The sequence below is a fragment of the Rana temporaria genome, chromosome 10, assembly GCF_905171775.1.
Source record: "Rana temporaria chromosome 10, aRanTem1.1, whole genome shotgun sequence".
Lineage (NCBI taxonomy): Eukaryota > Metazoa > Chordata > Amphibia > Anura > Ranidae > Rana > Rana temporaria.
In genome coordinates this window covers 111318310-111462488 of record NC_053498.1, presented here as the reverse complement: position 1 = coordinate 111462488, position 144179 = coordinate 111318310, and the positions used below count along the sequence as shown (strand labels likewise).

Here is a 144179-nt window from a genome sequence, read left to right as displayed (position 1 = left end):
AGACAGTTGGGAGGTATACATTCATAACTCGAATACCGTAACAGAAAATCCACAATGTCGTCTCTTTTAGACACCTCATGCCACTGATTTGTTTTGCATGAAGTCTCCATTCTTAATAGAACACCAGCAGTCAGGACCTGGGAACTCTTCACTAGAGCCAACAAATATTATCTAGGCCAGTGAAGTCATAGACTGGCAGTGCAAAGCTTGTCCAGTTAAAGAATAATCCTATTGATTTTCACTAAATAAACATCAGAACTTCCTTATTAGAGTGCAGAGCTACCTCCCCAGGTGTGTGTCGCATGAAGCAGCAATTAAGGTGTGTGTACCTCCCACCCTACTTTATTATCACCTGATAAGGTACTGTATGAGCTCATTGACTGCCAGGACACAGGATCTTCCTGCTCAGAATTCTGCTCTCCACTTAAAGGGAACCTGTGATGATAGATTGATGTTAATTTTAATTAATTGTATCTTTATTTAACCAGTTCCAGTGTGGGCCAATTCTGAAATTTTTCTCATACATGTAAAAATCAGCATTTTTTTTGCTATAAAAAAATTACTTGGAACCTCCAAACATTATGGGCCAGATTCAGAAAGACTGGCGTATTTTTAGGCGGGCGTAGCGCATCTCATATACGATACGTCCAGGGGTCAAGTCCTGGGAAAAAAAGTGTGGGAGCTCCCACCAAAAAAAAATAAATGATACGCTCGTATGCATAATTACTAAACCGTATGTTTTTTTTTTTTTTTCGATCCACTGTACACTGAATACACTGTATTTTATACATTCACATCAGTCACTGCCCTTAAAGTGATAATAAAATCTATGTTTTTTTAGTTAAAAATAACAAACATGTTATACATGTGTAGTGGTTTTGCACAGAGCAGCTCAGATCCTCCTCTTCTAGGGTCCTTTTTTGACTCTCCTGGCCTCTCCCTCCTGTTGAGTGCCCCCACAGCAAGAAGCTTGGTTTCAGGGGAACCTGAGCCGCAGATCCCTGTGTCCATTCAGACACAGAGCTGCACCCCTGCCCCCTTTCTCCTCATTGGCTCACTGACTTTGATTGACAGCAGTGGGAGCCAATGGTGCCGCACTGCCATCAAAGCCAATGTGGAGGAAGAGTCCCGGGCAGCCAAGACACTCCTGCAACATCTCTTGATCAAGATGGGCTCAGGTAAGTATTAGGGGGGCTGAGGGGGCTGCTGTGCATAGAATGCATTAAGAAAAAACCTTCTACCTTTAGAACCACTTGAGGAGCTTACATCCCCAAACGGACACATGTTCCTTTACATCTGTCCCTCCATAGAGGATAAAGGAGGGTCCGATCGGGTCTGCCTGAAAAACTGACAAGCGGACCCGATCGGTCTTCCTGTGTGAAAGGGTCTTTACCCGTTCCTTAAACACAGCTAACTAATAGGAATTGGCTTAGGCGTGTTTAGCTCATCGCCCCCAACCCACTGGAGCAATCCTGCCAGGAAGCCATTACTGCACACTGCCAATCATAGGCATTGAGACATTTCCCAGGCTGCAGCTGCACATACACATGCTGCTTATGATTGGCGGTTTGCAGTGACAGCTTCCTGGCGGCATTGCATAGGTGGGCTGGGACTAGGTTTCGAACACGCCTGAGCCCATCCCTACTAACTGATGTTCCTCATGTTCCAGAGTTGTTGACTGAACAAAGATAATGGCAAGAAATGAGGGTGATTGAGAGAATAAAGGGCCAAAGGTGAGTGAAATGTGGGTCCTAAAGTACATGTGTAACAAACTGTGGGCGTGCCAAAATGTCAGCCATTTCTGAATACAAATTAGTTGCTGGCCAATGCTCCTTCGCAGATCAGCAGGTACACCACAGTAAAGCTAAATAGGAATGGTGCCACACTGAAATAAACAGTGGTTTAAAGGCACATGGGTAAATAGAACATCAAATTATTTGCTGCATTCATTAGCTCATCCCTATTATGCACAAAATATGCCTTAAAGTGGAGGTTCACCCGAAAAGTTAATTTTTAACATTAGATTGATGCTCATTTTGTGAAGGGGAATCGGGTAGTTTCTTTTAAATCGAAGCAGTACTTACCATTTTAGAAAGCGATCTTCTCCGCCGCTTCCGGGTATGGGCTGCGGGACTGGGCATTCCTATTTGATTGACAGGCTTCCGACAGTCGCATACATCGCGTCACGATTTTCCGAAAGTAGCCGAACGTCGGTGTGCAGGCGCCGTATAGAGCCGCACCGACGTTCGGCTTCTTTCGGCTACTCGTGACGCGATGTATGCAACCGTCGGAAGCCTGTCGGAAGACTGTCAATCACATAGGAATGCCCAGTCCCGAAGACCATACCTGGAAGCGGCGGAGAAGATCGCTCTCTAAAACGGTAAGTACTGCTTCATATTTAAAAAAACTACCAGATTCCCCTTGACAAGACGAGCATCAATCTAATGTTAAAAAAAAAAAAATTTGGGTGAACTCCCGCTTTAATTACTGTATTGTATGTGAGATTCTCACATACATGAATCCGATCCACCAACACACCACCTATAGGTAAACGGAAAAGGACATTTTAATGTCACCAACAGAAAGAAGGGACATTTAAAGGCCACATGGGGCCTCTTCCTCAGACAACAGTGAATTATCACATACATAAACCTCACAGCAAAGGACCACTTTTAAAAACGATAAGCTTTCCTTACCTATGTGTTTCTGCATACAAAATAGGGAGCTTACACTTTTTTTTCACAAATTTTAAAGAACTTTATTAACCACTTCGACCTTATGTAGCTAAAGGACCCGGCCACTTTTTGCAATTAGGCACTGCGACGCTTTAACTGACAATTGTCGTGTGACATGGCTCCCAAACAAAATTTCCATCCTTTTTTTCCCACAAATGGAGCTTTCTTTTGGTGGTATTTGATCACCTCTGCATTTATTTTTTGTGCTATAAACAAAAATAGAAAATTGAAAAAAATGCAATATTTTTAACTTTTTGCTATAATCAATATCCCCAAATAATATATAAAAAAACATTTTTTCCTCAGTTTAGGCCGATACGTATTCTTCTACATATTTTTGGTAAAAAAAAAAAATCGCAATAAGCATTTATTGATCGGTTTGCACAAAAGTTTTAGCGTCTACAAAATAGGGGATAGTTTTATTGCATTTTTATTAATATTTTTTTTTACTAGTAATGGCGGCGATCAGCAATTTTTATCGTGACTGCGACATTATGGCGGACACATCGGACACTTTTGACACATTTTTCGGACCGTTGTCATTTTTACAGCGAATAGTGCTATAAAAATGCACTGTTTACTGTGAAAATGACACTGGCAGTGAAGGGGTTAACCACTAGGTGGCGCTGTAGGGGTTAAGCGTGCCCCAGTGAGGGATTCTTACTGTAGGGGGCGTGGCCTGGAGTGACACATCACTGATCGTCGTTCCCGATGACAGGGAACAGACGATCACTGACAAGCCACTAGGAAGAATGAGGAAAGGTTTGTTTGCAATTACCTCTCCCCGTTCTTCAGCACTGTGACCCAATTGCGTGACACTGGCGGCTATCGGGTCCCACTGGAGGGGTAATGGAGCTCAGGACTGGGTCGCGAGAGCGACCCATGGCTGGGATCTTAAAGGGGACGTAACTGTACGCCCTTTTGTCCAGCCGTGCCATTCTGCCTATGTACATTAGCGTGCGGCGGTCCTTAAGTGGTTAAAATAGTTAGGATTTGCTTAGTAACTGTTAACTATGAACACTTGGATTAGGAGTATGTAATGAACAGCAAAGCTTACTGTTCGTGAAACAGTAAGCGATGCTGTTCATTACATACTTCTAATCAAAGTGTTAGTGAAACATATAAGATACAACCTAGTCAGGGCTGGATTTGCTCTCCCTGCCGCCCCAAGGCCAGGTTCCTCCCCCCAAATCAACGGAGAATGGGCGGCACGGTTAGTTCAAATATTTTTTATTTATTTTTTACTTTATCACCTTTTTTGTAGCTTGTCGCTTACTTTTATTAATTTTTGTATAATTTTCTTATTATTTTCCTTATTATTTTTCTTATTCTTTACATTTTTATTTTATTAATGTAATTATTATTTCTTATTATTTATTTATTATCAATTTGTTTCACTTAACTTTTTTGCTATTCCACAGGAGAAAACAATTCCCTGTGTGATAGCAATTGGAGGTGACATGTTCTCTTTATTGACCCTGTCACCTCCAAAACAGGAGTCCTAGCACTGTGCTAGAACTCCTGTCACAGCTGAGATGGGAAGAGCACAGCTCTCCCCTCTCTCTGTGTACATCGGCAGCAGTGACAGGAGACAGACTCGGTGGCCGGGGGGAGGACGGAGTCCCGAAGACAGAGCCAGCAAAGAGAGATATGTGGGGTGGGGGGGGGGGAGAGGGGAGGACAGATGAGAGCACACATTTTACAAGTGATTTTGGCGACATCGCCGCAATCACTTGTTAACGAGCGAGCGGATTCCCCCATAACTTACCGCCCTTAATTGTATGTTACTGTACGTCGGGGGACTCCATGCTGCTGCCGCCCCAAGGCCTGGCCTCAGTGGCCTTGTGGGAAATCCGGGCCTGAACATAGTGTATAGCACAGATCTCCAATACCCGGGCCCCCGGTTCGGTACCGGGTGACACAGCAGGAGGTAAGCAGTGGGCGAATGAGTGAAGCTTCATCTGTATTTACAGCTCCTCCCCATCGATCACATTACTGCCTAAGGCTGGCCATACATTATACAATTTTCCTGTGCAACTTTCCTTTAGATTCACTAAAACCATATAATAGGAGGCCAAACATAAACACATTCAATTTGTATGCAATCAGGCCGGCCCTTCTACTACATAGTTGAAGGTAAATCTAAATAAAATAGAATAAGGAAATTGGATGGTCTATGGCCAGCTTAAGCCTGTTCCTGTCAGATCAGTGGAGCGCAAACCCTTCTGTAAACTGCAAAAGCGAGGGATCTAGGTTGCACTCTCCTTATGAGAATCTAATACCTGATGATCTGAGGTGGAGCTGAGTGCTGGGAGCGGCTGCAAATACAGATTATCATTTGTGAATTAGCGAGGTGAATCGACTTTGTCCGTGCAAGAAGAGGATCAAGTGCTTGAGATTGGCCCTACATCAGTGGTCAATTGGAGGAAAAATACTGCATATTTCATGTGAGTGGGAAGAATGGCTCGGGATTGGAATCCATGGGAAGGCTGGGCCAGGCTGCCAGTATCGGTGACACTTGCAAGAAAGCATTTGTGTTCAGATAATGTTGGTACTGCCAGACAGGAAATGGGCCTTCTCATTGCAGGGCCTGGGGCAAATGCCCCAGTCATCTTACCCTTAAGCCAGCCTTATCTACATGCATTGAAATTCGATTACCTAATAGTTTCCCAGTGAAGAATTATAAAAGGACACTAACAATATGATGAAAGGGTAAGGTGTGCCCTCTAAATTTTTCTTGCCCAAGATCATACTCTTGCACACTATACTGTATATGCACTCAAAACTTTTACAATCTTTTTGCAGTTAGCAATCCATTTACATTTTTATTCTGTAGCACTACCCCCAAAGGAGCTGCTGGATATTTTCGGGCAGCATGTTACCTCTATCTTCTCGCCGTCCAGGGTACTAGATGAGAGCTGAGAAAGTTCAATGTCCACACTTTGCACTTCTTCTTTTTCTAAGGCCTAGTACACACGAGAGGATTTATCCGCGGATACGGTCCACCGGACCGTTTCCGCAGACAAATCCTCTCGAGGATTTCCGCGGATTTGGATCCGATGGAGTGTACTCACCATCGGATCGAAATCCGCGCCAAAATCCCATCGCGATGACGTGTCGCGCCGTCGCCGCGATGATGACGCGGCGACGTGCGCGACGCTGTCATATAAGGAATTCCACGCATGCGTCGAATCATTACGACGCATGCGGGGGATCCATTCGGACGGATTGATCCGGTGAGTCTGTACAGACCAGCGGATCAATCCGTTGGGATGGATTCAAGCGGATAGATTTTAAAGCATGTCTTCAAATTTGTATTCGCTTGAAATCCATCCCAGGGGATAAAAATCAGCGGAAACAGATCCGCTGGATTGTACATACCAGGGGATCTATCCGCTGGAGCCGGTCCGCGGATCAATTCCAGCGGATGGATCCTCTCGTATTTACGGGGCCTAAGATTTATTTGCTGAACTTGATAGGAAGATAAAAGAAGTGAATGAAGAGGTGGAAGGGTAACAGGTAGATAGGTTCAGGTGCGTAGTTTCAATCCGAAAACACTCCTGCTTCCAGTAACACAGCTTTCATTGCCACTCTAGCCAGAGTGGGTTTTGCGCACCCGGATAGGCCTCTCTCACTAGCCTAGCAGCCAGGGTGACACACGGAAAATGGTACAGTCTCTGCCACAGACCTTCCCACTGATGGAGACACTTTTAGGTCCGGAATCCTCACAGTACAGGATTCAGCACCCGGATCTCTCAAGAGTAACTTCTTGTAGAACTTGAAACTGACAGGCGATCACCATCCAGCCTTTTAGTAATGGTGTGTCCTTAGATTAAATTCAAGGCCTCTCTTGAGACACCAGCCTTGTGCTCGGTCCTCTCCAAGATAGGTCCTTCATCAAGCGGCTTCCTCCCTCAGGACGGACAGCACAGGATCACCTTCCCACGCGTAGACCCAGTCTGCTTACTGGGCCTACTCAGAAGATCACAACCCCGGACCAACGTGGTCCCGGAGCCAGGATAACAGGAACACGCACCCCCGGCTAGGAGGGCCACACACAGGGGGGTGGTGGGACGTCAGACTCAGGATCCACGATCCCAGTCCAGTGACATCTGTCCCTTAAGTACCCCTCCCCAGCATGCACAGCGGGACGATCAACCCCACTGATTGGCTGCCGAGGGAGAATACTCAAATCACCTTGACCTAACTGCTGCCACCCTTGGCCTGGAGTAACAACTACACCCCAGGCAAACAATAGTCACTCACAGCACAGCCATGGGTGGAACAGAAGACAAATTTGTACAAATCACACATGTCTGAGTAAACTAACTCTCAGACTTCCCTCTAAATTTACAACAGTGCTGGCTCAAAAAGAGCAAGCCGCTGCAATTATAATGACCCAAAATAAAAATTAATGGCTAATACAAAAATAGAAACAAAGGAGATATGTTAATTATTACCTAAGTACAATAAACCTGTAAGGTGAACATCTATTAAATGATTTACAACCTGTACTATGGATGAGCAAGTGATATGAAAAAAAGGTTGTCTTAATAATTCATTCAGTATATAGCCCATAACAAAGTAACAGCTGCCCACGCAGATTAAATATACTATTATAGAATCAGGAAAATAAGGCCATATTAGGGCCATAATAAAATAATGCCATAATAATAATAATAAAAATATTAATTAAAAATGATAAAAAAGCAAGGCCAATAGCAATTAATACATTTTAACTTTAAGTTTTAGGCTTCATTTCCACTGGCGTTTTTACAGCCACTTTTCTGAGCGTTTTTTTACAGCTTAAAAACGCCATGTTTATTTTGTAAAAAATTTTTTTTTTTTTTTTTTTTGTGAGCTGGAGCTCAAAAACGCAGCGGTAGCGTTTTTGAGCGTTTTTGCACGTTTTTGAGCGTTTTTAATGTCTGGCGTTTTTACAGCTCTATTGCTGGAGCCACAGAACAACCTGGTCCCGCGTTTTTTTTTACAGCTCAAAAACGCCTATGCCATTTGCAGCTTTTTAAGCTGTAAAAAACGCTCAGAAAAGTGGCTGTAAAAACGCCAGTGGAAATTAAATGAAGGAAACAACGTTTTTTTTCAACCCGATCATTAAAACAGCCTTGCCTAGGAATGCTCTAGGAAAGCGCGGTGACGTACAACACGTACGCCGGCACTATAAAGGGGAAGTTCCATTCGGATGACGCCACCCTTGGGGCTGTTTTTGCTGATTTCCTGTTAGTAAAAGACGATTCGCGCTTTTCTGTCTGTTACAGCGTGATGAATGTACTTACTCCATTACGAGCGGTAGTTTTACCAGAACGAGCGCTCCCGTCTCATAACTTGCATCTGAGCATGCGCAGATTTTTCACGTCGTTAAAGCCCACACACGACCATTTTTTTAAAAAAAACAACGTTAAAAACGTTGTGAAAAAATAGAGCATGTTCGGAAAAATTTTTTGGACGTTTTTCAGATTCCGAAAAATGCTCTGAAAGCCCACACACAATCGTTTTTAATGACATTAAAAAAAAAAAAAACGTTATAGAAAAGCGCAAATTGTCTTTTACTAACACTACATCGGCTAAAGCAGCCCCAAGGGTGGCGTCATCCGAATGGAACTTCCCCTTTATAGTGCCGTTGTACGTGTTGTACGTCACCGCGCTTTCCTAGAGCATTTTTTTTCACGATCGTGTGTAGGTAAGGCCGTTTTAATGATCGGGTTGAAAAAAACTTCGTTTTTTTCTAGACCCTTAAAAACGTAATTTTTTAGAACCCGAAAAACGGTCGTGTGTACGCGGCATGACATTAAATATTTAGGTATTTTCTATCATAAGTCTCACTGATCGGTTATCACAGCCAACGCCTTTATTAAGTATCATTATGAGCCTCATGGCTGCAAGTATTATTATGAGCATTTGTTGTCCATGGCAACAACTACCACCTTCATTTTGTACTACATAAGAAGTATGACAGTGAGGCCGCGTACACACGATCGGCCATAACCGATGAAAATGGACTGATGGTCTGATGTGCCTAACACCATCGGTTAAAAAAACTATCGCGTCAGAACACGGTGACGTAAAACACACGACGTGCTGAAAAAAACGAAGTTCAATGCTTCCAGGCATGAGTCGACTTGATTCTGCGAAAACCAACGATCGGTTTTGACCCATCGGTTAGGCGTCCATCGGTTCAATTTTAAAGCAAGTTCTCTTTTTTTTGACCGAAGGATAACTGACCGATGGGGCCCACACACGATCGGTTTGGACCAATGAAACGGTCCTTCAGTCCGTTTTCATCGGTTTTGACCGATCGTGTGTACGCGGCCTGAGAAACAACTTGGTTGTCAAAAGCAACAATAATTATTCCTTAAGACCATCTTGCCCAATATTAACATCTCCGCATGGGAAATCACCTTACAACACCAAATATTGGTTATTTTTCTTCATCTTAGTTCACCTGGTGTCCCTCTATGTCCCTGGAGACAATTGTGCTTTTAAAATCAGTATAGAATGATATTCCTTCTGCCACATGAGGCCTTCATATTCCGATACAAGTCTGCCTGATAGTTTGTCTGATCACCACCAGTCTGTAGTGTCAGCCTCCTGATTTTACCAGTCTACGCATATGTGAGGCTACAACGTGAAGTTTAGTAAATTTCACTTCCCATAAAGATTACCTTATCATGTAGTGATATTCCAGAGCATCTGTGTCGGAAATATTCCCAAAGGCGCTTTCTGTTCATCAGACTTCTCCCCACAAACTGGAATCAGGATTGTTTCAGTAGTAAGTTTTCTCGTAGAGGCTGCTTTCCCGTAATAGGCTGTTTTTCAATAGAGTTTGTCAGAGTCTGTTATCTCTTGCCTTGGCTGGGTTATGGATTGTTGGTGAAAATCTTTGCCTGGTACAGTACAGTTCTCTTTGCTTTTCAGGCCAGGAATTTTTCATTGAATAATTTTTAACTAAAGCACTGGGAGGGGAACTGGGGTCTTTCTATGTTATTTCTCTGCTCAGCCATGTGGAGAAACACCTCTAAAGCACAATTTTTTTTCCTTTTTATTTCACTTTACTGAGAAAGGGGAGTAGAAATAATTTATAGATCGCGCTAAAGTGTGAAAATATTGAGTTGTAAAAACACATTAATGTTCAGAATAATAAAAATCATATATTGATAGGTCCGCCAAAAAGGCAAATTCTGTGTAAACAGTCTCCCAAGTGTATATAGCAAATCCACACAAGAAAGTGCTTGATAGGAAAGAACCTCCACCACAGTCAAATGAAGCCTCTTACCGAATGCAGATGATCTCAAAATGATAAGAGATCAAAAACAGCCTGGTAAGAGATATGGATCGATGGTGTCCGATATGAAACCCAGATGATGGAAACCTGGTAACCCGTATCCTTAGTATGGATAAAAAGACTCCCGATATGCCATCTGAGGGTATGTAAGAATAAAAAGGGCTCACATAGTGTAAAACCTTAATTTATTCAATAAAATAAGTGAAATAGAACTTACAATTTGATCAAGTATGCAGAGCATATAAAAGCCGGCCAGCTTAGGAACACACAGCCCGTATCCGGGTAGAGAAAATGCGCGGTGACGTCACAACGCCGCCTCCCAGGGACGTCACCGCGCATTTTCTCTACCCGGATACAGGCTGTGTGTTTCTAAGCTGGCCGGCTTTTATATGCTCTGCATACTTGAACAAATTGTAAGTGCTATTTCACGTATTTTTTTTTTTATGTGAGCCCTTTTTATTCTTACATACCCTCGGATGGCATATCGGGAGTCTTTTTATCCATACTAAGGATACGGGTTACCAGGTTTCCATCATCTGGGTTTCATATCGGACACCATCGATCCATGTCTCTTACCAGGCTGTTTTTGATCTCTTATAATTTTGAGATCATCTGCATTCGGTAAGAGGCTTCATTTGACTGTGGTGGAGGTTCATTCCTATCAAGCACTTTCTCATGTGGATTTGCTATATACACTTGGGAGACTGTTTACACAGAATTTGCCTTTTTGGCGGACTTATCAATATATGATTTTTATTATTCTGAACATTCATGTGTTTTTACAACTCAATATTTTCACACTTTAGCGCAATCTTTTCTCTTTTTTTGCATATTGTTTGTGTGGTATAACACTTTTTTGATCGCTGATTCTCCTATATTGAAATAAGCGCAATATTTTTCCTTACAAATAGTGTATAGTTCTAGTGCATAGCTATAGTGAACACGCGTCAGCCTAATAGAGTTTAAAGGGGTTGTAAAGGTAAATGTTTTTTCACCTTAATGCATCCTACGGGGACACTCTGTGCAAAACGAGCTGCACATTGGAGGTAAGTATAACATGTTTGCTATTAAAATAAAAATAAAAAAATAATTTGCCTTTAGTGTTCCTTTAAGAAGAAGAACACATAGAAGAACTGTAATCTAAAATAGTTTATTGGAAAGTCTGTTCATTAATACCAACTGAAGTTTCACACTTTTTTTCCCCTTTATAGGCCTGTATTGCCATATGTTATGATTTGTACTGATTTTCACGTGAAAATGGCATATAATATATATTTCACTTTGTGGAAGTGCATTTATTGCCCTCCTATCTAGTGCTGAGAAACATCCATATAATTTATCGCAAGTGCCCTCAAAGCAACTTAGGAACATGAGGGCAGAAAAAAAAAAAGTGATTGATCAAATCTGCCCCAATTTGTTTATATATATGTAGCGCCATGCTCCCATTGAGTATGCGCTACATGTTGAATTCTAGTTGCCTGAGCTGTAGTTTAGCTTAGAATAATTATGCTAAATTGTTGGTTCTGTTTCAGTTCAGCTGGGTTGCACAATTTTCCCCTTGATGGTGGGTGTCGCTGTTGCCACAGGTCAAGATTGGAAAGGCAGCAGGTTGGATGCATTGGGTACCTCTTTTACAATAATCAGCTCAGGGGGTGTGGTAAACCTGCTGTGCATCCTGGGGAGGGGTACTAATGGGACAGACACCGTTTTGGCGGGGCTTGTCTTCCGATCCTGACCTGAGAGCCCTCCTGGCCTCAGGGATGTGTGAGCTGTTTCGTAGCCTCTGGGCCAGCTGGCCCGAGTCCTCGCAATTGAGAGTAGGCCCAGGAGTTTCTGGGGCCTACTAATCCAGGGATGGTCCTTCGCTATCTTACCTACAAAAGGAAGCTGAACCAGTGGGATTTAATGGATGGACGTACCCTGGCAAATTTATCTCACTGTGCTGCCGGTCAGGCTGAAAGATTCTGGCACTGTGAGTCGTGTACTTTATTGGAACTATACAAAGTGTGCGAGTAGTTAAGCGATCTAGGGGCAGAAGATCGCGGGACGGCCTGACAACACTTACCAAGTCTGTGGCAGAGACTTTAACGAGCTTCGCACCAGCTGCTAGGCCAGTGAGAGTAGGCCTATCTGGTGGTTGCAGTAATCCTGTGTGGAGCTGAGTTAATCCTCTGGATCTAAGTTGTACCCGTGATCTGCAAAGCATAGGTACCTGAGTCTTTCCTCATCCCTCTACCCCTCTGTTAGAGAACTTTGTTTAATAAAACCCTTGAAAGAGACTTCATGTTGGTGCAGGTGTTTCCTACGGACAACTCTTCAAGGAGAACCCTTGAAACGAGTGTATGGAACAGTAAGGTAATGGCAGGCCCAAATCTAAACCAGCAGCTCCTTTGGGTGTAGTGCTATACTCTGTTTCCCCGAAAATAAGCCCTACCCTGAAAATAAGACCTAGCGTTATTTTTGGGGATGGCTGTAATATAAGCCCTACCCCGAAAATAAACCCCAGTTAAAGTCGTTGTAAAAACATGTAATTCATTTTGTAAAAAGATTATATAATGTGCAGTGTGTCTTCTTTTGTAACTTTGTTTTGGAAAATACCTTACTTACAGTGCCACTGGACACTCACGTGATCGGCTGGAGATCTTCTCCTCTCCGACGTCAGCGGTCCCTTCCTCTACAGTGCTCAGAGTGGAGAAGAAGAGCTACGGCGGGTCACTGTGCTGGCTATCATGCTTTAAAGGTTCAGGATATATTTTTTTCTTTTTGGGGTTACAACCACTCTAAGATCGTCATGATGACATGACTGTATTTGAATAAATGTAGATTATTGTACATACCGTAAATAAATAAGACATCCCCTGAGAATAAACCCTAGTGTGATTTTTGTAGCCAAAATTAATATAAGACCCGGTCTTATTTTCAGGGAAACACGGTATATATGTAGATATATATATATCTATATATATTTGTAGTCAGAGCCTGGATACTGGATCGAACGTGATCCCAACCCTGGCGACCTGAGGTGTGCCATGGCCTCCCGAGTATGCTTAAAAGAGGCCAAAGAGACACCAACTAGGTACATAAAGAGAATTTAATGAAAAACCAACATGACAAATGATCAATCCAACAACATGGCAAATGCACGTTTGACCTCCACGTGGGGATCCGGAATATACCAAGTGTAGCAAGATGTTTGCCAGCGCACCATGTATTTAATGACATGGGAAGGGACCCCCCTGCCTGGAAGCCGCGGATGCTGCCCCAATCCTAAAAGAGTGCCCAGAGAACTGTTTTTGGGTTAAGAAGCCCCACACTCCTCATACAAATGCAGGCTAGCCAATGGCCAGCCTTCAAATATATATCTATATAAATATTTGGGGGGGTGTTGTTTTTTTTATTTTGTTTTTTTGTGTAGCTCTATGGTTGTCCCACCCAAATCATTCAAATACACTTACCGCTGACTGACTCACTACCTCTGCTAGAAATCTATTATAAGCATCAACATCTCTTTCAGTAAAATAATACTTTCTAATGCCGCGTACACGCAATTGGGCGGGATCCATCGGAAAAATATAGAACATGTTCTATATCTAAAGTCCGATGGAATTCATCTGAATTTCCAATGAAAAAACTCTGATGGGGCTACACACGATCAGAAATTCCGATCGTGTGTATGGGGCATTAGAATCGTTTTGAACTTTCCTCCTGCTACTTTGAGGTCCTGTCCCTGTGCCCCCCATCTTGGCTTCCTTTTGAAAAAACTGCCTTCCTGATTTCCCCACATTCAATTCGCATTACAGGAGAGTGTGCCCGTCTCTCTGCTGGTTCACACATCTCTATGGCAGCCACAAGCGGATTGCATATGGGTCCTGTGTGTCTTTGGCTCTGTTTCAGGTCTAAATTCAGGCAAAAACAGGTAAGCACCAGACCCCGGCATTATGTGAATGGACAAGGGGATAGAAAAGGGAGGATGAATCACATGATCCCTACTGTTGCAGCCATAGCTCTCATCCACACAGCACCATAAGTACCGTATAGCTCTGCCTGTACAGTATGGCATAAGAGAAACTAGGATTTGGAAACTAAACAGCATTTATAAAGACTTATGCCCTGTACACACGATCGGTTCGTCTGATGAAAACAGACCGATGGACGGTTTTCATCGGACGAACCGATCGTGTGTGGGCCCCATCAGTTTTTTTTCCATCGGTGAAAATAAATAGAACCTGTTTTAAAATTTTCGTATGGTTAAAAAACCGATCGGTCAAAAATCCATGCATGCTCAGAATCAAGCCGACGCATGCTCGGAAGCATTGAACTTCATTATTCTCAGCACGACGTTGTGTTTTACGTCACCACGTTGGACACGATCGGATTTTTAACCCATCGGTCCGTATTCATCAGACGAACCGATCGTGTGTACGGGGCATTAGATTACCATTATTAGAGATAATTGTTTGTATAAAGCACAAGTAAAAAAAAAATGATTCTCCAGGAGTTTAGCTTTAACCACTTAAGGACCGCCTCCTGCACATATACGTTGGCAGAATGGCACGGCTGGGCACATGTACAGGTACGTCCTGTACTAGTACCCAGCCGTGGGTCGCGGGCGCACGCCCGCGGCGCACTCCCGCGACCCAGTCCGAAGCTCCGTGACCGCGGGACCAGCGGACCCGATTGCTGTTGGAGACCCGCGATCGGTCCCTGGAGCTGAAGAACGGGGAGAAGCCGTGTGTTCACTGTGGCGGCTGCATCGATCGAGTGATCCCTTTAATAGGGGGACACAATTGATGACGTCACACCTACAGCCACACCCCCCTACAGTTGTAAACACACTTCAGGGAACACATAACACCATCAGCGCCCCCTTGTGGTTAACTCCCAAACTGCAACTGTCATTTTCACAATAAACAATGCATTTTAAATGCATTTTTTGCTGTGAAAATGACAATGGTCCCAAAAATGTTTCAAAATTGTCCAAAGTGTCCGCCATAATGTCGCAGTCACGAAAAAAATCGCTGTTTGCCGCCATTAGTAGTAAAAAAAATAAAAAATTATAAAAATGCAAAAAACTATCCCCTATTTTGTAAACGCTATAAATTTTGCGCAAACCAACCGATAAACGCTTTTTGCGATTTTTTTTTTACCAAAAATAGGTAGAAGTATCGGCCTAAACTGAGTAAAAAAAAATTTTTTTATATATTTTTGTGGGATATTTTAGCAAAAAGTTAAAAATATTGCATTTTTTTCAAAATTGTCGCTCTACTTTTGTTTATAGCGCAAAAAATAAAAACCGCAGAGGTGATCAAATACCACCAAAAGAAAGCTCTATTTGTGGGAAAAAAAGGACGCCAATTTTGTTTGGGAGCCACGTCGCACAACCACGCAATTGTCAGTTAAAGCGACGCAGTGCCGAATCGCAAAAAGGGGCAAGGTCCTTTAGCTGCATTTTGGTCCGGGTCTTAAGTGGTTAAAGTGACTGTAAAGTCTCTTTTTTTTTTTGGTTATTTTTTTATTTTATTTTACTTTGTTATGCCCCCACGATGGTGTCCAGCTCCTTATGCCCGTTTCGGCATTTGGCGAACCCACCACGAGTTGAATCTGGACAGATGCGCTTAGTCCTATCCACCAGGTGTCCTAACCCTTCCACATTTCTATCCAAAACCAAGTAAAATGTTGTGGCTTGACACTTAATCATTGATCATATATAGATCTGACCTGAAAAGGTGGATTTTCCAGGTGTCTACCTCTGTATCCCAGCTGTTCCTTTTTATGTCTCTAATCTCCCACCCACAAAGAATTAGGAAACAGCTGCCCAATACCTGAAGATAAAAGCCTAAATTCTAGAATTGTCATCATATTGTTATCATTGCTAAAAGCATATGCAGTGCAGGCACAAGTAAACATTTTGCAGTCAAGGTATTGTTAGGTGTCAAAGGGCATTCTCAGCTCTCTCGAAAATAAACAGAGACCAAAATGGTTGGTGTGTGTGCATTTGCTTTTGAACTCCGGTTTCATTCAAAAACCTAATAAGTGTACACAAAAAGCCCCCGACTAGAGGAGAATCAGAAGACACTGCGCGCTCTGTGCCTGTTGTGTTGTTGGAAACTGACACCAAGCAACTCGAATGCTCTAGGCTTTGTGGTGTACTTTTGCGATATCTTCTGAGCATTAATTACAAAGCCATAGTCACATACTCGACAGGTGGATTATAAAGTATTCATTCAGACAAGTCAGTACAAACAGCGTTATATTCATATAGTGGAAAGAAAAATACATTTATTAGGTCAAATGAAAGCCTAAAGAAAAAAAAAAACATGAACAAAGCACCTGCCACTGTAAAGATCTAATTTGCTAAACTACACGGAAAACCACAGCTTTACTTTGACTTTCTTTACCTATTATGGAAATGAATTGCTTTTTTCTTGAGCGGATACAGAGAATATCAATTATTTTATTTTTCTTTGATTCTAAAGCCCCATACACACGGTCGGACTTTTGGCCAACCAACTTCAAAATCCGCAACTTTTCGCATTTGTCCGACCGTGTGTACGTTCCATCGGACCAACTTGGGTCTGCAAACGGACCAACTTTACGTCAACTGGTTGGCGGACCAGTTTCAGCGGACATGTCCGGTCATGTGTACAAGGCCTTAGAGTCAGCAAAAGACATGAGACTGGGGTGGAGGTTCACCTTCCAGCAGGACAACGACCCTAAATATACAGTCAGAGCTACAATGGAATGGTTTAGAGCAAAGCATATTCATGTGTTAGAATGGTCCAGTCAAAGTCCAGACCTAAATCTAATTGAGATTCTGTGGCAAGACTTGAAAATTGCTGCTCACAGATGCTCTCCATCCAATCTGACAGAGCTTGAGCTATTTTGCAAAGTAGAATGGGGACAAGCTGGTAGAGACATTCCCAAAAAGACTTTTATCTGTAATTGCAGCAAAAGGTGGTTCTACAAAGTTTTGAATACAAATGCAAGAAGACCAATACAAAATGGTACAAATGCACGCCACACTTTTCACATACCGTATTTATCGGCGTATACCGCGCACTTTTTTGCCCTGAAAATCAGGGCAAAATCGTGGTTGCGCGATATACGCCAATACCCGCTTTCCCGCGCCGAGTTTGAATACTGCGCCGGCATATACCGAGCGCAGTACACTCGTGCATAGTTGGGCAGTCTCGGCTCCTCTCGCACTGACGTCCTGGACGTACAGGACGTGAGCGCGAGAGTAGCCGAGCCTGCCCAACTATACACGAGTGTACTGCGCTTGGTATATGCCGGCGCAGTATTCAAACTTGGCACGGGAAAGCAGGAAACGAGCGGGGAGGATGCCGCAGAAGGACGCCAGACCCGACGAAGAGGACACCCGAAGCCGCAGACGGACGCCGGACCCGAAATTTTTTTTTTTCCACAGGAATTTCGGGGCAACTTTAGGGGTGCGGGCTATACGCAGGAGCGCGCTATACCCCAATAAATACGGTATTTATTTGTAAAAAAAATGAAAACCATTTATCATTTTCCTTCCTCTTCACAATTATGTGCCACTTTGTGTTGGTCTGTCGCATAAAATTGCAATAAAATACATTTACATTATTGGTTGTGACATGACAAAATGTGGAAAATGTCAAGGGGTATGAGTACTTTTTCAAGGCACTGTATCTGCTGTACCATGTCTGCAGTCTCTGACCATCCCTAGAATGATGTCTGCAGTCTCTGACCATCTCCTGTACCATGTCCACAGCCTCTGACTATATCCTGTAGCATCCCCATAGTCTTTGACTATATCCTGTTGTGTGTCTGTCTCTGACACTGAAAAATCATTGAATTTATGCGCAAGGGCTTTGGTGATGTCGAGGGCTGAACTTAAAGCTCCCATATCAAGAACATTGACCACCACTGAATTAAAGGGGTTGTAAAGGTAAAAGTTTTTTCACCTTAATACATTCTATGCATTAGGGTGAAAAAACATCCGACAATACTGCCCCCCCAGCCCCCCCGATATACTTACCTGACCCCTCGAAAGTCCCACGCTCGCCCCCGACACCCTCTTTGCCGCTCAGCCTGGCCGTTGATTGGTTACAGTGGATGGATTGAAAGCAGCACAGCCATTGGCTCGCGCTGCTGTCAATCACATCCAATGACGCGGCGCGACATGGGGGCGGGGCCGAGTGATACAGTGAGCGGCTATGGCCGCCGGCTGTATCACGGGAGCGCGCCCTCAAGAACTCAACACCATGTGAGCATGGAGGTGTTGAGTCCTTGCGGGGGGAGCCGAGGGACCCAAGAAGACCAGGTTTGGGGCCACTCTGTGCAAAACGAGCTGCACAGTGGAGGTAAGTATAACATGTTTGTTATTTAAATATATATATATATATATATATATATATGGCCCAGATCCACATACCTCGGCGCATCTTAAAGTCCGGCATAGCGTAGCTCAGATACACTACTCCGCCGTAACTTACAGCGTATTTTCCATATCCACAAAGAATTTGCGCCGCAAGTTACGACGGCGTAGTGTAACTGTGTCGGCGTAAGGGCACGCAATTCAAATGGATAAGATGTGGGCGTGTTGTATGTTAATTCCTATTGACCCCACGTAAATTACGTTTTTTTTTTTAACGGCGCATGCGCCGTCCGTGGGGGTATCCCAGTGCGCATGCTCGAAATCACGGCGCAAATAGTCAATGCTTTCGACGTGAACGTAATTTACGCAAATGACGTACACAACGGAAAATTCTACGTTGGCCTGACGTCCATACTTAACATTGCGTACACTTCATAGACCCAGGGGTAACATTACGCCGAAAAAAGCCTTACGGAAACGACGTAAAAAAATGCGCCGGCCGGACGTATGTTTGTGGATCGCCGTATCTAGCTCATATCTAGCTCATTTGCATACTCTACGCGGAAATCTACGGAAGCGCCACCTAGCGGCCAGCGTAAATATGCACCCAAGATCCGACGGCGTACTAAGACGTACGCCAGTCGGATCGAGCCCACATTCAGTCGTATCTTTGTGGATACAAAACAATGATATGATGGGGCATCGTAGAAATTACGCGGCGTATCAATAGATACGCCGGCGTAATTTCTTTGTGGATCTGGGCCATATATCTTTAGTGAGCCTTTAAATTCTTTAAAAGCAATCCAGTACTAAATGCCATTATAATTTATTCAGTGAAAACATGTAATGCTTTAAGCTGTGCTAAATCAACTTCTTCCATACAGATGACTAATGTAAAGCAAAGTTAGGCTGATAATATTCAAAGGAGCTTCCCCTACAATTGTAAAGGATATTATAAGAGGAGTAATTAGCCATATAATACAAACATAGCAATTAAATCTCTAACTGTAATTAGAGGTACTTAATTGTATGGTATATAATAGTACCACACCTTATGGACCATATACATCATCACTTGTTCCAGAAGAGATAATAGACCCTCTGGACATTATTAGTCAGATTCTACAGACTCCCCATCTGTTCCACTGATTGCCGTTGTTAACCAATATATGAGGGTGGTTCAAGCTAATGTCTGCACCAAATAAAAATAATAAGTATATCTCTGAAATACATACATAGGCCCAGATTCTCGTACATGGTCGTAAAACTGTGCGGGCGTAACGTATCTGGTTTACGTTACGCCGCCGCAAGTTTTGCAGGCAAGTGCTTTATTCACAATAAACTTGCCTGTAAAGTTGCGGCGGCGTAGCGTAAATCACCCGGCACAAGCCCACCTAATTCAAATGAGTCGGGTAGGGGGCGTGGAGCATTTAAATTAGGAGCGTTCCCGCGCCGAACGTACTGCGCATGCGCCATCTGGAAAATATCCCAGAGTGCATTGCTCCAAATGACGTCGCAAGGACGTCATTGGTTTCGACATGAACGTAAATGGCGTCCAGCCCCATTCACGGACGACTTACGCAAACAACGTAAATTTTTAAATTTCGACGCGGGAACGACAGCCATACTTAACATTGCTTGCCCCTCATATAGCAGGGGCAACTTTACGCGTCGCAAATCTAATGTAAACGTCGTAACTTCACTGCGTCGACCGCGCGTACGTTCGGTGAATTCACGTATTTTGCTAATTTGCATACTCGATGGGGAAAACGACGGAGGCGACACCTAGCGGCAAAAAAAAAATTGCATTTAAGATCCGACAGCGTAAGAGCCTTACGCCTGTCGGATCTAATGGATATCTATGCGTAACTGATTCTAAGAATCAGTCGCATAGATACGACGGCCCAGATTAGGACTTACGACGGCGTACATTGCGTTGCGCCGTCGTAAGCCCTTTGAGAATCTGAGCCATATTGCCTTGTGTTGTCCCTTTAATAATGTGGCAGGTACAGGAAAAATACCTGCTGATCAACCTGAAATCCAGTGTGCTTCCAATGTCCTGTGTGATCAGCTATGTCTGACTTCATTCCTGCTGGCTTAGCATTTAAGTAAATACTCAATAAGTATCCTGCTAAAATCTCAAGAACTAACGCTACTTGTTACATAGTTGTTATTGTACAATCATATTACAATCACCTTTAAAGCAGTATGAAACCAAAAAAGCAAACCTTTATTATATTGCAGCTTACCAATTATTAGATGTGATGGCTGTATTTGTTTCCTTTTTTTTCAGTCGTTCTTTCCTGGCTTCACACTGTTGCAGGAAGTGTGGGGCAGATCCGATCTGATTTACGTTACGCCGGCGCAAGTTTTTGAGGCAAGTGCTTTATTCAGAAAGCACTTGCCTCTAAAGTTGCGAGGGCGTATCGTAAATCCTCCCGGCGGAATTCAAATTCCGCGGCTATGGGGCGTGTAAAATTTAAATCAGGCGCGTCCACGCGCCGAACGAAATGCGCATTTTTTTTACGTCGTTTGCGTTCGGCTTTTTCCAGCGTATAGTTACCCCTGCTATGTGAGGGGTATCCTATGTTAAGTATGGCCATCGTTCTCGCGCCGAGTTTTGAAATTGTACGTCGTTTGCGTAAGTCGATTCAGAAAAGAGCTGGACGTAAGTTACGCTCACGTCGAAACCAATGGCGCCTGATTTAAATTTTACACGCCCCATAGCCGCGGAATTTGAATTCCGCCGGGGGATTTACGATACACCCTCGCAACTATAGAGGCAAGTGCTTTCTGAATCGGCGCAAATCGTCATTTGCATATTCGTCACGTAAAAAACCGAAGCGCCACCTATCGGCCGGCCTGGAATTGCAGCCTAAGATCCGACGGTGTAAGTTACTTACACCTGTCGGATCTTAGGGGGATCTATGCGGAACCTGATTCTATCAGGCGCATAGATCCGACCGACGGAACTCAGAGATACAACGGCGTATCAGGAGATATGCCGTCGTATCTCTATCTGAATCTGCCCCACTATGTTACGGAAACACAAGGTACCCCATAGCATGCAAGTTTTGCATACACTATAATGCACTAAAAGGGGTCAGGTCTGGTTTCCAATGCTCTAATTCAAATTAATGTGTTAACCACTTGCCCACCAGGCTTTTTCTGGCACTTTTTGTTTACAATTTTAAATCAGTTTTGCTAGAAAATTACTTATAACCCCTCAAACATTATACATTTTTTTAGAGACTCTAGGGAATAAAATGGCGATCATTGCAATTTTTTATGTCACATGGTATTTGTGCAACGGTTTTGCAAATGCATTGTTTTTTATTTAAATACACTATAATAAATAAATAATAAAAAAACACAATAGTTACCCCAATTTTTTTGCATAATGTGAAAGATGATGTTACACCGAGTAAATAGATACAGTAAAACCTTGGTTTGAGAGCGTTTTGTAATACAAGCAAAATGTTTTAATAAATGTTGCCTTGATATACAAGCGATGTCTTGATATAAGAGTAGCGGCATGTCACAACGGAGTATAAAAAAGAACAGAGGAGCCTCTAAGTGCAGCAATATGATTACATTTAATGAAGGTGCAACATTTAGCAACTTATTGCTACACTTATGCCACGTACACACGATCGGTTCATCCGATGAAAACGGACCGATAGATTTTTTCATCAGATATCCGATGAAGCTGATTTTCATCAGCCTTGCCTACACACCATCGGTTAAAAATCCGATCGTGTCCAATGCGGTGACGTAAAACACAACGATGTGCAGAGAAAAATTAAGTTCAATGCTTCCGAGCATGCGTTGACTTGATTCTGAGCATGCATGGATTTTTGACCGATGGATTTCCCCACAGACGATTTTTTCTATTGTTTTTTTAACCATCAGAAAATTTTAAAACAGGTTCTATTTTTTTTCACCGATGGGAAAAAAAACGATGGGGCCCACACGCGATCGGTTCGTCCGATGAAAACGGTCCATTGGACCGTTTTCATCAGAGGAACCGATCGTGTGTACAGGGCATTAGAGGTGCCTCTCTTCTCTTTTATACCCTGTAAAAAAAAAATGCTTTGATATACAAGTGCTTTGGATTACAAGCATGTTTCTGGAACGAATTATGTTTTACTGTACCTAACATGTCATGCTTTAAAATTGCGCACGCTCGTTAAATGGTGACAAACTACAGTACTTAAAGGGGTTGTAAAGGTACAACTTTTTTTCCTAAATAGCTACCTTTACCTTAGTGCCGTCCTCCTTCACTTACCTCATCCTTTGATTTTGCTTTTAAATGTCCTTATTTCTTCTGAGATATCCTCACTTCCTGTTCTTCTGTCTGTAACTCCACACAGTAATGCGAGGATTGCTCCCTGGTGTGGAGTGTCGTGCTCGCCCCCTCCCTTGGACTTTGGGAGAGTCAGGACGCCCACTAACACACAGCTCCTTTCTCTATCTGCAACGTAGAGAGCGTCCTGACTCTCCTGTAGTCCAAGGGAGAGATCTGGGGTCAAAAAGACCCCAAATCTATTTTTTACCTTTAAATGCAACAGATCAAAAAAAAAATTGATATTTTGTTTTAAAAATATATATATTTTCAGCCTGGCCTAGAAGTGACGTCACTCTGGTCCTCCAAGGCCATAGAGTCGATCAAAGAATGTTAACTTTTGATCACCTGTGGGAGCAGCCGGTCGAACCCATGGAGAGACGGTAAGCCTGAGAAACACTGGCGAGCGGCTGGAGGTGACTGTCATGGACATGCAATAATGTCTGGTAGCTTACCTTCTTCTCATGTCTCCATCAGAGGGCTGACTCTCATCTGGCTTCCTTTTTATCACCTCTCCTTCCTGTATGGCCCCACCCCATTAAGTCTATATTAACTGTTGCAGTACAGGTCTGCTTTGCTGTTCAACCGTGTTGTTAGCTTAAGTTCCTGTCTGCAGTGTGCTACGTTTACCTTCCTGTGTACCGTTTTTGGCTCGTCCCTGACTTCTCCTGTTTGCCTGTGACCCTGACCTTTTGCCTGTCCCTCGGTTACCCTTTTCTGCCTGTTGCCCCGACCTCAGCTTACCCATCACTATCGCTTGTCCTGGTTGCTGCTTCCCCTCTCTCCCTGCGGAGCGTGACCTAGGGGATCCCTGGATCCAGCTGCGGCGAAGGCCATCCTCACCACTAGAGGCTCTGGTGAACACAAAGCTGGGTCTTAGACTCCGCGCCCTGGGGAATCTTGGGTTCACGCTTCCTCTTTGATTGCAGCAGTCGGCTATAGGGTTCACTACACTGTGGTGCATCCCTGACCCCTACGGGGTGCACTTGTCACCTGGCCACAGGTGACCTGACAGTGACGTCTCATGAGCCGCTCTGACCGTTTTCATGAGAAAGCCAACCGCCTGCAGAAAAAAATGGTACTGGCGTTATGGCTGATATTTTCAGCCATATTCTCAGTAAACAACTTGCAAACCACAACGTATATAGACGCATTGTGGTCGGCAAGTGCGTTCACCAGAGCACATCGCAAAGGTATTATTTTAAAGGGACATAGGAACCTTAGCACAAATATGGGAAATGCGCATGTCAAAGGTGGTAGGCAAATAATCATTGCAAATCTTGATCTGACATGCCCTCTCCACACGTCCAATATGCATAAGAGCCTGTTGGCCCTCTAGGCCTAAACAGGACCAACACATTTGCCAGACATATAGCTGCTGTATATACAGTATCTCAGAAAAGTCAGTAAGCCCCTTCTAAAGACGATGCACAAGAAAGCCCACAAACAGTTTGCTGAAGACAAGCAGACTAAGGACATGGATTACTGGAACCATGTCCTGTGTTCTGATGAGACCAAGATGAACGTATTTGGTTCAGATGGTGTCAAGCATGTGTGGCGGCAACCAGGTGAGGAGTACAAAGACAAGTGTGTCTTGCCTACAGTCAAGCATTGTGGTGGGAGTGTCATGGACTGGGGCTACATGAGTGCTGCCGACACTGGGGAGCTACAGTTCATTGAGGGAACCATGAAGGCCAACATGTACTGTGACATACTGAAGCAGAGCATGATCCCCTCCCTTCAGAGGGCAGTATTCCAGCATGATAAAGACCCCAAACACACCTCCAAGACGACCACTGCCTTGCTAAAGAAGCTGAGGGTAAAGGTGATGGACTGGCCAAGCATGTCTCCAGACCTAAACCCTATTGAGCATCTGTGGGGCATCCTCAAACGGAAGGTTGAGGAGCGCAAGGTCTCAAACATCCACCATCTCTGTGATGTCACCATTCAGGAGTGGAAGAGGACTCCAGTGGCAACCTGTGAAGCTCTGGTGAACTCCATGCCCAAGTGGGTTAAGGGAGTGCTGGAAAATAATGGCGGCCACACAAAATATTGACACTTTGGGCCAGATTCTGGTACAGCGGGCGTATCTGTGTGGCGGCGTAACGTATCCGATTTACGTTACCCCGCCGCAAGTTTTTCAGGCAAGTGCTTTATTCACAAAGCACTTGCCTGTAAAGTTGCGGCGGCGTAGCGTAAATCACCCGGCGGAATTCAAATTCGGCAGGTAGGGGGCGTTTATCCTTTAAATGAAACGTGTCCCCGCGCCGAACGAACTGCGCATGCGCCGTCCCTAAAATATCCCAGTGTGCATTGCTCCAAATGACGTCTCAAGGACGTCATTGGTTTTCGACGTGAACGTAAATGACATCCAGCCCCATTCACTGACGACTTACGCAAACGACGTAACTTTTTAAAATTTTGACGCGGGAACGACGGCCATACTTAACATTGGCTGCGCCTCATATAGCAGGGGCAACTTTACGCCGGGAAAAGCCTAACGTAAACGTCGTAACTTTACTGCGTCGGCCGCGCGTACGTTCGGGAATTCGCGTATCTAGCTAATGTGCATACTCGACGGGGAAATCGACGGAAGCGCCACCTAGCGGGCAAAAAAAAAATGCAGTTTAGATCCGACGGCGTAAGAGACTTATGCCTGTCGGATCTAATAGATATCTATGCGTAACTGATTCTAAGAATCAGTCGCATAGATACAACGGCCCAGATTAGGACTTACGACGGCGTACATGGCGCTGCGCCGTCGTAAATCCTTTGTGAATCTGGGCCTTTGGGCCCAATTTGGACATTTTCACTTAGAGGTGAGAGACATTAATAGTTGTGTGATGAGTTATTTTAAGGGCACAGCAAATTTACACTGAAATATTTACAAAAATGTGAGGGAGAAAATGGGGAATGCCATTTATAATAGTAATAAATATTATTATTATTTCAATCTAAAAAAGCAAAAAATAAAATAAAAAGATCTTGCATTAGAAGATTTTATTCCTGGGTAGTTGAGTTCTCCTTAGCCTCCCCTCCACCCCTGCATTTAACTGCTCATCTTTAAATAAACATTTTTCATTCCAAATGTTAACTTCTATAACAATTTATATTCATGCTTACAGCGACCTCTAGTGGCTGTCTAGAGAAGTGACCAAATGTAAGATTCACTGTATATGTTCTAATTAGAGCATTAGCATTTGAATAGCTTTCATTCTCCTTTCACTGCCATCAGAAAGAATTCATACACATTGCAATCTTCCTGATTGTGTGGGATTATCTTGAGGGTAAAATATTAACACTCAATGGGTGTACCTCATTTTGAGAGCAAATCCCTCTGTCCCTTGTGCAGTCTCACTTTCCCTCTGTTGGTCTGATGTGTACATCTCTATACAAAATGTATTATTTTACTACCAAAATCAGGATTTTATTTCAGCCAGAAACTCAGTTTGCAACTTCCAGGAGCATACCTCCCAACTTTTTGAGATGGGAACGAGGGACACCTATCAGCAAAAGTATGCAGACATAGGACACACCCCTTGCCACTCCCCCTTAACCACTTAAGGACCGGACCAATATGCTGCTAAATGACCCAAGGGGTTTTTACAGTTCGGCACTGCGTCGCTTTAACAGACAATTGCGCGGTCGTGCGACGTGACTCCCAAACAAAATTGGCGTCCTTTTTTCCCCACAAATAGAGCTTTCTTTTGGTGGTATTTGATCACCTCTGCGGTTTTTATTTTTTGCGATATAAACAAAAATAGAGCGACAATTTTGAAAAAAATGCAATATTTTTTACTTTTTGCTATAATTAATTTCCCCCAAAAACATATATACATTTTTTTTCCTCAGTTTAGGCCGATACGTATTCTTCTACCTATTTTTGGTAAAAAAAATCGCAATAAGCGTTTATCGATTGGTTTGCGCAAAATTTATAGCGTTTACAAAATAGGGGATAGTTTTATTATTATTATTTTTTTTTACTACTAATGGCGGCGATCAGTGATTTTTTTCGTGACTGCGACATTATGGCGGACACTTCGGACAAGTTTGACACATTTTTGGGACCATTGTCATTTTCACAGCAAAAAATGCATTTAAATTACATTGTTTATTGTGAAAATGACAGTTGCAGTTTAGGAGTTAACCACAGGGGGCGCTGTAGGAGTTAGGGTTCACCTAGTGTGTGTTGTAGGGGGGTGTGGCTGTAGGACTGACGTCATCGATCGAGTCTCCCTATAAAAGGGATCACTCCATCGATGCGCCGCCACAGTGAAGCACGGGGAAGCCGTGTTTACATACGGCTCTCCCCGTTCTTCAGCTCCGGGGAGCGATCGCGACGGAGCGGCTATAAACGAATAGCCGCGCCGTCGTCCCGGATCGCTCCCCGCGGGGAACCGACCGCCGCATGTAGCGGGGGGGGGGGTCCGATCGGACCCCCCACCCGCGTCTAGGCAGGGACGTACAGGTACGCCCATGTGCCTGTACGTGCCATTCTGCTGACGTATATCTACATGCGGCGGTCGGGAAGGGGTCAAAGAAGAATTGTACAAAAAAAAAAGATTGGTTAAACCCACAAGTGCTTTATTTTACCACTGTTATTCCTTTATATTGGCTTTTGGAATTTAAAAAATGCAGCAATTTAGAAATCAGGGACAGTTGAGAGCTATGGATGTGGTGGATATCTGGGGCCCCCTTATTATTAGGCAGGCTTTTATATTCCTATAAGTCCTCCACACAAACCCCCTATATCCATAGGTGTGTGCAGCCTATTGCATAAGGTTGTGCACCCCAAAACTCAAACACACATGGCTTTCCCTGCAGCCTCAGCTGCACTGGGCAGTGAATGAATGGGAAGTGCTCTGCACTAAAAGGCTTCCTGTTCATTCACAAACTGAAGCATAGTAAACACAGTTTATTACACTTTAGTTATGAATGGCCACAGTGAGCGAGTGTGTTCATTTAGAAAAGGAAAGGGCTGGTAAATTGCATATTTACTAACCCCTTCCTCTGGTCTCCATCCTGAAACAGAGAAGAGGAGGGAAGCCAGCAGGACTGCAGGACCAACAAGAGGGGAGGGGAAGCCTGGGCAGTAGGGGAAACCGCCACCGCACATAGTGATTAGGGTGTGCCCAGGCACACCTGGCACACCCCCTGTGCACGCCTATGCCTATATCCATTATGGGGCAGCAGATGTGGGGAAGATGCCCTTGTTCCTCAACAAAAGGACAAATTACCAGATGGGTGTGGGCTTTACCTAGAGTTGCCACCTTTTCTTCAAACCAAACCCGAACACTTTAGCGGCACAGGGCACATTTTTTTCGTAGTATACACAATAGGATTATAAAAGACATGGGGCACCGTTGGGTGCCTCAAGGAGAGTGGTAATGCAGCGTGCTGCGGCAAACAGTGGGTGTGGCCAAACTGCTCTTGCTGACATCATGGCTCCCCCTCAGTGATGCCAAACCTGCCCCCAGACAGCGGCCCGCATCTCCCGAATGGCAACAGATTTTTGTGTGACTACCTCAGTTACTTGAGGAGCCACAGCCCAGTCTAAATAATGTGTTCGGGTTTCAGGCAGACTGAAACCCGGACACAAGATCCCAAACCCGAACTGTCCGGGTGATTCCTGGACAGGTGGCAACCCTAGCTTTACCACTTAATGTTTAAAGACAAGTGACCTGGTCTGGTACACAAAGGGGGCAAATGTTTGCTGGCCTTGTTTCCTGGTCACCCAGGCTGCATGCCTGGATAAGGCTTTGGTAAAAAAAATAAGGGGAACCTTTAAAGGGGAAAACTGTGGAAGGCACCCCTTACAATTCTTTTTTTTTTTTACCACTGCTATTCCTTTATATTGGCTTTTGGAAGTTACAAATGCAGCCATTTAGAAACCAGGTTTAGCACTAGAAAACACTTTTTATAAGATAAAAAGTTCATTTTATATACATCTATATAGATCAGACCAAAATGAGGGACAAATGAGGAGGAATGAGGGACAGAGGGACATTGCTCCAAATCAGGGACAGTCCCTCGAAATCAGGGACATTTGGGAGCTATGCAGAAGCCCTGTCCTCTTCAACCTATCACAGTAAACAAAGAAGCCGGTGGAGGAAACATTCTAAACAACCTACTTCCTCTACCAGCTTCTGTGTTTACAGTGACAGCGCGCCGTTTTGAGCAGCTCAAGCAGTCTGCTGAGCCACCAGCCTTGCTGGTCCACCTGAGGACTTCTCCCTGGCACTCTTAGGTGGGTAATGGGGACACTCTACTGTGCAGGCAGAAAGCTACATACTATGGAGGGGGGGATGTCTTTGTACTGTGTGGAACCAAAGAGAATAGCGCACACATACAAAAATAAGTCACTTTCAAATCTTACAGGGCTACTTAAAAACACCTGATCTTAATAAATAAATATGGGGATTTAGTCACACCAAATGGCCATATCATGCTTACCAGGCCATATGGTGTGACTAAATTCTCATATTTATTTATTAAGATCAGGTGTTTTTAAGTAGCCCTGTAAGATTTGAAAGTGACTTATTTTTGTGGTTCTACAGTATTTGTATATTGGTCTTTATAGCAGCACCAGCTTTAGAAATGCAGGTTTAGGGTGTGCCCCCCAACACTTAGTTTTTTTGTACTGTGTGGAGGGGGGAACTCTACTATAGAGGGGGCTGTGTACTGCAGGGGGGCTCTGGGCTGCAGGGGGGGCTCTGTATTGTGTGAGGGAACTTTGTACTCTATTATGGATTCTGCATACCTCCCAACATTTTGAGATGGGAATGAGAGGCACCTACTAACAAACGTATGTAGGCATAGGACACTCCCACTGTCACACCCCCTTAAAGGAGAACTAACCAAAAAAAGATTAATTAAATCCAAATAAATTAAGGACTTGTTTTTACCACTACTATTTTGGATGAAAGGTTTAGCATTTTGAAAGATAAATAGTGCATTTTATATACAACTATATAGATCAGACCAAAATGAAGGACAAATGAGGAGGAATAAGGGACCAGGGGAGGGCTGGGCCAGGGGGCAGAGTGGCAATTGCCTCGCAGGCCGTTCTAACTTATGTTCAAAATGGCCCGCAGCCGCTGCCCTCTACCATTTTCTTACTTATTCTGCACTAGGAAGTCGGGCTGTTGCATTCCAGGAGTTTTAGTCCACGCTCAAGCTCCCGGCAGGTGAAAAAAAGAGCAGCGCAGAGGAAACTACAACTCCCTGGGATTGGATTCTTGGAAGTAGGCAGAGGCAGTGTGTGCCAGGGAGTCGGGACGCAGGGCTGGGCGCTGGCCGCAATTTGACCCCAGGACCAGGAGCATTACCCCCCCCCCCAGGAGGCCGTGGCGTGCAAGGATCTGCTGAGCTGAGATCACTGAGGTGAGAGACTCTGACACCCCTAGCTGACCTCCCATCTCCCCCCCATACACTCCATGTAACCTGCCCCACTGATCAGGCTGCATTGATGGTCACTGGATTTGGCTGCACTGATGGGCACTGGTGAGGCTGCATTAAAAAAACAGGTGGGCCATGGATGATGAGCTTATTTGGCGGTTCAATGGGCCACTTGACTGGACTTGCCCCCCAGGCCTAAGGCTGCCAGCCCTCCCCTGTAAGGGACAGAGGAACATTGCTTCAAATCAGGGACAGTCCCTCAAAATCAGGGACAGTTGGGAGCTATAGATTCTGTACTGTGGTGGTGAGGCTCTGTACTGTACAGCGCACCAACACCTTTGCAGCCATTGTGCTACATGCTGGGTGTTTGGTGTGCTCCTGCACCTTTAAGGAGGGGTGGCTCCCCTTCAGTCCACCTGCCCTCCTCTATCCATTAGAATGCATGTGCCTCCATTGTGGGGACACTCATTGTTTAGTGTTAGGACCACAGATTCCACGGTGCCTTGGCACGGCTCTGTGGCTCACGCATGCGTTTGCAAATGCGTGCGGACAAAACCCCTGTTTTTAACGCATACTGTTAGACAGGTTAATTGGCTGTTCTGTGAGCTGGTCGGTAAGTAGGCTTGGTTTTTCCCTGGGCATGACTAGGGCAGCCGGATACCTTACTGCACCAACCAACACAAGTACATACCCCACTTATCACCTCTACAAATAACCACACTGACACCTGCTGGATTAAAATGGCCTGTTAGGCCTTTATTTAACAAAATAACCAAATAACTATATATATATATAAAGTTATATATATATATATATATATATATATATATATATATATATATATATATATATATCTCCCAATCCTAAATATTTAACACATTAATATTTTAAATTACATTTTACCACTCCTTGGTTGTCAGCCCCCTGACAACCCCCTGATCACTCTTTTGGGCCTGTGGTACCATCGTAGCTAACAACATGTCCCCAGTCGCAACCACCGCCTCGAGGACCCTAGCTGACCACAGACCCACCCACTTCTCACCTGGTGGTCCAGACTGACACCAGACCACCGAGGAGGACTCCATCCCTGAAACGTGCCCCCACCGTTTTACCCAACCATCCGTCTCTTTAGAAAACGTCAGGGCACCCACCGCTACCCAAGAACAAACAACCACCAACTTACCTTCAAAAATTAGGGCGGGAGGGCGGGACTTTCCTCTAAGGCTTCCTCTCCCAGACTGCTGCTGCCCCCTCCTCCTCTCTCCCAACGTATCCAGCAACTCCTCCCTTCTTCTCTGCTCCTCCAATCAGGTAAGTCTCATTCTGCACTAAACACCCCCCATTCCTTTAACCTCTTCCCCCACTGCAAGCTACCTACACCCTGTCATGTCTGTCCTCCACCTACGTTTCACTACGGCTCCGTACGTGTCTTTCCCCAGGTTTTGTTGTTATCTGTACTGTGTGAGGGCCTGGTGCAAAGGTGGGGGGCTAAGATCCTGCATCTATTCTCTGAAAAAAAAGCCTTGCCTAGATATGTGGATAGGGAATACTAATTCGCAAACCACTCAATAATGTAAAATCTAAGACGAGTAGCTGCCAACATAAAAGGTGTTCTCACACTTGCATAGATATAATTAATGTGCATGGGTTAACAGAGCACATGACTGTGCATTGGCAGCTAATTTTCACACATGAAGATATGAATAGGCCCTAAAGAAATACTGTCATAAATAAAATATGGAAAATTCCATTGAAGAGCTCTCCTGTATGTCATGCTAATGAGCTGACTTCAAAGCTTTGAGTCTGTGACCTGGAACATGTATAGGTTTAATGATTTCTTACTTTTCTCCTATTTCCTGCATGCTTGTTTTAGTAATATACTGTAACTTAAAAGCAGTGAAGCTGAACACAGCCAGGCAGCTAGCATTTTTAGAGGAAGGATAGATTTTCTGCAGGAGGCTCTCTGCTATGAACTAAGCAGGTAAGGATAAGGAACTTTCAGTTTAAGGGGAAATGCAACCAGCTGGTTCTTCCATAGATATTACTGTTCATACAACCTCCATCCCTATTCAAGCAAAAAAGAGAGGGGGTTTTTGGGACTTTAAATGAGATGGATAGGGCCAGACATATTGTATAAGAGCATTGGGACTGACTCAGTTCACCAGGCTATTCAGATAATATAACATTCGGGTGGACTGCCCTTATAGTTGAACTTTAGTTAGAAAATCAAGTCCTGCTAGATCACTTGAGGCTAGCCCCTTTTGCAGGTATAGCTAGGTAAAACATTAGGACTTAGGCCCAGATTCTCAAAGGGCTTACGACGGCGCAACGCCATGTACGCCGTCGTAAGTCCTAATCTGAGCCGTCGTATCTATGCGACTGATTCTTAGAATCAGTTACTCATAGATATCCATTAGATCCGACAGGCGTAAGGCTCTTACGCCGTCGGATCTTAAATGCATTTTTTTTTTGTCCGCTAGGTGTCGCCTCCGTCGTTTTCCCCGTCGAGTATGCAAATTAGCTAGATACGCGAATTCCCGAACGTACGCGCGGCCGACGCAGTAAAGTTACGACGTTTACGTTAGGTTTTCCGGCGTAAAGTTGCCCCTGCTATATGAGGGGCAACCAATGTTAAGTATGGCCGTCGTTCCCACGTTGAAATTTATAGATTTACGTTGTTTGCGTAAGTCATCCGTGAATGGGGCTGGACGCCATTTACGTTCACGTCGAAACCAATGACGTCCTTGCGATGTCATTTGGAGCAATGCACCCTGGGATATTTTATCGACGGCGCATGAGCAGTACGTTCGGCGCGGGAACATGCTTAATTTAAATGCTACACGCCCCCTACCCGCCTAATTTGAATTAGGCGGGCTTTCGCCGGGTGATTTACGCTATGCCACCGCAACTTTACAGGCAAGTTCTTTGTGAATAAAGCACTTGCCTGAAAAACTTGCGGCAGCGTAACGTAAATGAGATATGTTATGCCCGCCCTAAGTTACGCCGTTCTACGAGAATCTGGGCCTTAGTGCCTACATCCGTTAATACACTGCGGTTAATTTACTAAAGGCAAATAGTCTGTGCACTGCAAGTGCAGTTGCCCTATATCTGAGACGAAGCTCTGAAATGAGGGAAAGCTCTGCTGATTTCTTTCATCCAATCATGCGCAAGCAGACATGCTTTTTTTTTTATTTTCCTTGCATGTTCCTCTTAGTTCTAGAGCAACTGCACTTGCCGTGCACAGACTATTTGCCTTTAGTAAATCAACCCCATAGTCTCACCCTGCTCTGCACATGTTCAGTTGTTATTAAAGCGGGGGTTCACCCGAAAAACAAATTTTTAACATTAGATTGAGGCTAATTGTGGGAAGCACAATCGGGTGTTTTTTTTTAAATCAATGCGGTACATACCATTTTAGAGATAGATGTTCTCCCGCCGCTTCTGGGTGTGGGCTGCGGGACTGGGCGTTCCTACTTGATTTACAGCCTTCCGACCGTCGTATACAGCGCGTCACGAGTTGCCGAAAGTAGCCGAACGTCGGTGCGCAGGCGCCGTATAGAGCCGCACCGACGTTCGGCTTCTTTCGGCAACTTGTGACGCGCTGTATGCGACGGTCGGAAGGCTGTCAATCAAATAGGAACGCCCAGTCCCGAAGACCATACCCGGAAGCGGCGGGAGAAAATCTATCTCTAAAACGGTAAGTACCGCATTGATTTAAAAAAAAACACCCGATTGTGCTTCCCACAATTAGCCTCAATCTAATGTTAATTTTTTTTTTTCGGGTGAACCCCCGCTTTAAGCAATTTTAGGCACTGCCGAGTTTGTAGAGGCCTATCTGCTGACAGCCTTAAAGCAGAATTAAACCCTCCTATCCATTACAGCCAAGGATGCTGCTTCTGTTTGATCTCCAACTGCCATGGTGCTGCACATATGATAATTTATAACACCAGCCATTTAATGGTTTGACAGTTTGGTTGAGGACACAAGCAAATTTGACAGTTAGCAATGCTGGCATTCCAGAAATGTAACCTTTTTAAAAAAACAAAACGTTGATTCGATGGGTTTATAATTTACTGCTGTTCAGGTGCTCTGGGCTTCAGCAAAATGGCAGCCTCCAGCAAGAAGTAACAGGAGCAATGCTAGAGGCAATTTACAGCACACATTCATTTTGGTAGCATAATTATTAATGTGGAATGAATGTTGCTTGCTACAGAACATTATCTTTATCAAGTTGTTATGGGTTCAGATTTAATATTAGCTCAATTTCACACCCGACAAGAACAGAACACCAGGCTAATCTATAACCATCACATTTGGGTGGACTGAATTTCACAGCAGAAAAGAACAATTTCCTAGCAATCTAGATGTATCTTTACACATAAAATGTGGTTTTGTGAAAATATATATTGCAACACTTATAATATGCCACACAATCTGTTTTTCTTCAGCCTGTGGAACAGAAACATTTTCGATCTGCGCTGATCTGATCTGATTCTGCCAACTGACACCAACAATGGGGCATCATTTCTACCACTGACACCAACAACGGGGCATCATTTCTACCACTGACACCAACAACGGGGCATCATTTCTCCCACTGACACCAACGGGAAACTATTCCTCCCAAAGATACCATTGATAGGCAACTTGCCAGAACAATTTCCAATCTCGCTAGCCACAGTCCGGCCCCCCTAAAGCCTGAGACAATAAAATGACCCTCTGTTTAGAAAGTTTGGAGACCCCTGGTTTAGGTGATGGTTTACCACTTATTAGGGGTCATAGGCGTGCGCACAGGGTGTGCCAGGTGTGCCTGGGCACACCCTAATCACCCTGTGGAATGCAGATTCAGCCCTGCTTAACCCCCATGGCAGCTACAGAGAAAGAGATTGGGAAATCTCTGTCCTTTGTCCCTTTCGCTGCTATTTTACCAATGCCCCTCAATGGGGCTCCAACACATTGTAAAAAAAAAAAAAAAAAATTGTTTTTATTATTTTATTTTGTTATTTTTTGGACAATTTTTTTTTAAATAATTTTTTCATGAAAAATTGTAAAAAATAACATAATAAAATAATAATAAACAGAAAACTACTAACACCAATCTCATCCATACTAACACCATTCACTGCTCTACTGCGCATGTTTGTTTGAACTTTGGGGTGCACACCCTAATGCAATAGGCTGCGCACACCTACCGGTATGTTAGGGGTAAATAAACTTAAAGTGGAGGTTCACCCTAAAAACATGTATATACCATTCCATCCAGCATACTGCCGACATGTACAGTATGCTGTTTTGTTTTGTTTTTCGCTGTACATACCGCCGTATAGCTATTTTCCCCCGGCTTCCGGGTAGTGGCTCCCGTGGGAGTGGGCGTTCCTATTCAGAGACTAAGTGATTGACGTGATGACAAAAGCTTCCCCCCGGCACATAAGGCGCGTCACCAGTTACCGAAAGAAGCCGAACCGGCGAGTCGGCTCTATACAGCGCCTGCGCACCGACGTTCGGCTTCTTTCAGAGACTGGTGACACGCATTATGCGCCGAGAGGAAGCTTTTGTCATCACGTCAATCACTTAGGGCCAGATTCACAAAAGGGATACGACGGCGTATCTGCTGATACGCCGTCGTATCCCTGTTTCTATCTATGCGACTGATTCATAGAATCAATTACGCATAGATATCCCTAAGATCCGACAGGTGTAATAGTTTTACACTGTCGGATCTTAGGATGCAGTACCGCGGCCGCCGCTGGGGGGAGTTTGCGTCGTAAACCAGCGTCGGGTATGCAAAGTAGCAGTTACGGCGATCCACTAAACTTTTTCCCGTCCTTACGTCGCCGCAAGTGTTAGTTTGCCGTCGCAAAGATAGGGCACCTTTTACAAAGTGTAAAATTAGTACACCATATAAAAGTATACCCGTCTTTCCCGCGTCGCTTTTGAATTTTTTTTACATTTTTTTTTTTTCCGGCGCAAGTCTTTTTTTCACGTCGCAATTCACAAAACGTCGGCGCGTTGTAATTTCGCGCAAAGCACGTCGGGAAATTTGCGTCAGGTGCATGCGCAGTACGTCCGGCGCGGGAGCGCGCCTAATTTAAATGGTACCCGCCCCATTTGAATTGGCCCGCCTTGCGCCGGACGGATTTAGGATACACCGCCGCAAATTTCCAGGTAAGTGCTTTGTGGATCGGGCACTTAGACAGAAAATTTGCGGCGGTGTAACCTAAATCGGTTACGTTACGCTGCGCCCGGGCTACGTGAATCTGGCCCATAGTCTCTGAATAGGAACGCCCACTCCCACTGGAGCCACTACCTGGGGGGGAAAATAGCTATACGGCGGTATGTACAGCGAAAAAAAAACAAAAAAACAGCATACTGTACATGTCGGCAGTATGCTAGATAGAATGGTATATACATGTTTTTAGGGTGAACCTCCGCTTTAAGCTGGCCATACACTGTGCGCATTTTGTTTGGGAGTTGATAGACCAGAAAACGTTGCTTCTTGGGTGGCTCTGTCAGCCCCTTCCTGCCTGACATCCTTTGACTTTAAAATTGAGGGAGCCAGGCGGAAAATTGACATCCGAATAGTGGTTTCATCCAATCAGATGCCGTTGCTGTATAGATAGTCTGACAGCTATCGCCGGCAGCTGTCAGAAAAAAATAGCCCAGCAGGGGGATTCGTCCATCCACATTGTATAGGATAGATGAAGGGATCTGTTAAATCTATCAGTCTATGGGCAGCTCTAAGCATTACATTGTACCCCTACTCATTCACCAAAAAAAGTGTCAAAAAGAAATAAAAAACATTCTTTATTAAAAATTTAAAAACAATCCCCAATCTAGATCCATCATCAATCACGACGCCCACTGGACCCAAGAAAAAACACCCCACCCGCAACGAGGACCGTCATGTGCCTGCTCCGCCGTCTGGCAGTTCCTAAATAAATAAGGGTGTGGCCACCTGGCAATGTCACCTGGTGGAACCGCCCCATGTGACATCACAGACCCAGCATGCAGCATGAGCCGATGACTCATCCATTGTTAAGGAAGCAGCGTCTGCCTTCCCAACCCCCTCCTTAACAACCAACTATTCACTATGCCCTGATTGGGCAAAGCTTTGACATATGACACTGGCAGTGAAGGGGTTAACCACTAGGTGGCGCTGTAGGGGTTAAGTGTTCCCTGCATAGTGTTTCTTACTGTAGGGGGGATGGGCTCTGTGTCACATGACACTTATCTCCGCTCCGAGTACACGGAGCTGAGATCAGTGTCATTGTCATTGTTTACACAAGCATCTCCTCGCTCTATACCTTCTGTGAGGCGATCGTGGGGATCCTCGCAGCGATCGAGTCTGTGGGACCCGCGGTCCGGCTCACGGGGAAGGCGACAGGGTCGCGAGCGCACCATCGGCGGTGCGTCCGCGACCACACGGCAGGCATTTAAAGGGCCACGTACAGGGGGGGGGTGTTTGCCAGAGATTGCGTAGATCGCCAAACAATGTGCGGCGACCTTTCCCCGGAAGTGGGAGCAGATACCTGGATACCTGGATTTGACAGGTAAACCCAATATCCTACAATTGTGTTGTAAGTGTTTATATTCACTTTAAGAATTTTATTTTCACCTGCACTACACTTACGTGACACCAGATGTCACTGTGTCTCCAGTTTCTCAGAATCTCTGTTTTAGGAAACTAAAGAGGTATTGTTTGGAACAGAATGTAATAAAATAAACATGTCATGGAAGAAGCATGTAGGCAGGCTACCATTGCTGATTTTTCATTTTGAAAATGCTAACTGCCTGGCTGCCATGCCAACCCTTTGTCTTCGATACGTAGAGTCACAAATATGAAGATTGGGCATTCTGACTTAACTCTAACTTTCCTAATCTGCATACTTGTTCTGGGACTGTAATTGAAAGTATTGAAGCCAGGGTTATCAGAATAGCAGCCAGGGAGGTAGCATTTTCAGAAGAAGGAGGTCTGCATGACAGACCATATTTATCTCTGGGAGTTTAGTTTAAATACTAGTGATGTTTTTTTGGTTTGTGTTTTTTCTTTAGTTTTTCTCCAGTTAAGTCTATGGGCCAAATCCTCAGCCAGGCGGCGTAACTTAACTTTCAGCAGTTAAGTTACACTGACTTAAAGTTTCTACCTAAGTGCCTGATCCACAAAGCACTTACCTAGAAATTTCAGGCCGTGTAACTTAAGTGCCGCCGTCGTAAGGCGGTCCTCCTCTCCAGGGGGCGTTTATAATTTAAATGAGGCGCGCTCCCGCGCCGGCCGTACTGCGCATGTGTGTGACGTCATTTTCCCGACGTGCAGCGCGCGAACGTAATTGACGCCGGGCGGCTTTGTGGATTGCGACGGGACACTAAAGTTGCGACGGGTGAAAAAAAATATACGCGCCGGGAAAACAAATAATTATAAAAAAAAATGATAACGTCGCTCAGCATGCATTCCTGAGGGAGAACTCCATGCCAATTTTCAAAGAAAAAACCGGCATGGGTTCCCCCCCCAGGAGCATACCAGGCCCTTAGGTCTGGTATGGGTTGTAAGGAGACCCCCTCACGCCGAAAAATCGACGTAGGGGGTCCCCCTACAATCCATACCAGACCCGTATCCAAAGCACGCTACCCGGCCGGTCAGGAAGGGAGTGGGGACGAGCGAGCGCCCCCCCCCCCCCTCCTGAGCCGTGCCAGGCCGCATGCCCTCAACATGGGGGGGTTGGGTGCTCTGGGGCAGGGGGGCGCACTGCGGGCCCCCCCACCCCAGAGCACCCTGTCCCCATGCCGTTGGTTGTCGGGGTCTGCGGGCGGGGGCTTATCGGAATCTGGGAGTCCCCTCAAATAAGGGGGCCCCCAGATACCGGCCCCCCACCCTAAGTGAATGGATATGGGGTACATCGTACCCCTATCCATTCACCTGGAGGCAAAAAGTAAAAGTTAGTAAACACACAACACAAGGGTTTTTAAAATAATTTATTATTCTGCTCCGGATGCCCCCCCTGTCTTCTTTATTAGCTCTATTACCAGGGGGGGCTTCTTCTTCTACTCTCGGGGGGTCTTCTTCCACTCTCCGGGGGGGGTTTCTTCTTCCGCTCTCCGGGGGGGGGCTTCTCCGCTCTCCGGGGGTCTTCTTCCATCTTCTCCCCTCTTCCGCTGTTTACTCGGCGAACCCCGGTTCTTCTGCAGATGTCCGGTGCCTTCTTCTTCAGCGCTGGCTGCCTGCTATCTTTGTGTGTTAGCTCAATTTCTAGCAGGCAGCCATCGCGGTCTTCTGTGACGTCAGGGTCTTCTCTTCTGTTCTTCTCCCCTCTTCCGATGTTGCCTCGTCGCCTCTTGTCACTGTAATGATGGAAGCGCGCCTTGCATCCCATTTATATAGGCATCACCGTCCCATCATGCTCCGGTAGGTACCCACGTGGTGGGTGCCTACCCACGTGCACCCACCACGTGGGTACCTGCCGGAGCATGATGGGACGGTGATGCCTATATAAATGGGATGCAAGGCGCGCCTCCATCATTACAGCGACAACAGGCGACGAGGCAACATCGGAAGAGGGGAGAAGAAGAACCGGACGTCACAGAAGACCGCGCTGGCTGCCTGTTACTAATTGAGCTAACACACAAAGATAGCAGGCAGCCAGCGCTGAAGAAGAAGGCACCGGACAGCTGGAGAAGAACCGGGGTTCGCCGAGTCAACAGCGGAAGAGGGGAGAAGATAGAACAAGCCCCCCGGAGAGCGGAGAAGCCCCCCGGAGAGCGGAAGAAGAAACCCCCCCCGGAGAGTGGAAGAAGACCCCCGGAGAGTGGAAGAAGACCCCCGGAGAGTGGAAGAAGAAGCCCCCCCTGGTAATAGAGCTAATAAAGAAGACAGGGGGGGCATCCGGAGCAGAATAATAAATTATTTTAAAAACCCTTGTGTTGTGTGTTTACTAACTTTTACTTTTTGCCTCCAGGTGAATGGATAGGGGTACGATGTACCCCATATCCATTCACTTAGGGTGGGGGGCCGGTATCTGGGGGCCCCCTTATTTGAGGGGACTCCCAGATTCCGATAAGCCCCCGCCCGCAGACCCCGACAACCAACGGCAAGGGTTGTCGTGAAGAGGTCCTGTCCTCATCAACATGGGGACAGGGTGCTCTGGGGTGGGGGGGCCTGCAGTGTGCCCCCCTGCCCCAGAGCACCCAACCCCCCCATGTTGAGGGCATGCGGCCTGGCACGGCTCAGGAGGGGGGGGGCGCTCGCTCGTCCCCACTCCCTTCCTGACCGGCCGGGTAGCGTGCTTTGGATACGGGTCTGGTATGGATTGTAGGGGGACCCCCTACGTAGATTTTTCGGCGGAGGGGGGGTCTCCTTACAACCCATACCAGACCTAAGGGCCTGGTATGCTCCTGGGGGGGAACCCATGCCGGTTTGGATTTTACAAATTGCCGTGGAGTTCTCCCTCGGGAATGCATACCAAATGCCGTCGCTTGAATGGGCCTTTACAAGGTGTGACTAACTTTACACTTTGTAAAAGCAGCCCTAGTTTTACACCAGGCAAACTACCACTTACGGCGAAAAAACTAAGCACAAAAGCTTTGAGGATCGCCCTAAGTGCTAATTTGCATACCAGAAGAGGCATTTCGACTCGAAATGCCCCCAGTGGCGGATGCGGTACTGCATCCTAAGATCCGGCAGTGTAAGTCCCTTACAGATGTCGGATCTTCTGCCTAACTTAGGAAAACTGCTTCTGAGGATCAGTTCCAAAGTTAGAACCAGAGATACGACGGCTTACGCCGGAGTATCTCTTTTGTGGATATGGCCCAATATTTTTATTTTATTTTTTTCAATAAGGCAAACCTGTGCCTTTCCATACAGAATAAAGCAACAGGTTTGGTTTCTTTTCCTTCCTCCCCTCTATTTCATATTTGCCAGTGGCGTCGCTATGGGGGGACCAGGTGACACCCGCCAGAGGGGTGACACCATCCAGGAAGCAGTTGTAGTGGGTGCTGTCGAGTCAAGTGACATTTCATCAGCTGCACATGCGTCCACCACTACCAGGTTTCCTAATCTGACAGAACACCTGCCGTCAGAAGAAGCGACAGCAGACATCTTACTACACCCAGCTACATCTTGAATTTTACAGTCATTTTACCAATAAAGTGAGTGCATATAAATAAATATAGTATGTTGACATATGTAATCCTTTTTTAATGTTAGGTTTTGAAAGAAGCTGGATGCTAGCAGTAGGAAGGTGGCGGTGGCCATGTTGGTACATCCCGCACTGCTCAGCGTTAAATAGGGTTGCACAGATACTGAGCATTTGCACAAGTACTTGTACTCGTGCAAATGCTCCAATGCTTGCCCCGACACCTGGCAGGTGGCCAGTAAACCCGGCATCCTCAGTGTAGCAGGAGGGGGCCGGGCAGCCTCACAGGTGATCGATGTGGAGGTGGGGGCAGTTACAAGTTCCGATCTCCCTGTATAGATTTTCTGACATCTGCTTCTCCTCATCTCCATCCCGCGGCTGTCAGGGAGATCGGTGCTTGTAACTTCCCCCACCTCCGCAGTGATCATCCCCGATTGTCTCTTGTGTCCTCCCCGGGTCCTCCTCAGGTCCCCCTTCATCCCGGATCTGTCAGGATGGAGAACGGAGGAAGGAGATTCTAAATCTGTCATTTACCAGCTCCTTCCTTTTCCGAATGCACAGTGATCACTGACTGTCTATTCATAACTGGGCATCGTAAACTGTGTTTATGAATGAACAGGAGCCTTTATTCATCTTCAGTGCAGCTGAGGCTGCTGAGAAAGGAACCTGGGAATCTGCATCCTGATGCCGCGTACACACGACCATTTTTAATGGTCTAGAAAAAACGACGTTTTTTTTCAACTCGATTCGAAGCCTGCCTTGCCTACACGCGATCGTGAAAAAAAAATGCTTCAGCAAAGCGCGGTGATGTCTTAATAGCATCATGGGCCCCTGGGCAAAGTAATGCTCTGGGGCCCCTACAATGATGACAGTGCAGGTAAACGGACATCAAGTAGGTAGGAGGCAGACTGCCTCCCCTGTGTATCTTTCACTCTCAGTGCCATCATGGGGGCCCCAATTTCGGGTCAGCGTGGGCTCAAGGACCAGTAGCTTTGGGGAAAGTGCATGGGCCCCCCATGCAGCTGGGGCCCCTGGGCGGTGCCCAGGTGTGCCCTCTCATTAACCCCTTCCCGACCGCCGCATGTACATTTACGTCGGCAGAATGGCACGTACAGGCACATTGGCGTACCTGTACGTCCCTGCCTTTCCGCAAGTCGGGGGTCTGATCGGGATCCCCCCCGCGACATGCGGCGGTCGGGTTCCCGCGGGGAGCGATCCGGGACGACGGCGTGGCTATTCGTTTATAGCCGCTCCGTCGCGATCGCTCCCCGGAGCTGAAGAACGGGGAGAGCCGTATGTAAACACGGCTTCCCCGTGCTTCACTGTGGCGGCGTATCGATCGAGTGATCCCTTATATAAGGGAGACTCGATCGATGATGTCAGTCCTACAGCCACACCCCCCTACAGTTGTAAACACACACTAGGTGAACATTAAATCCTACAGCGCCCCCTGTGGTTAACTCCCAAACTGCAACTGTCATTTTCACAATAAAGAATGCAATTTAAATGCATTTTTTGCTGTGAAAATGACAATGGTCCCAAAAATGTGTCAAAATTGTCCGAAGTGTCCGCCATAATGTCACGAAAAAAATCGCTGATCGCCGCCATTAGTAGTAAAAAAAAAAAAAATTATAAAAATGCAATAAAACTATCCCCTATTTTGTAAACGCTATAAATTTTGCGCAAACCAACCGATAAACGATTATTGCGATTTTTTTTACCAAAAATAGGTAGAAGAATACGTATCGGCCTAAACTGAGGAAAAAAATTATTTATATATTTTTTTGGGGGATATTTATTATAGCAAAAAGTAAAAAATATTGCATTTTTTTCAAAATTGTCGCTCTATTTTTGTTTATAGCGCAAAAAATAAAAAACGCAGAGGTGATCAAATACCACCAAAAGAAAGCTCTATTTGTGGGGAAAAAAAGGACGCCAATTTTGTTTGGGAGCCACGTCACACGACCGCGCAATTGTCTGTTAAAGCGACGCAGTGCCGAATTGTAAAAACACCTTGGGTCTTTAGGCAGCATATTGGTCCGGTCCTTAAGTGGTTAAGACAGCCCTGTCATCACAGATACTGGACTTTATACACTAAACTGGTTTTCCAGTTTAGTGTATAAAGGAATAGGAGATTTACACATTCTTCTAGCATTTTATTACTGTCTGTACTCCAACTGCAGGTTTTCTCTTTCTGGTGAAACCTCTGTCACTGTGACATTAGGCAAGGTAAAATATCCCTAATGGAGCCCAAGATAACAGTGAACCCCAACAGGGGTTCTAATCCCCCCCCTTAGTCTACCAAAAGCAAAACGAAAAAAAATGGCTGGGCATATACTTTATTAGAATGACTGGAAAAGGCTGCAGTGCCACCTAGAGGCACTCACACATGGTGGTGTTCGGAGGAGGACTATGGAAGGTTTCTTAGTAAATGTTGGGCATTACACATGTAAAACCTAATTGTATTGTATATCTCTAGAACCAAATGCTAAACTCACTTATATGCAGATCAATTTTTGACTAGAAAAAAAAAAGAGTCTTAAAATATTCATCTGACCTACACAAGCAAATTGTATCACAAGGTGCCAGTGATAATAATGACTTAATAAACATTCTCCAATCCACTTTGATCACCCATCATTGTGATATTTGAACAACGGCACACAGGCAGTGTCAGTAAGAGAGATGGCTTCATGCTTTAAATACATGCCTTTTAGAATAATTGAGTTAAATGCCATATCTAGACTTTAAAGGTGGCCACAAAATGTCACCCTTACAATAACTGACATTTCAACATAAAGAGGAAAAGCACTTACAGCGTCACATAAAAAGGAATCATTAGTGGCTGCTTGCTGACGGCTATAAATGGTGACTATGGTTGATGGAACACGACTGGTCTAAACTCTTCAAGTTAAATTAAACTTTACAGAAAAAGCAAGTCTATACCTTGGCAGATGATGAGAGTAATAATGTGACGTCAATAAAATCTTTTAGATGGACTCAACTTTAATTAAAGTCGCGTGTCTATCTGCAGGAAGACCACATAAGTTATAGGACATGCAATACACGAAGCATGCCTAGTTTAGTTTACTATCAGATTACATTTTTATATTGCTCCACTCACTGGCCCAGATTCACGTAGATTCGCCTATCTTTAGGCGGGCGTAGCGCATCTCAGATACACTACGCCGCCGTAACTTAGAGCGGCAGGTCCCGTATTCTCAAAGAACTTGCGCTTTAAGTTACGCCGGCGTAGTGTAACTGGGTCGGCGTAAGCCCGCCTAATTCAAATGTGGAAGTGGTGGGCGTGTTTTATGGAAATTCATCGTGACCCCACGTAATTGACGCTTTTAACGAATGGGCGCATGCGCCGTCCGTGGACGTATCCCAGTGCGCATTCTCCAAATTACGCCGCAACTACTCAATGCTTTCGACATGAACGGAACTTACGCACAGCCCCATTCACGGACGACTTACGCAAACGACGTAAAACGTGAAAAATTTTACGCTGTTCTGACGTCAATACCTAACATTGGTACGCCTCATCTACGCCTCATAGAGCAGGGGTAACTTTATGCCCAAAAAAGCCTTACGTAAACAACGTAAAAAAATGCGCCGGACGCACGTAGGTTTGAGAATCGGCGTATGTAGCTCATTACCATATTCGACGCGTAAATTCGGAAGCGCCACCTGCTACCTTCAAGGTCAAGGATATGAAGAACCAGTTTACAAAAAAATCTGCCAGGATAAAGTGATGGAGTCTTTTTAAAGGTCAATCCTCTTATCTTAACACTCTTATGTCCTGTACACACGATAGGTTAGTCTGATGAAAACGGTCTGATGGATTTTTCCATCAGATATCCGATGAAGCTGATGATCAGTCGCGCCTACACACCATCAGTTAAATAACCGATCGTGTCAGAACGCTGTGACGTAAAACACAACGACGTGCTGAAAAAAATGAAGTTCGATGCTTCCAAGCATGCGTCGACTTGATTCTGAGCATGCATGGATTTTTAACCGATGGACGTGCCCAGAACGAGCGCTCCCATCTCATAACTTGCTTCTGAGCATGCAAGGGTTTTTAACATCGTTTTAGCCCACACACGATCATTTTTTACAACCTGAAAAACTACATTGTTTAAAACTTCGTTAAAAAATGCAGCATGTACGGAAAAAAAAGTTGTTTTTCAGAAGCCGAAAAATAATGTGAAGCCCACACAAGATCATTTTAAATGACATTTTTTTAAAACAACGTTTTTTTTCATGCCGAAAAATAATCGTGTGTACGCGGCATTAGACTCAACAATTCTCTTTTGTACTGCATTTTGTTGAGACTGTCTTGGCAAGCTATGAAACATACCTGCATTCAGTAATTTATAGTCTACTACATCTAGTTCCCTCAAGCACTGTCCAGCAGGTGGCATAATATTCCCATCTTATTAAATGACAAAGATGGCATGATACATGCAGTAACCCGAAGTAACTGTATTTTACACTTGTAAACTGGAGCATTCAGAATATAGTGCAGCTGTGCATGCTAGCCAATCAGCTTCTAACTTCACTTTGTACAATTACGTTTTGACAATAAAACCTGGAAGCTGATTGGTTTCTTTGCAGAGCTGCACCAGATTTTAAAACGCTCCAGTTTTAGTACCGTATTTATCTGCGTATACCGCGCACTATTTTGCCCTGAAAATCAGGGCAAAATCGTGGGTGCGCGATATACGCCGATACCCGCTTTCCCACCGCGAGTTTGAATACTGCGCCGGCATATACCGAGCGCAGTACACTCGTGTATCTTCGGGCAGTCTCGGCGCCTCTCGCACTGACGTCCTGAGCGTACAGGACGTCAGCGCGACAGTTGCCGAGCCTGCGCGACGATACACGAGTGTACTGCGCTCGGTATATGTCGGCGCAGTATTCAAACTCGGCGCAGGAAACGGGCGGGGAGGACACGAGGACGCTGCAGAAGGACGCCGGACCCGACGAAGAGGACACCCGAAGCAGCAGACGGACGCCGGACCCGACGAGGCCGCCGATGGACGCCGCACAAGACACCAAAACTGTAAGTACAAAACATATTTTTTTCCACAGGAATTCGGGCAACTTTAGGGGTGCGCGCTATACGCGGGAGCGCGCTATACCCCGATAAATACGGTAAATCTCCCCCATTGTGGTTTTTATTTGAATAATTTTTGCACTTTATTTGCATGGAGTTATTGTGAATTCACATGAATTTGTGTGTGCATTCATTTATAGATATATATTTTATATTGTATTCAAAATCCTTTGCGTAATTTTTTTTTAAATAAGCATAGGTGCATACAGTAATGTCCAATAAAATCAGCCAATGCTACCTTTTATGCTTTGTAGGATATTATGCAAAGGATAAGTTCGTTAAAAAAAAAAGGTAAACATTTTTTAATTTACAATTTTTTTTTTCAGGAGCCTGAAAATCATTGCACCAGCGATCAGCAGATCACCAGATCGCTGATGCCATGCATGTCTCCTGAAGACTGTCAGTCATGAGCGTGCACAGGGGGTATGCCATGTGTGCCTGGGCACACCTTAATCACTACATGTGGTGCCGAATCCCCCTACTGCCCGGGCTTCTCCCTCATGTTGCAATGCTACTGGCTTTCCACCTCTCCTTTCCCCTGGCTGCAGCAGGGGATGTTTCAGGATGGATGGGGGGGTTCTAGAAAATATGTACCGTATTTATCAGCGTATACGCGCACTTTTTTGCCCTGAAAATCAGGGCAAAATCGAGGGTGCGCGGTATACGCCGATACCCGCTTTCCCGCGCCGAGTTTGAATACTGCGCCGACATATACCGAGCGCAGTACACTTGTGTATTGTCGGGCAGTCTCCGGTCCTCTCGCGCTGACGTTCTGGACGTACAGGACGTCAGCGCGACAGTTGCCGAGCCTGCGCGACGATACACGAGTGTACTGCGCTCGGTATATGTCGGCGCAGTATTCAAACTCGGCGCAGGAAACGAGCGGGGAGGACACGAGGACGCTGCAGAAGGACGCTGGACCCGACGAAGAGGACACCCGAAGCAGCAGACGGACGCCGGACCCGACGAGGCCGCCGATGGACGCCGCACAAGACACCAAAACTGTAAGTACAAAACATATTTTTTTCCACAGGAATTCGGGCAACTTTAGGGGTGCGCGCTATACGCGGGAGCGCGCTATACCCCGATAAATACGGTAAATCTCCCCCATTGTGGTTTTTATTTGAATAATTTTTGCACTTTATTTGCATGGAGTTATTGTGAATTCACATGAATTTGTGTGTGCATTCATTTATAAATATATATTTTATATTGTATTCAAAATCCTTTGCGTAATTTTTTTTTAAATAAGCATAGGTGCATACAGTAATGTCCAATAAAATCAGCCAATGCTACCTTTTATGTTTTGTAGGATATTATGCAAAGGATAAGTTCGTTAAAAAAAAAAGGTAAATTTACAATTTTTTTTTTCAGGAGCCTGAAAATCATTGCACCAGTGATCAGCAGATCACCAGATCGCTGATGCCATGCATGTCTCCTGAAGACTGTCAGTCATGAGCGTGCACAGGGGGTATGCCATGTGTGCCTGGGCACACCTTAATCACTACATGTGGTGCCGAATCCCCCTACTGCCCGGGCTTCTCCCTCATGTTGCAATGCTACTGGCTTTCCACCTCTTCTTTCCCCTGGCTGCAGCAGGGGATGTTTCAGGATGGATGGGGGGGTTCTAGAAAATATGTACCGTATTTATCAGCGTATACGCGCACTTTTTTGCCCTGAAAATCAGGGCAAAATTGTGGGTGCGCGGTATACGCCGATACCCGCTTTCCCGCGCCGAGTTTGAATACTGCGCCGGCATATACCGAGCACAGTACACTCGTGTATAGTCGGGCAGTCTCGGCTCCTCTCGCGCTCACGTCCTGGACGTACAGGACGTCAGCACGAGAGTAGCCAAGCCTGCCCGACTATACACGAGTGTACTGCGCTGGGTATATGCCGGCGCAGTATTCAAACTCGGTGCGGGAAAGCGGGAAACGAGCGGGGAGGACGCCGGAGAAGGATGCCGGACCCAACGAAGAGGACACCCGAAGCCGCAGACGGACGCCGGACCCGACGAGGCCGCCGATGGACGCCGCGCAAGACACCAAAACTGTAAGTACAAAAAAACTTTTTTCCACAGGAATTCGGGGCAAGTTTAGGGGTGCGCGCTATACGCGGGAGCGCGCTATACCCCGATAAATACGGTATGTATTTAACCCTTAACAATACATTTCTTTTTTGCTCCCTTTTGGTCTGATAATTTTACCATTGAAAGCGTTTTGTTAGATCGGTTTAGTAGATGCCAAAAAGTGCACATGATGACACCAGCACTACTTCTGCACCTGCATCATTGTTTGTGAATGAGCAGCGCAGTGGCGAAGCCCATGCTTAGGGAAATCATTCATCCTGGATGTCTGACTACTTTGGAAAATGAATTACTGCAAGAGGCAGCGCCAGAGACAAGTTCCATGTGGAGTTAATCTCACTGCTGGGAGACTTATTTTTTTATTTGCCAGTAGTTGTACTCTAATAGACTTATAATTTATGTTTGCAGACCTTTATGTAACATACTGTATATATACTGTAGATAGTTGGATGGTCTGGAAGTACACTTTCCACTATGCTATGATTTGCAATTCTGCAGCAGCTATAGGAATATGGCTGTATAGGAGTCATGCATCAGATACATAATTGGAAAAACTCATGTTATTCTGTCTGGAAGTTCCAGTTGATTTTGGTATTTCAAATAATATAATTTTGTGCAGAGTAATATAATTATTCACTTGCGGAAACAAAAAATAGAATCAGTGGGCCAGATTCTCAAAGAGATACGACGGTGTATCTCCTGATACGTCGTCGTATCTCTGAGTTAGGCCGGTCATATCTATGCGACTGGTTCATAGAATCAGTTACGCATAGATATTCCTAAGATCCGACAGGTGTAACTGTGTTACACCGTCGAAACTTAACTGCAATTTAAAAATGGCCGCTGGGGGCGTTCTCGCTGATTTACGGCGACAATATGTAAATCAGCGAGATACGCCAATTCACGAACGTACGCGGGCCCGACGCAGTCACTTTACGTCATTTACGTAAGCGGTTTCCCGGCGTATACTTACCCCTGCTTCTATGAGGCGCAGCCAATGTTAAGTATGGCCGTCGTTCCCACGTTGAATTTTTTTTTTCTTACATCGTTTGCGTACGTCGATTCACAAACCCGCTCGTCGCAAGTTACGCTCACGCCGAAATCAATGACGTCCTAGCGACGTCATTGGGAGCAATGCACGCCGGGAAAATTCGCGGACGGCGCATGCGCAGTTAAATCGGCGCGGGGATGCGCCTGATTTAAATGCTACACTCCTCCTAGCCGCGGAATTTGAATTCCGCCGGGGGATTTAAGATACGCCGCCGCAAGTTTGGAGGTAAGTGTTTAGTGAATTACCCACTTGCCACTAAAACTTGCGGCGGCGGATCTTAAATCAGATAGATTACGCGGATCTAAAGATCCGCTGATCTATCTGAATCTGGCCCAGTGCGCTTAAATCTAGTTTGTCCTTCAATTGGATAAGGTATGCAACTTCTTATTTTATTTCATGTCCATATCTACAATTGTGTTTTAAGTCCTAGGAGAGTTTAGCTACATTGTAGATCCCCAAAAAAATAAGGAATCGCTTTTTGTACAATATAATACCCAAATAATTATTTTTACAAGCCAGAAAAACTATACCTTCATTGAAAATTAGAAATAGAAAGGTACAAGTAGTGAAAAAAAGTGTTCAGAAAGTGGAATACCACAAGTGAGAATGCCCCGTCTGAATATCATATGACAGGTTGCCTGTCCTGGCATTAAGGTAAGAAATGTCCCATTTGTTATATTGCTCCCTCGCCTCCCTAACTACTTACCTGAGTCTTATCTCGATCTAGCACTGTGTCCAGGGCCGTCTTTAACATTCATTGGGCCCTGAGCAAAGATTTTATTGGGCCCCCCCCCCAGCTAGACTCAAAATGAGTTTACTGCAGCAGATCAGGCAGTGATTGTGATTGGCTGCCAGAGATTACAACACATCATTACAGCTCACAGATTAGTTGCTAGAGGTTACAGAACATCATTACTGCTCACTACTTGGATTCTAGAGGTTACTGCAAATCAATATTGCTCACTGATTAGTTGCTAGAGGTTACTACACATCATAACCTCCCAGTGCAAATTGAAGGTGTGGTCAAACTGCACTAGTATTGAGGGGTGAGGTGGGTGCAGAGTGCAGGGGGGAGGTGGGTGCAAAGTGCAGAGGGAGGTGGGTGCATGCTGAGGTGGGTGCATGCTGAGGTGGGTACAGAGGGAGGTGGGTGCAGGCTAAGGTGGGTACAGAGGGAGGTGGGTGCAGAGGAAGGTGGGTACAGAGGAAGGTAGGTGCAGGCTGAGGTGGGTGCAGAGGAAGATGGGTGCAGGCTAAGGTGGGTACAGAGGAAGGTGGGTGCAGGCTGATCTGGGTACAGCGGGGGGGTGGGTGCAGGCTGAGGTGGGTACAGAGGGAGGTGGGTACAGAGGAAAGTGTGTACAGAGGGAGGTGGGAGCAGGCTGAGGTGGGTACAGAGGGAGGTGGGTGCAGGCTGAGGTGGGTGCAGGCTGAGGTGGGTACAGAGGGAGGTGGGTGCAGGCTGAGGTGGGTACAGAGGAAGGTGGGTGCAGGCTGAGGTGGGTGCAGAGAAAGATGGGTGCAAGCTGAGGTGAGTACAGAGGAAGGTGGGTGCAGGCTGAGATGGGTGCATGCTGAGGTGGGTACAGAGGGAGGTGGGTGCAGGCTGAGGTGGGTACAGAGGGAGGTGGGTGCAGGCTGAGGTGGGTACAGAGGGAGGTGGGTGCAGGCTGAGGTGGGTACAGAGGGAGGTGGGTAAAGAGGGAGGTGAGTGCAGGCTGAGGTGGGTACAGAGGGAGGTGGGTGCAGGCTGAGGTGGGTGCAGGCTGAGGTGGGTACAGAGGAAGGTGGGTTCAGAGGAAGGTGGGTACAGAGGGAGGTGGGTGCAGGCTGAGGTGGGTACAGAGTGCAGGACTGAGGTGGGTGTACAGAGTACAGAGCTCCACTCAAGGCTCTCCTCGCATAAAGCCCCCCATTCCAGTACAGAGTTTTCCTGCTCTGTCCCAAATGCTACTCACAGCATGTTGTCCTGCGATGTCCGTGCAGCCTACAAGTCCCAGAAGCAGCTTCCTCTCTGTGCAAAGTCCCTGCCCCCTTCCTCCTCTGCTCCCTCTCAGATCATTGTGTGTATACACAAGGGATGAGAGCGGCCGCGGGGAGAGAAGCGCTGTCACTTGGAAATACAGCAGCAGCGCTGCTCTCTCTTCCTCTCCTCATAGGCCTAAGTGAGTGGGAGCAATTGGCTCCTTCTGCTGTCAATCAAATCCTGTGGGGAGGAAGCAGAGGGCGGGGCCAAACGCCACTGTGTGTGTCAATACGCATGCTCGGAATCATTGAACTTAATTTTTCTCGGCTTGTTGTAGTGTTGTACATCACTGTGTTCTTGACGTTTGGAATTTCCGACAACATTTGTGTGACCATGAGTATGCAACACAAGTTTGAGCCAAAATTCAGTCTGAAAAAAAATCCACGGTTTTGTTGTCGGAAATTGTGATCGTGTGTACGTGGCATTGGTGTGACAAAGGTGAACCCTAAGTATGAGCCACCAGAGGGAAGAGTCTGGTAACATCAAGGAAGATGACTGCAATAGTACTGTGACTTTTCTGAGTGTTCTGCGCTAAAGGTATGTGAAAAATTAACCACACTCAGGTACAGTACAAGAGCAGCAAGCACATACCTGTGATACCAAAAGAGAAATATAATATAAAAAATATAATATAAAAAGTGCAACACAATAAAATATAAAGTGCAAATCTCTATAATTCAAAAGCATCCAAAATCAACAACAATGTGTAAAAAAAATTATATCGGTGTAAACTCTTATAGTGCAAAATCCACCAAAAGTTCATATAAGTGATTAGCCAGTCCTCAATGATGCTGTCTACGGCGAAACGCGTTGAGCGGAGCCTATGGACATGACGTCATCACACACATCTTCCGGTCATGGATCCGATGGTGTTTGCCACTCAGGACTAATTGCAGAGACTTTTCCATACATGCTTTTGTAAGTGCACTGTTTTAAGCAGTATTTTCCCTATGGAGGTTGCCTTTATGTGGCAGAATTTTGAGATCTGATGTGGGACGGTGTGATGGCAGTTTTCAGTTCAGATGCATACAGTGTATTGGAGCCATTCACCTTTTGATGTATACCGCCTATTGGAGCCATTAACCCTTTGAATGCTTTACAATTAGACTTTGTGAGCACCGCTTTCTGGATTTTGGACACTTTTCTTGGCGTTTGAAGATTTATGTATTTTGTTGATTTTGGATGCTTTTGAATTATAGAGATTTATTTCATTTTTCTCACACTGCACTTTATATATTATGGGGTAGATCCACATACAAATAGATCGGCGCAGCGTATGTGAGATACGCTACGCCACTGTAACTTACATTAGGCCGGTTCGAATCCCCAAAGAATTTGCACCGTAAGTTATGGCAGCGTAGTGTATCTCAAGCGGCGTAACGGCGCGGAATTCAAATCGGCGATCATTTAAATGAAGCGCGTCCCCGCACCGAATGAACTGCGCATGCGCAGTCCCTAAATTTACCGCCGTGCATTGCGCTAAATGACGTCGCAAGGACGTAATTTTTTTTAACATAGACGTGATTTACGTACATTCCGATTCACGGACGACTTACGCAAAAAAAAGAAAAAATTCAAATTTCTACGTGGGAACGACAGCCATACTTAACATGGCAAGTCTAACTATACGTGACGAAATAGCAGCATTAACTATACGCCGGAAAAAGCCGACTACAGACGATGTAAAAAAATGCGCCGGCCGCTTGTACGTTCGTGGATCGTCGAAAATAGCTAATTTGCATACCCGACGCGGAAAACGGCGTGAACGCCACCCAGCGGACGCCGAAAAATTGCATCTTAGATCCGAAGGCGTACGAAGACGTACACCTGTCGAATCTAACCCAGAAGCCGTCGTATCTTGTTTTGAGGATTCAAAACAACAATACGACGTGGGTATTTTGAAAGTACGCCGGCGTATCAGTAGATACACCGGCGTACTCGCTCTGTGGATCTACCCCTATATTTCTACAGTAAAGGGACTATTGCCACAAAGTCGTGTCATGGAGGTACAGTGCCTTGAAAAAGTATTCATATCCCTTGAAATTTTCCACACTTTGTCATGTTACAACCAAAAACGTAAATGTATTTTATTGGGATTTTATGTGATAGACCAACACAAAGTGGCACATAATTGTCAAGTGGAAGGAAAATGATAAATGGTTTTCCACATTTTCTACAAATAAGTATCTGAAAAGTGTGGCATGCATTTGTATTCAGCCCCCTTTAGGGCTCTTTCACACGGGTGGAGTGCCCGTTCAGGTCTGCCTACCAGTTTTTTAGGCGGACCTGAACGGGCGCTCCATGCTCCTCTATGGAGCCGCGGATGTCAGCGGTGACATGCCCGCTGACATCCGACCTGCTCCGATCCGCCAAAGTGTGACGGAGGAAAAACCTACTTTTCCATCCGTCTGGCGGATCGGATCGGGTGAACACGGACAGGCGGTCAGTGTTCATCCCATAGGGGAGAGCGGAGAAAAGACAAGGCGGCCCCTGCACAGTGTGGAAATATTTACCTTAAATAACAAACCTTATTTTACTAAGAAACCATCTCCCCCTTGACAAAATCGAGCGCTCCATTCCAAGCAAACATAATAAAACTGAAATTGGAGACATTTGGCTTGGCCGCTGTGAGGCACGGCAGTGTTGTACTGTTTTTCTATTTACACATTCATCCAAATCGCCCAGGCATGTCATCTAGAAGGCTTGCCTCAGTTATGTATCAAATAGCCATTAATTATGTACTTAATTGATCCTTGCCTAATGAAAACATAAAGAGTTAGTTGTTCTGCATTTGTCACCAGGCACTTAGTGCTGTCTCATTTCCTTGCTGTCCCGCTGTCATGGCTGTCCCAGTCATTGCGGGTAATCTGATAACACGGTTTATGATAGTGTTAGTCTGTGACGGTAAGCAGGCAGGAAGGTGCAATCTCACCTTTGTAGCTTCCTGTGATACAGACACATCCTGTTCCTTGTACAAAACTTTACCTCATAAAACATTTTCTAAGGGAAAATCACCTTCTATTTTTCATCTTGTCACTAACTTGTGCAATATCTGACCTAACAAGATTATATTGCCATCAGACGGAATCTTACAGCTCATCCAAACCCAAAAGCAAAATGTAACATATTGCAGCTTACCAATTATAATGCCGCATACAGACGGTCGCTTTTTGTGATGAAAAAAAACGACGTTTTAAATCATGAAATAAAACAACGTTTTTGAAACATCATTTTCAAAAACGATGTTGCCTACACACCATCGTTTTTTCACAATGCTCTAGCAAAGCGAGGTTACGTTCACCACTTTTTCCATTGAAGCTCGCTTCATAACTAGCTTCTGGGCATGCGCGGGTTTAAAAACGTCGTTTTAAACGTCGTTTTTTGCTACACACGGTCAATTTCTGTGAAACAAAAACAACGTTTTTAAAAACGACACAAAAAATTCGAGCATGTTCAAAAAAAATTTTGGTAGTTTTTTTGAAGACATAAAACAACGTTTTGCCCACACATGATCATTTTAAATGACGTTTTTTAAAACGTTGTTTTTTTTCATCACAAAAAACGACCGTCTGTACGCGGCATTAGATGTGGTGGCTGCATTTGTATTCATTATATCCTTTATTTCCAGCTGTTGTTCTGGCCAATAAGTGTTATTTTTCATCATCCTTTAACATAGCAAGCTGTCCAATTAACCACTTAAGCCCCGGACCTTTATGCAGGGTAAAGGACCTGGCCAGTTTTTGCGATTCGGTACTGCGTTGCTTTAACTGACAATTGCGCGGTCGTGCAAAGTGGCTCCCAAACAAAATTGGCTTTTTTCCCCCCACAAATAGAGCTTTCTTTTGGTGGTATTTGATCACCTCCGTGGTTTTTATTTTTTGCGCTATAAACAAAAATAGAGCGACAATTTTGAAAAAAAATCTATATTTTTTACTTTTTGCTATAATAAATATCCCCAAAAAAGATATAAAAAAAAACATTTTTTTCTCAGTTTAGGCCGATACGTATTCTTCTACCTACTTTTGGTAAAAAAAATCGCAATAAGCGTTTATCGATTGGTTTGCGCAAAATTTATAGCGTTTACAAAATAGTTTTATTGCATTTTTATAATTTTTTTTTTTTTTTTTACAACTAATGGCGGCGATCAGCGATTTTTCTTTCATGACCGCGACATTATGGCGGTGTCAGACAATTTTGACACATTTTTGGGACCATTGTCATTTTCACAGCAAAAAATGCTATAAAAATGGAGGGCCAGATTCACAGCTGAAATACGCCGGCGTATCTACCGATACGCCGGCGTATTTTCAAATTTGCTGCGTCGTATCTTTAGTTTGAATCCTCAAACCAAGATACGACGGCTTCTGGCTTCGATCCGACAGGCGTACGGCTTCGTACGCCTTCGGATCGTAGGTGTAATACTTTGGCGCCCGCTGGGTGGAGTTTGCGTCGTTTTCCGTGTTGGGTATGCTAATTAGCTGTTTACGGTGATCCACGAAGTTACGTGCAGTCGTCGCATTCTCTTACGTCGTCGCTTTTCCCGGCGTAAAGTTACGACTTCTATTTCATGGCTTATATTTAGACTAGCCATGTTAAAGTATGGCCGTCGTTCCCGCGTCGAATTTCAAATAAATTTTTTTGCGTAAGTCGTCCGTGAATAGGAAAGGACGTAACGCACGTCGCTGTTAAAAAAATTACGTCGGTGCGACGTCATTTCGCACAAAGCACGGCGGGAAATTTCAAAACGGAGCTTGCGCAGTACGTTCGGCGCGGGAACGCGCCTAATTTAAATGATACACGCCCCATTTGAATTAGGCGGGCTTGCGCCGGACGGATTTACGCTACGCCGCCGCAAGTTTACAGGAAAGTGCTTTGTGAATCAAGCACTTGCCCGTAAAACTTACGGCGGTGTAATGTAAATGCAATACGTTACGCCGCCGGAATTCTACCTGAATCTGGCCCGCATTGTTTACTGTGAAAATGACAATTGCAGTTTGGGAGTTAACCACTAGGGGGCACTGAAGGGATTAAGTGTGACCTCATATGTGTTTCTAACTGTAGGGGGGCGGGGCTGGACGTGTGACGTCATTGATCGTGTTTCCCTATATCAGGGAACACACGATCAATAACACTGCCACAACGAAGAACAGGGAAGGTGTGTTTACACACACCTCTCCCCGTTCCTCAGGTCCAGAGGACCGATCGCGGGACACCGGAGCTTCGGACCGGCGCATGCGCGACCCCACAGCTGGGCTTAAAGGGCCACGTACAGGTACGTGGATGTGCCCAGCCGTATATATCGGTGTGAAGGGGTCCTTAAGTGGTTAAAGTAGCAGTTAAAGGGTTGAGAAAAAAACACTGACAGGGGTACTTTACCAATTTGAGATGACTGCAATATTGATGGCATAGGCAATATAAATTAAAAATTTTGGATAAAGTAGGATTGGGTTAGACAGTTTTTTATCTTTCCGGTCGGAAAAAGTCAGAGCATCACACTCCTTACAATTCACAACCCATATTTAATAAGTGTTTTATCAGTTAATTAGTTACATACTTTAATATTTTTATTAACACTTTCATGTTGAAAATCATTTATTGATAGCTTAATCTATACAGAATGGTTCAGTTAGGCCACTTAACTCATACATGTTTGTGATAAACCCTATTAAGACTATGTACAGATGTAGACTTGCCAAGGTCAAGATGTAAGCAGCAGTTTTCTTTAGAGGATATCTGCCTACTGGTGCATCTTAATCCGCTTGTGATTGACTGGTAACATGTTATCTCCTATAACCAAAGAATAAAGAAGTAATATAGTGATGACCAGAGGAGAAGCACTGGGGAGAAGTATGTCTAATCATTAGAAAACAGGCTGCATACATATACAAGGGGCACTGATTAACAGCTTTGCCTTGTGCTTCACATTACCTTGCCCTGCTGTTGACACTCCATATAGCTAAATGCAGACCATTAGCAAAGTGCTATCTTTTTTAGTCATTCTGTCAGTAAATCACCACAAGCAACCGTTTTCATTATGATTACAAATTTATGTTAAATTGGTTTGTAAATGTAATTCCCCTCTAACCAGACATTCACAATCACATTCAGTGACTACCATTAAATCCAAACTCCAATTAACTAAATACACACATGAATTCAAAAAAAGTTTATTACAACAGAGAATTGGATGCAATGCAAATGCAAAATATGACAGATTTGTTGAACAATACAAGTGACAAGCCCACACAGGGGCAATTCATCATTGTTAAAACAAAGTGAGTACGTAAGCTTTGGGAATAGAACATAGAGCGTACTATGAGATCATCAAAAAAAAGGGCAAGTTGACCGAAAAAAGTTATCACATGATATTGTCCCATGTGTCCACATGGATAGCGGACTGAGCCCGCTGTACTTAAAGCCATTGGTACATAAATGATACTAAAGCCCTGTACACACAGACCGAATATCGGGTGGTATCAACCAATTCAATAGAAACCGACCGACATTCGGCAGCTGGTCCGACAGAAGCCAAAATGTCTGACCTCTGTCAAAGGGGCATGACCAAAAAAGGTCTGCCGATTGGCATCCGATCAGCGCTCTCAGCCAGAACATAATAGCTTAGCAGTGGAGCAGTACTAACATCATATTGTTAGTACATGATCTCCTCCTGAGCTCTTCAGTTTTCTTCCTTCAGCCAGTTGGGCTAAACAAAAAAAAATCTTGGCCCAGATTCACGTAGAGCGGCGTAACTTTGTGTGGGCGTAGCGTATCTTGTTTACGCTACGCCGCCGCAACTTAGAGAGGCAAGTGCAGCATTCACAAAGCACTTGCGTCCTAAGTTACGGCGGCGTAGCGTAAATGGGCTGGCGTAAGCGCGCGTAATTCAAAGTAGGCTGGTAGGGGGCGTGTTGTATTCTAATGATTCGTGACCCCATGTAATTGACGCTCCTAACGAATGGCGCATGCGCCGTCCGTGAAAGTATCCCAGTGCGCATGCTCCAAATTACGCCGCAAATAGTCAATGCTTTAGACGTGAACGTAACTTACGCACAGCCCTATTCGCGTACGACTTACGCAAATGACGTAAACGACGCAAAATTCGACGCTGTCCCGACGTTCATACTTAACATTGGCTACGCCTCATATAGCAGGGGTAACTTTACGTCGGAAAAAGCCTTACGTAAATGATGTAAATCAATGCGCTGGGCGCACATACATTTCTGAATCGGCGTATCTAACTCATTTGCATATTCGACGCGGAAATATACGGAAGCGCCCCTAGTGGCCAGCGTAAATATGCACCCCAAGATACGACGGCGTAGGAGACTTACGCCGCTCGTATCTAGGCAAAATTCATGCGTAACTGATTCTAAGAATCAGGCGCATAGATACGACGGCGCACATTCGGACTTACGACGGCGTACGTGGAGTTACGCTGTCGTAAGTCGTTTGTGAATCTGGACCCTAGTGTGTACCAGGCTTAAGATAAAGGAGAGATAACAGCGAGATAGTGTTAGAAGATGATGAGAAGATAAAGTGGAAAGAGGTAAGGAAAGGGAAGAAGTTGACCACAGAAATCGTTCAAAGGTACCCTCAAAAAGAGTAGGATGGTAAAGGACTTCCCTAATTATAAAAGTTGGACCAAGTGGGAGGTGTGCTTTTGAACTTAAGACATGGAGACTTCCACACACCTGCGATAATTTGTTTGGATGCTATAAAAATATGTGTGATTAAAATAAATAAAAATATATTACATTGAAGATGTCCTGAATGAAATTGGGCATATAGGACTTAAGAGTGCAAACCTGAGACAGGATAAATAACATTTTCTTCTGTGGAAGAGAAACTTTGGCCTGAGATGTGTCCAGGACATGACCCAGATACTCCAAGCAACCAGTCAGTTCCAGCAATGATTTCTTAAGGTTCAGGATCCATCCAAATCTCTGTAACATCTGGATAATTAGAAATACGTTGTCTTCAGAACCCTCTCTCCGACTGTTCCCTTAACAAGTGGTCATTTAAGTATCCCACAACGGTGATGCCACAAGAATGCAACAGGGCTGATGCTGGAAGCAGCAACTTGGTGAACACCCAAGTTGCAAAAGAGGAGCCCAATGGCAGAACCACAAATTGGTAGTGTAGGGGCTCTACAGTATGGCTAACGATAGAAATCTGGAAAGATGGCCACATGCAAGTAAACATCTTTGATGTCCACAGAACCCAAAAAGTGTCTCTGGTAGATGAAGACAATGACAGCTCTGTAGATTCCATCCAGAATTTTTGGACTCAAATGTAAACATCCAGAGCCTTGAGATTCAGCAACTCATGTCTAAAAAGAATACCCAAATCTCAGGGCACTTTGATATGCAAATACTGTCAACATAGATAGTCAGGTTATGGTCCATACCATCTTACTTCTTGCTATTGGCACCAATGGTGTGGTGCATAAGGTTACATCTAACTGCATGCCAAATTTAGTATTTGCATATTACAGCACCTTGGATTTCATGGCTCAGGATGGGCAGATTTATATAGGTCTCCGTAGAGTTCAGTTACATGCAACAGAATTTTAGTTTTCTGAAAGTGTAATTTTAATAAAATGGAACGAAAGGTAAAAAGCCCAATTCAATTCTCACATTCTTCTCTGTATAGTCATGTTCCATAAACCTAAATTCCAACACACTTTTGCTTATAAATGCCTTAAAATAACCTTTTCTTTCTGACGAAATGCACTTGCCCTTTGACACCAATGTTCTGACATAGATGAGCAACAGACACATCCTTCAGACTTTTGGGGAGAGATGCGTCTCACTAGGCCTGCTAAGCTGGGTATACACTAGTAGAATTTTGTACGAAAATTCATACATAGATTCTCTGGACATTCGACTGTCGTTCAAAAGTAGTTCAAGATTACGTAAGCATGACAAATACTATAGACTGCCATGACTTCGAATTATATTGGGTGATCGTTTGGAGTATATAGTATAAGTATAATTATTAGACCTCCGATGGATCGATTTACAAAAACAGGGGTTTGTTCCTTTAATTTTGTTTTTTATACCTCTGACTATAGAGTAATCCCTTCATTGGAACCTAAGTATTGTTAGAATGTAATGTACTATTAATATATGAATTTCTATATCACAATGTATTGATATTTATCTAATGTATAACATCTGATGTACCATCTACTTTTCATAATAAATTAAACTTGATTGAAAAAAAAAAAGATTACGTATGCTTCTAACATTCGATTTTTGAATTAATGAGTTTTACCAGACGAAAACCACATACAATGCTAGAAATTCATACATTCAATAAAAATATTTCTATCCCGCTTCTTCAAATTTTCTCATCACTGCAGTTGATAACAAACTTCGATTTGACTCCACTAATGGTTAAAAAAATTAATGATTTTAGAAAATTATTGAATGAAATTCTACTAGTGTGTACTAGTGATTACAAAGAGCACTGGGCAGCATGGTCAAACCCTGGCACATTTTGGAATACAAGATCATATTTAGACAAATGTTGCCACTGCTATAGCAGGAAACTCGTGGGAAGTCTTTGACAAGGCAGGCTGCAATGCAATGCCTATCTGACCAATTTTTTATTTCTGTGACTTCAGTTTGATTTTAAAATGGAATTCCATCAATAGTTTTTGTTTGTTTTGTTTTGGAAACAGTGGGAATTGGTGACAGATATCCAAGACAATGGGGTGGATTCAGGTAGGGGCACGCAAAAGTGCTTGATTCACGAAGCACTTGCCTGTAAAGTTGCGGCGGCGTAGCGTAAAAGGGGCCGGCGTAAGCACGCTTAATTCAAATTATCCCGTAGGGGGCGTGGATCATTTAAATTAGGCGCGTTCCCGCAAGGACGTCATTGGTTTCGACGTGAACGTAAATGGCGTCCAGCGCCATTCACGGACGACTTACGCAAATAACGTAAAATTTTCAAATCGCGACGCGGGAACGATGTCCATACTTAACATTGGCTGCGCCTCCTAATAGCAGCAGCAGCCTTACACCGAAAACGACGTACGTAAACGATGTAAAAAACGCCTGCCGGGCGCACGTACGTTTGTGAATCGGCGTAAGTATGCAATTTGCATACTCTACGCTGACAACTACGGGAGTGCCACCTAGCGGCCAGCGTCAGAATGCACCCTAAGATACGACGGCGTAAGAGACTTATGCCAGTCGTATCTTAGGCTACAGTCGGCGTATCTAGCTTTCTGAATACAGAAATGGATACGCCGGCGTAATTGCTCTCTGAATCTACCCCACTGTTGGGAAATGTAAAAACTGACAATTGGTACCGCAACAGTAGGTGAAGCTAAGGCTCCCAATGTGGCACCTGCTCTGACAACAACTGTAAAATGGTGGGATCTGATCAAAAGACTCACTTTTACCATTCTGCTAAACAAGACAGATTTCTATAATAATTGTTCAGATAACTATATAAGTTCTTTATCGTCACTATCAGTTCTTATACAATGAAATTTTAGCATTTCATCTGCTTCAATGACTTCTTATATTAGAAAAAAAAAAAACAGTGAAAGAATCATCATTCTGTAATTGTTGCAAATGAATACACAGCTTAAAGATTTCATTTTAAGTTACTTCAAAGCCGTCAGCCTCATCTATTTCATCTTAAAGCTGGAATTCAGTACATTATTTTAAATCCATAACAATATGCTAGAGTAGTGCTTTTATGAAGACAAACAATGTAAGCCTTATCCATTGTTCAAAGGGAATATTAAAGAGAATAGAAGCTGTGGGGTTTAGAAAACAGTTTAATCTTAGACAACACACGGGTCTTTGAATCCAGAGAAACTGCATTAAATTTATTTTAAAAAGTATTTATATGTGCCAGTGATTGCATGCAGTGGTAAACCAGTGTTTTCCTACTCCGCGGGATCCTTACATTAGGTGCATGACTATATTTGTAATGACTATGAAATAACTTTATTTGTTAAAGTTGAATTCCAAGCAGACATTAAAAAGATTAGGTTGAATAGTAACAAAGGAAAAATAAATCTTACTAACAAAACATATGAAATTTGGCTGAAAAACATTTTAGGATGTATTCCGTTTTAATGAGTTAGTCCACCTAAAACAGATATGATTAATGGATAGTTATAGGTGGAGCTTGGTAGGTTAGAGTCAGGTGAAATTGGAGAAATTAGAATATCGCACAAAAGGTAATTTATTTCACTAATGCAACTTAAAAGGTGAAACTAATATATAAGATAGACTCATTACATGCAAAGCTAGTAATAGTTCAAGCTGTGATTTGTCATAATTGTGGTGATTATGGCATACAGCTCATGAAAACCCCCAATCCACAATCTCAGAAAATTTGAATATTGTGAAAAGGTGCAATATTCTAGGCTCTAATCAGCTAATTAAGCCATAACACCTGCAAAGGGTTCCTGAGCCTTTAAATGGCCTCTTAGTCTGGTTTAGTAGGAATCACAATCATGGAAAAGACTGCTGACCTGACAGTTGTGCAGAAAACCATCATTGACATCCTCCATAAGGAGGGAAAGCCTTAAAAGGTAATTGCAAAAGAAGTTGGATGTTCCCAAAGTGCTGTATCAAAGCACATTAATAGAAAGTTATGTGGAAGGTAAAAATGTGGAAGAAAAAGGTGCACAAGCAGCAGGAATGACCGCAGCCTGGAGAGGATTGTCAGGAAAAGGCCATTCATAAGTGTTGGGGACACGCTGGAGTCAGTGCATCAAGAGCCACAACACACAGACGGATCCTGGACATGGGCTTCAAATGTCGTATTCCTCTTGTCAAGCCACTCTTGAACAACAAACAACGTCAGAAGCGTCTTACCTGGACTAAAGAAAAACAGACCTGGTCTGTTGCTCAGTGGTCCAAAGTCCTCTTTTCTGATGAGAGCAAATTGTGCATCTCATTTGGAAACCAAGGACCCAGATTATGGAGGAAGAATGGAGAGGCACACACTGCAAGATGCTTGAAGTTCAGTGTGAAGTTTCCACAGTCTGTGTTGATTTGGGGAGCCATGTCATCTGCTGGTGTTGGTCCACTGTGCTTCATTAAGTCCAGGGTCACCGCAGCTGTCTACCACGAGATTTTGGAGCACTTCACGCTTTCTTCCGCAGACGAGCTCTATACGAGCTCTATGGGGATGCTGACTTCATTTTCCAACAGGACTTGGCACCTGCCCACACTGCCAAAAGCACCAAAACTGTGCTTGATTGGCCAGCAAACTCGCCTGACCTTAAAGCGGATCTCCACTCTAAAGTGGAGTCCCGCTGATCGGCACCCTCCCCCCCTCCGGTGTCACATTTGACACCTTTCAGGGGGGAGGGGGGTGCAGATACCTGTCTACAGACAGGTATCTGCACCCACTTCCGGCCCTACGATACGGGCAAAGGACGGGTTTTTTCTCCGCTTCCCGTCCGTCCCCCGTTGTATGCTGGGAACACTCGGCTCCCAGCACACAGCGGGAGCCAATGGGCGGGGCGCAGCGCGACTCGCGCATGCGCCGTAGAGAACCGGGCAGTGAAGCCAGAGCGCTTCACTTCCTGGTTCCCTCACCGTGGATGGAGGGGGGAGCAGCAGGGTGACGAGCGATCGGCTCGTCATCTGCTGCGATCACCGCTGGACTCCAGGACAGGTAAGTGTCCTTATATTAAAAGTCAGCAGCTGCAGTATTTGTAGCTGCTGGCTTTTAATATATTTGTTTAGTGGCACATCCGCTTTAACCCCCATAGATAATCTATGGGGCATTGTCAAGAGAGGCATGAGACCGAAACAATGCAGAAGAGCTAAAGGCCGCTATTGAAGCATCCTGGTCTTCCATAACACCCCAACAGTGCCACAGGCTGATAGCTTCCATGCCATGCCGAATTAAGGCAGTAATTGCTGCAAAAGGGGCCCAAACCAAATACTGAGTACATATACATGCTTATACTTTTCAGAGGTCCGATATTGTTCTATTGTTTTATTGATTGCATGTAATATTCAAATTTTCTGAGATTGTGGATTTGGGGTTTTCACGAGCTGTACACCATAATAATCACAATTATGACAAATCACGGCTTGAACTATCTTGCTTTGCATATAATTAGTCTATCTCATATATTAGTTTCACCGTTTAAGTTGCATTAGTGAAATAAATGATCTTTTGCACAATGTTCAAATTTTTCGAGTTTCATCTGTCCTATGTCTTGGATACTCTAGCAGTGAGAACGGCTCATTTACATTTGCTTCAAAATGTACAATCCTGTACACACTATTGTGTTTGCTTTGCTTCAAAAATTATACCCCATGTCACTTTCTTGGTGCTTCAAAGTATCTCCAAAGCCTCCATAGAAGTCTATCACAACACTTGCTAACAGCACCTGCAGCATTTAAGGGACTTTTATTCAGTGTTAGCTTTGCTTTGGATGTATTGGAGGTATGAGATATTCCAGGATGCACTGGGAGACCCTGAAGGCCCACCAAAAAGCATTTGCTCAGATTCAGTGATCAGACTCCACAAACACCATTTTCCTCAGAAACTCCCCCCTCCCCCCCAAAACAGGCCAAATACGTCAAAAGAAATGCCGGGTTGCTCCAGAGGAGTTAGAAGAGACACTGCGTATTATTGTCCCCCAGAGTCCTTCCCAACCAGGCCTCTGTATAGATCACTCTTTCCACCGTTACCATACTTCTCTACATTAGTGAAGTATGGTAAACGTAATTCTCAATTCCTGTCATTTACCTCCACACCCCTTATGCCCCTGCACTAAACTCTTCCTTCTCTGGAACTGACCTTGGCCTGTTATTTGACCATGCTTCTGCGCAATGCTAAACTGTACATACCTCTGCCTGCTCTGGAACTGACCTCGGACTGTTTATTAACCACGTTTTTTGCCTGTCCCTTGAACTGATCTTTTACATTGCTACTGGAGTAGTGGGATTCATAACATAGTGGTCTCACATATGGTGAATTGTTTTTCTCATTCTCATCTCAGACTGGAGATTTCAAAAAGATTTGGGTGGGAGAAGACTCTACCCTTGTCCCCATTATGGGCCATGTTCCTGCCAGGACCAATATTTGGCACTACTGGCAATATCCCTGCCTGTACTGTATATGGACAGTATCCCTGCCTGTACTGACTATGGAGAATTCAGTTCGCTGTCCACTTCCCTGCCTGCTGCCTGGATCACTGCTCTCCTGTAGACAACTGCACTACTAAAATCACAGGTAATCTTTTGTTTACCCTTTGCTCTTTGTACTTTCCTGGCTTGTTAGTGTCTCAAGAAATTAGATAGGCCATCAGCACATCAGGTGTGATTAATTTTCAATGATTGTCACCACAGCTTGCAGACTCTAAAAGGGAAAATTTTATACTTACCTAACGGTAATTTTCCTTTCCTGATGCAAGCATGACAGCATATATGTATGGAAAGGCTCTGCCTCCCTGCCCAATCAGGACCGGTTAGGCCTCCTCCCTTACCGCAGTATTCTCATAATTTAGTATCACTGCGAAGGCCTTTATTATATTCTCATGACCCTTTCTTTCTTTTTTTGGGGGGGGGGGAGGGGACCTATATGCTTTCATGCTTGCATCAGGAAAGGAAAATTACTGTTAGGTAAGTATAACATTTTTCCTTTTCCTGACACAGCATGACAGCATATACGTATGGGATGTACCAAATCACCAGACCAAACGGGTGGGTAATGCTGTACTATTTATTTTACACATATACTACCATGTATCTTTACTTATTTGTGACATTGCTTCATGTCACTCCCTGTAATACCACGCGACCAAACTGTACGTTTGTTAAAGCCGCCAGATCCACTTTATAGTGGTTTAGAAACGTGTTGAAGGTCGCCCAAGTTGCCATGATGCTGCCATAGCATGCATGGAGTGAGCTCTAAGCCCTGCTGGAGGTTCTAGATGTTTCGCCACATAAGCTCTCCTTATGATCTTAACTAGCCATGCCGCCAGTGTCCTTTTAGACGCTGCTAGCTCTTTTCTGTGACCTTCATATATGACAAATAGGTTTTCCGTATGTTGCCATAATGGGGGTGTCTCTGCTGTATCTGTTCGAAATGTTGGAAGTACCATTTCTGGGTTTATATAAAATGATGTGTTGACCTTAGGTCTGTAGTGTGGTAGAGTTCGTATTACTACCCAGTCCGTCAGCAGACAGAAGTAAGGTGGTTTGCAGCCTAGAGCCTGTAAGTCCGACACCCTTCTTTCTGCCTGAGGTGATTGCCGTAAGAAACACTGCCTTTGCTGAGATGTTTCCTAGCGATGTAGACTGTCCTTTATTAAAGGGTTCTTCTGATAGAAGGTCTAAAGCTACTTGAAGGTCCCATGGTGGGACGTACGATCTTTTCACAGGATGAATTCTCATGCATGCTTTTAGAAATTGGCGGATCAGGCACCGTGATGCCCATCTTACTCCCGACAGTGCCAATAGGGCTGAGACCTGTATCCTCAGTGTGCTGACACTGAAACCTTTGTCTAAACCTGTCTGAAGAAAACTTAGACATTGTGGTTCTGATGGTGTTCTAGGGTTAAACTGTTGTGCCTCTGCAAAAGATTTGAATACTTCCCATATTCTTGAATAAGTTTGGTTAGTAGTGGATGCCCTTGCCTTCAACAATGTTTTCACCACCGCTGTGGTAAACCCTGCTTCTGCTAGCCTTCTCCCTTCAGCCTCCAGGCAGCTAAGTGTAGGGCTCCCGGGTCTGTATGTATTACCTGACCCTGTTGTAATAGATCCAGAATACGTCTACGACGCGAGTGAGGAAGAGCCATCAACGACTCTTCCTGTTTACATCGTGATCAGCCGTGATTGGACACGGCTGATCACGTGGTAAAGAGCCTCCGCCGGAGGCTCTTTATCAAGATCGGAGATGCAGGGTGTCAGACTGACACCCCGCATTACCGATCGCTGGCATGAAATCCTGCAGGACGTCCAGTCAGGATTCACAACCACTTCCCGGACGTCAATTGTCCATTGACCGGGCGGGAAGTGGTTAAGTACCATTCAACTGGTCTGTAAGACCCCATTCACACCTGAACATTTTGTAGCTTGAAGCCTCAAGCTACAAAATGCTGGAGGGGAAAAAAAATCTATTATTCTCTATGGAGATGGTTCACATCTCCACTCCAAAACGCCTGAAGCTCGAAAATGCCTGAAGCTCAAACAAGTTCTGGGACTTTTTTTTTTAGGCAGATTTGGGCTTTTTTCTTAATTTTACATTGGTGACCTTTTGATCTGTGTAAAATTGCACGACTTTCTGCCTGAAAACGCTATGCTCAGGTGTGAATGGGGCCTAAATGTTGAACACAGACCCTAATGGGAGTGCTGATTGCCACTTTAAACAAGCTGCTAGTAGACTTTCAACAAACTTCTTGTAGTGCTGAAGCCTGTTAGCCGCTTGCTTAACGTGGCAATCAGCACTCGCATTAGGATCTGTGTTCAGCATTTACACACCGCTTTTATACAAGCTGAAACAGGCCTTATGCCACGTACACACGATCATTTTTCAGAAAAAATAGATCAGCACTATGGCAGTAGTTTAGAAAGGATGAGAGTGGGTTTACATCCACTTTAAGCAAAGGCCCTAAAGAATAAATTTGTGGATGTTGTAATGTCCCTTTAATTTCATTTTTGATCACTTTTTTTCCTATAACAAAAAATGTAAAGATCCCTTATGATAGAAATAATGCATGACAGGTCATCTTTATGGAGATATCTGGGGTCTATAAGACTCCAGATCTCTCCTCTACCCTGTAAAGCATGAGCAAGCAAAAAAAAGCCATTCATCTCATGCTTTCCAAAAGCAAAAAACGGCAGTCCTAACAGAACATGACATCATGATGCCGTTTCCAAGCCTTATAGAACCACAGACAGCTCTATAACCCAGAGAGGCGCTGGTGGGGCATGTTCCTCCCACTGTCTGTAAAAGCAATCCAGCAGCTAATTAGCCGCTAGGATGGCTTTTACATAAAAGAGCTGGTTGAAAAAAAAAAAAAAAACAAACACACACACACACGATGCCTGTAGCATAAATATATAGCATACCTCTCAACTAGGGTCCTTCCCAGAGGTTGCTAGGGGTTCTTGTGCAATCAGAAATTTCTACATTGTAGATAAGTTGCCATTTCTCCACCAGTGTGAGGGAATACTACAAACAGGCAACGTACGCCACATTACTTATTTTATATATCCTAAAACCTAAAAAAGGTACGTCAAGGGTTCCTCAATGTTTAACCACTTACCGCCCAAGGACGTCATATGACGTCCTGGACTTTCAGTGGGGATATCTGAAAGATGCCTGCAGCTACAGGCATCATTAATCTCTTCAGCCGGCGATCCTGTGCACCATAAGAACGATCATAGCGGCAGTTCCGCCGCTTGATCGTTCTTATAGGCGATGGGAGAGGACGTCCCTCTCCCCCCCCCCCCCATCCAGTGCTTCTCCAGGCTCTCCCGTGCCATCCGAGACACGATCTGCAGGCGCCGGATGGGAGGCATAGAGATAACAGTCATCTCTATGATCGTCGGAGGCCCAGGCGCGATGTTATGACGTCACGCCCAGGTACCGGAATGTAAACAAAGCTGCAATCGCGGCTGAAAGCATGAGATCTGTGAATTTTTTTTCACAACCTCATGCTTTCCAGCCTGGAGGAGAGATGTGGGGTCTTATTGACCCCGCATCTCTCCATAAAGTGGACCTGTCACGAACCATTCCTATTACAAGGGATGTTAACATTCCTTGTAATAGGAATAAAAGTAATAATAAAAAAAAAAAAAAAAAAAGTGTAAAAATAAAATAAAGTAAAATAAAAAAACATTCTTAAACGCCCCTATCCCCGGTAGCTCGTGCTCAGAAGCGAACACACACGCAAGTTCCGCCCACATATGTAAACGCTGTTCAAACCACACATGTGAGGTATCGCAGCGTGCGTTAGAGCGCCAGCAACAATTCTAACACTAGACCTCCTCTGTAACTCTAAACTGTTAACCTGTAAAAAAAAATAAGCGACGCCTATGGAGATTTTTAAGTACTGAAGTTTGGCGCCATGTCATGCGCAATTTTAAAGCGTGACATGTTAGGTATCTATTTACTCGGCGTAAATTCATCTTTCACATTGTACAAAAAAATTACCGTTTTGTTATTTTTTAATTCATGAAATCGTTTTCCCCCCAAAAAAAAGCGTTTGAAAAATTATTGCGCAAATACAGAGCGAGATAAAAAGTTGCAATGACCGCCATTTTATTCCCTAGGGTGTCTGCTAAAAAAACAAATACAGTGTTGGGGGTTCCGAGTAATTTTCTAGCAAACAAATTATGATTTTTGCATGTAGGAGAGAAGTGCCAAAATAGGCCCGGTATGGAAGTGGTTAAAGGTTGAGAAAGGTGGGATGTACATTCCTGCATACTTTGGATCCAATCTCTCTCTATTGCAGTTACCTAAAAGGGGTTGTAAACTCTCAGGGTTTTTCACCCTTAATGCATTCTATGCATTAAAGCGGGGGTTCACCCTATAAAATAAAAAAACATTTTTTTTTTTCCTTCTAGCCTAAAATTCGGCATTGTAACGCGAGCTACAGTATGCCGGTCTTAATTTTTTTATCGCCGTACTCACTGTTATATCGTACATAGTAGATTCCGACTGCCCACGGGGAATGGGCGTTCCAATCCAGACGGAAGGTGATTGACGGCCGGCTCTGGCGCGTCACGCTTCTCCGGAAATAGCCTTGGCTCTTCACGGCGCCTGCGCATAGTCTGTGCGCAGGCGCCGTGAAGAGCCGAGACCTACTCCGGCTGTCTTCGGGGAGCGAGACGTGCCAGAGCCGGCCGTCAATCACCCTCCCTCTTGAAAGGAACGCCCATTCTCCGCGGGCAGTCGGAATCTACTATGTACGATATAACAGTGAGTACGGGGATAAAAAAAAATTAAGACCGGCATACTGTAGCTCGCGCTACAATGCCGAATTTAATGCTGAAATGTTGTTCTGCAGGGTGAACCACCGCTTTAAGGTAAAAAAATATTCTGTGCTGCAGCTGCCCCCCTCTTTTACTTAACTGATCCCGGTCTTTCCAGCGATTGGGCCAAGCACACTAGCTCCAGCCGGTGTCTTGGGTCCTCATTGGATAGATTTATACCATCAGGAGCCATTGGCTCCCGCCAATCAAATCCAATGAAGCAGGGGTGGGGCTAGGTCCCGCTGTCTGTGTCAATGGACGCAGGAGCAGGACACGGGAGCGCAGCTGCACGAGTGCCCCCAGGGAAAGTTTTTTTTTTATAAAACAAGACTTTACAACCCCTTAAGTTAAGCATTGCTATATGTTATTTAGATATACATCAACAACTGTAGACATTTCCTTTAATAAACCAGACATACTTTTAAAATGTTCTATACTGTCACCATGAGCTGACTCACCTTCAGGATGACATCACTGTACATGCACAGGACGTGCTGTAACTGGCATAAAGAGATGGGATCTTACATAATACCTCATTACATTAGGAATCCACAAACATCCTCTCAGGAACAAAGACTTACACTATGTAAATAACACTATTTTAATATCATTGTTAAGTACATAAACTTTTTTTTTTTATTACACACACACACACAAATGCATACATCAGCCTTCTTACGCAAAATCTGTTTACATAAAGCAGTAAAGGCAACCAAACTCACAGGGGTGTTTATCAATCTAGGTGCAAAGCAAAGGGGCAAAGCTTAAAATGGGAAATGGGAGATCCACAATCTGCTAGCTGGTTGTTTTGTCTCCAATGCCAACTCCCCCCCCCCCCCAATGAACACAAACAGCTGTGTAGTAACAAAGTAAACTCTCTAATGGTTTTGGGTCAAATTTAAAAGCATTTAAATTTGTTGTAAAGCCTTAAGGTTTTTCACCCTAATGCATTCTATGCATTAAGGTCAAAAACTTTCTGTGCTGCAATTCCCCCCCCCCCCCCCCAGACCCCCCCTTTTCTTACCTGATCCCGATCCAATCAAGCGATGTGCACAAGCGCAGCGGCTCCAGCCACGGTCGCTCTCCCCATTGGACAGATTGATAGCTGCTGTCAATCAAAAGCTGTAACACAGGGGCGGAGCCAAGTCTCGCTGTCTGTCAATGGACGTAGCAGCGGGACTCGGGTGCGAGCCAGCAATGGTGCCCCCATGGAAAGTGGCTTTCTGTGGGGACACACTATGAAGAGGAGGGGCCTGGAGTGCCAGTGGGGCACCCCAGAAGAGGATCAGGGCTGCTCTGTGCAATTGGTAAGTATAACAGGTTTGTTGTTATTTTTTTTAAATTAGGCTTTATAACTACCGTATTTATCGTCGTATAACGCGCACACCAATTTCAGAGGGAAGTTTTGGGGAAAAAAAAAAGTTTTTTTAAATTTTGTGGTCAGTGTCCATCTGCAGCCTCAATGCAGCCTAATCTGTGCCTAAATGCAGCCTATGTGTCCAGCTCCAGTCTATGTGCCCCCAAGTTTTATTTGCCTAGATGCAGCCTATGTTCCCATTTGCAGCCTCACCTTCTCTCGTGGAGTCACCAAACCGTCATCTCCGGTCATCCTGTTCATTCGGCGGCAGTCACATACACAGTCCCGCCTTTGCCATCGGCATTGGATCAGCTCCTGTGATTGATAAAACACTGGTCCAATGCCGGCGGCGGAAGCGGGACTGTGTGTGTGTGACGTTAGAGCCAAGCAAACAGGAGAGACGGCTCGTGAATTCCGGCGGCGCTCGCCCCCCTCCCACTATCGGCATATAGCGTGCACCCGTGATTTTCCCCCTATTTTCAGGGGGAAAAAGTGCGCGTTATACACCGATAAATACGCTACTTTAATATTTTACATACATAGCTAAGATCTTCAACAGGCTATAACACTTCCATTCGCTGTTCATTTATTCAGCACCTTGCTTGATAAACTTCCCCCATGATATGGCAACAAGGAATTTAACTGCAAAAAACATACAAAAAAAAAATCAAACTGGTCTAATAAGTCATTCCCATTGGCCGCTCCTGCGCCGGCTGCCGATAGGATGAAGGCCCACCGGGCTCCTGCGCCGGCTGCCAGTAGGATGAAGGCCCACCGGGCTCCTGCGCCGGCTGCCAGTAGGATGAAGGCCCACCGGGCTCCTGCGCCGGCTGCCAGTAGGATGAAGGCCCACCGGGCTCCTGCGCCCGCGGCCAGTAGGATGAGGGCCCACCGGGCTCCTGCGCCGGCGGCCAGTAGGATGATGGCCCACCGGGCTCCTGCGCCGGCGGCCAGTAAGATGAAGGCCCACCGGGCTCCTGCGCCGGCGGCCAGTAGGATGAAGGCCCACCGGGCTCCTGCGCCGGCGGCCAGTAGGATGAAGGCCCACCGGGCTCCTGCGCCGGCGGCCAGTAGGATGAAGGCCCACCGGGCTCCTGCGCCGGCGGCCAGTAGGATGAAGGCCCACCGGGCTCCTGCGCCGGCGGCCAGTAGGATGAAGGCCCACCGGGCTCCTGCGCCGGCGGCCAGTAGGATGAAGGCCCACCGGGCTCCTGTGCCGGCGGCCAGTAGGATGAAGGCCCACCGGGCTCCTGCGCCGGCGGCCAGTAGGTTGAAGGCCCACCGGGCTCCTGCGCCGGCGGCCAGTAGGATGAAGGCCCACCGGGCTCCTGCGCCGGCAGCTGAGTGTTTTCGGGACCCCAAGTTCCTTTACTAAATCCTATCAGGAAAATAAAACAGTTTATTTTAAAAATGTATACAGAACCAACACTGTCCACAGCACTACATATTTAGTGTTATAAAAGAAAAGGGCAAAAACATGAATGGTGCTTATAAGGTCTCAGGGCTGTTAAAGGGGTTGTAAAGTCAGAAGGTATTTTATCTTAATGCATTCTATGCATTAAGATAAAAAACCTTCTGTGTGTAGCAGCCCCCCCTAATTGCCTACCTGAGTCCCTTCCCTCCAGTAATGTCCACGATCCCCTCACCCATCCAGGACACTCCTCCTGATTGGCCGAGAGAGCAGTGGCACCATTGGCTCCCGCAACCGTCGATCAAAGTCAGCCAGCCAATAAGGGGAGAGGGGCAGGGCCAGGTCGGGGCTCCGTGTCTGAATGTATACACTGAGCTCTGACTCTGCTTGGGTGCCCCCTGTAGCAAGCTGTTGGCTGAGGGGCACTCAAAGCAGGGAGGGGCTAGGCGCAGCAAGGAGGGACCCAAGAAGAGGAGGATTCGGGCTGCTCTGTGCAACAGCACAGAGAAGGCAAGTATAACAAAAACTAGCCTTTACCACCACTTTAATGCATTTTAGGCATTAAAGTGATACTATAGCTTTGTTTTTATTTTATTTTTTTTAATAAAGAAACATGTCATACTTGCCTCCGCCATTTTCTGGGGTCCCCCTGCGGCTCTCTCAGCTCCTCCCCACTTCAGATAACCCCCTATGGGAAGCGCTCTCCCAAGGGGGTTACTTTGCAGGCGCGCTCCCGAGTCCTGCATTGGGTGTCCATAGTCACCGAGTACAGGACTCGGCCCCACCCCCCCACATCATTGGATTTGACTGACAGCAGCGGGAGCCAATGGCTGAGCTGCTATCAATCTATCCAATGAAGAGCCGAGAACCCCGGGGAAACATCAAGCGCGTTCTCGACGCAGGACTTTCCAGGGCTCAGGCAAGTAAAACGGGGGCTGGTAACTGTCAGATGTTTTTTCACCTTAATACATAGGATGCTTTAAGGTGAAAAAACATGAGGGTTTACAACCCCTTTAAGATAAAAGACCTTCTGTGTGCAGCAGACCTCCCAATACTTACCTGAGCCTCCTCTATATCCAGTGACGTCCACAAGTGCCTCGGCCATATGGGACTCTCCCGGATTGGCTTAGGCCTCTTCTCTTCCACACAGGTGGACTTCGTTGCTACGGAGTCCGTCGGCTCAGCAGGAGATCTATCCGCTGAGCCGGCGGATGACAAGTCCCTCTCTGCTCACTGAGCAGGGAGGGGCTTGTGCAGCGCCGCTGTCTCCCATGGGGAGATTTGATGAAAACAGACAGCATGTCCATTTTCATCAGATCTCACCTGATCCACTTAACAGGAGGGAGGGGCAAGGAGCTCAAGCGAGGGACCCGAAAAAAGGAGGTTCCGGGCTGCTCTGTGCAAAACCATTGCAACAGAGCAGGCAAGTATAACACATTTGTTATTTTAATATAAAAAAAAAAACTGAGCCTGCTAACTTGTCAATTTGAAAATTCTGGGTGCCTGGTTTTTATTCTAATTCTCTGGCTTCAATACTTTGAGTAACTGAACAATTAAACATAAGTTTTGAGCAGCCTTTTTGATCTGCATACAGCTTTCAGGATAGTGCCTCAAAGAAACAAAGCACCTCTGTATTAAAGTCATGCACAAAGTCCTGCACTAGAAATGTGGAAGTTGGTTAGTGATGTTAAAGTGGAGCGAAATTCAAGATCTGCCATGTTATAGGGAACACAGAATAGAAAGCAATTTGTGCCTAAGCAGTATCCTGAAAAATGAACCCTTTGTCTTGAATCCCTGCTGAAAAAATAGCAGTGCGCTTCCTGGTTTGCGAATGTGCATAGGTACTCCTGTCTGCCTTCTGCTGTATATCTGAAGTGTGGTATAGAAGGCACTTTTGTCCGACTGCTAGTCTCACCAGATTTGGAGCAAGACTTGGCGATGTCACTACTGTGCTGATTTCTGTTCTCCTTGCTTCAGGATCTGGCATAAGAAAGCAAAACCATGTCCGTTTCCATCTGACTGCCCCATAGAAAATGGGGCTGTGTCCTTTCTACAGAGCAGACACGACCTGTCATCCACCTGCTCAGCAGGGCTTAGAGAAGAGATCCCCTCTGAGCAAGGGGATTCTGCATAGCAGAGGCACCCATGTGAAATGGGGGCCTTAAGCTTCTTGCACACAAGGCATTTAGCTCGTATGAATGCAATCATTGTGTTTTAGTGCACCCGTGAGGCAAATATGCATTGTCCAGTCCTGACACCTGCAGCCTATCAAAATCTATGGCATGCTGAAATACACTGCAGCTGGACAGGGCTAAAAACGCTGTACCAAGTGGTACTTACAATTATTCGTGAATCTGGCCCTATATACTTAGGGGCAAGTGTACTACTTTAAACACTATACATAATTCATTAGGGTTAAAGCGGGGGTGCGCTCTAAAAAAAAATTCTAATAATACATGGACCGACCTATGAGACCGACAGTATGCGGTTTGTTTTTTTCCCCCCGTACATACCATTATAGGGCTATTTTCAGCCCCCGGCTTTCCCTCGGGAGTGGGCGTTCCTAATCACAGGCTGTGATTGACGTGCTTCTGACCGGCGCATACTGCACGTCACAAGTTGCCGAAAGAATCCGAACGTCGGTGCGCATGCGCCGTATAGAGCCACACCGACGCTCGGCTTCTTTCGGCAACTCGTGACGCGCAGAAAGCACGTCAATCACAGCCTCTGATTAGGAACGCCCACTCCCCCGGGGAATAGTGATGGACAGGGGAGAAACTGCTGCAGTACTCAGGTAAGGATCGGCATATTAAAAAAAAAAAAACAACAACAACGGATTAGTTATTGTCTCTGCCTGCTAGTTTATTGGAGCCAAAGTCAAAATTTCAGGTGAACCTCCGCTTTAAGAAGAAACCAGCTCAATATAGATCAGTTTTGCCAACCCCTAAATTACTCACCAGTCAAGGCTGCTGCAGTAGGAATATTCAGACTGTAAGGTTGTTCTAGCAAACCTCCTTTAAGATCATCCTGCCAATAAAAAATGAAAAATATCCCATTAATACTAACAGCATGGACAAACATCTGTACTGTAAAGTCTGATTTTTAATACTGTGTGTTTAGGATACAAAGGCAAACAGCAAAGCACAAAAGGAATAAAGTAGAAATTAAAGGATGAGTTGACTTTTTGGGACAAAATAAATACATATATTTTTGCATAATCATTGGATCACAAGTGCAATGTCAGTGGCGCTTAGGAAGCGACAGGGAAATGCGATGGGCAGATAAAAAGCTGAGGGTACGGGTTATTAAAAAAATCTGATAGATCAAAATAGGGGGGCCAATGGCAACATGTAAAAAAGGTACTCCAGTTATAAAAATGTTTAAAACAATGACCAAACCCGCCAGCCCCCAGGATCGGGATCATACAGAGAGGCCAATCCATATTACATGCCTTTATACATTTCTCCACTCTGACCAGAACTGAAAAGAAAAATGCCTTCAGTTGTACTTTAACCACTTCCCGCCAGGAGGGTGGACATGGATGTCCTTCCGTTTCAGTGGTTATACTGGATGATGCCTGCACCTACAGGCACCATCCCAGTATTGATCTTTTCTGCCTGCAATTCTCTTCAAGGCAGAAGCAATGAAGTGGCCAATTAGCCACTCGTTCACTTCTGCAGGTGGCCGAAGGTGGTCCCACCCCCCCTCCATCTCCTCTCCCGGGCTCATCGCGGAGGCCAGGAGCGATTCGCCAGCGGCGATGGTTGCCCTGTACAGAAAGAGAGGAACTGACATGGTTCCCCTCTCTGAAACCATGAAAAAGAGGAGTGATGAGTAGTTTGTCACTTCCGGTTCCACCCCTTTGTTTACCTGGCCAGCAACTGCCAGGTAAATAGCTGATCAGAACGATATGTGTCTGATCGGCTACATGGGAGGCCAGGAAAAGAGATTTGGGGTCTAACAGACCCCCAAATCTGTCCTTAAAGAGGACCCACTCACAGCCCATGCCATCACAAGGGATGTTATTCATCCCTTGCGATAGCAATAAAGTTAGAACGCACGCTGATCAACCACACCGCGAGCGGGACGGCTGCTTCACAACTTACCTGGTAGTATAGGCGGTTTACCTTCAGTGCCGAGGAAAGGCACTTTTTAAAGTAAGAGGCCATTTGGATTGTTTTTTATTATTCATTTTATTAAAATGGAATTACATTATGGTCCTGTTTTTTCCCATAATTTTTTTCTGAACAACTTTGTGGCGGAGCATGACACTCCGCACTGTGAAGTCCAAGGGAGGGGGCGAGCACGACACTCCACACCAGGAAGAAAGCCTTGCATTACTGTCTGTAGTTACAGACAGAAGAACAGGAAGTGAGGATTTCTCAGAAGAAATAAGGACATTTAAAAGCAAAATCGAAGGATGAGGCAAGTGAAGGAGGACTGCACTAAGGTAAAACAAAAATGTACCTTTACAACCCCTTTAAGTATATTTCTCACAAGGCAATGAGGGCACAAACTTCACAATTATGGGTGCACCAAAGTAAGGCAAGGGCTGCAACAATTCATGTTTAGCATTTTTTTGTTGCACTGACTACCTAAGCCACACACGGGCTGAATGTTGGGAGACAATGGGCGATTAAAAAATAAAAACGGCCGACATTCCGTCCAACAGAAGCCAGCATCAGACCGACTCCTGATCAGCACTCCCAGCCAATGGCAGACAACGCTGATCAGTGTTCTGGCGGGGGGGCCGTCCCCCTGTCAAAACAACAGTTTAGTGGGGAAGAATCTCACATGGTTAATACAGCAGCTCTGACCGGAGCCGACAGTTTTTTGTTTGAACGTAAAAAAATTAAATAAAAAATAATAGTGTGTACCTGGCTCTAGTAAATGAATGGTAAAGCCTGATTATGTATTGGGGTCACTTGTATAGAAAGGATATGGCAATATGCTGTTTGTAAATTCAGCCTGGGGTGTCCCCATCGTTTTCTGCACAACTTTGTACAGAACGCTGCGATTAAAGAAAAGACGGGTCACATGACTGACAGGACAAGTGGCAGAATGCTCTTCCTGTTTTTCTTTTTCCATTCATTGAAAAGATTACACCAATCATTTCAATGAATGGAAAAAGAAAAACTTGCTTCAGTCACAAAGCAAATCAAAAACCAAGTACATTATTGTGCTTTATAAAGTGCCAGCGTTTCTTTTTCTTCCTTTTTTTAAATCAATACTGGCTATTTCAAGGTCACCATTACCCAGCAGGACTTGTATCAGGCAGTCTAAAAAGGAGTGGCAGATTACAGAGTCCAGTGCCGTTTGCCCCTCCTGTATTTGTTGATGGTGATAAGATAAAAGCAAACTAAACAGTTAATTGTTACTACCAGACACGTGAATATCAATCTGCTATAAACTGGAATTTTAAATGTCCAAAGTTAAAGTGGTTGTAAACATTCGTGTTTTTTAACCTTAATGCATCCTATGCATTAAAGGGGTTGTAAGGGTAAAAAAAAATTCCCTAAATAGCTTCCTTAACCTTAGTGCAGTCCTCCTTCACTTACCTCATCCCTCCATTTTGCTTTTAAATGTCCTTATTTCTTCTGAGATATCCTCACTTCCTGTTCTTCTGTCTGTAACTCCACACAGTAATGCAAGGCTTTCTCCTTGGTGTGGAGAAAGCCTCTTGAGGGGGGAGGGGGCAAGCAGGAGGGTCAGGACACCCACTAACACACAGCTCCTTTCTCTATCTGCAAAGTAGATAGCATCCTGACCCTCCTGCTCGCCCCCTCCCCCCTCAAGAGACTTTCTCCACACCAGTGAGAAAGCCTCGCATTACTGTGTGGAGTTACAGACAGAAGAACAGGAAGTGAGGATTTCTCAGAAGAAATAAGGACATTTAAAAGCAAAATGGAAGGATGAGGTAAGTGAAGGAGGACAGAACTAAGGTAAAGGAAGCTATTTAGGGAAAAACATTTTTTTTACCTTTACAACCCCTTTAAGTTAGGAGCACACTGGATTTCTGGCAGATACAAGTTTTTGCAGCATCTAACCACCTCAGCTCTGGAAGGTTTCACAACCCTTAATGGCGGGTACCAGGATCCACAATCCTGGGCACACAGCACACCCTTAACAGGCTGGACGACCTATAAGTACATGATCCAGCCTGCCTGTGCTGGCCGCCCTCAGTAAATGTACAGTGGGTGGTTGGCAAGTGGCTAAAACAATGAATTGTGCATGTAACGCAGGGATGTACAAAATTATTTTTTTGCCTTAACATACACAATATCTATTGCCATTGAAACGCATTCTGCAGGCAGCACTCTCCTGCATTCCAGCAGTATGGGAGCACTTTAAATAAAGCTCAGTGATAGAAATTGGCCCGTTGCTGTAGGACTCGTGCGCCATTACCAATATGCAATCGCTATAAAAATGCCAATGGTCCCAAAAATGTGTCAAAAGTGTCCGCCATAATATCGCAGTACCAAAAAAAAAAAATCAAGAAAAAAAAAAAAAATCGCCGCCATTACTAGTAAAAAAAAAAAAAATAATAACATGGAATAAAACTACCCCCTATTTTGTAAACGCTATAACTTTTGCGCAAACCAAACGCTTATTGTGATTTTGTTTTAATGAAAAATATGTAGAAGAATACGTATCGGCCTAAACGGAGGAATTTTTTTTTTTTTATTTATTATAGCTACAAGTAAAAAATATTAATTTTTTTCAAAATTGTTGCTCTATTTTTGTTTAGCCCCAGTTCACACCTAGGCGTATATACGCCTGTAGTGCGACGCCGCTGCAGCCCCGAGATGCCAGAGGGATGATTTAACATGCACCTCTATGGAGATGGTTCACATCTCCACGCCGAACGCCTGCCGCCTGAAAAAAAGTGCCGGACCTTTTTTTCAGGCGGCTTTCGGCATAGGAGATGTGAACCATCTCCAAAGAGGGGGTGAAGGCTGCATTCACAATCACGGCGTTTTGTCGGCACAAATCGCGGTACAAAACGCTGCTATTTGTCGCAGCAAATTCGCGGGACAAAACGCCGCGATTTTGTACGCCGAGGTGTGAATGCAGCCTTATAGCGCAAAAGCCAAAAGAAAGCTCTATTTGTGGGGAAAAAAAAAGGACGCCAATTTTGTTTGGGAGCCACGTCGCACAATTGTCAGTTAAAGCGACGCAGTGCCGAATCGCAAAAAGTGCTCTGGTCTTTGACCAGCAATATGGTCCAGGGGTTAAGTGGTTAAAAGCATACACTTGAGCTATGTTTTTAAACACCCTTTCCCAATGCTGCAGAGGAAGCTGTACATGGGGATGCACACATGCCACGCCTACAATGCTTTGAACCATGTTAAAAATGATCCTGTCACCTTTACCAAGCAGTATCGCCCCATCCAATGTGACCCGTTCAAGGACAATGCATGTGGTTGTGATGTCGCCTTTTTAGGGGTTAAAACAGGTGTTTGGGGAGACAACATAACACCACCTAATTACCATTCAAACCCCTCCAAGTAAAAATCACAAAGGATTGCTCTTCAAAAGGGCCAACTCAAGTGTAAACAAGCCCCAAGAAGTTTACTTTATACTGTTGTCGTGTATTGTCTCAACAGTTGCACAAAATCTGCTCCCTCATCTGGACTTGGATTGGACACACATCACAACTCTGGAAAATAAATTCATGCAATTTGAAACACAAACCTGTTTAGAGTTGTTTTTTTTATTCTTATTTCTTCAAAGTTGCCAGGTGGAAGCTTGAATGCAGGATCAGCAGCTAAGTATCTCATTGACAAAAAAAACAAACAAAAAAAAACAACTTTACATCTTGCTTTAAAAATCTAGTAAGGTCATTAACAGTGGAAGATAGAGAAAAAAAAAAAACGTTAGATCACCTTTAGGTGCTAGGCCTCCATTCCACTGACAAAACTGCATGCATAATATATATATAAAATATTTCTAAATACATGAATGTATAATGACTTTAAATAGTACAATCAGCAACAAATCAGTATCTTGATCAATTAGGTTGAGACCATTAAAGATAGAAGCTGATTGGTTGCCATGCACCGCTGATCCAGATTCCCATAAATTCCCCTTAAGGCATTAGTTTTGTTTTTTTCACATTTGGATCAGCAAAAAAATGAAAACCCCCACACACTTAGGCTGGCCATACATTTTTTTCTTAACCATGTGGAGGTCAAACCTAAACACTTTCAGTTTTATATGCAGACAAGCCCTTGTATTACGTGGTTGAGCCCCCGTTCACACCGGTGAGATTTCAAAGCCGCAGATCCGTGCAACTTGCACCTCCCATTTCATTGCGGCTTGTAACCTACGCAAGTTGCAATGAAATGTGGAAAAAGTCGTTTTTCACAATCATTTCTCAGTAAGGCCCCTTTCAGACGTACGGACCATTCGTCCGTTTATTAAAAGTCTGTTTACGGACTTGTAATGCATCCCTATGGGATCGCGTCTGTTAGCGGATGGAGCATCCGCTAACGTCCGCAACCATCCGCGTCCGTCAGGATCCGGTTTTTCGGACGGAAGAAAACCCTATTTTTCTTCCGTCCGGCGGAACGGATCAGATGAAGACGGACAGACGGTCCGTCTTCATCCGATTCCCCATAGGGGAGAGCGGAGGAAAGACAGGGCGGTCTCTGCACTGTGTGCGGGGACCGCCCTCTCCGCCGACAGCTCAGCGGGGATTAGGGATGATCCCCGCTGAGCCGACGGACACACACGGGGCGGACACAAAAACGGTCCGCTCCGTGTGAAAGGACCCCAATATGAACGGTTCCATTGCTGGCAGTGGTGTGCGGCTCACCATGCAATTTGGAACCGTCAGATCGCAGGACAAGTCGCTCCGAGGTGAACGAGGGCTGAAGGCAAAACTAAAGTTTATCGAATAAGAAAAATGCACCGTGTACGGCCAGCTTGAAGCGGAGTTCCAAACATTTGTGCATTTGTTAAAAGTCAGCAGCTGCAAAAAGTCTAGCTTACTTTTAATAAACACACACTCACCTGTCCCAGGATCCAGCGGTGCGCCCCCCCGGGCACCCAGCTGTGATAGTTTGAAGCCGGGTGCACGCGCCGCTGCGCTCTGCGATTGGTCCCAAAGTCTTCTAGGGCTTGTCCTGTGTCCTGTAAGACTTTGGGGGGGGGGGGGGGGGTAGGAACTTTCACTTCCAATCGCCTAAGGCAACCGGAACAGAAGTGGCTGCGGGTACTTGTCAAAATCAGGTACACCCCCTCCCCCCCAAAAGCTTAGTTTCACCATCAGGAGCCGGAGAGGAGGCCTTAAAGTGGAAGACTCCGCTTTAAGATTGGGGGGGGGGAGGGTCCACACCTGTGCAGGTCGGAAAGGCTTGCTAAAATCACGCAGGTTCCAGACTCGCAGGGAAAACACGCTGATATTTGGCACAGGGATGCCATTTATTCTTAATGACCCCCCACATTAGGAGGACGCCGGTGTATTTGTGCACACAAAGACACATGGTGCTGAAAGACCATACAAGTCTGCAGTGTGATTAGATATCTGCTAATAAATGGCATTGATATCAAATCTGAATTCTAATGAGTTAATAAACCCAGACTGATCACCAGCATAGAGTATCTATAACTCCCCCACCACCACAGCGCATGCGCGGTTATTTCTCATGTCACCCTCGGTGGGCCTCAGGTCTCCCTCCTCACAAATCTCCCCCCCCATACCGGACAGTGTGCTCCCTCTCCCCCCAAAACCGGCCAGTGTGCTGCTATCTCCTCCGCATGTACCGTACCCTGTGTGTGCCCACCTCAACTTCCGCTGCGTGCCCCATGTCTGCATCATGCCTCCCGTGCACCCCTCTCTGGCCCGTGTGACCCCCCTCACCTCCCTTCATACCACCCGCCCCGTATAAGACCGTCTATATCCCGCTTATGGCCTCCGCAAACACCCTCATAGCCGCGCTTCCCTCATAGCTGCGCAGACAGGCGCACTTCAGGCGAGCGCGCTCCAGACACTCCCGCCCCCTCAAAGCGCTTCAGACTACATCTCCCGGCATGCCTCGGGGCGCAGCCGGGCTGTCCCATCCTTCGCTCTGGGATGGGGGGGGCTTTGAGGAGCCGCTTTGTTACCTATAGCGGGTCGGACAGGTAAGGTGGTCGCGGTGCATTATGGGAAGCGTAGTTTGGCCGGCTGTTGTGTGACGGCGGCAGGTAATAAGGTCAGGAGGGGAGGAGGGGGTGTGGGAGACTACAAGTCCCAGAGAGCAGAGGAGGCTGCGGGGAGAGCGCGGGACAAGGAGGTAAGGAAAGGATAATACTGAGATATGGGGAGTGTGTGGGTCATACTGGGGCTGATCCATGTGTGAGGAGAAAGTTCACAATGAATGTAACTTCTAGATTAGAAGGTTCACCTTTCCCTGATACTGAGGGGAGGAGGAGGAGCTGTGTACATCCCCCTCCATCACTCCTCTATGGGAACACCGTCTACAGCTGTACTCTGGGGTTCTCAGCTCCGCCCACATGATGCTCCCCACAAAGAGTGACCCATCTCCGCCACCGTCTGTATTCTCCTTCCAGCTGATAATGTTCTCCAGAGCAGAACTTCCACTCATTGGAAATCACCACCTTCTAAAACAACCCATTCAGTTTACAATTGAAATGAAAGGAAAAATATGTGTGTTTAGATATTAAAAACATTATAAAATACCTTCTGTTTTTTTTTTATCACATTCCCTGTTTTCTCATCTGGCTAGAGAGCTGGGGGAGGAGAAGCAGCAGCACACTGATCTTCCCAGTGAATGGCTGTGTGAGGGAGGTGTGCTAGAACAAGTCTGATCATTGGAGGAGAGCAGGCTGAGTTCCCAGAATAGCTAGAGAGTTGACCACTGTGTGCTCTCCTGCTTAGTGTGGTCAGTTGGTGTGGGCGCTTCACTCATCCCGGCACCATGGTTGTTATGATGTCAGGATGATTGAAGTGTAATATTTCTATTATTACATTGTAATAGAGAATGAAAGTATTCAACTCACCATAATGCCGAATCAGTGTTAGCCCCGAGTGTGTATCGCCTACCATCAGGTGTCCCCCCCCTTGCGTCAGGCGTCCTCCCCCCCCTTGCATCAGGCGTCCTCCCCCCCCTTGCATCAGGCGTCCTCCCCCCCCTTGCATCAGGCGTCCCCCCCCCCCCTTGCATCAGGCGTCCTCCCCCCCTTGCATCAGGCGTCCCCCCCCCCCCCTTGCATCAGGTGTCCTCCCCCCCCTTGCATCAGGCGTCCCCCCCCCCCCTTGCATCAGGCGTCCTCCCCCCCCCCCTTGCATCAGGCGTCCTCCCCCCCCTTGCATCAGGCGTCCTCCCCCCCCCTTGCATCAGGCGTCCTCCCCCCCCCTTGCATCAGGCGTCCTCCCCCCCCCCCTTGCATCAGGCGTCCTCCCCCCCCTTGCATCAGGCGTCCCCCCCCCCCCCCTGCATCAGGCGTCCTCCCCCCCCCCCCCTGCATCAGGCGTCCCCCCCTGCATCAGGCGTCCCCCCTTGCATCAGGCGTCCCCCCCCCCCCCCTTGCATCAGGCGTCCCCCCCCCCCCCCCTTGCATCAGGCGTCCTCCCCCCCCCCCCTTGCATCAGGCGCCCCCCCCCCCCCCTAGTCAGGTGTCCCCTCCATTGGAGCTGTCCTTGCATCGGTATAGCGGTGTCTCCTGTGTTGGCCGCAATTACTGTTTCCCGTTCGTCAAGGGGGAACAAAATAGAGGCGGAGCCGGCCGCGTGGCTGCAATAGAAATTAAGCTATTGCGAATTGGATGCGGTGAAGCCACATCCAATTGGAAATGGGCCCCCTGTCCGTTGACATCCACTGCTCCGGAGAGGGTGCGATCAGGTCCATCAAAAAAACTGACCTGCGGACCGGATCGGTCTGTCTTTGTGAAACGAGCCTTGTACATAAATAAAATCCTCCTGACAGGTTCCATTTGTGTAATAATTTCATGTTCGTAAAATCACCAAAAGTAAACATTACACTTTCATCTTTAGCACAGTTTGCAGGAAGGAAGTGCAGCTTTCTGCTGTGCTTTCAGATCACTGATGGATCTTTCTCCATCACTCAGCCCTAGAAGTAAAGTGCTGCTATTTATGGATGTGAAAGAAGAATGTGATATGGAGTCTCTTATGAACACCCTTGAGTTACCTGCAGAGATTTTCAGAAACCGTTTATATGACAGCGATGACCTTGCATGAGACTGGATCGGGTTTTTCCTTTTTTTTTTTTTTGGGGGGGGTTTGAAATTCTTGTCAATAATCAGAGGCTCAGATAAAGAAAATCATATTTGCTGAAAACCTGCATCGTCATGCAGCGTGCTAAACTTTGAGTCATCGAACCAAGGCCTAGAACATATAGGCCATGGGTACTCAACCTGTGGCCCTCCAGCTGTTGTGAAACTACAAGTCCCATCAGGCATTGCAAGCTGCTGACAGTTACAATCATGTTCCCCAAAGGCAGAGGCATGATGGGATTTGTAGTTCCACAACAGCTGGAGGGCCACAGGTTGAGCACCCATGATATAGGCTGTGGCCTAGACTCCTCACCTGCCTTGCAGGTGTAGCGCTACCCCCGAAGGAGCTGCTGGATATTTTCAGGCGGCATGCTACCTTTATCCTTTCGCTGTCCAGGGTGGTAGATGAGAGTTGAAAAAGTTCAGTGTCTACACTTTATACTTCTTTTTCGAAGATTTATTTGTAGAACTTGGTAAGAAAAGAAGTGGTTGAAGGGTAAAAAAGTAGGTAGGTTCAGGTGCCTAATTTCAATCCAGAAACACTCCAGCTTCCAGTGACACAGCTTTCGTTGCCACTCTAGCCAGAGTGGGTCTTGCGCACCCGGATACGTCCCTCTCACTGGCCTAGCAGCCGGAGTGGCGCATGGAACAAAGTACAGTCTCTGCCACAGACCTTCCTTTGAGTGGAGACATTTTCGGTCCAGAATCCCCTAACACAGGATTCGGCACCCAGATATCTCCAGATTACCTTCTGTAGAATTCAAGTCTGATAGGCGATCACCATCAAGCCTCTCAGTACAGGGGGCATCCTTCAATGAAGTTTCCAGGCCTCTCCTGAGATACCAGCCTATTGCCTGGTGCTCTCCAAGATAGGTCCTTCATGAAGCGGCTTCCTCCCTCAGAACGGACAGCACAGGATCACCTTGAAACCGTAAACCCAGTCTGACTACTGGGCCTACTCAACAGATCACAACCCCGGACCAACGTGGTCCCGGAGCCAGGGTTGAAGGAGCACGCACCCCCGGCCAGGAGGGCCATGAGGTCGTGGGACGACAGACCAAGGATCGACGACCCCACGGTTCAGTGGCGTCTGTTCTTTAACCACTTCCATACCGGGCCTACTTCTCTCCTACATGCAAAAATCATAATTTTTTTGCTAGAAAATTACTCAGAACCCCCAAACACTATATATATGTTTTTTTTAGCAGACACCCTAGGGAATAAAATGGCGGCCATTGCAACTTTTTATCTCGCACAGTATTTGCGCAATCATTTTTCAAATGCCTTTTTTTGGGGAAAAAAAAACGGTTTCATGAATTAAAAATTAACAAAACAGTAAAGTTAGCCCAATTTTTTTGTATAATGTGAAAGATGAAGTTACGCCGTGTAAATAGATACCTATCATGTCACCCTTTAAAATTGCACACACCCGTGGAATGGCGCCAAACTTCAGTACTTAAAAATCTCCATAGGCGTCCCCTAATTATTTTTTACGGGTTACCAGTTTAGAGTTAGAGGAGGTCTAGTGCTAGAATTGTTGCCGGCTCTCTAAAGCACGCGGCGATACCTCACGTGTGGTTTGAACAGCGTTTTTTTTTACTTTCATTTTTACACCTTTTTTTTTTACATTTTATTTATTTTTGATCACTTTTATTCCTATTACAAAGAATGTAAACATCCCTTGTAATAGGAATGGTTTGTGACAGGTCCTCTTTATGGAGAGATGCGGGGTCAATAAGACCCCACATCTCTCCTCCAGGCTGGAAAGCATGAGATTGTGAAAAAAAAATCACGGATCTCATGCTTTTAGCTGCGATTGCGGCTTTGTTTACATTCCGGTACCTGGGCGTGACGTCAAAACATCGCGCCCGGGCCTCAGACGATCATAGAGATGACTGGTGACCAAAATTGTATGTCTGAGTTAACTAACACTCAGACGCCCTTCTAAATTTAAAGCAGCGCCAGCCCAACAGGAGCAGGCCACTACACAGGTTTATTATGTACAGCCTGAAAGATAGAAGGGAAAGGGGGAGGTGATGATAAACCTTGGCATGCAGAAACAAAAAAGGACGCCCCTTTGATCTCATTGTGTGTACTAGGCTTTACATTGACTGCATTGCTAAGCCATACTTGCTGTCTTCTCTTTCAAAATGAATGTCCTAACCAATCATCTGTCTTCTCTTTCAAAATGAATGTCCTAACCAATCATCAAGTCTCATTGGGCAGGGCTTAGCCCCTGTAATGTAATTAAAGCGGGAGTTCACCCATTTATTTATTTTTTTACCTTTTCCCCTTAGATTCCTGCTCATTTTGTCTAGGGGAATCGGCTAGTTGTTTTAAAATATGAGCAGTACTTACCGTTTTCGAGATGCATCTTCTCCGTCGCTTCCGGGTATGGGTCTTCGGGAGCGGGCGTTCCTTCTTGATTGACAGTCTTCCGAGAGGCTTCCGATGGTCGCATCCATCGCGTCACTAGTAGCCAAAAGAAGCCGAACGTCGGTGCGGCTCTATACTGCGCCTGCGCACCGACGTTCGGCTTCTTTCGGAAAATCGTGACGCGATGGATGCATCTCGGAAGACTGTCAATCAAAATAGGAACGCCCAGTCCCGCAGCCCATACCCGGAAGCGACGGAGAAGATGCATCTCGTAAACGGTAAGTACAGCTCATATTTTAAAACAACTAGCCGATTCTCCTAGACAAAACGAGCAGGAATCTAAGGGGAAAAAGTATATTGTAGGGGTGAACCTCCGCTTTAAATCCGAGAGGGGCACCTAAGTTGCCATCTTGGGGCATCTACTCATGGGCAGGATGTTTGTTTTGAAAGCCTAAAATGGAATTCAGGTTCCCTTCACTAGAAGCCATTTGCTGTGTGCTGACCATGTAATTCTGTAAACCTTTGGCCCTTGTCTTACACAGGGTTAGAACTATGGAGATGCTCTTTAGTTATTTACACCAAGTTATTTACCGCTACCAAAAAAAAAGTGAAGGGTTAGAACCTCTGGCAGATCGTTATAGCTGTCCCCATTGAAGAGTATTACCCTCATGGAGTGTGGTGAGAACCAATCCATTTTTTCAGTAGAGCGGGGAAAGGTGAGAACCTTGTGAAATGTCAGTATTTCCGCATGACCCGGGTCCCAATTTTGAATCGTAGTCACCAGAAGCAAGATGCTTGTCACCTTCCTGTCCTTTGACCCCCCCCCCCCATAGTCTCCTAGGTTTCTTGTCCTGGGATAGCGGGGTCAGAAAGTGAGGTGACCTCTCCCCAGTAGAGTATGGATGGCAATTAAGACTTGACGGGAATCCTAACTCTTCCCCACTCCAGCTAAAAAAGAAAATATGGCTTGTGTTGGGTTTTCTATATAAGTATTAAAGCGGAGTTCCGGCCACAATTTCACTTTTTAAATATAAATACCCCTGTAATACACAAGCTTAATGTATTCTAGTAAAGTTAGTCTGTAAACTAAGGTCCGTTTTGTTAGGTTGTTACAGCATTTAGACACTTTATAAAATAGAAATTGACTGGGGCCATCTAAGTGTGGGCATCATGAAGCCAAACTGTATGACTTCCTGGATTTCAGCCTTGCAAATCTCGCACATGCTCAGTGCTGCACAAGCAGTGTCAGATCAGGTTTCAGCACCTGTGCTGTCCAAGTCACATGATTCTTTGAGACTGGGGAGTGCACAGACTCCTGGAAAGTTACACCCACTACATTCCCAGGAGTCTGTGCGGTGTAGGTTAGGAAGCTTAAGCACCTAGGTGTAGGAAGTGGGAAGATTAACTATTCTGCCTAGCAACAACACTTTGAAGGCATCTAAAAAAAAAAAAAAAATTCGTAAAGGACTAATGACATTTTTTTAAAACTACTGATGTAATGTTATATTTATGGGTGGAACTCCACTTTAAATGAAAGATTGTAAAATTGTCGGTACATTATATACAGTAGCATGGTATGTTTGTTGGCCTCCATCTTAAACCAGGTCAGATCGTATTGCATTCTACACCTTACAGATGACATATTTATCTTTCAGTAGCACATCATCGTGGACCAGTTGGACTTTCTTGAGAAGTTTGCAGGACTGAGACCCGCGGGCATTCATCACATTCTCAAAAGTCACGAGATCCCATAAGAAGTAAATGTTGGCATTTATGTTACATATGGACTGTGTAAGTACATTTGCCTTAATATTTAAATCTTAGAATATTTAGTCGAAATAATAAAACTTAAAGAGAAACCTCACCTGAATTGTAAAAATTAAAATAACGGTAACATTAAAAATGCTGTAAAATGTAATAGTTACTTTTACATGCAGAATGTTTTTCATTGATACTTTGCTCTTTCATCATTTCTGGTTATGCCCTGGTGGCTACCTGCAGCAGGGGCAGAGGATTTGCCCTTTCATTTTTGGTATTCTTTGGTGCCCCACGATGATGGGCTAGAAGAGCCCATGCCGCCTTAAGCCTCATACACACGATCGGATTTCCATCGGACAAATCTGTGGATTTTTGTCTGAAGGGCGTTGGCCATGAACTTGTTCTGCATACAGACAGCAGAACTTTATCAGCCAAAATTCATGAAACTTTGTGTTTTTTGGGCAACTTTAGCATGCGTGTTTGTACTTTTGGATTTTAGTCCGACTGACTTGTGTACACAGGATCGGATAATCCGACGGAACACATTTGTTGTCGGGCAGTTTGAGAGCCTGACCATCTTACATTTGTTGTCGGAAATTCCGATAATTGTCAGATGGAGCATACAGACGGTTGGATTATCCGACAAAACACGTCCATCGGACAATTGTCGGAATATCCGACCATGTGTATGGGCCTTTACACAGCTCTCTAGACAGGAATCTCATTGTTTACACGTTATTGATGTTGGCAATGTTTAACCACTTCCCGCCCGGCCTATGGCCGATTTACGTCCGGGAAGTGGTTATGAAATCCTGACAGGACGTTCTAGAACGTCCTGCAGGATTTCATGCGGCGCGCGCCCGTGGCGATCGGTGATGCGGGGTGTCAGTCTGACACCCTGCATCGCCGATCTCGGTAAAGAGCCTCCGGCGGAGACTCTTTACCACGTGATCAGCCGTGTCCAACCACGGCTGATCACGATGTAAACGGGAAGAGCCGCAGATGGCTCTTCCTCACTCGCGTCTGACAGACGCGAGTAGAGGAGAGCCGATCGGCGGCTCTCCTGACAGGGGGGGTTCGCGCTGATTGTTTATCAGCGCAGCCCCCCCTCGGATCGCCACATGGACCACCAGGGATGCCCACCCTGGAGCACCAGGGTGGGCCAAAAGAAAAAAAAAGCATGGAAAAAAAAAAAGTCTAAAAAAAATATATAAAAAAAAGCATTAAAAAAAAGAAAAAAGATGCCAGTCAGTGCCCACAAATGGGCACTGACTGGCAACCTGTCAAAAATCAGTGCTGCCACCCCAGTGTCCATCAGCGCCACCCCAGTGTCCATCAGCGCCACCCCAGTGTCCATCAGTGCCACCCCACAGTGCCCATCCATGCCCAGTGCCCACCTATCAGTGCCCATCAGTGCCGCCTATGTGTGCCCATCAGTGCCGCCTATGTGTGCCCATCAGTGCCGCCTATGTGTGCCCATCAGTGCCGCCTATGTGTGCCCATCAGTGCCGCCTATGTGTGCCCATCAGTGCCGCCTATGTGTGCCCATCAGTGCCGCCTATGTGTGCCCATCAGTGCCGCCTATGTGTGCCCATCAGTGCCGCCTATGAGTGCCCATCAGTGTCGCATACCAGCGCCGCCAATCAGTGCCACCTCATCTGTGCCCGTCAGTACTACCTTATCGATGTCCATCAGTGCCATCTCATCGGTGCCCATTAGTGACGCCATATCAGTGCCCGTAATTAAAAGAGAAAACGTATTTACAAAAAAATTAACAGAAAAAAATAAAAATGTAATTTTTTTTCCAAATTTTCAGCCTTTTTTTAGTTGTTGCGCAAAAAAAAAAAAAATCGCAGAGGTGATCAAATACCACCAAAAGAAAGCTCTATTTGTGGGGAAAAAAGGACGCCAATTTTGTTTGGGTACAGAGTAGCATGACCGCGCAATTGCCATTCAAAGTGCGACAGTGCTGAAAGCTGAAAATTGGCTTGGGCGGGAAGCTGCGTAAGTACCTGGTATGGAAGTGGTTAAATACAATTCTGCTGGGTGCACATGCATGGGATTGGCAGCGTATGTGCATCCAGCACTGATAGTTACCTGAAGAATTCTCGGATATGACATTCAGTAGCAATGGGCAGTACCAGCTACAACATTCTCACTCAGGTGAGAAATAAAGAAGTAGAGGGAGGGAATCTAACAATTGACTTCTGTACAGCCACCCTGCCGGGTTTTTCCTGATCGATCAGTGCCGCCGGCTAATGCTAGCAAAACGGATCATTGTATTTTAACAGTGGGGAAGTCTCCCTGTCGGAATACAATAACTCGGCGGGAGTGATTCCCCAATCTACCTCAGATGTGGGCATGGGGAAATCAGGTCTTCACCCCACTGGTTGAAGGAGAAAAAAAGGAATAAAAATGTATGGGCTGCGTAACACTTTCACTTCCAGGCCCTGCACTACACTTTTAAACTCAGGTGGCCAGATCATTTTTGCAAGGACCCTCCATACCAATCATTTTCTCAAAGCATCTGACCAGTAGGATGAGAAAAGTGCTACCTACTGTTTGTGTTTTGTTTTTTAGGCCCCGTGATATTTGTGCAAATGTCTATCAAAACCAGATTTATGCAACAAATGTTAAAAGGCTGTGCTATCATTCAATAAATAAAACACAATAAGGGTTTAAATAGACCCTCCAATGTCTCCTTTTTGTTTTTGAGACGAAGAAAGGGACTGAGGACATACAGTACTCATACCCAGAGGCGATTCAGTTCGCATGTGCTGCGCTATATAAGTTTCTCACTCACTCACTCTGCAGCCTTAGTTGCAGATGAATGAATGGAAGCCTCTGTACAGCGCCTCCCTGTTCATTAACAAACGGAATCAAAGTAAATGCAGCTTACTATGCTTCAGTGATGCATGAACTCAGAAGCAATTGACACAAATCGCTCTCTGTGTTCATTCTGACGCTGATTTTCTGACCCTGCAGCTGGCGGGAGGGAGAGGAGGAGAAGCTGGTCGGCAGCCTAGCAGGGAGGAGGCACCAGGGGATCGGTGAGGGGGATCCATATGATTGTTAAATTCCCCTGCAGCAGCTGAAACCAGTGAGAGGAAGGGAAGCTGGCAGCTGCAGGGGAGCCACAAGGGATCTGCGCTGTGGGGGAGGGGGGATTCAGATGAGCGGATGGGGGCCAGTAGAGCGCAGCGAAGGGAGATGTGAAGTGGCGGGAAGCAGGGAAGAGAAGTAAGTGGGGGGGGGGGGGAAATACCAGAAACAAAATTGCTGGGATTTAGTTTTTCTAGAGTTTCTATTCTCTACATAATTTAGTTGAGCGTGTAACCTATTTTTTAATTATAAACTGTTTTAAAACACTACTTTTTAATTACTTTTTCAGTAGTCTTTTTCTTTTTATTTGTCTTCGCATGAGAAGTTTTGCGCCAAACTAATCTCTGTGAGCAGCCATCCTGTCTCCATGTACAGCATGGCTCTAAAAGTCTTTCCAGTATCCAATATCCAATGGAGAGATTATCCACGCTGTATCTATATCTGTGACAAGCAGAGGTTTTGTCTATGCATGATTGTTCTGCGTGCCCCTTTCATCTGCTGCTGCAGTGACTGTGCAGGCCGTGTGTGCTGGGAATTGGTTTCCCTCGGCCCACCTCCCTGTCACTCGCAGATGGCATGCTACGGTGATTTAGGCTCCTATTATCAGCTCTTCCACACTGTAACCGTTCATCTGAGCTACATTGATTTTTCTTTTAATGGTGGATCCTTGCATGTGAAACTCATCCACAGGCTTACTGATAAGGTTCTTGGTTACATAGCAACTAGGCAGAGAAAAAAGTTAATTTGTCTGTGCAAGGGCAAAGATTGGTCTTCAAAATCGGAGTGCGCTAAAAAAAAGGGAAGTCGGCTAAAATGTATCAATGGTGCGCTGTGATTGGGTCATACAAATACAGCTTATACTCCTGCCCCCCCTACCAATACTGAATATTTAAATGGTTACATAATCTTTAAAGGATAAGTTCACCTTCCGGGAATAAAATAAATGCACATACTTTTTCAGGAAAAAATTGTGCATTTCCCCCCCCCCCCCCCCCCCCACAGGATCCTGCAAAGCATTGCACTCATGATCAGTTGATCAGGCTCCTGCCGATAAGCGCTATAGTTTTCAGCCCGTACCTCCTGTATGGGCTGTCAGTTTGAAAGCTGCAGGGTTTGTAAATGAACTACGAAGGTGCTCATCAGTGTCCTTGCAGTGCATTCAGAACTACAAGCCAAATGCTGCGGTGGAAGATGAGACTTGTAGTTCTCTCTTTGGCTGATTCCTGTAAATAAATGACGCAGCTGTACGAGCAAAGTCCCCACCATAGACGTGCGCAAGGGGTGTGCCTGGGCACACCCTAATCCTGGGATTGCCAACCTGTCAATGGTGGGCAGGTGACAGGTAAACCACAATCCTTCCTTGCCGACCCTTAAAACCCGGACAGGAGAGGTGCCTGGGGTGGAATTTAGTGGAGCCGATCTGTATTTTCCTCCTGCAGCAGCTGAAGGAGGAAAATACAGGAGGCTCCGCTCGCTCGGCCTCCTGGCTCTTTTTTTTAACATCCTCCAATCCACGGGGATGTTAAAGAATGAGCCTGGATGCCGGGCGAGGTTCGGAGATTTCCGTCGGGAAGTTTGCGCCTGCGCAGTCAGTGAAGGAACTTCCCCGTTAGGGGAACATTGAGGACAAGTCACCGGCACATAAGCAGCAGAATGCAAGAAAATGGCTTCTGACTTGAATATGTAAAGTGAACTTTTTCACAAAAATAAAAATTGAAGCCGACTTCCTTTTTAAAGTGATGTCTGAAAAAAGGCTGCGCTCCTGTTCTGCATGCTTGGTATTGAACTGTGAATTGTCTGATAGTAAGGCTGCATTCACATCTGAGCGACAGCCGCGTTCGCGTGTAGTGGCGTATTTTGGCGCGAGTACAAAACTTTCACTTTTTTTTTTTTTTTTTTCTCAAAGTCTTCCCATTGCTGTCAATGGGAAAACGCCTATGTCGCCTGACTTTTTTTCAGGCGACAGGCGTTCGGCGTCTATGAGATGTGAACCATCTCCATAGACGGCAATGGGAATTCTCCCCTCGAGCGACAGAAGCGTCCGGCGTCGGGCGTTTTGTCGCTCAGGTGTGAATGGGGTCTGAATCTAGAATTGGGACAACTGTTCCAAAGCAAGTTGTTTTGCTTTTTTTTTGTTTTGTTTTTTTGTTGTCTTTGTTTCTCCCCTCCCCCTTTCTGTGCTGGTGACAGGAAATTGGGGAATATCCATGACAGGGACTTGGACAGCAGTAAAAAGTCAACGGGGGTTCTAGACTTCCCCACAAAAATGTTTTTGTTTATATGTGTTGCTTTTGGAGATTACTGTATATTCCTGTTTGGCAAAACCATTTTCACCAGGGAAAAAATGACAAATCTCTCCAAGGGTTTGTGTTGACAGGCTTTTAGGGCTTGTGGTGTTGACATTAGTATCTCATCTGTTTGAGATTCTTTGGAGGCCATTCAAAATTCATTAACAGATAATGCTTGTATGGCAATGCAAACCCACTTGAAACAAACAAAATCCTGTTGAAACAGGACATACTGGAGCCGAGGATAGCCACAAAAATCCAAAGGGTAATGCCCCGTACACACGTCCGAGAAACTTGACGGGCAAAACACATCGTTTTGCTCGTCGAGTTCCTTGTGAAGCCGCCGAGAATCTCGGCGAGCCGAAATTTCCCATTAAACAACGAGGCCAAAAGTGTACACACGACCGGGTTTCTCGGCAGAATACGGCTCCAATCGAGTTTCTGGCTGAATTCTGCCGAGAAACTCGGTCGTGTGTACGGGGCCTCAGACTTATATTCTACCTGATGTTCATCTTTAATTTCAGCACACATTGGTAAAGGGTATTCTATTATTGCTTCTGATTTTTGCATGTAAAAAATCTCTTACCTTCACAATAACATTGACAACTTCGGGGGTGTGTGTATATATCAGTGGCGGCTGGTGCTCAAAATGTTTGGGGGGGCGCAAAGGAAAAAAAAAATTGCAGTCTCACTGTGCCCAAACGCAGCCACTGTTACATGCCATCAAATGCAGCCACTGTGCCATCAATTCGCACCACTGTGCCATGCCATTAAACGCAGTCACTGTGCCATGCCATTAAACGCAGCCACTGTGCCATACATTGTCACCACTGTGCCATGCCATTAAACGCAGCCACTGTGCCATCCATTGTCACCACTGTGCCATGCCATTAAACGCAGCCACTGTGCCCTTTAATGGTCGCCGCTGTGCCAATTGTCGCCACTGTGCCCTGTAAATTGCGTTCTTCCCCCCACCCCCCCCCCCCCCCCCCCCCCCCCCCCCCCCCCCCCCCCCGCCCGGCACTTACCTTTACTGGAGTCAGGCATCCACGTCCCACGATGTCTTCTCCCGCCCTCGATGACTGACAGGCGTCTCAGCCAATCAGGTTACAGGTAGCCAGAACCGGCCAACGTGATTGGCTGAGACGCCTGTCATCTTATTCAAGGGGCGTACAGTCTGTGCGCTCCGAGAATAAGCTTCCGGGACCCGAGGGCTGTATTGGGAAAGCCTATCAGAGCCGTTGGCTTTGATAGACATTTCCCTACAGCCAACCAGTTGGCGTTATTCAGATGGCCGGACATTGAGCGCCGACCATCTGAATAACAGCGGCAGCGGCGAAAATAACATAGATTCGTGCAATGCATGAATCTATGTTATTTCACTCAGTGGCGGTGAGAGCCAGAGGGGGCGGCGCTCCAGCGCCCTCTATGGACGAACCGCCACTGGTATATATATATATATGTGTGTGTGTGTGTGTGTATATATATATATATATATATATATATATATATATATATATATATATATATATATATATATATATATATATATATATATATATATATATATATATATATATATATATATATATATATATATATATATATATATATATATAATTATACAGTTGTGCTCATAAGTTTACATACCCTGGCCGAATTTGATTTCTTGGCCATTTTTCTGAGAATATGAATAACACAAACACTTTTCTTCCACTCATGGTTAGTGTTTGGCTGAAGCCATTTATTATCAATCAACTGTGTTTACTCTTTTTAAATCATAATGGCAACAGAAACTACCCAAATGACACTGATCAAAAGTTTACAAACCCTGGTGATTTTGGTCTAATAACATGCACACAAGTTGACACAAAGGAGTTTGAATGACTATTAAAGGTAACCATCCTCACATGTGATCTGTTTGCTTGTAATTAATGTGTGTATAAAAGGTCAATGAGTTTCTGGAATCCTGACAGACCCTTGCATCTTTCATCCAGTACTGCACTGCCGTTTCTGGATTCTATATCATGGGGAAAACAAAAGAATTGTCAAAGGATCTGCAGGAAAAGGTAGTTGAACTGTATAAAGCAGGAAAGGGATATAAAAAGATACCCAAGGAATTGAGAATGCCAATCAGCAGTGTTCAAACGCTAATCAAGAAGTGGATTCAACAGAACAATGAGGGGTTCTGTTGAAACTAAACCAGGGTCAGGTAGACCAACTAACATTTCAGTCACAACTGCCAGGAAGATTGTTTGTGATGCAAAGAAAAACTCACAAATAACTTTTGGTGAAATACAGGACTCTCTGAAAACATGTGGTGTGGCTGTTTCAAGATGCACAATAAGGAGGCACATGGAGAAAGATGGGCTGCATGGCCGAGTCGCCAGAAGAAAGCCATTACTGTGCAAATGCCACAAAGTATCCCGCTTACAATACGCCAAACAGCACAGAGACAAGCCTCAAACCTTCTGGCACAAAGTCAGTTGGAGTGATGAGGCCAAAATGAAGCTTTATGTCCACAACAATAAACTCTACATTTGGAGAGCAGTCAATGCCTATGAAGAAAGCTGCACCATTCCTACTGTGAAACACGGAGGTGGATCACTGATGTTTTGGGGATGTGTGAGCTACAAAGGCAAAGGAAATTTGGTCAAAATTGATGGCACGATGAATGCAGTATGTTATCAAAAAATACTGGAGGAACATTTGCATTCATCAGCTAGGAAGCTTCGCATTGGGACGTACTTGGACATTCCAACATGGCAATGATCCAAAACACAAGGCCAAGTCGACCTGTCATTGGCTACAGCAGAAGAAAGTGAAGGTTCTGGAGTGGCAATCGCAGTCTCCTGATCTCAATATCATTGAGCCACTCTGGGGAGATCTCAACCGTGCAGTTCATGTAAGACAGCCCAAGAATTTACAGGAACTGGAGGCTTTTTGCCAAGAGGAATGGGCAGCTTTACCATCTGAGAAGATAAAGAGCCTCATCCACAAATACCACAAAAGACTTCAAGCTTTCATTGATGATTAAAGAGGGCAATGCACAGTAAACATTTTTTATCAGGGTCATTTGGGTAGTTTCTGTTGCCATTATGATTTAAAGAGTAAACACAATTGAATGATAATAAATGGCTTCATCCAAACACTAACCATGGGTGAATTAGAAGTTTTTGTGTTATCAAATAATATGACTGAAAAATGGCCAAGAAATCATAAATTCTGCCAGGGTATGTAAACTTATGAGCACAACTGTATATTGCACTATATTGCCAAACGTATTGGGACGCCCCTCCAAATAATTGGATCCAGGTGTTCCAATCACCTCCATGGCCACTGCTGTATAAAATCAAGTACCTATGAATTTGTGAAAGACTGAGTCACTCTCAGCAGCTCAGTGAATTCAAGCGTGGTACCATGAAATTTCCTTGCTACTCAATATTCCACAGTCAACTGTTAGTGGTATTCTAACAAAGTGGAAGCAACTGGGAACCACAGCAACTCGGCCACAAAGTGGTAGGCTATGTAAAATGACAGAGCGGGGTCAGCTGAAGCTCAAAGTGAGCAGAAGTGGGAAACTGTATACAGAGTCAATAGCTACAGACCTTCAAACTTTTTGTGGCCTTCAGATAAGAACAGTGCGTAGAGAGCTCCATGGAATGGGTACCCATGGCCGAGCAGCCGCATCCAAGCATCAGATGCAGTGGTGTAAACCATGCCACCACTGGCAATCCAATGGACGTGTCTAGGTCTGGCCTTTGCCAGGAGAACATTGTGCCAAGTGTAAAGTGGGGGGGGGGGGGGGGTTATGGTGTGGGTTGTTTTTCAGGCGCTGGACTTGGCCTTTGGTTCCAGTAATAGGAGCTCTTAAGGCGTCGGCATACCAGGACATTTTGGACAATTTCATGCTCCCAACTTTGTGGGAACAGTTTGGGGGTGGCCCCTTCTGCGCATTGTTACGGCGGCGCAGTGTATCGTATTTACGCTACGCCGCCGTAAGTCAGAGAGGCAAGTGCTGTATTCACAAAGCAATTGCCTCCTAAGTTACGGCGGCGTAGCGTAAATGGGGCCAGCGTAAACATGCGTAATTCAAATGAGGATGAGGGGGCGTGTTTTATGTTAATTTTTTTAATCTTTACTGCGACGGGCAAGCGTACGTTCGTGAATCGGCGTATCTAGTAATTTACATATTCTACGCCAAAATCAACGGAAGCGCCCCCTAGCGGCCAGCGGGAAAATTGCACCCTAAGATACGACGGCGCAGGCCGTCGTATCTTAGCTAGGTTTAAGTGTATCTCAGTTTGAGCATACACTTAAACTTATGACGGGCTTAGATTCCGAGTTACGTCGGCGTATCTACTGATACGCCGGCGTAACTCTTTGTGAATCTGGTCCAATGTGTGTAAAGGCAGGCGTCCCAATACTTTTGACAAGTGTGTGTGTTGTTTTTTTTTTTTTTTCTCTAAGATGCCTCATTTATGCAGAGAGAGAATAAGACAACAAAAGGGCATTTAAGGCTGTGAGTGTCCCATGTGCCTGTGTGTTCTCTTTTATTTCTGCTGCCTGGATACCAATACACGTGTCTGTCACTTGTGTTTTTTGTGTCTTTAGAATGGCTGTACCCTGCATCATTCTCCTGGGCAGATTAATTGTGGAATCCGTGGGAGAATCGGTGAACTCTTTGGTATGTATAACATGTCTTCTTAATATCTTCCTTGCTTTGTCCTTCTCATTGGACACACCCAGGGCACATGCAAGAAACTGAATAAGTGAAAGCTGGTGAACAGCCAAACTATATGCAGTCACAATACTGTTCACGCATACAATATCGGGCTCATGCACCTGCCGTAAAAAAAAAAAGTTGAGTTTTTAACGCTATAGTCTGTTTTTTCGGAAAACCTGTGCATTTTTTTTTTTAAATGAGCCCATGCACACAGTTACATAAGTCAGTAACTCGTGCTGAATTCAGATCTTTTTAAATAACAACAGAAACCTGCATGTGGACCATATTTTGGTTACAGTACACATGTAAATGGGTGGGCTTTTCATTTGTACAGCACAAATCTGCTCTATAACACAACATGTAAATATAATGGCGTTTTTCGGGTTGTAAAAAATGAAGTTTTTAAGGGTCTAGAAAAAACTACATTTTTTTTTTTCAAGCCGATTATTAAAACGGCCTTGCCTACACACGATCGTGGAAAAAAAAAATGCTCTAGCCAAGCGCAGTGACGTACGACAGCACTCTTAAGGGGAAGTTCCATGCGGATGGCGCCACCCTTTGGGATGATTCCGTGTTAGTAAAAGACGATTCGCGCTTTTCTGTCTTACAGCGTGATGAATGTGCTTACTCCATTATGAACGCTAGTTTTACCAGAACGAGCGCTCCCTCTCATAACTTGCTTCTGAGCATGCGTGTTTTTTTTCATGTCGTTAACCACTTGACAACTGGGCACTTAAACACCCTTAATAACCAGACCAATTTTCAGCTTTCGGTGCTCTCACATTTTGAATGACAATAACTACACTGTAACCAAATGAAATTTTTGTCCTTTTTTTCCCACAAATAGAGCTTTCTTTTGGTGGTATTTGATCACCTCTGCGGTTTTTATTTTTTTCGCTATAAATGAAAAAAGAACGAAAATTTTGTAAAAAAATGATTTTTTTTTTCATTTCTATTATAACATTTTGCAAAAAATGAATTTTTCTTCATAAATTTGGCCTAAAATGTAAACTGCTACATATCTTTGGTTAAAAAAAAAAAAAAAATTGGGTTATTATTTAGTCTGGGTGAAAGTTATAGGGTCTACAAGCTATGGTACCAATTACTGAAAATGTATCAATTTGATCACATCTGAAGTACTGACGGCCTTTCTCATTTCTTGAGACCCTAACATGCCAGAAAAGTACAAATACCCCCTAAATGACCCCTTTTTGGAAAGAAGACATTCCAAGGTATTTAGAAAGAGGCATGGTGAGTTTTTTGAAGTTGTAATTTTTTCCCACAATTCTTTTCAAAATCAAGTTTTTTTTTTTTTTATTTTATTTTTTTTTCCACAAAAGTTTCATATTAGCAGGTTATTTCTCGCACACAGCATATTCATACCACAAAATACACCCCAAAACACATTCTGCTATTCCTCCCGAGTATGGCGATACCACATGTGTGAGACTTTTACACAGCGTGGCCACATACAGAGGCCCAACATGCAGGGAGCACCATCAGGCGTTCTGGAGCACCCAGACCAGTTCTGACATTTCTCTCCTACATGTAAAAATCATCATTTATTTGCTAGAAAATTACATAGAACCCCAAAAACATTATATATGCTTTTTTAGCAAAGACCCTAGAGAATACAATAGCGGTCGTTGCAACTTTTTATCGCGCATGGTATTTGCACAGCAATTTTTCGAACGCATTTTTTTGGGAAATAAAACAGTTTTGTGCTTTTTAAAAAAAAAAACATTAAAGTTAGCCCAATGTTTTTGCATAATATGAAAGATGAAGTTACGCAGAGTAAATAGATACCCAACATGTCACCCTTCAATATTGCACACGCTTGTGGAATGGCGCCAAACTTCGCTACTTAAAAATCCCCATAGGCGACGTTTTAAATGTTTTTACTGGTTACATGTTTTTAGTTACAGAGGAGGTCTGGGGCCAAAATTATTGCTCTCGCTCTAACGTTCGCATCGATACCCCACATGTGTGGTTTGAACACCGTTTTCATATGTGGGCGGGACTTACGTACACATTCGCTTCTGTATACGAGCACGCGGGAACAGGGGCGCTTTAAATATTTTTATTTTATTTTTATTGTTCATTTTACTTTATTTATTTTAGTTTGACACGTTTTTCCCCAAAAATAAATGTTTTGATCACTTTTATTCCAATTACAAGGAATGTAAACATCCCTTGTAATAGGAATATAGCATGACAGGTCCTCTTTACAGTGAGATATGGGGTCAATAAGACCCCACATCTCACCTCTAGGCTGGGAAGCCTGAAAAAAAAAAAAAAAAAAAAAAAAGATCCTGGCTTCGATCGCAGCGGTGAGTCAGAAGAAGCACCGGAGGGCGAAGGGAGTGGGGACGTCCACTTTTGCCTCCCGTAAGAACGATCAAGAGGCGGAACAGCCGACATGATCGTTCTTATGGTGTAGGGAATCGCTGGCTGAAAAAAATGATATCTGAATGATGCCTGTAGCTGCAGGCATCATTTAGATATCCCTGCACAAAGTCAAGGACCTCATATGACGTGGGCGGGAAGTGGTTAAAACACATTTTTTTCTGGGTATTGCAGAGTATTGGCCGGGGTATTGCAAAGTATTGGTGTTGGGGTATTGCAAAGTATTGGTGTTGGGGTATTGCAGAGTATTGGTGTTGGGGTATTGCAGAGTATTGGTGTTGGGGTATTGCAGAGTATTGGTGTTGGGGTATTGCAAAGTATTGGTGCGGGGGTATTGCAAAGTATTGGTGCGGGGGTATTGCAAAGTATTGGTGCGGGGGTATTGCAAAGTATTGGCCGGGGTATTGCAAAGTATTGGTGCGGGGGTATTGCAGAGTATGGTGCGGGGGTATTGCAGAGTATGGTGCGGGGGGTATTGCAAAGTATTGGCCGGGGTATTGCAAAGTATTGGCCGGGGTATTGCAAAGTATTGGTGCGGGGGTATTGCAGAGTATTGTGTGGGGGGTATTGCAGAGTATTGTGTGGGGGTATTGCAGAGTATTGTGCGGGGGGTATTGCAGAGTATTGTGCGGGGGGTATTGCAGAGTATTGTGCGGGGGGTATTGCAGAGTATTGTGCGGGGGGTATTGCAGAGTATTGTGCGGGGGGTATTGCAGAGTATTGTGCGGGGGGTATTGCAGAGTATTGTGCGGGGGGTATTGCAGAGTATTGTGCGGGGGGTATTGCAGAGTATTGTGCGGGGGGTATTGCAGAGTATTGTGCGGGGGGTATTGCAGAGTATTGTGTGGGGGGTATTGCAGAGTATTGTGTGGGGGGTATTGCAGAGTATTGTGTGGGGGGTATTGCAGAGTATTGTGTGGGGGGTATTGCAGAGTATTGCGTGGGGGGTATTGCAGAGTATTGCGTGGGGGGTATTGCAGAGTATTGCGTGGGGGGTATTGCAGAGTATTGCGTGGGGGGTATTGCAGAGTATTGCGTGGGGGGTATTGCAGAGTATTGCGCGGGGGGTATTGCAGAGTATTGCGCGGGGGGTATTGCAGAGTATTGCGCGGGGGGTATTGCAGAGTATTGCGCGGGGGTATTGCAGAGTATTGCGCGGGGGGTATTGCAGAGTATTGCGCGGGGGGTATTGCAGAGTATTGCGCGGGGGGTATTGCAGAGTATTGCGCGGGGGGTATTGCAGAGTATTGCGCGGGGGGGATTGCAGAGTATTGCGCGGGGGGTATTGCAGAGTATTGCGCGGGGGGTATTGCAGAGTATTGCGCGGGGGGTATTGCAGAGTATTGCGCGGGGGGTATTGCAGAGTATTGCGCGGGGGGTATTGCAGAGTATTGCGCGGGGGGTTTTGCAGAGTATTGCGCGGGGGGTTTTGCAGAGTATTGCGCGGGGGGTTTTGCAGAGTATTGCGCGGGGGGTTTTGCAGAGTATTGCGCGGGGGGTATTGCAGAGTAATTGCGCAGGGAAGGCAGAGCATTGCAGAGTATTGCGCAGGGAAGGCAGAGTATTGCAGGGGTTAATGCAGAGTATTGCACAGGGAAGGAAGAGTATTGCAGGGGGTTAATGCAGAGTATTGCACAGGGAAGGAAGAGTATCTCAGGGGGTTAATGCAGAGTATTGCACAGGGAAGGAAGAGTATTGCAGGGGGTTAATGCAGAGTATTGCACAGGGAAGGCAGAGTATTGCAGGGGTTAATGCAGAGTATTGCACAGGGAAGGAAGAGTATTGCAGGGGGTTAATGCAGAGTATTGCACAGGGAAGGAAGAGTATCTCAGGGGGTTAATGCAGAGTATTGCACAGGGAAGGAAGAGTATTGCAGGGGGTTAATGCAGAGTATTGCACAGGGAAGGAAGAGTATCTCAGGGGGTTAATGCAGAGTATTGCACAGGGAAGGAAGAGTATCGCAGGGGGTTAATGCAGAGTATTGCACAGGGAAGGCAGAGTATTGCAGGGGTTAATGCAGAGTATTGCACAGGGAAGGAAGAGTATTGCAGGGGGTTAATGCAGAGTATTGCACAGGGAAGGAAGAGTATCTCAGGGGGTTAATGCAGAGTATTGCACAGGGAAGGAAGAGTATTGCAGGGGGTTAATGCAGAGTATTGCACAGGGAAGGCAGAGTATTGCAGGGGTTAATGCAGGGATGGCTGAGCAGGGATGGATGGATCTGTGACTGCAATAGTCACAGATCCATCCCACACTGCTGCTGCCATCCGCGCTCTCCTCTCACACTGTACCGATCGGTACAGCGAGAGGAGGGAGGAACCGGCGTCATCAAATGACGCCGGTTTGTTTACCTGTGATCGCGCCGTCATTGGACGGCGCGATCACATGGTAAAAGACCGCGGTTGTCGGTCAGTTACCGAGATCTGTGCACAGAATTTTCAGTGTGCGCGCCCGAGGCGGCGCGCATTACTGCTTCTGGTGGGCGCCGTTAAATAACGGCGACCCCCAGTTAAGCAACCACCTTGCCGCCGTTATATGACGGCGGCTGGTGGTTAAAGCCCACACACGTACATTTTTTACAACCTGAAAAATGACAACGTTAAAAACGTCGTAAAAAAATAGAGCATGTTCGCAAAAATTTTGGCCATTTTTTAGATTGTGAAAAATGCTCTGAAGATCACACAATCGTTTTTAATGACATAAAAAAAAAACGTAATTTTTTAGAACCCGAAAAACGGTCATGTGCATTAGGCATTTATATTCCGATTGATTACGCACGGCATGTTGGCATTGCATGTCTGTCTGCATCCCAGCAACCAATAGGGCAAACAGGATAATTTGTGCTATACATTGTACACATGTAAACTCTAACACAAATGTTGTATGCATACAGTACTGTATACGGCCAAAATTTGGTGATGGCACGTTGAGCATGGGCCCCCTTATTACGCTCTAAAAACAGAAACTCAATTGAAAGTGGAGTGGAGATTATACTGAAATGTTAGCATCAAGCTATGTTCACTTTAGCTCTGGAGTGGGATAGCTGGGTTATAAACGAAGGGCTGAAAAAAAAAAAAAGTCTCGGCTTAGCAGGGAGTATTTCAACGTTTTTGCATTAGCGTTTATCAGTGTTGGTGGTTTTTAGCGTTTTAGAAAAAAACGCCAAAAAATGCTGGCGAGACATGTTTTTAGCGTTTATCTGCGTTTATCTGCGTTTTTTCTTGCGTTTTTAGGTTAAAAAAAATGCACTTTGACCGCGATTTTTGAGCGTTCAGAAAAAAAGCCCATAAACGCCAATGCTCATTAAAGCTGAATGGAGTGGAGTTTATGGGCTTTTAAAAAGCGCCCAAACTCCATTAAACTGCAGTTTATCACCTCCAGTGTGTATGGAGCCTAAATGCTGGTGAGCAACATTTTTGAGCGTTTATCAGCGTTTGAGCGTTTTTTACAGCTGAAAAACGTCTCCCAGAACCCACTAGTTTTTTTATTTTATTTTTTTTTACTCAAAAACACTGCTCAAAACTGCTGATAACAGCCTATGTGTGCATGGACACATAGGATAACATGATGGAGAATTTAATGACTGGAAAAAAACGTCTACAGCCAAAAACAGCTGCTGTAAAAACGTCCAGTGTGCATGAGGACTTTAAAATCACAGGACAAAATAACTGTGCTGTTGATTCAGCAAGTTTTGTAGACGTATCCTAAGCACGTTGTGTATCCTACGCAATGTGCGTAGCCTGATGCATTGTTTTTGCCTCCTCCCAGTTACCTAGGCCATCATCCCACTGTCCCTCCCTGAGTGCCGGTGTTCTGCCGAATAAGTTCCACCCGGCAGATAAGGACCCCTTGTACTGCGCAGGCGCAGCACCGAGTCTCTGTAAATAGCCGAACATGTAGAGCTAAGAGTAGTCAGCTCTACACAGCGCATGCGCAATGACTATCACATATAGGCCGTACGTTCCCGATGCTAGTGCTACTCTGCAAGGGGCGGGGTTGATTTTAACAATAAAGTACACGTCTTAGCGGGTTGTGTTGGCCATCTGAGTTAAATGTGCAAATCCGCCCATCGACACGCCCCGCTAAGACGTGTACTATATAGTTAAAATCAACCCCGCCCCTTGCAGAGTAGCACTAGCATCGGGAGCGTGCGACATATGTGATGGTCATTGTGCGTGCGCCTTGTAGAGCTGACTCTCAGCTCTACGCGTTCGGCTATTTTCGGAGACTCTGCGCCGCGCCTGCGCAGTACAAGGGGGATCCGCTGGGAAAACATTTTTGGCAGGACACCGGCATCCTCTATCTGGTGAATTGTCCCCTAGCATCATCAAGTCTGGTGCAGAGCCATGGACCCTGCTTCTTTGTGTGTGTGTGTGTGTATAATTTTTTTTTTTTTTTTTTTTATCCTTCAGTCATTATAGAAGCATAGACATGATTGACACAAACATTAATCTTCACTTGTGTTCTTCTGTCAGGTCTCGGATTGCTGTAGTGAAAAGCTTGTTTTAAATGGCACATGCCCTGCTGAGCAAAGATGCAGTCCAGGTAATTATTTTTTTCTGTTGCCAGTGCCAACAAATGTCAGCATTGCCAGGCTTTTACCTAATTACAGAAATACTGACCTAATTGTGTATAATGAAGGTGTGTTGCATGAGTATGGAAGCTGTGGCAGCAAAATCGAATTATTTCTTCGCTAGCACACGGCTTTGCATCTTATCAGTCAGGCTGCTAAAATAAATGCTATGTAGATACATTTTCAGTACTTCTGGATTGCATTGGTGCAGTTGCATGCTTTACCTGGCAGGGTTGGTGCTTTAGTACTGTGGGTACATCTGAGGTATTTTAGGTTTTTATGTAGATGTACGACAAGCTTCTGAAGAAGCGACTCCGGTTGTGAAACATGCAGATCATACGATTTATGGAAGGTTGGAACCCCTGCAGCTGGAGGAGTTTGGAAAATACTTTGGGTTATTAATGTACAAGTACCCACACAACTCCTAGGTGCTTTTATCAGCTCCGGGAATACACCATGCTCCACATACTGAGTGCATATGTTTTTAATGATTATTGGTGATTTTAAAAGATTTTATGACTTTGTTAAAGAATAAAGTCTTGTCTCTTTCTGCTGTTCCGTCCCTTCCGTTATCAGCATGAGAACTTCTGACAAGTTCTTCGTTCGACACAGGCAAAAAAAAGAAGCTGGGGGGTGGGTGCATAGAGACAGATAAGCAGAGAGCTGGTCTATTCATAGCACAGCTCTGCATGTTTCTTCATTCCTCTGCCTATGTGGGGGGGGGTGTGCCTTTTCTCCAATCAGCTGTCATACGGTGTATGCCAAGACTCCACACCCAGTGGTGGAACAGGAAGAAAAATGTTCACTTTCTAAACTGTGTAGAAAGCTGAAGACCGCACATGTAAAAATAAAACTTATGTAGGGAGATTTGTTTCATCTCTGTGTATCATCTGAGGCTGTTCGCTTCACTGGGTATATGTAAAGGGTTTACAGCAACTTTAAAGCATTTCCTGCATTAAAGTGGTTGTAAACCCCATTCATGAAATCTGACCTGGGCACATATATCTGCATTGTTTACTTCTCTCTCCAAAGCTTTTAGTGCAGTGTCTTTTTGCTGCTCCGTTCCTCTGTTATCAGCATAACTTCTGACAAGCTCTCCGACTTGGGAGATAAAAGCAGCTGGAAATTTTGTGTCGAGTAGGAAACTTTGAGATCAGCAGGGATCTTTTCTATTCAGACTGCAACGCTGCCAGTTTCTTTGTTCCTCGGCCTATGTGGATGGGGGGGGGGGGGAGGGGGTGCCTTTCCTCCTATCGGCTCACAGTGTAGGCCCAGAATCCACACCTAGTGCTGGAAGAGGAAGAAAGATTTGTAACAATGTGCGCTTTCTAAAGAATGTAGAAAGGGAAAGACCGCAGATATGCATGTAAAACCTATGTAGGGAGATTTGTTTCATCTGTGCATCCTCCGAGGCCATTCACTTTGCTGGGTGTCATATCATTCATTAGTGGCAGCGATTCTGTGCACCATAAGAACGATCATAGCAGCAGTTCCGCCGCTTGATCGTTCTTATAGCCGGTGGCCGTGCCATCGGGGGGGCCTGGAGAAAGAATCGTACGGCGCAGGCTAGGAAGCATAGAGATGACTGGTGCCCAGATGGTCACCAGTCATCTCTATCACCGACGGAGGCCCGGGCGCGTTGTGATGACGTTGCGCCCGGGTACCTGAAAGTAAACAAAGCCGCGATTGCGGCTAGTAAACAATACTAAGCATCAGATCGTGATTTTTTTTTTGTTTCACGATCTCATGCTTTCCAGCCTGGAGGAGAGATGTGGGGTCTTATTGACCCGCATCTCTCCATAAAGAGGACCTGTCACACACATTTCCTATTACAAGGGATGTTTACATCCCTTGTAATAGGAATAAAAGTGATAAAAAAAAAAAAGTGTTAAAAAATTAAAGTAAAAAATTAAACTCCCCTGTCCCCCGTAGCTCGTGCGCAGAAGTGAACGCACACGTAAGTCCCGCCCACATGTAAAGCCGTTCAAACCTCATATGTGAGGTGTCGCCGCGTGCGTTAGAGTGCCAGCAACAATTCTCACACTAGACCTCCCCCCAAACGCATACCTGACTTCTCCATTGACCCATCGCTGTCCAGTCTGCAGCAGCGCTCTCCCTGCTCACACACTGAGAGTAGCAGGAGTCACACTCCTTGCTCATTGTAGGACTATGACCGAGCTGGGATTTGTGTGTCTATGGGCGCACAGAACCCGGCCTGCACACCCCCCTGCTGATGGCGTACTTGAAGAGGAGGAGTGAACAGCGCTGGCAGGGGGACTCCAGAAAAGAAGGTAAGGGACTGCTCTGTGCATTACCATTATTTTAAGGAAAAAAAAGCATTTACAATCACTTTAAGGCAAACGTGCAAAATTATAACATTCTTGGCAACTGGTTTTATTTCAGCTTGCTCCATTCTGATGTAAAACTGAAACTTTATTGGTTACTGCTGAACTTCCCTGTACATTGAACTGCTTTGCTGAATAAGCCAGTTCTGAACTCACTCAAACCGCAGTCTTCTTTTTAAAGGTTCAGACTCCAGAAATGTCACTCTGATATTAGCCTAACTAGCTAGTGTGTCCCTGCCCTGGAGCAAGCTTGCAGTAAAGCTGAAGAGTGGATTCTGTCTAGCATATGTCTTCTAGGTTAGTGGTTCTCTAGTTCATGAAGCCAGATTCAAAATTGCAATACGGAGCTTGCTAAGCTAAGGCCGGAGCACCGTTGTACATGAGAGGTTTTGTACTTGCTACACCCACGCAGTGCATAAAGGGAGCTTGGCTGAGCATCTATACATTGCTAGGGCCATACACAAAAGGCAGGGAATAAATATGACTGATAGACAGACAAATGCCATTTTTAGAAGGTGGTCAGAAAATATAAGCTTGTATGTTCTCTCCTAAGTTTTACTTTAATAGTCTTCCTTTAAACCGAGAGTGCTGATATCTGTGAAAGAAATTGCCACAAACCTCCGTTCTCCCACTTCTGCACCATATTCTAGTTTCAGGGCAGTCAAACATAATCCTTTTCAGCTTCGCAGCAAGTCATATGACTGTCTTGAAAACGAGCACATGCTTAACGCTGATCTGTTTTATTAGTTTTGGTTGTTGCTTATATAACCTGTTTAAAAACTGCGAGATTTGACAAGACAATAAACCATTTATGCCATGAAGATTTTAACCACTTAACCCCCGGACCATATTGCTGGTCAAAGACCAGAGCACTTTTTGCGATTCGGGACTGCGACGCTTTAACTGACAATTGCGCGGTCGTGCGACGTGGCTCCCAAACAAAATTGGCGTCCTTTTTTTCCCACAAATAGAGCTTTCTTTTGGTGGCATTTGATCATCTCTGCGGTTTTTATTTTTTGCGCTATAAACAAAAATAGAGCGACAATTTTGAAAAAAATGAATATTTTTTACTTTTTTGCTATAATAAATATCCCCCAAAAATATATAAAAAAAAAAAATTTTTCCTCAGTTTAGGCCGATACGTATTCGTGTACATATTTTTCGTAAAAAAAAATCGCAGTAAGCGTTTGATTGGTTTGCGCAAAAGTTATAGCGTTTACAAAATAGGGGGTATTTTTATGGTATTTTTATTAATATATTTTTTTACTAGTAATGGCGGCGATCAGCGATTTTTTTTTTTCGGTACTGCGACATTATGGCGGACACTTCGGACACATTTTTGGGACCATTGGCATTTTTATAGCGATCCGTGCTATAAAAATGCATTGGATTACTATAAAAATGCCACTGGAAGTGAAGGGGTTAACACTAGGGGGCGGGGAAGGGTTTAAGTATGTCCCTGTGTGTTATCTTACTGTGGGGGGGGTGGCTTCACTAGGGGAAACAGTGATCCTCTGTTCATACATTGTATGAACAGAAGATCAGCATTTCCCCCGCTGACAGGACCGAGAGCTGTGTGTTTACACACACAGCTCCCGGTCCCCGCTCTGTAACGAGCGATCGCGTGTGCCCGGCGGCGATCGAGCCCGCCGGGCACACGCACGGGAGTCGGGGGCGAGCGGGGGCACACACGCCCCCTAGTGGCGGCTCAAAGAGCCGCCGTATATCTACGGGAGAGGAGAGCCGACCTGCCGCCGTATAATGACGGTGCGCGGTCGGCTAGTGGTTAAATAACTGCACATTTAGCTGGATTCATGTAGGGCGGCGTATGTTTCAGCCGGCGTAGCGTATCGTATTTACGCCACGTCGCCGTAAGTTAGAGAGGCAAGTGCTGTATTCACAAAGCACTTGCGTCCTAAGTTATGGCGGCGTAGCGTAAATGTGCCGGCCTAAGCGTGCCTAATTCAAATGAGGAACAGGTGGTCGTGTTTTATGTTAATGAATCGTGACCCGACGTGATTGACGTTTTTAACGAACGGTGCATGCGCCGTCCGTGGACATATCCCAGTGTGCATTGCTCCAAAGTACGCCGCAAGGACTTATTGGTTTCGACGTGAACGTAAATTACGTCCAGCCCCATTCACGGACGACTTGCGCAAACTACGTAAAATTTTCAAAATTCGACACGGGAAAGACGTCCATACTTAACATTGGCTAGGCCAGCTTTTTGTTGGACTAACTTTACGCCTGAAAACGCCTTACGTAAACGACGTATCTTTACTGTGACGGGCAAGCGTACGTTCGTGAATAGGCGTATCTTGCTGATTTACGCATTCTAGGCGTAAATCAGCGTTCACGCCCCTAGTGGCCGGCGGAACTAGACAGCTAAGATACGACGGCGCAGTCTCTTGGCTACATTTAAGTGTATCTCAATTTGAGAATACACTTAAATGTACGACTGCGCAGATTCAGAGTTATGATGGTGTATCTACTGATACGCCGGCTTAACTCTTTCTGAATCTAGCTATTTGTTCCTAATGCAGTCCCCAGAATGCAGTGCAGATTTTTACATCACTACAAAGATATTTTCCTCTCCTGTCATCTGTTCTGATGGAGGGTTACACCCTAAATCTCTTCAGTTCGCGGTATTAAATGACACGAATTCTGCAGGCTGAGCTGACTAAGGAATGGGGTGTATTTCTGCTTGGAATTCAGGGTGTATACAGAAGAAAAACACAACATTATTTTTCAAACTGCGTGAATATTTCAGTTCTTGCCTTTTTATGTGTCACTAGGTCATCCATATTGAAAAGCCAAGTAACCGTGTGGTAGGATTCAGCTGCATTGATCAGAACTTCAGTAAAAATATTTATTATCACAAGATCTTTTGAAAAATTTAAATCTTTTTGTTCTTTGCCAAAGTACAGAGGATCTGTCTTTATGTTTAAATAACGGAAAAAATAAATAGTGTAAAAAGTTTCCAAAACAAAGTAACAAAAGTTCCTGGGTTCACAAAAAATGCATTATGCTCTTCAGCAGAATTGGGCCCTTTTTACACGTGCGGACAGTATGTCTGTATTTCATCCATCCGTTTTCGGATGAAATACAGACATGCATGTATCCCTATGGGATAGCGGGTGTCAGCGGATGAATATCCGCTGACACCCGATCTCATTGGTCCCCGCTATGGTCCAATTCTGCAGACGGAGGAAAATCCTTTTTTTTTTTTTTGCAATCCGTCTGCGGATCGGGTGAACATGGACAAGACGGTCCGTGTTCATCGGATTTCCCCCCCATAGAGGCGAGCGGAGATCTGACAGGGCAGTGCAGGGACTGCTCTGTCATCTGCCAGCTTAGCGGGGATCAACGGAGCGATTCCCGCTGAGCAAGCGGACAAGAAAGGTACAGATCCTCACGGGATCCGTACGTGTAAAAGGGGCCTTAAAGGGTCACTAAAGGAAAGAGTTTTTTTTTTTCTTCTTCTTTTAGCTAAATGGCTTCCTTTTACCTTACTGCAGTCCTGGTTTCATGTCCTCATTGTTCAATTTTGCTTTGATGTTGCTGTAATTCTTCTCTGTTCTGGACACTTCCTGGTTGTCTGTTTCCTGATGACCACAGTACTGGGAGATTCTAGTTTCATTTTCCAAACCATTAGTGCTCTATGGCTTTGTACATGCACAGAGGCAGGATAACATGCAAAAACAAAACTAGAGGTACATTATATGATTGATTTTTATCTATTTTTAATCAATTTTAAAAGGAATCAGTTAACTATTATGTCTCTATACCCTGTAAACAGTCATTCCCTTTACAACTCCTTTAAGGTGCTTGCTGCATAGTGAGATGGGGGGCTGAAAAAAAAACTGCAGATTGTAAAAAATACCACTGACATTCAGGCAGGATTTACACACTTTTTGTATCACACATGCTTTTTAGTAATTTGCAGTTTGGTATGGGCATGAGTGGGGCTGAAGCACTTGTGTCCTTAATGTATGCACATTCAGATGTGTTTCTCGCTTGTCGCTTGCAGCTGCAGTTCAAAGGAGATCCACATATTTTTTGCACTGCACCCTCCCTCGAAGGGGGTGAATGCACTGCTCACAATACGCTGATGAAGTGCACATTGGGTGCACATATAATATTATGTACAAATGACAACTAATATACTGCGCTTGTAGTAAAATCAAATCAAATTGAAGCTCCACTACCAACGTGCGATATTAATCACAATGGAAGAAATCCTAAATAAGTGTTGCGCTAAGGTCAGATTATTCAAACAGTGAGTCCAAGTGTCGAGTTATTAAGAGTCCCAAGACTGATAATAATTTTGTATTCCAAGCAGATAGAATCCCTCCACCTTGTGGATTCGCCACCACCACATATATGGATGTACTCTTACCAAAGTGCATAGACCTCCTATTACGGGAGGTCAAAGCAGACTCATCTCATCCACTACTGTTCCAGCAGGGAAAAAACGATAATCACTCTAGACCAGGGCTCAAAATTTCAGGTCCTGAGCTACTCGCCAGGCCTTAAGAGTTACTCGCCACCAGCTGCCCCGCCCCTTATCCCGCCCCTAAACGCCCTTATAAATTATCCATATTTTATCCAGCTCATACACAGGTATACCATGATTGCAAATTCCCCCCTCCCAACGCTCTCAATAACGCCCCTCCCGGTACTCTCAGAAATCCCCCCCCCCAACAGCTCTGTCACCTCTTGGAAATATAGGATGCAGCCGGCACCGTGCTGTTTAGTTAATTTTTTTCTTCAGCACAGTGCCGCTGACAGAGCTCCGACTGTAAATGCCCCACCAGCAAATGTGGGCCATATGCCCTGGGTGCCTGGTGCTCACAATAAAGCTGTCTCTCAAAACTATTTCATGATGGGGCTGCAGGATTCCTTACCAAGGGAGTTGCTGAGACCGAGGCAAAAAGTGGGAGCAGAAGCGGAAGGCGGAGGGCGAAGCTGGCCGAAAATCGTGCGATTGGAGTTTGCATTGAGGAGGGGGAGAGCAGAGATTTTCAGCAAGCCAGGACGATTTGGGGTTATCCCCTGGGCGCCTCTTCTCCTCCCTCAGCAGCATCCTGTCTGCTTCGGCCTGCTCCACTCGCCCTACCTAAATATCCACTCGCCAAATGCGAGCAGGCGAGTAGAATTTTAGAGGTCTGCTCTAGACCATCCATGGACATGGCAACAATCCTCTTGCCTAAGGCCGTCATAGCACATGATATAACTCTAATAAAGAAATGAGCATCAATAGTGTAAAAACTTTTAAGAGCTGACTTTATCAAAAGTATTGCACTTGCATGTTCCAAGAATCAATTCAGCATAAAATCAAATCCAGTATGTAAAATATTTTTACATACTGGATTTGATTTTATGCTGAATTGCTTCTAGAGTGATTTTTCCCATGAGCCTGCTTTGACCTCCCATAATAGGTCTATGCTCTCTGGTAAGAGTACATCCATATATGTGGTGGTGGTGGTGGTAAAGCCACAGGGTGGAGTGATTCCATCTGTGCTTGGAATACAAAATTATTTTCACCTATTATCACAATCTTGGGACTCTTGCTGGTATTGAATTGATACTTGGACTGAATAATCTGACCTTAGTGCAACACTTTTTTATTTATGATCTAATATGTACATCTGGCCAATTTGCACTAGTGCCTGTGGCTGTATGGGCCAAGCTTTTCCTCACCGGCCCCCAAAAATTATTCCAAATGATAAAATGTATTTATGAAACATGGTAAAACCAAGTAATGGGTCTTAGGGGTAAGGGATAGCGGTCACATTGAGCTAAAATCAATGACCCGCACTGATTGCACATAACCCCTCACATGAGTGGTAACGTGATCAATGCCTCTTGCTGAGCCTAGACATGGACGATTTGCTGCCAAGCGCCCAGTGTGTGTGTGTGTGTGTGCGCATCTATAGCAGAGAGTGGTCTAGCATTGAGGAAGGGGACCCAACTTTAGGATCTTGCACACAGGCCTACTGCATTTAGAAAATGCCCATGGGCTGAAATTTAAGAATTTAACACTGCTGGGTACACTGAAAGGGATGGGGGGGGGGGGGGCTATAAAGGACTTAAGCAACGTCCTCTAAGGAATGTAAGTTTCAGGCTGGTTGTCAAGGGCGGTACAAATTATGAGACTAATTCTGATGCAACAGACACACGACCGATTTTCCCGTCGGATAAAAAAACGATAGTTTTCCCGACGAAATTCCGGCCAAGCTTGTCTTGCGTACACACGGTCAGACCAAATTCCGACCATCCTAAGCGCGATGACGTACAACACGTACGACGGCACTATAAAGGGGAAGTTCAATTCCAATGGCGCCACCCTTTGGGCCGCTTTTGCTGATCCTCGTGTTAGTAGAAATTTGAGAGACGATTCGCGCTTTTCATTCTCATGCTTTTCAGTCCGTTACAGCGTGACGAATGTGCTATCTCCTTTACGAATGCTAATTTTACCAGACCGAGCGCTCCCGTCTTATACTTGATTCCGAGCATGTGCGCTTTTTCTTCCCATCGGAAAAGTATACAGACAACGGTTTTCCCACTAGGATTTTTTCCTGATGGGGGGGGGGGGGGGAGAGAGATCCTGCTCTTTTTTTTAAAGCTCGCATTGCAGTTTTTCCTATGGGGAAACCTGTTTGTGTGTGTGTGTGTGTGTGTGTGTGTGTGTGTGTGTGTGTGTGTACAAGGCATTAAAGTGGAATTAAGCCTCCACCTAAAAAAATAAAATGTAATGGCCCCAGGAGCTTTATGCTATATAATGTACTAGTGTGATAAGTATTAGTCCATTACAAATATTTTAAAGTGCAACATTTTTGTTTTTCCGCTATAATGTGTTTGAAACAGACTGAAAAGTGGCTAAATGTAATCAGTACCTTGTCTGTTTTCCGCATACCAGGATGCTTTCAGATATGGACCAGTAATGGAGGAACCTCCTGTATTAAATGTGCAAATGACTCCAGTCAGGAAGTTGCTTATAATCTTACAGAGTGCACAAATAGTAAGTTATTCAATTTTCTATGTTCATGGAGTGTATTCATGACACTGTGAGCTTATCCTGAGTTGTCCTGTGAGCTTATTCGGTTATCCTGAGCTGCTAAGAAAATATGGTGATACGAAAGGACGTAACGCACGTTGTTGTTCAAAAAACACGTTGGGGCGCCGTAATTTCGCGCAAAGCACGGCGGGAAATTTCCTAACGGAGCATGCGCAGAACGTTCGGCGCGGGAACGCGCCTAATTTAAATGGTACACGCCCCCATTTGAATTAGGCGGGCTCGCGCCGGACGGATTTACGTTACGCCGCCGCAAGTTTACAGGCAAGTGCTTTGTGAATCAAGCACTTGCGCGTAAAACTTGCGGCGGTGTAACGTAAATGACATACTTTACTCCGCAGCGCGAGAACGTGAATCTGGCCCTTTGAGCCTAGAATATTGCACCTTTTTACAATATTCAAATTTCCTGAGATTGTCGATTTAGGGTTTTCATGAGCTGTAAGCCATAATCGTCACAATTGACAAATCACGGCTTGAAATTTCTTGCTTTGCATGTAATGAGTCTATCTCATATGTTAGTTTCACCTTTTAAGTTGCATTAGTAAAAAAAATGAACTTTTGCACGATATGCACATTTTTCGAGCTTACACTTGTAAGTGTTTAATGAGACACCACTGTGTGATGAGTGTGTGAGAATGTTGTATAGCAAAATGATAAACTAAAAATAAAATATGAGCCGATTAGGAGTAATCCACTAGTCAAAATATGTGATGAAATGAGAGAGTGAGTATGTGTGTCTAAAAGCGTAAATACCTGTTTGTGTGGTAGATAGTGTAGGTCAGGGATATGCAATTAGCGGACCTCCAGCTGTTGCAAAACTACAAGTCCCATCATGCCTCTGCCTCTTTGTGTCATGCTTGTAGCTGTCAGAGTCTTGCTATGCCTCATGGGAATTGTAGTTCTGCAACAGCTGGAGGTCCACTAATTGCATATCCCTGGTGTAGGTGATGTCTCTTCCTGTTAAAGCAAAGATGTGGCGTAGCGGCCGGCCCTGGCAGGGGGGAGGGGCGGATCCCCGCCAACGTCATACCTTAATGTCTAAGTGTGGCGTAGGGTGATAAGGGGGATCAAGCCACCCGCAGGACCGAGCCTGCTAGACATCACCTACGTTATCTACCACACAGACGGGTATTTACGCTGTTGGACTTATTTGAGACACACACTCACTTTCTCACACACACATACATTTTTTCAAATATTTTTCATACATATATACCTTTTTACGTTTTAAACCAATCATCTCTGGCTGCACTTTCTGTGTTCGTCGAGATGTGGTGTGGCATAGCGGTCAAATCATGCAGTAGCAGTTCTCCCTGGACCAACCCTCAACTTAGCGGTGGAGGTGGGGAGTCTCCCACCTCAACCCTGGGTGAGACACCATGTCCGGGCCCCTCACCCTTTTCGTCTTGAAGCTGATCCGTAAGTTTTTGAGCAGTTTACGGTTATCAGTATATCTTTGTCCCTTTGTGGGCATTATGTGCTAATAAATCTTTTTCATTTATTCCTTTTTAGTTTAATTATCGCATCCCACTCCCGATGAGTAGCTACATGCTACGAAACGCGTTGTCATTTTGAATCAACTGTCAATTATGTCTACATGAGTATTTATATATTTGTGTGTGAGAGAGAGATATATATATATAATATGAATGATGTTTAAAAAAAAATTTTTTTAATCATGTTTATTACATATTATTATGACTGTTCATTGATAATATTCATTCTCTATAATTAAACATATTAGCACTAACAACAATGTTATTATTTACAATTATTATATTTGTTATCATAAGTGCTATTATGATTGCTACTCTGTCTAATACTTTTATCAATGTTTAGGAATTGGTTGGGGCGGTGGTCATGCAGTTTCACTGTGTGATTGTGGCAGTACAATGTATCAAGTCCCATTAAATGATATGTCGTCTAACTTAATTTAAATTAAATCTTATTCTTCATTATTTACCCGCATAGATTTGCCTCATGTAAAGTCCCACCACCTACTCCCATTAGAGTTGTGCTTCTGCCACTTCTACATTGTTTGCAAGCCTTTTGTCATAACCTAGAGTTCCAAATTAAGGGATTTTTTATTTTTTTCTGCCTTCTCTGTAAAGATTAAGGATTTCATCTGCATGGTCAATGTTAGCAACACCCCCACTTTTCATTGCTCTGTTTTATTGAATTAATCCCTGTGTGTACAGATGGTGCCCCTTAACACTTTGGAGCCATACATGCATCTGATTAAAGAGCCTGTTTGCGCCACAACACACATATTTCTGCAACATGTCACTTAAGGTGGTCATATTTAACTGATCTCTTGATATTGCTTCCCTGAACATATGGACCAATTTTGTGATGGGTGTCAAATAAGTTACCACTGAGGCACTGACTTCTTCATCCACTAATAATGGAAGATCCTGTCCTCAATAAATGTTGTGAATTTCAAGGGAATCTTTCTGTTGGACAGGCCCAGCAGTACTATATATTGTTGGGTCCCCTATCTGTGGTTCTTACATAAATGTGTTAGCTGTATGTTTTATCTTTTGGTTGTTTTTTTTTTTAATTACCGTAAATGTCCCATGGAAGACCGTATCCCGTATATCTGCTCTCACCTGTTTGTAGCGATCAAAAGTGAAATTAAGATTTACATTGTACTACACAAGCTAAAAATAAATGTGTTTGAACCTATGCAGCTGGCATAAGATCAGTATAATTGCTTGTGGCACAGGCTGTTCTTTCACTCTGGGTTCTTCTGGATGTTTTTATAGCATTAATTGATTCTAATATATATGCATGGTGCTGTTCTCCATCTATGACCACTCCTGCTATTGGCCCATCAACTTGCAGGCACGTTGCTTTTCTTATGTCCTAGAGTTTCAAGTCCTAACGCCAGCCAAATTTTTATTTTCTTAAATGGCGAAGAACGATTTAGAAAGGGCTTCAACAAATTTGTTCTCTAAAAGTCCTGCTTTAGAACATACACCACAAGTGCTTGTCACCATTTGTATAGGCTTACCAGCCTATCTGGGCTAATCTTTGTTTCTGGGGCCTTGCTTTTTCTGACCTCATGGCTAGAGATGTAAAAATTCTGGAATTTTGAAGCCATCGTGGAAAAAGTTTTTCCCTGTGTGGGGTGTGTTTTTTTTGTTTTGTTTTGTTTTTTGACATTTTGGAAGAATTTAAGAAAGTTCAGTGTGGAGTAGTTTTGTGGTTTCTAACCCTTCCTTACTTGAAGATGCTGCTGGTGAAGAAACACTTTGTGATGATCCAGAAGCAGCAAAAAGTGTTTCTGGAAGGAGAATGCTGAAGGGAAAAGTTACTTGCACTTTCATTATGGTTGTCCTCATTTTATTGCATAGAGCAGGGGTCTCAAACTGGCGGCCCTCCAGCTGTTGCGAAACTACAAGTCCCATCATGCCTCTGCCTGTGGGAGTCATGCTTGTAACTGTCAGCCTTGCAATGCCTCATGGGACTTGTAGTTTCGCAACATCTGGAGGGCCGCCAGTTTGAGACCCCTGGCATAGAGTATTTGTTAATGTCTTTAGGGCACCTCAGGCGTGCAAGGGTGTGTTTTGTCATCCTTGTAGCATTCGGAAAAAACAATTTCTTCTCACAATATTTGCAAATTGCAGCTTTGCGATCAGCAGAAATTACACTGTGGAAATCTTTCCAAACTCTAGATGCTGGTCTCACAATTTTACTGAGAGGAGGGAAAAATCCAAATTTGTTGAGTAGACCTTAGAGAAACCTTTTATGCTGTGATTTTTAATAAAAATTATTTAAAGGTTATGAAGCTAAACAAATTTGACAAATTTACCCTTTTACCTGTTAGTTTTTGTCCTCTCAGACCTTTTAATTATCATCTACTGTATCCCAACAATCACTCAACTGTAGGAGGTACAAGATGAGCCCACAAGCAAAGTAAACTGGAGCCTTTCCCCTGCGGTGCCCCCTAGTGGCATATATGCATATTTCTCTTGTTTGAGAACTGCATTGAGAAGTACAGTGTTACTTGAACCGTGTTCCCATATTTGCTTGTCTTCAGCTCTGACAACTTGCAATAATTTAGGACTCTGAAGTCTCAAATCTTTCATTAAGTTCTTCATGGTCTTCTGCACACACACTCAACTTCAAAAAGTTAAATACATATTTTATTTCAAGCATTTCTTTCTTTTAATTTTGACGATTATGGCTTACCGCTAGTGAAAACCCAAAATTCAGTATGTCAGAAAATTAGAACATGAAATAAGACCAATAAAAAAAAAAAAAAGATTTTTAGTACATTAAATGTTGGCTTCCTGAAAAGTGTGTCCATGCACAGTATAGTATGCACTCAATACTTGGTCGGGGCTCCTTTGGCATGAATTACTGCATCAATGCGGTGTGAAATGGAGGCCATCAGCCTGTGGCACTACTGAGGTGTTATGGAAGTCCAAGTTGCTTTGATAGTGGCCTTGAGCTCATCTGCGTTTTTGGTGTCTCATCTTCCTCCTGACAATACCCCACAGATTCTCTATGGCAGTGGTCATCGACCCTGTCCTGCAGGGCCCACTAACAGGCCAGGTTTGCAAGATAACTGAAATACATCACAGCTGATATCATTTGCTCCTCAGTGATTGCAGTATTCTAGTCTGCATCTCCCCAAGGTAATACATAAAACCTGGCCTGTTAGTGGGCCCTGCAGGACAGGGTTGATGACCACTGCTCTGTGGGGTTTAGGTCAGGCGAGTTTTCTGGCCAATCAAACATCAGCACAGTGATGCCATGATCATTAAACCAATTATTGGTACTTTTGGCAGTGTGGGCAGGTGTCAAATCCCGCTGGAAAATGAAATCGGCATCTCTATAAATCTGGTCAGCAGAGGGAGGCATGAAGTGCTCTAGAATTTCCTGGTAGCATCCTGGTCTTCCATAACACCTCAGCAGTGCCACAGACTGATCGCCTCAATGCCACGCTGCATTGATGCAGTAATTCATGCCAAAGGAGCCTGACCACGTATTGGTAAAATGCATACTATAGTGTACATGGATATATTTTTCAGCAAGCCAACATTTCTGTATTCTAAATCTTTTTTGTATTGGTCTTATGTAATATTCAAATATTCTGAGATACAAAATTTGGGGTTTTCGCTAGCTGTAAGCCATAATCCTCAAAATTGAAAGAATCTGCGGACCGCAAAACTACAGAGTGTAGAGTTTAAATGGAGAAATGGGGTGGGATGGGATCTCCAACCCTGTGTCCAGATCTTATAGACAGCCTGCAGGTTGTGTTCCCAGTTGCACACAGCCCATATAATGAGGGACTGGTCAGAACCGAGTGTGGAGGAAGGTGGAGTTGGAGCAGTGGCTCCTAGTGTCTCTGTGTTGGGATAGACGCTGTGTGCGGACAGATGCTGTGGGCATTGAAGAGCTTCAAAGCCGTGTGCACCCAAGACTGGGGGCCTGGAGGAGCTGCTGGTTTAAGGGACCAGTACCTACGGCAGCGGTGCTGTCCAAGAGTAGCCAGGTGGGCTGGTATATTCAGTTATTTCTGAACATTGTTTAAACCCCTGCTTGGGATTCCTGAGTGGACCTCTGTTTTGTTTTTCCTCATTTAATAAACGTGGGCTACCAGGCCCTTAACGACATATGCCTGTTTGGTGTCGACTCGCTACACAAAAACGCATCTACCACGAGAGCTAAACACGCCCAATGTCTAATATAGATATGTGTGTATTCTTTCTTCTGAATAAACCTCCGAGAGTGTAGATGGAAAATGTTACTTTATGTAGTCGCAGATACTAGCTTGGAAGTGTGGGAAACGTAGGTGTAGTCCTGAGCTATAAATATCACCCGCTTCTGCTGTTTTCTGATGGTTTGTACACTATTATCATCACCACACTGTTATTGTTGTTTTTGAAAATGTTTGCATATCTGAAAAACCAGTATACCTTGCTTCTGCTTTTTTTGACATGCGTAATAATTCAACAGTCACCAGTGTGCTATTCTAGTACAAAGACTTCACATGTATTAAATCAGCACCTGTAAATTCTTCAGATGTGAAGTGTTAATAGTACTCTTGCAAAAGATACAAGCTTAATCTGCTAATCCCAACTGCCAAGTGTGAAGATTATCAGAAAGCAAAGAACCTGGAAACCTTTTTTACCAGACGCAATCCTCTAGGACAGTGTTTCCCAACTCCAGTCCTCAAGGCACACCAACAGGTCATGTTTTCAGGATTTCCCTCAGATGAAACAGCTGTGGTAATTACTAAGGCAGTGAAACTGATCAAATCACCTGTGCAAAATAATGCAAAGCCTGAAAACATGACCTGTTGGTGTGCCTTGAGGTCTGGAATGGGTAAACACTGCTGTAGGATATGTTTTGTCAAACACAAGGCCCTGGGCTGAATATGGCCCGCCAGGCCATTTCATGTAGCCCTCGCACCTCTCCTGCAGCTGCGGCACCCACCTTGGTCTTGGTGGTTGGCAGCAGAGAGGTCAGAACTCCTGCTACAGATCCTGCACCTCTGTGCAGCCGCAGCACCCCCTCATCTCCACCTCCCCTGGTCTGCCTCCAGACCCTGCAACACATCATGGCAGAACCATATTCTTTCTGAGCAGTCTCCAATAAAGTTTCTTCTGGATGATGCCAGCGGTGTGCAACCCTTTTTTAAGACTACATCTCCTACAGGAGTGTGAGTGATCTCCGTGCCAATCTGCCCTTGCCCTTCACAGCTTAAAGTGGAGGTTCCCCTAAAAATAAACTTTTAACATTGCATTTATGAGATTAATGACTATTATAATCGGCTGTTTTTTATAAAAAAAAATATGTCCGTACATACCGTTTCCTATATGTGTTCTCACCGCCGCTTCCGGGTATGATGGTCGGGACTGGGCGTTCCTACTTGATTGACAGGCATCCGACCGACGCATACATCGCGCCACGAGATGCTGAAAGAAGCCGAACGTCGGCGCGGCTCTATACGGCGCCTGCGCACCGACGTTTGGCTACTTTCGGAAAATCGTGACGCGATAGATGCGACCGTCGGAAGCCTGTCAATCAAGAAGGAACGCCCAGTGCTGAAGACCATACCCGGAAGCGGCGAAGAAGATGTATCTCTAAAACTGTAGGTACTGCTTTGTTTTTAAAAAAACTAGCCGATTCCCCTAGACAAAATGAGCATGAATCTAATCTTAAATTTTTTTTTGAGGGGAAACTTTAGAGGTTTATAGATTTCGACAAAACTTGCATATAGATGATTAGTATTTTTGTTTTTTTATGTATTCTGAAAGCAGAACTGTGGTGACCAAGAACCTATTCAAATGTTCCCCCTTTTATTGTGTAACTTAATTATGTAAGCGTGGAAAAATTAATAGGGTTGCTATGAACTACGCAATGTTTGCATTGCAAATTATTACTGAGAAACTACAATTTAATTGTTTTAGTTGACATTTGTAATGGGTTAAAGAGATGCCTCTGTTTTTTATTAATTTTAATATGTAACTAAGAACTGTAATACAGCAATACTCCTCTCTAGCCCTGTCCCCGTAGGCTCTCCGTTTCGAGGACCAGCACCAATCTTCTTGATTTAATGATGGCCAGTGTTATTCAACCCTTTTCCAGTGAGCCAAGGCTGTCATGCATGCCCCCAAGAAGTGTGCCACTGTTGGCCCTGGCTCCCACTAGTGCAAACAGCAGTGCTGATGACCTAATGTCTGCATTCTATAGTACTGAAAATAGCCCATTGCTGGCTCAGGTAGAAGAGATTAAGGACCTTGGGCTATAGCGTGACCAGCATAATGACTGACAAAAAAATTTTTACAAGCCAATTCCTGAATGAACTAGGCATTAAAGAACTACTCCAGGTAAAAAAATCCACCCAATCGGCACATGGGACAATACCTACATTCAATGAGAAGTGTCCCTTGTGCTGTTAGCTGCTGTCTTAATTGAAATGTTCTGTACTCGGCCCCCCACCAACTGGCACAGCTGTAATCCTTTGGTGCTGCAGGAGTCAATACAGCCTCTGGACCCATTATCATGGGTCCCTGATCAATGTAATAACTTTTTGTAAAAAACGTACTTTTCCCGAAAAATTGTGACAAATTACAACTTCAGTAAACTCAACATGCCTCTTACTAAATACCGTTGACTGTGTATTTTTCAAAAAGGGGTTATTTTCGGGGTATTTTGTACTCTCCTGGCATGTTCAGGCCTCAATAAATGAGTACTTCAGGTTTGATCAATTCTCAGATCTATATATACCAGTTTGTAGACTCTAACTTTCCTACAGACTAATATACACTGATTTGGGTTATTTCCACCCCCAAAAATGTTTTATATACATTTTCGCCTAAATCAATAAATGATTCTTTCAAATATGTTCTATGTGTGTGTGTGTGTGTGTGTGTGTGTACACAAAGTGTAGCTGCAGACTTTTAATAAGCACACTCACCTGTCCCACAGTCCAGCAATGCGGGCACCCGGACCCTCACTCCCCTCTCCCGCCTGTCCATGGCGCTGGCATTACTACTGTGTGCACATGACTGTGACAGTTTGCGGCCTCACAGCCGGGTGCGCACTGCGCATCTTGAATGGCCGTGCAATCTTCTGGGACATGTCACAGGTCCCTGAAGATTGTAGGGAGGGCGGTTTCTCTGCTAAAGGTACAGACCATCTTTGCTGCATCGAGGGGCCAATGGACGGGGCCATATATTGTAAAATCTTGGATGAGATACTTCTTTCCTCAGCCAGAACACTGTCATACTGAAAGACCCACCCATGACACAAAACATACCACCAAAGCAACAAAGGAGTGACCCAAGAAGAAGCACATTAAGGTAATGGAATGGCCTAGTCCGTCTCCAGAGCTTAATCTTATAGAAAATGTATGGAGGGAGCTGAAACTTCGAGTTGCCAAGCAACTTGTTTTTTTGAGAAGATCTGTAAAAAAAAAAAGTGGTCCAAAATCCCTCCTTTTAGATCAGGGGTCGACAATATCCGGGCGCCAGGTCGCAATTGCGACAAATTGTGACCTGGCGCCCGTGCCCGCCGGTAATTGAGGCCGCGGCTTACAAGGCCGCGACCTCGATTACCGGCCGCCGTGATCGAGCAGCGGAAAAGGTGGAGGCGCACAGAGACACAGGATCTTGCGTCTCTGTGAGCCCCCACCTCCCCGCCGCGCGATGGCCGGTAATTGAGGCCGCGGCTTTGTGGCCTTGTGAAGTCCCAAGCTTTTCCTTCTGTGAAATGGCGCCATCTGGTGGTGGCCGTTGGCATTACAATTTAAACAGCAATTCTAATGTAATTTTTCACTATTTTCACTGCCATCTCCTTCCCTCTCATTAGAACCCCCAAACATTATATATATTTTTTATTCTAACACCCTAGAGAATAAAATGGCGATCGTTGCAATACTTTGTCATGCCGTATTTGCGCAGCGGTCTTGTAAGCGCACTTTTTTTGAAAAAAAAATACACCTTTTTAAATTAAAAAATAAGACGGTAAATAGTAAAGTTATCACAATTTTTTTTTAAATTGTGAAAGATAATGTTACGCCGAGTAAATTGATACCCAACATGTCACGCTTCAAAATTGCATCCGCTCGTGGAATGCCGACAAACTTTTACCCTTTAAAATCTCCATAGGCGACGTTTAAAAAAAATCTACAGGTTGCAAGTTTTGAGTTATAGAGGAGGTCTAGAGCTAGAATTATTGCTCTAACGATCGCGGCGATAGCTCACGTGTGGTTTGAATACCGTTTACATATGCGGGCACTACTCGTGTATGTGTTCGCTTCTGCGCCCGTCGGGACGGGGCGCGTTTTCTGGCTCCAAATTTGTCAAACCCTGTTTTAGATGTGTGTAAACCTGGTCACTAACTACAGGAAATGTCTTACCTCTGTGCTTGCCAACAAGGGTTTCTCCACTAAGTCATGTTTTGTTTGGGGATCAAATACTTATTTTACTCACTGAACTGCAACTCAATTTTATAACATTTGTATCATGCGTTTTTTATTTTTCTGGATTTTTGGTTGATATTCTGTTTCTATCCTTTAAAATACACCTATGATAAAAATGATAGACCCTTCATTTCATTGTAAGTGGGCAAACTTACAAAATCTGCAGGGGAATCAAATAATTTCCCCCACTGTATCACAGATACTGGGGCACATATCAATATTTAAGAGGATGGTATGAGTATAATATAGTGGCTTTACAACCACTTTAAGTTGCTTTCATTTGCCTCTTGGTTGCTCAAAAAGTTGCATATATTCACATTCTGCTCTATTGTAAATCAGAGGAGCTGACATGCAAGCAAAAATATTTGGCGTCAATACACACTGGGCTTAAAGGTGCTTCTACAGGGGCTCTTTCTTCCCTCTTTTTCTTTTCTTTTCTTTTCTTCCCTCTTTTTCTTCCCTCTTTCTTTTTCTTTTCTTTTCTTTCTTCCCGCTTTCTTCCCGCTTTCTTCCCTCTTTCTTCCCTCTTTCTTCCCTCTTTCTTCCCTCTTTCTTCCCTATTTCTTCTAGAAGCAGCTCAATGTTATCCTCTGTGCCCATACACATTAGGGCATCTAGAGGCATATTTCAAGAGGAGAGGTTAGGGGCCAAAAATCATTTTTGAGTGGAGTTTTCAGGCAGAAAAACGCTTATAAAAGCAATCTCTCCTAAACTCGTGTGCAATATGAACATTTTGATGCTGCTTTTCTGCCAGAGGTTTTGCCATCCTTTTCTGCTCCTAGTGGCATGGACCCTTACAAGGATCCCTGTGATGTCTGTCATTGCAGTGTCATCTTATTCGTGTTTTTGTTTTTTCTTTGTTTCAGTTACCACTCAAGCACTGGAAATCCATATGAATCACAGCACAACTCCATCTTCTCCTCATCACTTAAGTAAGTGGTTCCTTGTTTAGAATATTTGATTCAATGCTGCAATGCCAGTAGATCTTGTAGCAGTGATTCCCTAGAATCTCCTTATGAATAACCTGTTTACAGTAACAACTTTGAAGCTCAGTTGGGAACTGGTAGAAAACAGAAGTGGAGGCTTTGTCTGTAGCAGCCAGTTTAATTGTAGCTGCATATCTTCCAGAGCAGGTGTCCAATCCCATGTGATCGTAATGAAATGAAGAAAAAAAATGTATTTAAAAAAAATATTAAAGTGGAATTGCACTTTAAGTACAATTATGCCGCGTACACACATGATCGGAATTTCTGGCAGAAAAAGTCTGATGGGAGCTTTTCATCGGATATTATGAATGTGTGTATGCCCCATTTGACTTTTTCTGCCGGAATTTCCGACGGACTTAGATAGAGAGCAGGTTTTCTATTTTTCCCGTTGGAAAGTCTGGCCGTGTGTACGCGGCATAAGGCTACTTTCACACTTAGGCGCTATAGTGCTAAAAATAGCGCCTGCAAAGCGCCCTGAAAGAGCCGCTCCATTCACTCCAGTGTGAAAGACCGAGGGTTTTCAAACTGGAGTGGTGCACTGGCAGGACACTCAAAGTCCTGCTAGCCACATCTTTTGAGGAGCAGTAGGCGCGGTGTATATACCGCTCCTATACACCGCTCATAAAGCACCCCATTGGTGCTTTGCCTGCAGGTTTTAACCCTTTTTCGTCTGCTAACGGTTAAAAGCGCCCCACTAGCAGCTGAATAGCGATGCAAAAACAGTAAATCGCTGCTGAAAATAGCGTTGCTTTACTGCTGCCTGCTCCCCAGTGTGTAAGTAGCCATAGACCTCCAGTATCCCCCCCCCCCTCCAAATTATATACATGCCTCTTCTTGATCCAGGGAGATCTTGGCTGTAAACATTTGTGCCCCAATCTCATGTACAGGGCCTAAAGCACACATTCATTGCCTGACGTATATTTGGTATCCTTTTACGCACTGGAAATTAAGGTTTTTCAATACTTCCCTTACTTACATTTTTTTGCACCTTTTTGTTTTTTGCTGTTTAGCAAGCATGTACAATTTTTTAAGTATAATTAGTATGTGGTCTTACTTTTTTTTTTTTTAATTATTAGTATTATTATTATATATATATTCAAACTGTTTGCAATTTAAAAAAAAATGTATTAGTTTGAGCAGAGTTTTTTATTTTTGTATTTGTTTATTTTCATCCTCTATCCTCCCCCTCCTGGCCTTAGCTTGACTATACAGGTTCATTAGGGTTTTTTGCTTTTTTTTCAGGCAATCCTGGGATAGCTGCATCACTCCTGCTAGGAACTTTTTTCATCTGCCTGTTCCTTGTTCTTTCTGTGGCCTCGTTTTTTTACCTCAAGCGGTCATACAGGCTGCCAGAAATGTTCTACAGGAGCAATAAAGGTACATGACTTTGTCCTTTTTAAGGGTTATTTAGGACACTATTGGGCAATATTTTGTGGCGATATTATACAGGTTTGTTGTCTGTTATCGGGAATAATTGGGTTTTGAAGTTATAGGTATGTTTTTACTCTGTACAGCTCTCATACTTTTTCTGTACTTGTGCAGAAGAAGGTATATAATGGATCTTGTGATTTTTATTTTTATTTTTTCTTCCCTCCCAGAGTAGGTCGTCCTTTCTCTCAAAAATTATAACTGGGTTTTTTTTTTGCCAGCATACAAATTGCATTGGAAGAGCAAACCTAAAGCAAATCTGTTGCCTTTTAGAAAAATAAAATATTAAGTGCCCTGCATGCGCAAGGAACCGACCTGCGCGCTCCTTTTTCAAGTGTGATGGGATAGAGGAAGGGACTAGGGTGGTGGTGGCAGCATCACCACCCTAGTCCCTTCCTCTAGCCTATCACACTTGAAAAAGGAGCGCACAGGTCGGTTCCTTGCGCATGCTCTGAAACGCGTTGTGGTCCTCCTCAGCCTCCGTCCAAGCTGACGTCACGCACCAGCAGACGAGCTCCCTGCCTAGTAGCAGTGATATTACATGGACATAGCCGCTTCTCCCCGGCTCCCTCCGGCTGCCGAGCTCTCACGCTACACTGATCGTCAGCGACAGACGCACACCAGCCACCCTGACTGCAGCATATTATTATGATGTAAGTGCTGGATAATTTTACTTTTACAATAAAATACAGTATACTCAGAGGCGCTCTTCCCTCTACTTTTTTCTTATAGCTGCCTGAAGGTTCTTCACATCCTTGCTGTGGTCCTTTCCCCCATGGGCCTATGTCACTTCTGTGTTCTGTATTGACTGAAGCGCCAGCAGATGGAACTACTATGCATGGCAAAGAACCAGGCATCCAGCACACCAGAAAGTGTCAGATGTGTAGATTCTTTGAGCAATTGTAGCTCTTCAAGAGACTTAAAATCCTGGGAACAGGTGGTGGACACGAGGAGTAGAAACATTCTTCTGTTTCAGTGAACCTTTGACATTTGTAACTCTGAAGTTGAATTAAACCCACCTCTAAATGTACTTTTTAGGCTTTTTTTTAGAAAGTCAGAAAACTCACATTTTAAAAATTATTGAGCTGTGTGTCATGCACGGCTCTGCAGCTCCCAGTGACTCTTCACTCACACTCTAGATCAGGGGTCTCAAACTCAAATTACCTGAGGGCCACAAGACAAGTTTTCATATGCCATGGGGGGCCGCATGCAAACTTTCAAACTTCAAAAACAACAGTACTGGTGTCAGCGAACACATTATTAACCCCCAGCACTGGTGTCAGCGAGCGCATTATTACCACCAGCACTGGTGTAAGTCAGGGTTTGACAAATTTGCTTGGAATCTAGGAGCCAGCTAAAAAAGTTAGGAGCCAGGAAACGCACCCAGTCCCGACGAGCTTGCGCGCAGAAGCGAACACATATGTGAGCAGCGCCCGCATATGTAAATGGTGTTCAAACCACACATGTGAGGTATCGCCGCGATTGGTAGAGTGAGAGCAATAATTCTAGCTCCTCTGTAACTTAAAACATGCAACCTGTAGATTTTTTTAAACGTCGCCTATGAAGATTTTAAAGGGTAAAAAAGTTTGTCGGCATTCCACAAGCATACACAATTTTGAAGCGTGACATGTTGGGTATGAATTTACTCGGCGTAACATTATCTTTCATAATATTAAAAAAAATGGGGATAACTTTACTGTTGTCTTATTTTTTAATTAAAAAAAGTATAATTTTTTCCCAAAAAAGTGCGCTTGTAAGACCGCTGCGCAAATACGGCGTAACAGAAAGTATTGCAACGATCGCTATTTTATTCTCTAGGGTGTTAGGATAAAAAATATATATAATGTTTGGGGGTTCTAATTAGAGGGAAGAATATGGCAGTGAAAATAGTGTAAAATGACATTAGAATTGCTGTTTAACTTGTAATGCTTAACTTGTAATACCAACGGCCACCACCAGATGGTGCCAGCTCACATCTGGTGGTAATAACTTGTAATACCAACGGCTCACCACCAGATGGCGCCAGCTTTTTTTTTTTGCTCCCCTCACTTCCACCCTGCCTGCGGGCCATTTATAACTTTTGTCTGTTTGTGCTACTGCTGCCTGTCACATTACATAATTGGTTGAGAGACAAGAAGGTGATGCCCTGTAACATCATTCTTAGCAGACTCCATTAGTTGGCCTTCCTGTTCTCTCCTCTGCCGCCCAAAAGCATCTGATCAAATCGAGATCAGTTTGGTCAGAAGCTTTACAATCTGGTAACAGCTTATAAACAACAAACTGAATCCGGGAGCGACAAAATCTTTGCTGCTTCCGGTTTCATTCTTCTAACAAGTCAAAGTAGGCCCGGGACTCCCTGATCGCACCAGAGAGACCAGGAACACAGAGAGGCGCCCTTCCTGACCCTGTAGAAGTGATTGTGGGGGCTGTACCCACTTGGATCACTTCTACAAGAAAGACTATCGTCCGGCTGCAAATTTTGATACCAAAATGATCCTGGTATCACAGCTTTCTGACAAGGACATATACTGTATATATGTACCACAGTTGGGAAGTTGTTGGGGTTCTCCAAATTATCCCAGCCATGCGCCGCAGAAAAAGTTTCCTAAAGTTCCTCCCCCTTTCTCCTGCATGCTTGCCACTTCCTAACAGAAATTAATACAGTACTGACCTTTCTAGATGATTCAGGCTTTCTTTGGCTGCTAGAATTACTGATGAGCAGCGCTCTATGAACTGGATCCAAAAGAGTTGAAGCAGTCTATTGGGACCGTAAAAGAATCAATGGTTTATTACATCAATAACGGTCATGAATAAATAATTAAAAAGTAAAAAACTAAAGGCCAACAATACCATTAGTAGTCCAACAGGCATCAGGGGGGGGGGGGGGGGCCGCTGGTGGATCATGGAGGGGCATCAGTAACCATGCTGTGGGAGGATGGGGACCCCGTCTGAGGGAGATGCACTCAATTTGCTAGAGGCAAAGGCACAGCCATGTCCAGGAGATGGTAGTGCCGCGGAATGCCAGGAGGATGTAGGGCTGACCTAGGCCAAGTCGAAGGTCTGAGGTGTATGCCAGAGGGAGTCTTGCCGATAGTGACCTGCCGCAAATGTTTGGCAATAAGAAGCTGAAGACTGGAGAAATGGTTAAAACAAAAAAACTGCGCTGGTGTGATAACTAAAAATAGCTGCAAACAAATATGAAACAAAAAGGAGCTGCGCTAATAATGAATAAGCAAATACACATGATAGGTGAATGAATTAAACTTAATGATTGGATAAACCCTGCAATGTTATATTGATAAAGGGTAACCAAATATAGAGCTGAAATTAAATGCAATAAACAAAATAAATCCTATATAGTGAAAAAAGGAAAACCTGTTTAGTAAAACAAAAGCAACCAGTTCAACAGGTAAGTGAATACCATAAATTGTGCAATAAGTGAATCAACAGATACAGCAACAAAAATTAAAAAGTGTCAAAAACATAAAAATAAACAGTCTTTTCCCAATGTTTTTATCGGGGATAAATTGTTGAAAACGCCCGTGAGGAATCTTCAATGTTCAAAGGACACCTTGAATCCACCACCACAAAGACTGAAGGCTTACCAGATAAACAAGCTGTCAGAGCTTGTGGCTAATACCCAGCCAGGGCCTTTGAATCCTCCCGACACCTCCAGTGGCCAACAAACCAAACGTTCCTGAAGACTTGATGTATACTTGGCAGTCAGACAAGTGGCCACGAACGTATCCTAAAAATAGCCTATTGACAGAGCTCAACAGCTCAAGCTCAGATTTACACTTTGGGAATAGGTTTGCCAGTCCTTGCAATGATGTCTCCAGTACAGATCATTTAGCAAAACTCTTTTTAGGGAAACATTGATGGTTTCCTTGGCTCACTTCCCATCAATCCCACTACTGGAGAAAGGGTTGCCTGGCAGAAAGGCAAAATGATGGCACTACGATGGCGTTACAAGAAAGATGTGTGCCTAATACTGGCAAATTACTTGTGTGTTATGGCAGTGAGGGGGGTTTCCATTTTCCAAGCCCTCACTGAAAAAATACCAGGATCTTTATTGTGGACTTTACTAAGCTGGGTTTATAGGAGAATTTCTCTACCAGTGTAAACAAAGATTAAGCAGTATTGTGACTGCCACCCTATTTTCCAGCCTATAAAGCCTCTCATTTAACACAGTGTTAAACGGCTGAGTGTCCTAATACTGTCAAATTACAGTTCAGTTCTTGGAAAATGCGTCCCTTTTGTTGTCAGATGTCCTCGATTCCATAAACAAACTGTTGTCAACCTGCCATACCTAAATGTTGTGTTTATGGTAATCTGGCCTGTCTGCCGTGGTGTACATGGGATTACCTGCAGCTAACAAGATTTCTTCGCTTTATTATATGCCAAAAGCAATGGCAAAATATTTAGGACCAAAACAGGCCTGACAATTAGAATGACGCATTTTTATTTAATAAATGAAAGCCAAACATGATGTTTCATATTGCATTTCTTTTTTTTTGTTTTAGAGCTTCCCAACACATTGCACAATGTTTGTTAGTACGGATAACAGTTTAAACATGTCAGTAAGGAAGTTTTCACTGGAATTGGTAGATATTTGCATTTTCGAGTCACACAAAGGAAACCAATTGTTCTGCTTGGTGTACCGGCTTTCTAAAGACCTATGAGGAGAAATGATGTGCGTTTTTTTTAGGTTAAAGTGACGCTATTTTTTATGGGGGGAAAAATGCAGGTTTATTTTTTATTGGCAGATGATGCTTCTATGTGGTAGTTTTCCCCTCCTTTTTTTTTTTTTTTTTTTGTTGGGGTGGGTTCACCTATTACATTTAATAATCCTCTCTGTACCCACATTCACCAAGAGCTCACTTGTACTAAAAGCTGTCCTTTTATTTCCCCTGTAGCATCCATCTTGCAGCCCAGTGAAATGGTAAGTCTTTGTTACCCTTGTGCAGTACTTCAATGTATTATAAGTGTCATTTTCCAAGCAATGTAGCGGACTTGTTAAGTAAGGCACAATTCACGACACGGAGACCCCTTATTCGGGTAAAAACTTCAAACCATGCCATGGTCAGAAATGCCTTGACTCGCATCGCTGGAACTGCTTAAATATTTTTTTTTTAATTAACATTGTCTTGGTTGTATAACAAGAAAAAGCACAAATCTACATAGTCATGAATAGATTATAAAGGGGCAAGAAATCTTCAGTCCACAGTGCAATATAATACATATTACTTGTAAATCTGTGTCCGCCACGGATATTGTAATCAGAGCAGGTAATGCGCCTTGTACATCCATTGAAGAAAAATGAAAGGGATGGATAAAGAACATAGACTGGTGACGTATAAGAAATCACATGTATGTGGTGGCAATTGGCGTATAAGCAAACGGGTATGGACTCCAATAAGATCAGAGTAAAAGGACCTTTTATAGCACGTGACATGAGCATTCACTCATAAAGACAATTGGTTATTCTGTGTTTATTTTATTCATTACAGATACTTGTATAGTGCTGTCAATTTTACGCAGCACTTTACAATTTTTATATTCATTCCCATTGTTCACTCCCCTCAAGGCGCTTACAATGTAATGTCCCTAACTCACATTCATACAAATACTAGGGCTAATTTTATACAGGAGCCAATTAACCTACCAGCATGTCTTTGGAGTGTAGGAGGAAACCAGAGTACCTGGAGGAAACCCAGAAAGGCACCGGGAGAACATGCAAACTCCAGGCAGGTAGTGTCATGGTTGGGATTTGAACCAACAACCCTAGTGCTACTAGGCAGAAGTGCTAACCACTTGGCCACTGTGTGTTAATGTACAATTTATAACATCACACCTCAATAGCCATGGCCGTTGTTGACATCCACCTTGACCAAATTTTGTTGAATTTCTTCAGACAACCTGTAGAATGTCATTTTTTAGAGGGGTAAGGCCTTGTTTATAAGATTGTTGAGAAGAGGGGGAAGGTGGGTCTTTAAATGAGGCAGTGACTGGGGTAGTGGTTCAAAATAGTCATGTCTGTTCTCCTTAGCCTCTTTTTCAGCATTATCGCTTTAAATAAGTTGACAGGGCACTTTAAACCAATAAGTTCATTTTTTTTTAGATGAACGTCCCAGAATGCATTTATTTCAGGCACAGTTCAGGGGATACAGCTCTGTCAGATTTGTAATTATCTGGGGAGATTTTACTAGTGATGGAAACCCAAATTGTTTCAGTTGGAGGAATAAAGGGACATCTACCAGTGGGAACATTTTTAAAGACGTCTCACTAGAGATTAATAAGGTGTGTTGCGTTTCCTGGGGGTACTGTGCACATGGCACTTCTCATTACAACAATTTGCGCTGTGATTCCTAAGCAGCATTGCTTGATGGGTAGCCCCTGCCACTGCTATCCAACACTGGACGGTGGGGATGGGCACAGCCCAGTCTTCCCTGAAAGCTGCAGACGGAACAACTGTGCCTTTTTTTTGCCACACATGCCTGAGCTTCCTTTGCTCCACTCGTTCTAATGAAATGCTGATCCTGCAGTCTCCCACAGTACCCTCTCCTCTATTCTGCAGCTATGCTCCTTCGATTAGTATTAAAAGACTGAGGCTGAAATCTGCAGCCGCCAGCTAGTTCCAGAGGAATTAATTATAGTAGCAGCTGGCAGTTTGTGTTGTGTGTGTGTGTGTGAATGACAGTGGTTAGGAAGTAGTACCAACGGAACATGCCAGCAACTACTAGATGCCACAGATAGACTAGTATAGTAGATGCTGGTACATGCTGTTACTTTTTTTTTTTTTTTTTTTTTCAATGAACGACCAGTGCTGCCCCCAGCTGCAGTCAGTCCCACAATAGTCAGCTACCTCTGTACAGAAAAATAAAGAGAGAAAAAAGCCACAAGCTCCACAGCCACCAGCTAGTTCAGAGGAGGTGTGGCAGCAGGATGGAATGCCCATCATTTGGGCAACTGCCTGGGCTACAGTCAGTACCGATTAGTAATAAAATCTACACTATGCAATACCTAAATGAAATGTTTTGATTAGAGATACTGAATGCTCATTTGTGACTGAATGAAAAGTTTGTAGGTCATATTAAGCGTAGGGATACTTTTGGGCTAGAACATCCAAATGTCTAATCCTTTGGGGAACCTTCCGACCTATCTATATGGTTGCCCTAGTCCTTTTTTTTTTTTTCATTTATAAGGCATTTCTATAAACTCGAAACTGATCCTTCCACTCCAAAAAAATAAATAAAAACAAATCCGACCATACAGGCATTTTCTAAATGGGCTAAGTCTTATTTATAGAGCATAATTATTGTGTTTTTCTTTCCTCTTTTTTTAGGCATCAATGATTCCAAATCCAAGCTTTACAGGTAACTTTAAACTTGCATGTTCAACCAACCACATGAACTGATATTTTGTTATGGGTGCATGAGATCTCAATACCAAAGATTTCACAATGGATGGATGTTGTGGACGTTGTCACATAACAAAACTTTCTTTAGGTTTGGATAGAGAAGGGTCTAAAACCTCTCAAATGAATTTATTTCCTGTTTCCTGATTGGGAGGGGGATACACTTCACTTCCTGTTCCAGAAATGCAACAGGAAATTAGGAAATCTTTACAAATTTAGAAGAATTACACTTTTTTCTTTTAGACAGTTGTCAAAGAGCAGGTGACCACTGGGTTAGATTTGCCCCTCTGGGGAAATGTTACCCTCGTCTCCTGTTCTAGTGACTATTATAACATTTTGGTTTGCTTTGACTTTCTGTCCTGGTGTTAATGGTAACAGGATAAGTGGGGAACAAAATCTCTCCAGAGAAGATATTGATGGCAAAACTTGATGTGGGATCTGACCCTTTCCAACTCTATCCAAACCTCAAAAAAAGTTTTGCCTATACGTGCACTTTTAAGGTGTAACTCCAGCAAATACTCGGTTTTACATTGAGTGGAAAAGGAGTTGGAACCTGTTTTAATATATTTGTCAAACCTGGAAAGCAAATGAAACCAGCAACAAGCAAAAGTCATTTTGTGCTCCCATATATGTTCTGCTGTCTTTCTTGTTTCAGGTCGTAAGCCAAGATATGTTAGACGAGAAAGGACGCACAAATCGTCTGCACCAGTGCTACTTGCTTCATCAGAGGATACTCAAGTAAGCAACGTCTAGCCTTCTCCAGGGTATCAAGATGGAAGAATCTGGAATGCACTGACACTTCGAGAGCACTTAGGATCAGAACAATAGGCCTATCCGCAAAAACTGTGAAAAACTGAAATATGAAGTAAACCAATGGCTTAAGGATCTGATGTAGATCTTTGCCTGCACAAGAAATAAATGGCACATTTTGGGAAGGGGGGGGGGGGGCGCTCCAATTATCTGCAATTTTACTGTGCAATTTTGTGACGCTCCTTAGGAGGGCAATACTATGCTGGTTTATCGGATCAATAACTGACTGAAGTATATGCAGTTTTTGGTAATGTAATCATAAAATGTAAACGTTGGACTATTTTTGTTCATGCATTTCTTTGTAAAATGAGCACTGCTGTCTATTTTTTATTTTGTTTTGTATTTTAATAGATTTCAATGGCTTTAATAAATTAATTTTGTTTATATATTTTTTTTATTTTATTTTTGTCTTTGCTTAGCATTTTAGTTTGCATTGTAAAAACTTCAATTTCTCACACACATTTAGACCTGGAATCTGGTGATTTCCCTAAAGTAAACCTGTCATGAGAGAAATATGGCATTGTTGACTTATTTTCTGGGAATGTTGGTTGCGTAGCTGTGTCTGGCGTCTATATTTTTCAGTCATCCGGTACAACTGGAGCAAGCATGCAGGAAATTGGTTATATTTCTCATAACGGGGTTCCAGAAGATTTGGGAGTTGCTGTTACTGATTTTGGCTTGCACTAGCGCTAGCATTTGCATCCTTTCTCCACTACTTATTGAGCCACTTAGAATATCAGGTGTTTGAGGCTATATTGTGTATGCACAAGCTTAGTACAAGTCATTGACGCACAGATTATTGAAGCAATGGGAATGGAACGGGCCCTGGAGCGTGAATCTTCACAAACTAGCCAGCAATTGTGTCTCCCATAAAAATACTAGGTACTCTAACTATATTTTCACTATGAGGTTAGGTCTGACTGGATCCCATCAAGAAAACCCTCCCCATCAATAAAAAAAAGTTTATTGGGCCCTGTAGTTTTAACTTTTTTACTTTCGGAGCCTAAAGCCTCGTACACACGATCCAATTGTTGGACAACCCAGCGTCAGATTTTTGTCTTAACCCAGCATCAGCATCTTGTCTTGCATACCAACGGTACACAATTTTCATGCAACAAACACAAACGTAGTGACGTACTACGAGGAATTTTAGCTGTTGAGCACCACCCTTTGGGCCCCTTCTGCTAATTTCGTGTTTTGGAGAACATTGATTCCAAGCATGCGTGTTTGTTCTTTCAACCTTTTGTGTGACGGATTTTTGTACAGACGATACGAAAATCTGACAACCGACCATTGTCTGCTGAAAATGTACTAGCATGTCATCCAACATTTTGTTCACAGAAAGTTGGACAATTGCCCTAAAATCTGACCATTAGTATGCTCCTTTTGACAACAGTCTGTCAACAGACAATCCCCTTCCAACAATTGGATCGTGTGTATGAGGCTTAACACTACCTTAAGTGTCAGGAGTCAAAGGTCATCTGACAGTCGATGCCCTGTCTTTGTTCTACACACTGTTCCCAAACTCCTGATGGTAAATAAAGGGGTCAAATAAGAGATCCATAGTTAACCACTTGCCGACCACCACACGAACGTTGACGTCGGCAGAATGGCACGGACAGACAAATGGGCGTACAGGTATGTCCCTTTAAATTTGCCACCGTGTGGGCGCACGCGCCCCTGTCGCAAGCTCTGTAATCGTGCCCGCAGGACCCGCGGACTTTGTCTGCTGGTGTCCCGCGATCGTGTGTGAGCTGCAGAACGGGGGATGTCTGTGTAAACAAGGATCTCCCCGTTCTGCCTAGTGTCAGAACACTGATCGTCTGCTCCCTCTCATCGGGAGCAGCGATCAGTGTCGTGACACAGAAAGCCATGCACCCTAACAATTAGAATCACTCCCTAGAACACACTTAACCCCTACTGGTTAACCCCTTCACTGGCAGTCACATTTACACAGTAATCCGTAAAAAAAAATGTATAGCCCTGATCGCTGTATAAATGTAAATGGCGCCAAAAGTGTCCGCCATAATGTTGCAGTCACGATAAAAATTGCTGATCACCGCCATTACTAGTAAAAAAAAAATAATAAAAATGCCATAAGACTATCCCCTATTTTGTAGACGCTATAACCTTTGCGCAAACCAATTTAATAAACGATTATTGCGACCTTCTTCTTTTTTTTTTTTTTATATATATATATATATATATATATATATATATATATATATATATATATATATATATATATATATATATATAAAAAAATTTGGGGGGATATTTTTTATAGCAAAAAGTAAAATATTGCTTTTTTTTTTTTTTTCAAAATTGTCGCTCTATTTTTCTTTATAGCGCAAAAAATTAAAACCGCAGAGGTGATCAAATACCACCAGAAGCAGTGCCGAATCGCAAAAACTGCTCTGGTCTTTGGCCAGCCAAATGGGGCAGGGCTGAAGTGGTTAAAAGTAAGCCACTACTGAGCTTTATTTTACCATGTGAGGCATCTGGTCGCTTACAATCAAGCTTAAGTATCTGACTCCTGAAAGAGTTATATTTATACTTTACATTCCCTAAGTAACCCTGCATAGTTGAGAAAAATGAATGTGATCCTTTTTTGAGAAATGTATGAGGGCTGCCATTGGCTCTCCTGAAAATGCTGGCCATCTGGCTGCATATGGTTGCAGTTTTTGAGTCACAATCCAGGAACAAACCTGGTGTAGGATGAGTTTCAGAAATGTTTTAGAATTTCAAAGGAAAACCAAAGAAGAGTTGAGAAAGAGAGGTGGCAAAAGGCATGTCTTTCTCTACTGTACCACACCATTGTATACAATAAATGCATCATTTTATTGAACAAATCCATGAAAAGCCATTAACCCCAAGAAAAAGTGGTAATCTATGGCATGCTACAGCGAACGTGATCATAATACAGCTTTTATCAGAACATATTTCCATTGATATCACTCAAATTTGACACTTTAATGGGAACTTCATCAAATGGAAGTCTTGTACAGGTTTCACGGGACAACACCAGCTTCAGGAAAGTCTGCTATTGTGTATGCATGCTAAGAATGATACACCTCAAAACACAAATTGCTTGAACAAATGCCACTCATGAACAAATGGACCCGGGTGCCACCCCTATCTGATCGGAAATAACGAAGAGGACATCAATTTGTGTCAAGACTGATAATTACAAATAAGGGGAAGAAATGTGCCAGTCAAAGGATGGTCCAATGTGTTGTCCTTTAATTTCAGCATAGTAAAAAGTCCATTGTGGTCCATTGCAGCTCAGTTTTTTTTTTTTTTTTGGAGAATATGGACATTAGAATTATTTTCTATATTTGCTGTAAACACACTATGTTGTTTTGATGTTCATTTGTATCAGGCTACTGGAATTTCAATTGCATTATGTTGGTGTGTTTGCAGACACACAGGCTCATATTGTAACTGATTGTCCTATGAAATAGTTACACAAGAGGTTTTTAGAGCAGTCTATTGATGCTTGCCATCTTTTCTTTTCTATAAAAAAAAAAACGCACATAATTACATAACAAGACATTCAAATATCAGGATTTACATGATTGCATAACATAATATTCGAAAATCACAATATACATGACATTCCTAAAGTACCGTATTTATCTGCGTATAACAAGCACAGGCGTATAACACGCACCCTAACTTTAAGGCCCCGTACACACGAGGAGACATGTCCGATGAAAACGGTCCGCGGACCGTTTTCATCGGACATGTCTCCTGGGAGCTTTTGGTCTGATGTGTGTACACACCATCAGACCAAAATCCCCGCGGACAGAGAACGCGGTGACGTAGAAGACACCGACGTTCTCAAACACGGAAGTGCAATTCTTCCACGCATGCGTCGAATCAATTTGACGCATGCGCGGGATTTTGGGACGCTGGTTACACGTCATAACCAGCGGACATGTCCGATTTAGGTGTACTAACCATCGGACATGTTTCCAGCGGACAAGTTTCTTAGCTTGCTAAGAAACTTTTGTCCGCTGGAAACCTGTCCGCTAGGCCGTACACACAGTCGGACATGTCCGCGGACCAGTTTCAGCGGACATGTTCGACCGTGTGTACGCGGCCTAAGAGGGAAGTTTCAGGAAAAAATCTTTCCACTACCCCCTGCGTATAACACGCAGGCACAGTTTACCCTCTATTTATCAGGGTAAAGAAGTGAGTGTTATACGCCAATAAGTACAGTATATAAATCACATTAATATTCTCATCCCTCAAAATATACATGCAATTCTAAGGTTTTTCCAACCATCTTCCACATTTTCAAGAGACAGAGGAGATAGACTAAAAGCCAACCCCACCCTCCACCCCCAGAGGAGAGAGGGGGAAAAAACCCACCCCCCCCTTTAAAAATTTTTAAGGGACTTTAGGTTTTGTGTGTATGTATGTATATATAATATTCATTAAAATGTCTCCCCTACATAACCACACCCCCTTTAATCATAAAAATCTAACGTTTTATCAATTATTTGCTTGCCGTCCTTGACAAAAGTTTTTCTCCCAAGTTGTAGTGTTTGCCTTGTAGAATATAAGAGTGTGAATTTTCATGCTGTTTTTTATTTTATTTAAAAAGACCAACCACAGTAAAATAAATATTTGATATTGTCCTGTGGCTAATGTCAACTGTGAGCAAGTACCCCCAATGGGCCATGTTTTGGGAACTTCACTTAGATAAAATAGCTCATCAATACAATGTCATTGATATTGATTTAAAGCAGCTGTGTAAAGGAAAACCTGAAAACATGGCCCATTGGGGGTACTCGAGGACTGAGGTTGTGAACCACTGCCATATTCAACAAAAAATATTGAAGTTCTACAGTATATGATGGGTATTATCAGCTTCATGTTCTCCAGCATCAAAATGTATTCATGCATCTTGCATTGTGTAAGATGAACCTAAGCCAACTTTTTACACATTAGACACGTTTCATGACGGATTTGTCAGAACAGATACAGTACACCTGTACTGCGATATACGTGTGAGAAATCACGTGCTGAAATTTGCATATTACACTTTTTTTTTTTTTGCTGACTCATCTCTTTATTAACACTTATATGTGAGTTCTCTTTATTCATTGGATAGTCTTGGTAAATGTTTTGACTATCCCAATGAGGACTATATTGGGTTTTAGGGTTTGTGTAGACATACTTTGTTTTCCTGCATTTCATATGTGATAAAAGCAACAAGAGCCCTATTTCTTAGTCTAACTCTTTGTGTTGAATCTCCTGCTATAGCATGAGCAAAAGATCTATTTTATTTGTGCATGTGTAGAATTCTCAAGTTTTAGTCTGCAGACATCTGCCAAGTTTTGTGGTGTTCCTTAGCCATCCTGCTGTAGGATTGGTGCCACTGGGGTCCGATTGCTGCTTCTCTTTGACCTTGGCTGGACTAATGCTGTTGCCAACATAATGTTATCAATGAAGAAAAAAAAAAGATGTCTTTATCACATTGTTGACAACATAAGTAGACTTCAGGTGCCATTTTCCTGGAATCCTTAATAAATGAATAACACATGCAGGAAGAGAGCATTGTTGAGTTGTTGTGTTTTTATGCAGGTTGAGCAAATCACCAGTGCCATAAAAATTGGGAAAAAAAATAACAAACCAGATAATGGAATAAAGAAGCAAGGAACTGTTGAGCGAAACATTTCAATGTATAAAAGCCCCATATACAGAGAGGAAAAGGCAGAAGATGGTGTCAGTTTAGAGGAAGAAGGAAAACGTTTTTTTAGATGATGATTTTTACTGGTAGAAAGTGGATCTAGGCAGAAGGTCCTCTCTTCCTCCAGTGGCACTTGGATTATCATCAGGAGCCACTGGTCTGGACCAAAGGTGCACAGGAGATGTAAGCTCATGTTGCCTGAAGAAAATCATTATATCAGTGGGTGTGCTGCACATTTCCCATGAGCAACCAAGGTTAAAAAAATAAACACATGATTCTTATCTCATTTGAGGCATTGTTTATTCACTCAAAAAGCACTTTAAAGGAGTACAGACAAAGCTTGTTTGGTTGTACTTCTGTGGATCACAAGAGTGCAGTTTGTTCTGCACTCCCGTGATGTTTTCAGCAGACAGGCTGAAATTTGCTGTCTGCTGACATCACAGAGCTGGTCCAGGCCCTGGCAAGATTGTGACAATGGAGTTGGGATCCGCCTACTTGCTTGGACCTGGCTCAGCCTCTCACCCCCCCTCCACAGCCCAGTGCTGCAGTGAGCAGGAGTGTGGGGAGACAGAGTAAAGAATGGTGACTGATCATCACCAGCTCTCTGCTCATGGAGCCCTGAGAACAGAGTGATCAGCATTGTTAGATTGCTCGGTTCTAGGTGTTGGAGCCAGCATGGGACCGATGCTGCATCCACCTAGGTAAAGTAAGATTGTGGGGGGAAAAAAATCTTGCATCATAAATCTCATACATCTCTTAAGTCAAAGAGGCCGAAGGACAACCAAGCAACTAGTATTTTTAAAAGCCACAATTGCAGTCTCCGTATTTATCTCACTTTTCCTTTACAGTATATTCCCTAAAGCTGCATACACACGACCATTTTTCATGTCATGGGAAAAACAACGTTTTTCTCGACGTGATTCTTGTCGAGCCTGCATTGCATACACACGATCATGAAAAAAAAATGCTCGAGCAAAGCATGTGACGTACAACACGTACGACGGCACTATAAAGGGGAAGTTCCATTCGGATGGCGCCACCCTTTGGGCTGCTTTTGCTGATTTCGTGTTAGTAAAAGTTTGAGAGACGATTTGTGCTTTTCAGTCTGTTACAGCGTGACGAATGTGCTATCTCCATTACAAACGCTAGTTTTACCAGAACGAGTGCTCCCGTCTCATAACTTGCTTCTGAGCATGCATGGTTTTTTCCCATCGTTATTTTTTATTTTTCCCGTCGGTAAAGCCTACACACGACCGTTTTTCATGATGAGAAAAATTTGAGCATGTTCTGAATTTGTAACGCCCATTTTTCACGACCAAAAAATGCTCTGGAGCCTACACACAATCGTTTTAATGACCAAATTAAAAAATTGCATTTTTCCTCGTCATGAAAAACGGTCGTGTGTACGGCTCCATGCACACTGGGCTTAAAAAAAAAGTCTGTTCTTTTTGGAGTAAAAAACTTACATATAGAGCATTTTTTTTTACAAAGTTTAGACGAGTTTAGGAGAGTTTTACGTTTTTTTTCTGCCGTGAGCTCCAATCAGAAACGCGAATGAGAAGGGCTTTATTTTTTTTCTGCCTCTAAAGGTTGTTCTCAAAATATGCCTCTTAACGTCCTAATGTGCATGGATACATAGGATAACATTGAATTGCTTCTACAGGCAGAACACAAAACTCCTGTAGAAGCAACGTTTTTTAAGCCAGTGT

General features: G+C 44.4%; 2 protein-coding genes across 7 annotated transcripts; one reads left to right on the top strand and one right to left on the bottom strand.

Annotated features, from left to right (window-relative positions):
* Positions 1-72448: 72448 nt before the first annotated feature.
* LOC120915851 (uncharacterized protein KIAA0754-like) lies at positions 72449-83888 on the bottom strand. The gene is made up of 4 exons (XM_040326659.1): positions 83773-83888; positions 80992-81022; positions 76254-76323; positions 72449-73263 (listed from the first exon to the last, which is right to left on the bottom strand). Exons 1-4 carry the CDS (start codon positions 83886-83888, stop codon positions 72563-72565), a joined length of 918 nt encoding a protein of 305 aa, XP_040182593.1. The 3' UTR covers positions 72449-72562.
* C10H1orf159 (chromosome 10 C1orf159 homolog) lies at positions 83322-137155 on the top strand. Of its 6 annotated transcripts, none has more exons than XM_040325988.1 (10): positions 83322-83424; positions 89568-89703; positions 99675-99747; positions 106668-106737; positions 116033-116134; positions 126995-127060; positions 128357-128491; positions 133459-133484; positions 135888-135918; positions 136615-137155. In XM_040325988.1, the coding sequence occupies exons 3-10, from the start codon at positions 99676-99678 to the stop codon at positions 136710-136712; spliced, it is 600 nt and encodes a 199-aa protein (XP_040181922.1). In that variant the 5' UTR covers positions 83322-83424; positions 89568-89703; position 99675; the 3' UTR covers positions 136713-137155. The 6 variants fall into 6 exon arrangements, with proteins under 6 accessions (XP_040181922.1, XP_040181924.1, XP_040181921.1 ...); XM_040325990.1 differs by having other exon boundaries at positions 83328-83424; positions 89571-89703; XM_040325987.1 differs by lacking the exon at positions 83322-83424 and adding an exon at positions 83488-83576.
* Positions 137156-144179: the final 7024 nt, after the last annotated feature.

Excerpts from the sequence above, each read along its gene's own strand:
- LOC120915851 (XM_040326659.1), bottom strand. The coding sequence starts at position 83,888 with ATGAGTGGAAGTTCTGCTCTGGAGAACATTATCAGCTGGAAGGAGAAT. Across the intron at positions 81,023-83,772 it reads GCGGAGCTGAGAACCCCAGA|AAATAAGAATAAAAAAAACA; the intron begins GTACAGCTGTAG and ends GCAACTTTGAAG. Across the intron at positions 76,324-80,991 it reads AAAAAAACAACTCTAAACAG|GATGATCTTAAAGGAGGTTT; the intron begins GTTTGTGTTTCA and ends TTTTATTGGCAG.
- C10H1orf159 (XM_040325988.1), top strand. The coding sequence starts at position 99,676 with ATGGCTGTACCCTGCATCATTCTCCTGGGCAGATTAATTGTGGAATCC. Across the intron at positions 127,061-128,356 it reads ATCTTCTCCTCATCACTTAA|GCAATCCTGGGATAGCTGCA; the intron begins GTAAGTGGTTCC and ends CTTTTTTTTCAG. Across the intron at positions 135,919-136,614 it reads TCCAAATCCAAGCTTTACAG|GTCGTAAGCCAAGATATGTT; the intron begins GTAACTTTAAAC and ends TTCTTGTTTCAG.